At 41.3% G+C, this 144,179-nt stretch overlaps 1 protein-coding gene across 1 annotated transcript; it reads left to right on the top strand.

The window, feature by feature from the left end:
• Positions 1-43,859: 43,859 nt before the first annotated feature.
• On the top strand, positions 43,860-109,567 carry LOC139412235 (TOX high mobility group box family member 3-like). Its single transcript, XM_071159064.1, has 7 exons — positions 43,860-44,545; positions 81,657-81,710; positions 95,441-95,683; positions 103,880-104,140; positions 104,598-104,828; positions 105,487-105,567; positions 107,334-109,567. Exons 1-7 carry the CDS (start codon positions 44,444-44,446, stop codon positions 108,213-108,215), a joined length of 1,854 nt encoding a protein of 617 aa, XP_071015165.1. The 5' UTR covers positions 43,860-44,443; the 3' UTR covers positions 108,216-109,567.
• The last annotated feature ends 34,612 nt before the right edge of the window (positions 109,568-144,179 follow it).

The following is a 144,179-nucleotide window of genomic DNA, read 5'->3' as shown; positions in this document are numbered from 1 at the left end:
ATTTCCCTCAGATTACACAGATCCACAAACTCAATTTTGATAAACTCCCATGTCTACCGGGTGAAATACCACAGTGTGCCCTCACAGCAGCAATATTTGTGACCTGTTGCCACATGAAAAGGGCAACCAGTGAAGAAAAAACACCATACAACCCATATTTATGTTTATTTATTTTCCCTTTTGACTTTATCTCTTTGCACATAATTACAACGCTGTATATAGACATATGACATTTGAAATGTCTATTCTTCTGGAACTTCTGTGAGTGTAATGTTTACTGTTAATTTTTATTGTTTATTTCACTTTTGTCTATTTCACTTGCTTTGGCAATGTAAACATTTGTTTCCCATGCCAATAAAGCCATTGAATTGAAGAGAGAGAGAGAGAGAGAGAGAGAGAGAGAGAGAGAGAGAGAGAATGTGTGCCTGAGGCATCAGGCAGTTTGATAGTCAGGCAGTCGTGTCTTGTTTGTCTGGGAGCTGAGCAGCAACTCTTCCAGAGCTCTGCCTGTGTGTGCTCTAATTACAGTCGAGATTAGAGCGGAGCAAGCACATTAAACTGCTACCAGCCACTGTTTGTAATTGCTACAAGCAAATGTTTGTAATTATTAACAGATTGCTTTACTGTTGATAATGAAAACCACAACAGAACTTACTTAACGACTGTCTGGAGATGGCACTCTCAAATTGACAAAGTAAGCCACAGAAAATATTTTTGTATATTCTCCCTTTCTATCTCATGTTTTTTCTTGTTCTCTCTATTCTATCTCTTCTTTCTACCTGGTTTTCTTGTTCCTGATTTCCCTTGCTTCCTCGTTGAAGATCAAGCGATCTTCCTCCAATCAAAAACAAAGGAAGCAAAGACTGATGGACATAGTACTTCAGTGTTGATAGGAAGACTAGTGACTGAATAATCTAAATGAATAACAATATGTGCAAACGCTGCATCGTTTTCAAAGACAGCGATTCATTTAGCTTCTTCAGTCACTAGTCTTCCTATCAACACTTAAGTACTATGCCCACTATGTCCACTATGCCCCCCTTAGCAATGTTTGGCCAATGTCCATGAGGAAAACGATACATTGAGTCCTTGGTATTATTAGCTGCAGAGCCATGTTGGTAATCCAGCCACCTGTTGTTGAGTATTTAGAATGAGTTCTATGATATACAGTTACAGTATATAAAGTACTGGTATGGTAGTCTATAAGCAGGAGGTGGGATCTGTTGGACCATTCCCTTCAGGCTAGAGCGTCAGTCTCAGATGCCAGACAGGGATTTATTGTAAATAAATAAACACGTCTCCATCACAGTCAGTTGAGAATGGCTGTATCACCATCATGGCCTGAGGTGGGTCTGGATGGAAACAACTCACTATGGGCTAGGGCCAAGAAAACACTAAGAACAAAACCTAATTTTGGTATTAAAGTCAGTATATTGTGTGAGAATACGACATTTCTTGTGATGATGTGTCATGAATGATATTAGAGTTTTATTTGAGATTCTACACTTTCACCACTCAATCTCCTCAAATAAAATCCCATCCATAAAATCCATAAATAGCCAAATAAACTGGATCAATATACATTTCCAAACGGTATCGCTGACAGTGACAGCATGACAGTGAAAATTGCGGTGCACAGTGGAAAGGTGGTGTGTGATATTATGTCTGAACTGGGAAGGAGCCATGGTCTCAAGCCTATCTATCCTCTGATCACATTCCATTACCTATTGTATTCATTATCCTTGTTGTCATCACAGTGTCTGTTGGATTTTATGTTCTAATAAGGCATTTTTGATGTGATAACAGATGGTGTTTCATTTCACCAGGCCCCCACAACACAAACGTCATGAGTTGTGTGTGTTTGATTTGATTAGAGTTTTGATTTAACAGATACATGCTACATTACTGCAACAGCACCCCCATTTCTCATCTGCAGGAGAAAATGAAACTGTGATGAAATGTAATATAGTCCACCTCAGGCGAAACTGGAGGGACTGGGAATTGCAGCACAATAAATCGAATGGATATTACTGCACTCAGCCAGTCCTGTGTGTGTGTGTGTGTGTGTGTGTGTGTGTGTGTGTGTGTGTGTGTGTGTGTGTGTGTGTGTGTGTGTGTGTGTGTGTGTGTGTGTGTATGTATGTGTGTGTGTGTGTGTGTGTGTGCGTGTGTGCGTGTGTGCGTGTGTGCGTGTGTGTGTGTGCGTGCGTGCGTGTGTGCACGTGCGTGCGTGCTACACAAGCATGAGAGCATGAGTGTGTGGACGTGCACACAAACACACACTCGGTACTCTGGTGAACACACAGAGAGATATTCATGCACGCACACCATTGTTTGTCTGTCAGGGACAAATGTACATGTGGTTGAAGAACCTTCCCATGCTTCCATGAAATTCACTTATATTCACCATCAGATCCATTTTACATCCTCCTAATGGATTTCAATAACCAGCTCTGAACTTCAAAGCTAATGAAGTAGATGCTCTCTCTGCCAATGAACGCATTCTAAACACATGACAATTTTAGAACAGAGGATAACATATATTGTTCATTATCAAGGCCATGTGAAATAAATTGCTTTTCTCCAGTCAAGGTTGACAGAGAGATAATGTAGAAGGAGGACATTGTGGAGAAGAACAGACAGTATTATACTACCAACGGCAGTTCTAACTAGCTTTAGGAGGGAGCAGGTTTTGACAGAATGTAATAAGCATGGCAACAGTGATGCCTGGACGGGGATGGGGAAGGACAGCTTCTCTCCATCAGAGTGAGAGTTAAAGGAAGAAGACATGGATAAGGTCTTTCCTACACAGATCTGACAGATCTGAAGGTTGGTTAGGTTACTGTAGTAGCTGGAAAAGAAAGATATTTTGGTCCTTTGATTAAACTTTGGAAACAAATTATGCTTTTTGAAAAAATAGAAAATATAAACTTCTTTAAACTACTGTGGTTACAACACTATCCTTGAAGATATGAAGCAAGAGATTAATACGTATGTGAAAACAACCAATGGATGAAATGTGTTTGGTCCTTCAGGGATATTTCCCCCTGTTGAGAGTCAAAGGTCATGGCAGTAGCGCTTGTCATTACTTATGTTCTCATCTCATGAATATGAATATCTCGAAAGACAGAGTCTGTTATGTGTGTTCAGAATATGAACATCTCTGAAGATAGAGTTCACTCTCTGTTGAGTTGTCTGAACAGATGTCAGAACACCTATGCTGCATCAGTCTATTGCTCTTTTGTGCTCTCAAATATTTATAGCACCACAATGCTTGCACAATCCCTGCTGCCTTCTACAGAGAAAACATGTCCTTTACCATCAGGTTTATTGTTAATTGTTAAGACCCCAATTTTAAAAACCAAGAAATGCTTCTGGCCATGCTTCTACCTTACAGTTGAGGAAAGAAAAGCAGAGCAGGAATCAAATGATTCAGATTGTAATGATAAAGGGATAAGATATCAACTAGCTACAGTTGATTGGTTGGTTGATTTATTTATTGGTCAGTGGACGGGTCAGAGTGAATCACCCTTAATTTTCTGACCCATGCTTTTCCTATTCAGTTAAGCCCAGTGTGATGATCTAACCACTGCTATTTGTGCCTGGGAGCTACAGAGCTCCTGTCATCCCTTCACCTTTGCCCTTGTCAAGATGCTTGTGCACAATCCACCATGGGAAGTGACATTACCAGGCGCCCCAAACACCTTGTGATTAGACACACACACCATGGTGTGGGGAACTTGGCCTTAATGTATTTGCCAAATTGAGTTTGCCTCAAGTGCTTATATTGTGTAAGATTGGAGGAGGATGGTGGAAGGAGAAAAAACACTGAGACCCAATTGAAGTAAATGGATACATCTCAATTACTGTGTTCTTCATGAAAGTGGAAGTGAGTCACAGAGGGATTATTAAAGTGGATAGGAGGATCAATGTCTGGCGGTCCTCTGTTGGACGCACTCAGAACAGAACAGAAAACCCAAACGCACCATGAGCATTATACAGTAGCTGTGTATGCTGCTATCATTATAAGCCTCTATGAGCTAAAGCAGAACGCAATTAATGACATAAGTAATCATTACAAACACAGCTGCAGCTCTTTTAATGGAAGAATATAATCAAGATTTTGACATTTACTGTCTTTCTGCATCACACAAATGCATCAGCACTGCCTTGTTTAGCTGCCGCTCGTCGCTATGACAACACCGTTTGACAGAACCTTGTCAAACAAGTGTTTAATACCTCTCTGTTGAAGAGTCTCAAGCTTTGATCAATGCAACACAAGGTCAATAGATGTTCAAATGAGACCAAGAGACAATGTTTAGACAAAAAAAATCCCAGAGAAATCTATGGCCACAAACAATGGTGTCTGACCAGAGGTTGTAGCTACTCTTTCCTCTTCCTACACCTCTTTCCCTTGTGTTAGGTCTTCATTAGATCTCTGACAATGAGCTTGCTGGGGATGCTTTTAACTGTGCTCATTTGCATTTAACAAGAAATCAAGTCTAAACAGCTGAAACCTGTGTGTCCAATATCCTTGATGCAGAGCCACAATGGATCTTCCAATGCATACTATGTCACATGAAGAAGAACATCTAAACATATCCCTATGATGACATAGGCATTTCATCCTAGAACACATATGTTATTAAATATCATAATCAGTGAAATCATTTGATTATTTATCTGTTTGATGAATATTGCGTTAGAGGAGAATTCAATTAAATGGCTGCCCAATCAATCCCCTTTTCAGCAGGTAACTTTAAAGGAATTTTCAATCACAGGCTAATGCAGTTCGGTGGCTTGATGAGACAATGTCTGAGAGGCAGTGTAGATCAATGCGGCACAACCAGATCTAACCCCAGTATGATGTGTCAGTGAGTTAACCATCCCCCAGACACACAGACACACTCATGCATGCACACACACACACACACACACACACACACACACACACACACACACACACACACACACACACACACACACACACACACACACACACACACACACACACACACACACACACAAACACACACACACACACTAACAAGCTTGCAATGCTGCACACAGCTTGATTCTGTGATTGTCATTACGTTTCTAATTTACACCATATTTTCACATCAACTATTGGTTGAGAGTGATTTAGATTCTCTCAACCAATGAATCCCATCTGTGTGGTATTAGAATCACGGAGTGAGTCCCAAATGTCACCCTATTCTCTACATAGTGTACTACCTTGTACTATCTTTGACCAGAGTCTTATGGGGCCTGGTCAAAGGTAGTGCACTATATAGAGTGCCATTTGTGACTCAGCCATGCTCTGCTCTGCTCCAGACCTGCCAATTCCACTGACAGCTGCAGTGCTAATTAGCCCAAAAGTATTCTCTTCATTACTAGTTAACCTATCACAGAGCACGGAGAGGGGACGACGACGACGCCATCGCCATCAAATCAAATGAGTTTTATATAAACAAATGTGTTGTTTCAATGTCATCCTATACAAATGAAATATCATTAGCTCACACTTGTTCTTGTTCCCCCATTTGTATTCAGTGGACACAACTCCCATGCAGAGTTAGCTAGGAAACTATGATGAAGTGACAGGCAATTTTCCATCTAGGATATAATATTAATATCCCCAAGGTCGTATTAGTGTGGAGCTGTGTGTCATAGCCTCCAGCGCTGGGCTACTGGGTTATGAGACTACATGGCTGGGCCAGGAAAGGACAGGAGAAGACCAGGGTTCAAATACTATTTTAAATATTTAAAATGTTGTAAGCCTTTACCCTTTCCTGCCTGTAGTGCCAGGCGGGTAGGGTTTATGCTTTGGGAATTTTTTGTAGTTCCATCGCAACAGGCAAACAATCAAGCACAGCTAAAGTATTTGAAATGAATTAAAATAGTATTTGAACCCAGGTCTGGACAGGAGGTGAGGAGGGGAGTTTGAGGGTGTTGTCACCATAAATAAGCCTAAGTAGGGCCTGGGAAAAGCAAATCAAGGCCCTAAATCTGAGGAGAGGGTGGACACATGGACAGTTGTTCTCCTCTGAACATTGAACACCCAGATGGCTAGGTCTAGGGGCCATCTGTGGTCTCATCGATGTGCGATGAATAACATCATAGCACAAGGTGAGGTGGACAACCTACACTATCATTCAAAAGTTTGGGGTCACTTAGACATTTACTTGTTTTTGCAAAAGGGTTTTCTAATGATCAATTAGCCTTTTAAATGATAAACTTGGGTTAGCTAACACAACGTGCAATTGGAACAATGGTTGCTGATAATGGGCCTCTGTACGCCTAGGTAGATATTCCATAAAAAATCTGCTGTTTCCAGCTACAATAGTCATTTACAACATTAACAATGTCTACACTGTATTTCTGATCAATTCAATGTTATTTTAATGGACCAAAAATGTGCTTTTCTTTCAAAAACAAGGAAATGTCTCAGTGACCCCAAACTTTTGAACGGTAGTGTATGTAGCACACCTGTGTCCGCCATCGGACATGTGCATTACATTACAAGTTAGCTAACCATGTGACAAATTAAAACATCTGTTCTGAAAAACAAAGTTGTTGAATAAACTGCACACTTTCCTTGGTTATTGTTATCTAATTCAGGTACAGCAACAACTTTCCTCTGTGTTTATAGTAAGTCAAATAGAAAAGATGAAATCATCTGTCACTACTCTTCTCAATAAACAAAACAAGTTTAATCAAGGCTCTAAATGTTCCATCTAAACACTCAGGTGGTTTTGTATTTGATAAACTCTCATTGTAGTCAGTTTGCATTGTTATGCGCTTTCATATTCTTTCATTTCACCCTACAGCATGCAGACAATAGAGACAAATTGATGGGTTTTGATAGCCGTGTGTAGCTCAAAAGGTCAGTCATACGCTGATATAACTGCAGAAATATCAAAAGCGTTTTCAGTTTGAATACAAAACTAACAAAAAGCCAATCAGCCTTTCACAGAGGGCGCTGTGATTGTGGGGTAGAGTTGGACACCTGAAATACATTTGGATGGAGAGGCTGGCCAAATGGTTGATTTTTGAACAGTCACATGGACAGGGAAAAGTAGCTACAGACATCCAGGTGTCATCCTCATCACTATTGAATGGGGGATTGATGACAGAAAGCATCTCTTAACTGATTGAAACAGGACTTAGTTTGGAGCAGATTCATTAAGCATATTGTTTTGTGGAACAAATACCAAGAAGTGTTTGAAACTACAGTAGAAACAATACATTACTGCATGTTACAGGAGCCTCATCTGGATGGATAATACTGAGTGCGTGTGACCAATCACTATGGGAAAACTAGCTTGTCTCTAGTGAGCATGCTCACAAGACTGGTTCCAGAACTCACAGGGGTTCGACGTGACAAGCGGATTACAATCATTTAAAAAAAGGAAAGTCTACGAACAAAGCCTTTTCAAAGAACCCCTTTCATATGTTTTCAATTTAATTTTGGTGAATATTCTGTCAGCTAATTTTGAAGGGCGCTCTGACCGTGCGGTTCAGAGAAAACGGTCATTTATGCCACAGAGTTTTTGTTGTTGTCTTCATTGTGCGTTGCTGACCCCAGGCTTCTCTAAAGAAAAACATCCCACACCTCCGATTACTGGCTCATTAGGTCTGATACTAGCTGTGAGCAGGGGAGGTGCAGGGGTGGGCGGGGAGGCTGTCGTATGTCTCTTTAGCCTTCACTCCCACGCCACACTTTAACCATTGAGACATTGTTTAGCAGTCTAAACCTGGGCACTGTTTAACCCCTCGTTTCTCACACTCTCACACTTCATATCAGGTCAGCTTCATGAGTTTGTTTAGACATTATCCCTCTAGATTTATATACTGTATGATAATCTGACTTATTCTTTACGTCTTTTAATTATATTTTTCATAATAACGCTAAGTAAAATAAGCTGCTGACTATCAAGATTCTGAATGTTTTTGTTGTTGTTTAAGATAGCTCTGGGGGTGAAGCAGCAATATGATTCAGCACATTGCAGAATATAAACTACCATAACATGTACATCACTTACTATAGGATGACTATAGAAACCTTTTGGGGTTGTGAAATTGCATTGTATTTTAAATTGTATCTATATTCATTGAATGTACTTCAAGGCTAATGCAATTTGAGAGGTGATAGTGAATACTGGTTGAAGTTCCTATGCAGGAACATCATTCACTGTGCTCGTTAAACAACAATAGTATGCACGGTATTAATTACTACATGTTGTATAACAGATGTTGAATATAAAAGAGCATTTTTGATAGTTTCTCTCCCCCAGGCATTCAGCTGAGATGGAAATAAAAAAAGAGAACAGTGGAAATGCAGCAGGCACTTCAATGACCTTCCATTTCCATGGCTACGTGCCTTTGGTATATTATTATACAACTACTGTGCCGCTCTGTTGAATTTTTACTCAAAATAAAGTTCTCATTCATTCAGCTCTACAGCTCCTGTGCTGAGTTCATCATTTCACTGTTGTTGTTTGAATAACTCTAAGGGTGAGCCACAGTGGAGGAGAGTAAAAGACTACTCTCTCTATTTCTACGCTCGCTCTCTCTTTCTATTTCTCCTTCTCTTTCTCTCTCTCCTTCTCTCATTTTCTCTTTCTTTCTCTCCCAGTTTCTCTTTCTCTCTCTCTCACTCCTTCCATGTGATCCATCATGATTCTTATTTGGAAGACATTATACGTCACTACAGTGTAATTCTCGGCAATGTTAGACCGACTGCGTGAAAGTTTTTCCTGTTGTCGTGTCTTTGGCATCATTAAAGTGAAGACTGTCATTTTATCAAATCAATTCTCTGTAATTATTATTACATGATTAAACTAATTTTCCTACTAAAACTTTTCAGATATTTTAATATCTGATCAATTAGTCTTCTAATTAATGAATTATTCTTTACCTCACGCTAGTCTCATTCCAAACGCTAGTCTCATTGTACATTGTTGGTTATCTGCACGAACCCAGCCTTCACTAGGAATCATCCATACATCAATTTTCTTAATCATTTATTTACTAACTAACTAAATAATCACAGAAATGCATAAACAAACTAACAGTAGGTATGATAGGAAATGATAGGGGATGTGCCCTAGTGGGCTAAACCGATATGATGCTTGGTAGACAAAGGGACTGAGAAGGGCGCGAAAGACAAAAGAGCCAATGCTCCACGTGGTTTGGTTAGGAATTCAACAATTGTTACAACCTTAGCTCCCTCAGATGACCGAGGAATGCATGGTTTCTACTCAAACCTTAGCCCTCTCGGTAATCGAGGTACGCATGGTCTCTACTCAAACCTTAGCCCTCTCGGTAATCCAGGTACGCATGGTCTGAAGTGGGCTTCTCCAGGTGGGGGTTATATTTGGAACAGCAGAAAAGGCTGTCCCATGACGCCAGATCAATGTCTGTGCTCATGGGGCGGGCCAATAACTCAGTTAAACTTTAAAGGGAATTGGATTCTCTTTCATTAAACAGTTTAAAATCACATGACATAATTTCACAAATAGTTTAATCTTTACTCATTCATTTTATACAATAATTAGATGCAAAACTCACAACGGAGACTCTTGTATAAACAGAGTTATGGTAATGTGGCTGTATTGTCTCTCATGAGGTCACAAACATTACATAAAATGGACCGGTCGTAGCTGGATTCTCCACCGACCATTTACACATTCTCCAAACATGGACATTGTTCAGTTCTCAATTCTGTGATGTAGAAGAAGTTCCTTTGTTCTACTGTGAACCTTTCTCTCTCTATACTGCATGAGGGAGAGAGTCTCCTCCAAGAATTTACGACCTGAGATAACCTGAGCCTGGGTGTAGGGGGAAGAGAGAGGTGGTGAGAGAGAGAGAGTTGATACTTGCTATATCCAAAGAGGGCCACGTCATGACACTGTAGCTGAACATTCTGGGTGAACTGTAATAGATTTGCGATGGAATTTTGAATCAGGAAGGGAAGGAGAACATGGGAATAACAGCAAGCATTATAGAGATTTGTATATTAGATTGTGTGACAATAACAAACATGAATCTAATAAAAGCATGGAGTTGTATTTGTGTAGTATATGCATGATTACAAACCACTGTTCTATCCTACAGTCTTTTTTTTAGACTCAGTATAGTAGATAATCAGTGTATTGTTGGTTGTGCATGCTCATTTAATTAAGAGCTGCTGGAGGGTTAATCAAATGGAAATACAACAACACAGATTTCTACACTGTTCGAAATATATTATGTACACGGATGTCTATTGATCTGGTTGTGTCCGATGATTGGGTGGGGGTAGTATGGCTGTGCTCCTCAGTGAAGGGCTGGTCTGAGGGATTGTTGTTTGAGTATGGTCCTCTATCGTCTTCAGCTTCAATTCCACACATGCTTGTACACACGCACATGCACATGCACGCACAGACATTGAGAGATTGCTGTTTGAGTATGAACCTCTGTCGTCTTCAGCTTCAGCTGTACTCAGGAGAACAATCTGTACTTCACAGGCACCCGGAGAAATAGTATTTTCAGACAGTTTCTAATAAATAATGTTGTGTTGGCTACAAGTGTTTTTTGCGTAGCACTGAAATGTTGTAAGACCTATACCCTGTATGCTGTATATGAGTTATTTGAGCATTGTCCCTCACTCTGGTTTGTCTATCATAGCTATCAACTACCTTGAACAAAACACTGTATACGTCAATCAGTTGACCATGCTACCATAGAAGTACAATCATTAAGTATGAGTTCTTTAACATTACAATATTGATGTCAATGCAGGGAGGAAATACTGGAGCATTGCCAGTCATCCAACGATAACACTAGACCATATTAGCAGACATTACAGAAGTCAAATGGCCTTTTCGTCCATTGTGATTGTTAACTGATCTTGACAGCCAGTCGTGAGCACTGCCTTCACCGTACCGCCCACTAAATCTATCAAATAAAGCAGAAGTATTTGAGGTGTTGATCTGAACGAGCAGGCCCCCTGAATTTAATCTAATCCTCTCTTTCTATTTAAAAAGAAGCAAAATAGCCTTGCCTCTGCTCTCTCTCTCTCTCTCTCTCTCTCTCTCTTTCTCTCTCTCTTTCTCTTTCTCTACTCCTCTTTTTCCATGGTGGTTATCTGTCATGTGATTAGCGGTAAAGAAAAACTAGCCAAATGTGAATTAAAGAGAGAACTAACACTGTGGTGAATGACCTGGATGTCGGTCAGAGAGGGGAGGGGGGGTCGAAGGGATGTCTGAATGTGGCTCAGTCCAAACCGTGTTGCAACGGAGGGGGACCCGTCAAGGCAGCAGCAGGCCCTCAGACAATGGAGCCCATCGCATGCTGATGCAGTTTGACATGTGAACGACATGCTGAATGGTTGCCATGGGTACAAATGTGTTTGGATTTATGCATGAATATTCTGTGGTGATTTTCTTCTCTAATTTTTTTCGTTCTTACTGGCTGGGGAGATTTGACTAATAGTGTGGTGATCCTAAACATTGTCCCCGAACAGAGAGCTGCATAGTGGGGAGGCTCTTCTTTCTCTCTACTAGATCCACTAGACATTATATTATAACCCCAGCTTAATGCAAATGCATCAGAGAGTATTAGAGCACAGTCAGTCAGCGCCACGGACTATAGATTAGATGCAGAGCATGTGAACAGAGAAACAGTACATTAGGTTCTGCAGGAGGGGGCCTTCCACTGCTAATGATCCAATGACACAGTCTAGTCCACTACTTTGTCAGGCCTCATCCCCCCATAGACCACCACATACTGGTATTAAGTGTTCAGCCACCACTGAGGAAACAGCCAAATATGTGTGTTTCGTTTGCATTCACAAGCGTTACTGTGTATGTGTGTATCAGTGGTTCTCAACCTTTTTAGGTTACAGTACCACCAACCGAATTTTGCTCTGCCAGGAGTACCCCTGATGTACCCCCTCATGTGCATTTTACCAGTATGCCTATGGTCTCATGTCATGAGTCTTCTCAAGTACCCCATTGTGGATGGGCCAAGTACACCCAGGGAACCACTTGCTTATACAACCTGATGTTGGTGGTGGCAGGTAGGCTAGTGGTTAGAGCGTTGTACTAGTAACCACAAGGTTGCAAGATCGAATCCCCGACTTGACAAGGTAAAAATCTGTTGTTCTTCCCCTGAACAAGGCAGTTAACCCACTGTTCCTAAGCCATCATTAAGAATTTGTGCTTAACTGACTTACCTAGTTAAATAAAAGTAAAAACATTTTTTTTTAAAAGATCAGTGGTGATATGAAGGTGGTTCGGTACAGCGTCCCAGCAAAATGAATATTGGGGTACCTCATACCGGTAAAATGTGAGCCTATCACAATTAACACAACATTCCCCAAAAACTACAGGCTATTACACCCATATTTAACATTACTGCATGTAAGCCGCTTGAAAAATGTGCAAATTGACTGGGAAACGGGTGGTATAGGCTCCAAATTGACTGGGAAACGGGTGGTATAGGCTCCAAATTGCTTTGTGGTTTGAGGAGAATACTTACCTTTTGTCAAGCGGAGATGAGTGGAGATGAGTGGAGATGAGTGGCCGAGACGCTCCTGGACAAGGAACACATGAGTGTTCAAGACCGAGGCGCGCATGGACAACAGTGGAGGCATCAATTCAGGCTAGAAGTGTAGGCCTAATGATAATCACAGAATTGCGGGTGCACCGTCCACTGTTGGGGTTTGGATGCTGAAATTATTTTGTGAGTGAACCAATGTGTGCAGGTAGCCTTCAGGAGCGCTTTTGTTACACATTAAAAGGCATAGGCGGTGTTCCTAAGGCCAGGGGAAGATACTCTTTCCCTAAAGTAAATTGAATTAAATTGCCCAAATTATATAAGCCTGTCCTGTCTATGCATAAATAAATCCAATCATTCAAAATAGGCTATTACACCAGAAAGCATGATTTGGTCACAGAGGATCATTAGCATCTTTAAAATAAAAGTTGCCACCTAGCCTTAAGAAGTTTTTTTTTTAAAGCTGTGGATTGTTTTTAATCGCATAGCTTACAGTCGGAAGGGCCCGCAATTTGGGCAGCCCATGCTGCAAATACCAAATAGATCATTGCTGAGTTGCGACTATCAGTGAAAAGAGACCCAGCTAGGCATATATGCAATATCTAAAAATAGCCTACAATTACAGAAAAACAGTCTGGAAAGCAAATGGCTATTGCTGTAAAGAGACGACAATGAAAAGACTCCAATCTGTCTTTTAGTTGTTGTTAGGAATTTTATGAATAATGACTAAACAATATCCCCATTTTAAATAGAACTGTTACTAAGTAAACTTATACTCTGTTTTATTATATCTGATTAACAATATGAATTCATAAGTGAGGGATTGTGGAGCCTGAAACAGGGGGTAATTAAATAAAATAAATACCATTCCAGCCAGGTTGGAGAAGACTGGAAGTGTTTTTTTTTTAAGTAAGCAGAAAGGGTCGATAACTTATGGTTGAACCGACTCAACTTAGCTCTGGGATGTTTAGATAAGGCAGTGTGTGTTTTCTTAGGTTTTCCATTTGCTGGAACTGTCTGTTGAATGGTGATGGATGAAAACTTCAGAAGGTTTATCTCAAATGAACTTTTGAACTGTTGGGAGAAAGAATATTTTATAACCTATGACGTCATATTTTGTATATAAACTGTTGTTCGTGGTTACATGGCAGCGCGCTCCGAGAATAAATACTATTATCTATTTTTGATAAGACTGGTCTCTTGTCTATTTTATGCAAATAAGAATCTTACAAATTCTCATAAAATAGACTAAGTGAATTCAATTAATGAAAACATATTGGAGTAATGAAATTATACGAACAGTTATGAAAATGATTATCTTAATTGAGCGAACAGTAGCCTATCTTATTGGCACCAGCGGAGAACATCGGCCAAATCCCCAATATTTTTTATATTTGAAACATACAATATACTTGCAGTGAAGCCGCTCAAAATCTACATCACATTAGTCATCTAACAGACTCCCATCCAGAGTGACCCACAGAAGCAACCAGGGTCAACGCCGACCAGGGCACATCCAGGGCACAACCAGGGCACATCGACAGATCTCCCACAAGGTCAAAAATGGGGACCAAACCAGGGACCCATCAGCCACCGGCCCAAGCTCCCAACCGCTAGGCCACCAGCCCTCCAAGATCCACCCCACAGTTCCCCAAGAGCTGCTCCTCAACCATCCGAGATCCCCCCCCCACAGTCCCCTCCTTAAGAAAAATAAAATAATTCCCCCCCCCCAAGACCCACCCCCAATGCACCAACAACCAACAAAATGAACAAAAGAGAAAAAAGACAAAGACAAAGACAAAGGAAAACAGAAAACCACAATGCAAAAACTAAAATACATAAAGAACAACAAAAATCATAAGAGCAAGGCAGACTGAATATGTTTGTGTGCATGTATGGCACTATTTACATGTGTGTATGTGTGTGTGTCCATGTATGTGCACATGTGTGCATTTGAATGAGAGTGTGTGTATATGCTCGTGTACAAACACCTGCACGGCATCAGCCTCAGGCAAACAGGCATTAGCTGTAACAACACTTCCCCTCTGTGTCATTCAAACTTACTTTTATTATGTTTTATTTTGACTTTATTTTTGGACTTTTATCTTTGACTATCATTCTATCCCCCGCACAGCAACTCCACTCCCACTTGTCTCCAATTCGACATCCCAACACTCAGCTTCCCTCAGCCCATCCCACCTATCTCTGCTGGCCACCCTCTTTGGATTTCTACGCAGCATATATCTTTCAACTATGCTGTGATGTTTAACATACAATTTGAATCTATCTAATCAAATAGAATCCACAGAATGCGAGTTGAAGATAAATACTTTTACTAAGAGTATTAGTAATTTGGTAATTGACTGACACTGTCTCTCCAGATCTCCCAACAATACTAGGGTCAATTTTAGATCAATGTTATTTTCATTTTCCGCCATTCCTGAACCTATTATGAGAAACAGCCTACCTGAGGGCAATACCAAAACAAATGGTCCATTGATTCTGTATCCTCATAATAAAATCTGCAGAGCTGGGATGATTGTATGCCCTATTCAACTTTTTGTTGGTGGCAAGAATTCTGTACAAGAATTTTAGCTGAAAAGCACAAAGTCATGAATCGACCAAGCTTTAACTTCCTGACTGATGTCTTGAGATGTTGCTTCAATATATCCACATAATATTCCGCCCTCATGATGCCATCTATTTTGTGAAGTGCTTTTAGAGAGAGGTTTAGTATTTTCAGTTTATATTCATTATATAGATCATTATATAGTTTGGAACGCTTTATCTTGTCATAATTAGGTTTTAGTCCGGAGAGTCCAGAAAAGTTATCTAGATCTTCAGTGAGACATTGCAGGGATCTAGCTTGCGGACTTAATATATATCATCGGCATACATGGACACCTTTGTCATTAAGCCTTGAATTTATAATCCTCTAACTATTCTTGTTATTTGATCTGATTTTAATAGCTAGCATTTCGATGGCCATAATGAATAGATGTGGTGACAGCGGACACCCTTGTTTAACTGCTCTTGACAATTCAAAACTCCCTGAGAAGTAGCTGCTATTTATTATTTATGCCTCGGATTGCTATACATTAATTTGACCCATTTTATAAGAGAATCCCAAAAATTGAAAAAAATCAACTATAAATACCAGGCATGGTTTCTTAGATGTTTCGTGTTGTTCTATTATTTCTAGTAGTTGTCGTATATTATCTCCAATGTATCGTCCATGTAAAAAACCTGTCCGATCAGGATGAACAATACCTGATAAAACCTTTTTAATTCTGAGTGTTATGCGTTTCGCTAGTATTTTTTACATATATATATATATATATATATATATATATATATATATATATATATATATATATATTGCATTTTTGCAATATTGAAGTGTAAGAGGCCTCCAATTTTTTCGATAGACTGGATATTTATATTTGCCCTCTGGGTCTTGTTTTAATAATAGTGAAATCAGACCTTCCTACTGAGTACCTTACAGACTAACATTTCTATAGGAGTAGTTAAAACAATCTAACAATGGAGCTTTGAGTATATTAAAAAAGGCTTGATATACCTCTACCTCTATTCAGTGTCTTTATCATTGGGTCAGTGCCACTTTTGTTTGTTTTGGGACAATAATTTCCTCCTCCAGGTTAGATGGACATCATATCGTATTTGTGTCTACCCTTTTTGTAGGCCGGTTATGTGGATCGGACAATGTTGTTTTTTATTGATCTGTTTGTCAGTGACAGCAGAGTAGGCTACCCTGTCATTTTTTGTAGTAGGCCTATTAAAATAAATGTGTGAGTGCACTTGGGTGTCCCTTACCGGTAAGAAATGTAATCTACTTTCACCCCTGGTTAAACTGTAATCATGATAAGCTCCAGCACAACCTGGTATCAGACGATAGATATGGATATATAGGATATAGAGGTAGGACAACTCCCAGACGTAGTGAGTCTTTTTAGCCTTTGAATCCGGATCATTTCTTGTTTCTGTTTGAAAGTCCAGTACATACAGTATAGTTACCACTTTGAGAGCTGATCTACACATCATTTTGAATGTATTAATATGGAGTTCTTTGGGATTAAGAGAGGCAGTGGTAGGCTACGCTGACTGTGAGTGTGTGTTACTGTTAACCCGTCCTCGGGGCAGATTAGATGCTGGGGCGTCCTCCACCAAACCCTGCTGATGAGACGGGAGAATTGGCACTATATACAACAATACCACTGTCACACTCACTGCTACATAATGAAATTGTGTGTGTGTGTCAAAATACCCCAGTAACAGATGTGATGGTGACATCTTAGGCATTTATCATCATTTGTCAGTCTTTGATAATAGAAGGGGATCTTACAACCCATGATTAAACCACCCAGAAGATCATTATGTCGTGTAAGGTACGGTGTGTGTGGACAGGACTGATATATGAAATGTCAATCTTGTGGAGAGCACACACTTACAAGTCAATACTGGTAAAGGATACATGACAATATATTCCATATCTCTCCAATGAGGATAATGCCCTGAGAATATTTTATTTCACTGACCGAAGATCTACATTTAAATTACACCAGAGAAGTAAGAAATCTCTACCAGTATGATGACAGATAAACACAGCTCACTGTACACATTACCAGCACAATAACCATCAGTGGAGCTTTATAGGCTATTTCCAAATATACAGTGTAATACAATTTTAGATACAGTATGTCCAGAATATTCCCTTTACTTTATTGGCTAATTAACCTTAGAGACAGGCCAGTTCTGTTTGAAAAATGAATCAATGGATTGTTTCAATGCGTGGCGATGAAATCCCAGAAAATGTCATTTTTCAAGGGTCAATTAGGTCCTTTGCTTCTCGTGGTACAAATGTTGCTTCTTTAATGGAAACCTGGCTGCCACTCTTAGAGTAATATCAATATCAGTGGTCATAGATCATTTATAACACGATACACCACAGCTGTGTGTTGGGTTTACAGAGAGAGAGAGAGAGAGAGATGGGGGAAGGGGAGAGAGAGAGAAAACGGGAGAGAGAGATGGGGGAAGGGGAGAGAACACACCATTGAATGTCCCAAGCCATTAGAACAAGGGATATTTCTGGTTGACTGAGCAATTCATTCTCGACATGTCACATTGAATTTCTTCCATTATAAAACACTGCTGCCTTCTCTACTCTAAAGGCAGATTGCCTGCTCCTGTTTCACCCAGTAAAATATTGCCTCTCCCTCAAACAATCTTTTTTATCCTAGTTATGAGGAAATTCAGAACATAAGATTGATCTGTCTGTGTTCATAATGTGGACTGATTATTTGAAATAGTCTCACATTATTTTATTAGATGGATAAATATTGAAAACCCTAATGTTATCATGCCATCCTTATGAAATAGAAGTATACCATCCTTGTATAAAATTATAAATTGTAAGCCTTACATTTGTTCACATTTTAAAATAAATAAGCAATCCAAATCCATTGACAGTAAAGACAGTCTGTGTACTGTCATTTTATGACATGGTTTCTGGTGTTGTACATCACACACCTGTCCATTTTCTCTGTTATTGATGTGGTATTGGACATTAAAAAGAGAATCCATCTGTAACTGTCACCATGTATGGGGCTTTAGTGCTAAAGTCTGTTTTTCACTGAACCTGCCCCATGACACATGGAGTAAAGAGTAGGATTGAGTCTCTTCTATCTGTCGACCAGCGGTATCATATCCTCTCATCCTCAGCAACATCTTGTGGTTAGCTGTTAGCTCCACCACTTCACAGCATCTCTCTTTTAGGAGCCAGGCTTTATTCTGTGACTCAGACAGTTCTGACAGCCCTGCAATACAGATTGATGTTGCCCAGATAGAACCGGGAAGGAAAGAATGCCAATTATGTCTGCCTCAGAGAAACACATGTCTGTGTGTGACGATACAAAGGCCTCCTCACTACATTGTTATCATTCTCAATAACCCAAACAGTGTTTGGGAGTAAATTGACTGTCTGCAGACATCTTTCCCTCTATCGCCTTCTTCTCCTTTCTGTCTTCCACCTCTATTCTATAATGAATCTTTCTCTCTGTTGCTTTGGGTAACATGGAGTCTTTCTCTCTACAAGAAATTGAATCACAGATAAAAAATATATATAGTTGTTGGACACGAGTTTGCAGATTGAATACTATTGATACACACGCAAGACATCGTTGTACGAGAATTGGGTTTATATACAGTAAACAAACATGCATGCTTAAACCATGCTTGAATGGTTGTCTTTATCTACAATAATCAGATACATGAACTAAGACAAACAAGAGAAGTTGTTAGTTCTGGATAAGTACAAGCCCTTTATCTGTGGGTAGCTGACAGCATACTGTAGGGGGATTTATCATACATTATGTTCTAAACAGAGAATGATCTAAAAGCTATTATTATTCCAAAACCCTCATTCCATCACTTAAGATCACATTTTGGATAGTGTCCAAGTTGTAGTCTGAATATGCTCTCATCTCTGTTAGTCGTCATTAGAATAACAAAGGAGGTCACATTAGATAGTTCTGCATGATATGTACACTATTCAAATGACTAGTCAGAAGCCTATAGCTGACTACTGAAAATATAATAAACCATAAACATCAAATCCTGTACTTGTCCAAATAACACACTAACACACAATGGGTGGGGTGACTCTGAATGTATCTGACTGAGCCTGATCTTTCTGTGCTAATGGAAATGACAGTTGTTAGAGACAGACAGAGACAGTAGCAGTAGGATCCTGGCTAAGATCCAGATCCATCCACCCCTCTGGTTGCATGCCAAATAGCACCCTATCCCCTAAATAATGCACTACTTTTGATGAGAGCCCTAAGGGTTCTGGTCAGAAGTAGTGCACTAAATAGAGAATATGGTGCAATTTGGGACTCTCCCTCTGTTGTTCCCCTGTCTAAACATGGCTGCCCTCCCTTTCTCCTGACCGAGCCAGTTCTCACAGAGCTTAATATGACACTCCACTGATGTCATGGCAACCCTAACGCCACACGGTAATTACTGCTGTGGAAATCAAATATCTGTATTGGGAATCAGATTAGATTGCTTGTCATAGAAAAACACTACCAATTTGTTCTGACTTGTTAGTTATATTACCATACAAGATACAACCTAATCTGTTTGTGCCCTCAACAGTGGAGCTACTATTTACCTCAGCATGTTGCTTGTGTTTAGGAGCGATACACATAGAAATAGAATTACAGATGTAGGATTTTAATTTGATCACCCCGTTGCAGAACAACTTTCCTGCCATTTCAAACTTGATTTTCCCTTACGAGAAATGTATCAACCCCTACAAAAAAATGTCCATTAATTATAATCCACTTAATAACTAATGTTTCCTGTTGCTCCAGGATTATTTTGTTTCTGTTGCAAACTGGCTCAAATTAGGATCCTACATCTGTACATAATTTGAATAGAATGACAGTCAGATAGAATAACATTAGTCAAATAGAATGGCATGAGTCCAGAGGACAGGATTCTATTCCATTATATCAGTAGGAATGACAGAATGTTGAGTTAAATGATAGCACGCCGAATTAGGATTGAATTTAACTACTTGCTACAAATCAAATATGTGTCACTCAAACAGGGACAAGTCTGGGGCTTTCTTCTCTGGCAGACTCATCGATTTCAGCAAATGACACATTTACATAAAACAGAATATGAAGTCACATTTTGTTTTACACTTGTGTTGACATTTAATTCAAAAGACAACGGGCCAAGAGGCCAACTCCATTCTCAGGCTACTGTTTAATGTGTTTGAGTGGCTTTCGTAAAGACAAGCCCTGATCTCATTGAGATAATGGCCAGAAAAGTGGATTCATAATTGGTTTGTAGTTTAATGTATTATGTTGTAAAAAATCTGGTTCAACGCCAACAGGAAAACATATCAAGATGAGACATTTATACAACCAAGTAGGCAGTGCTATTCTATTGCTCTTCTATCTATTGAAACAGTACAATTAAAGGGTCCCTTTCCATACCATATCACATATCATTTCCATGTGATCAGATTGCATTTCCTCAATGCTCAGGGACCAACACTACAGTAATATTCAAGGCCATGGTAAAAGCACAAAATAAATACATCATTCAACAGCTATCTCTACTGGACACCTATGGGTAAGATAAAGTCTTCATGTATTGTTTTAAATGAGCTTCAGATTAAGCCAGCCTACAGACGCTATACTCCTGTGAGCTTTTCTATCCAACGGGCTATATGTAATATTCAACGTACAAGGCAGAACAGCTAACAGCAAACAGCCCTCAAGCTGTGCAATAGTGAGGGGTGAGTAGTGTTCAACTGCAGTGTTGCATAAATATTGATGAGATTCCTAGCTACAAACCTATGATATAAACATCAGAATAAGACCAGTGACAGCCATTAGAGAGTGGTCGCACTGAATCAAACAGAATAGCCTGTCTTTGATGCCAGTTGTCAGCATTATCACTGCCATTAGTGGACACATAAGAGGAGAAAATAATTTTCTAAATAGACTCTGACTCTGGAACTCTGGCCTTAGATTAAAAAAAATGTGCAGCACCTTTCATGTGTGCTATGGAGATGAGAGGGTTTAGCAGCCAGGGACCCTGTAGAAAGGGTTCTCTGTCAAAAGGGTTCTACTTGGAACCAAAAAGGGTTCTCCTATGGGGACAGCCGAAGAACCCTTTTAGGTTCTAGATAGCACTTTTTTCTATGTTAAAGTGATGCCAACACTGACTATTTTTATTTTACCTTTATTTTACCAGGGAAGACATATTGAGACCTAGGTTTTTTTTAATGTGCCCTGCGCAATACAACACAAATATACACGTTATACACACAATATACACATACTGTACCAGTCAAAAGTTTGGACACACCTACTCACACTAGGATTTTTCTTTATTTTTATTCTGAGTTGTCAGTGGCCGTGTTATTATGAGAGTGGCTGTAACCTTTCAACCAAATATCCTGGTGTTTGTGCTTCAACACCCTCAGTGGCTGTCGAGGTCTGTCAGTCACCACCGTGTCCGCGTGTGGCAACCTCTTCAGTACCTGCAAACTGAGACGAGGATATCGGTCTGTGATATCGCAAAGTGTTTCACCAGTGGGAGTCATCGGGTCAGTTGCTGGACTGACGCCATTACAAATTAAGCAGTCCTCCAGGACTGTTTCCAGGTATGGGCGTTTCGATTTGTGTTTAGTGGACATATTCCCCACAAAGTGGAGTGGTTGTTCGCGACGACGTGATGTATCAATTCTGTTCAAGGTGGAAGCAGACCGACTTTTCCGATTTTGAGTGGGCTTGGCTTTAACGAAGCGTTTTACTTTCTTCGCAATCTTTGTATCAGAGTCTACAAACAAAGCCAGTGGGCTTGTTTCTTGATCAAGCGGGCCCTGGATAGGGTCTTGAATGAGAGTGGGAGAGATTTGAATTTTAACGTCCTTGCTATGGGTGTTAATTCCTGCGGACCTGGTGTCTGGTAATTCCCCGTCTAGTCCTTGTGGCTTATCTTTTACCCTTTTCTCAAATGTTTCTCGCTTTAGTTCTTCACGTAGTGGATCTGCTGGAGAACATTGGTCTACGTTTTGATCATCCTTCAACCCTTTGTTAACCTTGTGCTCTGACACTTTGTGTGGGTTGGGTGCAGGAACGTAGTGAACAGGTCGATTGTAGTGGTAGTCGTTTTGATGGCGACGTACTTTACAGTAATTTCGACCGCGAAGGTTATTGGAATCATGGTTTCGTGGTAGAAACTGTTGTTTGCGTCATCTCTTAACGCTCCAATGCCTGATCATGCACCCTCTAACTGGAGTGAGTGCTCCTGGTCAAACTTCAAAACCAAGTGGTCAGGGCTCTTAGCGTTGCAAACTTTTGATGCCTCAAAAGCTGTGCTTGCAAGCTCTCTGAGTTGTAAGATAGGCAAGCCAATGTGGTCTGCAGGGCCCATTTAGGTAATGAAGGTGGGATACATGTTCGACAGGAACATTTGTTTAAATGGTAACAGATCTTCCATGCCTGTTTCAGTGAGTAGGCCAAAGTAAGCTGAACGAAACCTATGATAGTAAGCTTGTGGGTGTTCATTCCGAGCTTGTTTGACCGTGTTAGCCAGTGAGCTATCGTGTTTGCGAGTCGCAGAACCACTGAATTCTAATTTCAAAGCTGTGGCAAGGTTAGCGTAGTCATTTAGCACGTGTTGCTGTTGTAGACGAATTAACCTCGTCACGTGTCTATTCGATGTTCGCTTCAACAGGTAAACCCTGTCAGAACCCGTAGCGTTCGGGTAGCCATCCAACGCGTCCTCTATGTCAGCTAGGAACGTTTCAGTATCGTTTGGCTGACCTGGAACGGGGTCAAAGGTGGGGAAATTCTTGACGAGTTTGTCAAGGTATTCTGCGTCAAGCGGGCGGAGAGGGTTGGCTTCATCCTTTGTGGAAAGTGGGGCCGAAAGGCCAAGAGGAGAAGCCAAGCTTTGGCCAAGAGGAGCCATATTACTCAGGGTCGAATGGCCGAGAGGAGAAGACTGAGGGACACTTAATGGAGGCAATGTCTGAAACCTATCGTCTTCATTCCTTTGAGTACATGGCTCCGGTTGCTTGGAAGGGTAGTCTCTCTGAGGAGTGTGACCATTCTGGATTTCCTCCAGATGGTACCTAAGGGTGGTATTCTGCTGCATTGCAGAGTCCACTTGAGCGCTTAGAGTACTGATTTTGGACACGCGAGTGTCACACTTGCTCCTTTCGGTCTCAAACTTATCTGTCATGGTTTGCAGATAGAGGTCTTGAGTACGGAGTGAGAGATTCAGTGATGAGATTTCTTCCGCTTGCTTAGAAATCAGGATTTCCATCTTCATCACCCGAGTTCTCTCATCATTCATTTGGTCAGCGACTTCAATGAGTTCTGCTGATTTGTCATCCAACTTAGTCATTGTGTTCATCAATTGATTGTCTTTGGTCTGCAGAATTTTGAGTAGAACCGTGTTACTCTGAGTAACGTTCAACAAAACTGCCTGCATGTTATCAAATTGCGCGCTCTTGTTTGTAGATAACTCAACAGATTTATCTAGTTTGGAGTGGACTACCTCGTATTTAGTTTTGGCTAAATCGAGTTGTTCCTGGAGACAAAGATTTTGTTGAAGAGTTTGTGCTCGTTCATCGTCATAAGCATTTGCAATTACTTTTAATTGTTCAGATTTCAAACGCAGTTTCTTGACTAGCAGATGTTTTCATTTCCTGCTTTTGTCAATAGTTGCTCAGTTCTCTCCACCTGTCCCCTCATGTTAGCCATGTCTGGCACGTGCTTCAGCTGTGCACTGTGGTATTGGACCGATGCCACATTTTTATGGCGATACATCAGTGCAAAAGTGGGGAGAACTGTCACAAAGCCTATGGTTGATTTTGGAGACTGTTCGCAATTTCGGCTAATGGCATAATTAGGGTTGGTATCGCTGCTGAGGTCAGAGATCAATCCTTTTATGGGTGGAGGTTCACTAATTAGCGGAAGAGTGGTGACCACCTCCTTTGATAGCTTGCACATTATTAGAAAAATGTTCTTTCAATGTCTGGGTTTGGAATTCATTGGAAGCTGATGAACTATCAGTACTGTACCAGTAATGTGGAAGTTGGACGTGAATGAATTGGCAAAAGCAAATTGATTTAATTAATCAATGCCAATGATTAATCCTACCTGGGTAGGCTATCTGGGTATTAAACTCTAATTAACCTGAGAAGTTCCTTCATCTAGGTTAATATGATAAGTTTAAAAGTGTCTCATTTGATTGGAAGAACATTAAGTTATGTTCAACAATTTAACTTATTAAATTGAATGAGATGATAATCCATACAATCTCCATTGATTGGATATCATAAGTGTAAACAGTAGATCAAATGTTGGAAACATTCAACACTGTGGCACTTCTCCCTAAGGCCGAAACCACATGGGATTCCCGCTGTCAGTACTGGATTACTGAATGGTTTTTCAAAAACCACATTTTACTGAATAGACCTGTATAGGCTATTTGGGAATTAAAATGTAACCTTATTTAGAAAACTCATCAATTTGGATATTATTTTAAATATCTATTTCAGAATGCAAATAGCCAGATTTACACTTATTAGTTCAATTGGATAAGACATTGATATCCATCTTGATATCATAAGTAATGACTTGAGTGTGACCTGAGTAATTCTTCATGAACGAATATACTGGGCACATGTCAGTGGTCAATGATTCCACACACTGAAATCAAACGGAACTACATGGGCCGGGACTTCCGTTCCACAAGGCAGAGCAATTTCAACGTGGCACAAGGGAAAAAAATTGCTATTTTCCCTTGTTAGCTTCAGCATGCAAGCTAAACCCTTCCTTGTGCCTGAAAATGCAGCACATAGGATTTCCTTGGCAACGGAAAGGTTTTACTTATAACGTATTATGTTCAAACCCTTTTCTGTGTTTTTGACTATGTTTTAACTGGAACTCACGGCAAACAAGGAAATGCACCTTGGTCAACTCGCGAGAGAGACAGAGATATATATCGCTGGTCAAGGAAATGCACCTTGGTCAACTCACGAGAGAGACAGAGATATATATCGCTGCTCACACTGACGTTGGCTTCGTTCTGTAGTTATTATCTGAACCATTCTGACATCGGACCGTCGTCCTACATCCCCGGAACAGCAAGTTATGTTGTAGTCAAGGGCTTATAAAGGAAGGGAGAGGAGGGCGTGTTTGAAAAGTTTTATAGCCCATGTCCCGTCACAGGGCGGGCCACTGATTGAGCAGCCCTATCGTATGAAAACCCACATCTCACATTTTAGAAGCTAAAATCACATTTCATCCCATCACAAATAATTTCATATTCAAACATTTAAATTGAACAACAATTCCATGTGAATCCGATAATTCTGATGTGTAGACATTCCACTGTGGAGTTGATGTCATCTTATCATTGATGAGAATGTCTCAGATGACAACCGAACTGACATCATATTCATTAAGTACCACCGCATATGATCAATTGTTCGGATTACCAGAATATAGTTCATTTCCCCCCACCTACTGATGTTCCCAGAATCTCTATGTTAACCAAGGGTTTTGCAAATTTAACACCAGTAGGGTAGAGAGAGGAAAAAGGGTGGAAGAGGTATTTATGACTTTCATAAACCTACCCCCCAGGCCAACGTCATGACAGGGGGTACGTAGCTGGAGGTTTAATGTTTGAAGTGATATGGGACTATAAAAAGTTTGGGAACCACTGGATTAAATAGCCTCCAACACTCTATTCAGAAAACTGGATGCAGTCTATCACAGTGCCATCCGTTTTGTCACCAAAGCCCCATATACCACCCACCACTGCGACATGCCTGCTCTAATCGGCTGGCCCTCGCTACATATTCGTCGTCAGACCCACTGGCTCCAGGTCATCTATAAGTCTTTGCTAGGTAAAGCTCCGCCTTATCTCAGCTCACTGGTCATGATAACAACACCCACCTGTAGCACGCGCTCCAGCAGGTATATCTCACTGGTCATCCCCAAAGCCAACACCTCCTTTGGCCACCTTTCCTTTCAGTTCTCTGCTGCCAATGACTGGAACGAATTGGAAAAATCGCAGAAGCTGGAGACTTTTATTTCCCTCACTAACTTTAAACTTCAGCTATCCGAGCAGCTAACCAAACGTTGCAGCTGTACATAGACCATCTGTAAATAGCTTATCCAATCTACCTACCTTTTCTGCCTATTTGCACACCAGTATTTCTACTTGCACATCATCTGCACATCTATCAGTCCAGTGTTAATTTGCTAAATTGTAATCACTAGCTACTATGGCTCATTGATTGCCTTACCTCCTCACGCCATTTGCATACAACATATCAACTTTTTTCTATTGTGTTATTGACTGTACGCTAGTTTATTCCGTGTTGTAACTCTGTGTTGTTGTTTGTGTCACACTGCTTTGCTTTATCTTGGCCAGGTCGCAGAACTTGTTCTCAACTAGCCTACCTGGTTAAATAAAGGTGAAATAAAAAATAAAATAGAGGGACAATTGAGTGCTAAGTACCAGGCAGTTAGCAAGTTTGAATGACCATCAGCAGCTTCAGAGCTTGGAGAAGCCTAGTTGCCACGACTAAATGGTCACGTGGAATTTGACTGAGGTCATGACTCGTGACCGCCAGTATGGCGGTAATATGGTCACCATAACAGCCCTAGTAGGGCCTTGTCATTCTTTTAGCACTGTTGTACAAACTGAACAGGAACATGTTGCCATAAAAGTCACTAGCAGAATTCATTGCTTACCATTATGGCAGAAAGAATGCGTTGACACACATACTTGAATTTCAGACAACAATAGGATCAATGTAGATGGGTATTTATGCAGGAGGGTGACAGCAAGCCTGTAAACATGCTAATTTGCTTAGTTAACGATGAGATGAAGAGAATACATTTTCATTCAGGGCACTGATGGGGAACAGACTACACAAAGACGCGACAAAGCAAATTGTGGCAGAATAATTTATTTAATTTACCAAAATGGCAACCCCAAACTATCCATCAAAAGAGGATGTGGGTAGAAATTTCATTATGCTGTAGCATTTGGAAAATAAGCTCTTTGGGAGATAGCTATTTCTTATTTTACCTCAAGACAATCTTTGGTTTCTTGTATCTGTCAATATTGTGGGTAGATCAGATTGTATACAAAGAAGTGCAGGCATTACCCTTATACAGAAATACCATGTAAAAGTGTCAGATAATAGGATTATTTTCCTTTAGTATCACACTGACATTAATATGAAGCCCTTGTGGAGGGATCTCACAATTATATGTTTTACACACTAATTGCTGAAAGCCTTGTGAAATATGAAATTATTATAAAAACACTGAAGCATATAATGTAATTACTTCCCCGAGTTTTTACAGAATGTCAATCAGCATCATATCTCTGCATCATTTAATGGGATATTGAAATATCCTCTTCCAGCATGAGTCACTGGAGGCTGCTCTACTAATTAGTATGAATGACGAGCGCTAAGATTACTAATGCTGCTGAGGACAGGTTTTAATTGAGAATAATATAATGAAGTATCCTGTAGATTTGTCAGAGTTCTCTAGATTACTTTTCATTGGTCTACTTGGGGGTTATGAGAGGGGTAGCTAGTGTTATTTAGGTCCTGTATACAGTAAGTAACTGTATAATAACATAATATTAACAGTAACAGTGGTTACTGTGTAACATGTTACTTATAAACAATATTTTTGTAATTGTTTAAAAAGGCAGGGGGAATCAATTTGTAGAGGTTGCAATTGCAATCTTCTTAATGTACTGTATGTGTGACTTGAATAGGGGATGGCTTACTTTGAATGATTAAACTGTCTCTGAAAATAAATACAATGCTAGGAGGGAACTCAAGTCATGCATATTAATTAGGGTGCTAGTATGCACTGTATTTTGGGATGGGGTGGGGCTGAGTGGAATGGAGTTTCAGTACCTTAGTATAGAACATCAGTCAATGCAAATTTAATAGGTTTCTGGTAGACATCATTATTGAAAAGCTACACATTCTAGAGACAGATTCATCTCCCATTTCATGTTCATGTTTGAACATTTCAACAACAGTCAATGAAAATAACTGTTTCAGTAACAAATATTCCCTAGAAACGGTCCTTTGAGGCGTTAATGGTATTACTATGTTCAAATGCACATGTAGGTGCCGCGGATATGATTCAGCATTGCAAGAAATGTTACACAAACATGCCCTGTGACATCACCGCATAGGCCTATCACCTTAGAGGAAGAGGATGGTTCAGTTTGGCTTTAATCTTTAATATTCTCATCATTACTGAGTAGTGTAATAGAGGCAATGGTCCCCAAGAGCATGGCATGAAACGCAAACACAGCACAGCACATCTAAATCTATCTCCTGCAGGATGAACAATGCTGGATGCTAGATATACTCCGGCTAAATGGTACCCTATTCCCTATATTGTGCACTATTTTTGACAAGGGCCAATAGGGCTATGGTCAAAAGTAGTGCGGTATATAGAGGATGGGGTGCCATATGGGACGTCATGTACCAGTCAGAACCAAGTCCTCCGGTTGCATTTAAAACAGACAATCAGCTCAGGAGACATTCAGGTTGGACTGGAAATATTATAGCCGTATGAAAGGCAATAAGCTCATGTCAGACTGCATCATGACAAATCTTCTTTTTTTTTTTTAAACACACATTCCTTTTTTTAGAACACTGTAGCTGCATTTACAAAGGCAGAGCAATTCTGATCGTTTTCCCAATTATGGGCAAAGGATATGATCTGATTGGTCAAATGACTGTAAATCATGGCACAGTATCTTCTTCTGTGGTGGAGGTATTCAAAAGGAGGTAGGAATTAGAAAGATGCTTAATGACTGTCCACAGCTCAGGAGGCTGTCTCTTTCTCTCTGTGGGGTTTGGGTCTGCATTATCCACTTCATGTTCACTCCTCAGTGGCTAGCTGCAGGCCACTATTTATCTCCTAGGAGTGTGTGTCAGGGAGGTGTATATGTGTGTGAACTGACTGAGTGATCACCAACAGTGCACTAATAGAAAACTGTCATTTATATGTTAATCTTGGGTATAATTAACAGTAAAATACAGTGAAACGGTGAACTGCAGCATTCTGTAAATAATTGCTGTATTTCAAATGGTACAGTAATTCATTCCCACAGAATACAGTACCATACTGTATTATTGGAGCAGCAAAAACCTTTGACCAGTAGTGGGTGCATGGTATTGTTGTTTCTGGGTTATTAACATATTATTTGGCTAAATTTGTTGCACCCGTGAGTGAGAGTGCTGTACCAATTTAAATAATATGTGGTAGTAGTGCCCCATCAATTTAAATTGTATAGGGGACAGATTGGAGTGGCAGCAAGTCTTCAACTTTTAATGGTTGAACATTTGGCCATGTCCTTGGTTTTTTTTGCACTGTAGTTGCTGCCAAGTGGAAGCTTTTGTTCAGGCCTCTAGAAGTGCAAGTGATATAAAACACCAAATATCCATTGATATGCTGTGTTAAAACATTACCTAGCAGCCAACCTGCTTGCAACATTCCCATATAATTAAAGTAAAATACTGAAATAGAAATCTCCTCTCAATGAATTTAATTTATTCATCCATTCATTAATTACAATTACAGTAAAATGAAGTCCCTTCTACAGTATTACTAGACACTACTTGTTGTGATATTACCGAGATTACAGTAGGTGTCCTACAATATAAAATACACAAACTAACTTCAAATCAAAATCAAATCAAATGTATTTGTCATATACACATGGTTAGCAGATGTTAATGCGAGTGTAGCGAAATGCTTGTGCTTCTAGTTCTGACAATGCAGTAATAACCAACGAGTAATCAAACCTAACAATTCCAAAACGACTATGTTATACACACAAGTGTAAAGGGATAAAGAATATGTACATAAAGATATATGAATGAGTGATGGTACAGTACGGCATAGGCAAGATGCAGTAGATGGTATCGAGAACAGTATATACATATGAGATGAGTAATGTAGGGTATGTAAACAAAGTGGCATAGTTTAAAGTGGCTAGTGATACATGTATTATATAAAGATGCAGTAGATGATATAGAGTACAGTATATACATATACATATGAGATGAGTAATGTAGGGTATGTAAACATAATATTAAGTAGCATTGTTTAAAGTGGCTAGTGATATATTTTACATCAATTTCCATCAATTCCCATTATTAAAGTGGCTGGAGTTGAGTCAGTGTATTGGCAGATGCCACTCAATGTTAGTGGCTGTTTAACAGTCTGATGGCCTTGAGATAGAAGCTGTTTTTCAGTCTCTCGGTCCCTGCTTTGATGCACCTGTACTGACCTCGCCTTCTGGGTGATAGCGGGGTGAACAGGCAGTGGCTCGGGTGGTTGTTGTCCTTGATTATCTTTATGGCCTTCCTGTGACATCGGGTGGTGTAGGTGTCCTGGAGGGCAGGTAGTTTGCCCCCAGTGATGCATTGTGCAGACCTCACTACCCTCTGGAGAGCCTTGCGGTTGTGGGGGGAGCAGTTGCCGTACCAGGCGGTGATACAGCCCGACAGGATGCTCTCGATTGTGCATCTGTAGAAGTTTGCGAGTGCTTTTGGTGACAAGCAGAATTTCTTCAGCCTCCTGAGGTTGAAGAGGCACTGCTGCGCCTTCTTCACAACCCTGTCTGTGTGGGTGGACCAATTCAGTTTTTCCGTGATGTGTACGCCGAGGAACTTAAATCTTACTACCCTCTCCACTACTGTCCCATCGATGTGGATAGGGGAGTGCTCCCTCTGCTATTTCCCAAAGTCCAATCATCTCCTTTGTTTTGTTGAGGTTGAGTGTGAGGTTATTTTCCTGACACCACACTCCAAGGGCCCTCACCTCCTCCCTCCCTAGCTGCCTGTAACTTACAGTAAAATGCACGGCAACCCCTTTACAGTGTGTACCTTATGCATGTCTTACAGAAGCACTGCTAGCTCATGGGCAGCCATTGTCCTCTCCCATGACAGACTCTCCTGAACATTTAGTGTTCTCTTTCTGTAAATTAATAAATTGTCCTGATGTGGTGCTTCTTAACCAAGCATGTCCATTCTATGTTACACAGCATGTACAGTTGAAGTCTGAAGTTTACATACACTTAGGTTGGAGTCATTAAAACTTGTTTTTCAACCACTCCACAAATTTCTTGTTAACAAACTATAGTTTTGGCAAGTCGGTTAGGACATCTACTTTGTGCATGACACAAGTAATTTTTCCAACAATTGTTTACAGACAGATTATTTCACTTATAATTCAATGTATCACAATTCCAGTGGGTCAGAAGTTTACTTACATCAGACTATCCAAGATGGCGTAGCAGTCAGACGTCTTGTCGTGTCGTGTTTTTTTACATATTTTTCTTCGCATATCTTTTAAAACATTTTGCTAAACCTCAACATCTAAATACTCTCCTGCAACCCGCCTCACCCAATGTAGCGCGGATCTGCTTTTTTTTCCTAAAGTATTTATATTTACTTTATACTTGCTTCAACTGAAGCTAGCCAGCTAACTACCAGCTAACAGTCAGCAAACCATTGCTAGCGGTCATCAGCTAACCTTTAGCTCGGAAAGCTCTCGCCAGTTCGAACAACGCGACTCTAACCAGAGCATAACGGACCTATTATTTTTATCCCCGGATTCCACCCACAAACGGAACATTTTCATCTGGATCTTCACAACTAGCTAACTAGCTAACCGCAACCCCGGATGACTACTCCTGGCTAGCGTTTCCATCCACTTAGCTTGAAGCTAGCCCGGCCAGAGCTCCTGTGCTACCCCTGAAGCATACTCCTGGGCTACAATATCCGGACCCACGACCGGTCTATCAATGTCACCGCATGAAGAGGCATAAACAGACTTAACCCCATCGGCTTAACCCCCCAAAGGCTAACTTTCTAGCCCTTGCTATCGGCTTGCTTGCTAATTCGGCCTGCTAACTGCTAGCCTGCCCCAGTCTACTAACTGCTAGCTTGTTTAGCCTGGATAATACTCACCAGTCTAGCTTCCCTGTCCCATCTACCGCTGCCCCCTGGACACTGTGATCACTTGGCTACATAGCTGATGCCTGCTGGACACTGTGATCACTTGGCTACATAGCTGATGACTGCTGGACTGTCCATTAATTACGGTACTCCATTCTGTTTGTTTATGTTTTTATCTGTCGGCCCCAGCCGCAATCAGGCTCTGTGTGTAGTTAATCCGACCCTCTCTGCCTAGTTAACGCCATTTTACCTGCTGTTGTTGTGCTAGCTGATTAGCTGTTGTTGTCTCACCTACTCTTTTAGCTAGCTCTCCCAATCAACACCTGCGATTACTGTATGCCTCGCTGTATGTCTCTCTCAAATGTCAATATGCCTTGTATACTGTTGTTCAGGTTAGTTATCATTGTTTTAGTTTACAATGGAGCCCCTAGTTCCACTCTTCATACCGCTGATACCTCTTTTGTCCCACCTCCCACACATGCGGTGACCTCACCCATTCCAACCAGCATGTCCAGAGATACAACCTCTCTGATCATCACCCAGTGCCTGGGCTTACCTCCGCTGTACCCGCACCCCACCATACCCCTGTCTGCGCATTATGCCCTGAATATATTCTACCATGCCCAGAAATCTGCTCCTTTTATTCTTTGTCCCCAACGCTCTAGGCGACCAGTTTTGATAGCCTTTAGCCGCACCCTCATACTACTCCTCCTCTGTTCCGCGGGTGATGTGGAGGTAAACCCAGGCCCTGCATGTCCCCAGGCACACTAATTTGTTGACTTCTGTGATCGAAAATGCCTTGGTTTCATGCATGTCAACATCAGAAGCCTCCTCCCTAAGTTGGTTTTACTCACTGCTTTAGCACACTCTGCTAACCCTGATGTCCTTGCCGTGTCTGAATCCTGGCTCAGGAAGGCCACCAAAAATTTGGAGATTTCCATACCCAACTATAACATTTTCCGTCAAGATAGAACTGCCAAAGGGGGAGGAGTTGCAGTCTACTGCATAGATAGCCTGCAAAGTAATGTTATACTTTCCAGGTCCATACCCAAACAGTTCGAACTACTAATTAAAAAAATCTCTCACTGTTGCCGCCTGCTACCGATCCCCCTCAGCTCCCAGCTGTGCCCTGGACACCATTTTTGAATAGGTCGCCCCCTATCTAGCTTCTGAGTTTGATCTGTTAGGTGAGCATAAACTGGGATATGCTTAACACCCAGGCCGTCCTACAATCTAAGCTAGATGCCCTCAATCTCACACAAATCATCAAGGAACCCACCAGGTACAACCCTAAATCTGTAAACAAGGGCACCCTCATAGACGTCATCCTGACCAACTGGCCCTCCAAATACACCTCCGCTGTCTTCAACCAGGATCTCAGTGATCACTGCCTCATTGCCTGTATCCGCTACGGATCCGCAGTCAAACGACCACCCCTCATCACTGTCAAACGCTCCCTAAAACACTTCTGTGAGCAGGCTTTTCTAATCGACCTGGCCCGGGTATCCTGAAAGGATATTGACCTCATCCCGTCAGTTGAGGATGCCTGGTCATTCTTTAAAAGTAACTTCCTCACCATTTTAGATAAGCATGCTCCGTTCAAAAAATGCAGAACTAAGAACAGATATAGCCCTTGGTTCACTCCAGACCTGACTGCCCTCGACCAGCACAAAAACATCCTGTGGCGGACTGCAATAGCATCGAATAGTCCCCGTGATATGCAACTGTTCAGGGAAGTCAGGAACCAATACACGCAGTCAGCAAAGGCCAGCTTCTTCAGGCAGAAATTTGCATCCTGTAGCTCTAACTCCAAAAAGTTCTGGGACACTGTAAAGTCCATGGAGAACAAGAGCACCTCCTCCCAGCTGCCCACTGCAGTGAGGCTACGTAACACGGTCACCACCGATAAATCCATGATTATCGAAAACTTCAACAAGCATTTCTCAACGGGTGGCCATGCCTTCCTCCTGGCTACTACAACCTCGGCCAACAGCTCCGCCCCCCGCAGCTACTCGCCCAAGTCTCTCCAGGTTCTCCTTTACCCAAATCCAGATAGCAAAACCTGGACCCGTACAAATCAGCTGGGCTTGACAATCTGGACCCTCTATTTCTGAAACTATCCACCGCCATTGTCGCAACCCCTATTACCAGCCTGTTCAACCTCTCTTTCATATCATCTGAGATCCCCAAGGATTGGAAAGCTGCCGCAGTCATCCCCCTCTTCAAAGGGGGAGACACCCTGGACCCAAACTGTTACATACCTATATCCATCCTGCCCTGCCTATCTAAGGTCTTCGAAAGCCAAGTCAACAAACAGGTCACTGACCATCTCGAATCCCACCGTACCTTCGCCGCTGTGCAATCTGGTTTCCGAGCCGGTAACGGGTGCACCTCAGCCACGCTCAAGGTACTAAACGATATCATAACCGCCATCGATAAAAGACAGTACTGTGCAGCCGTCTTCATCGACCTAGCCAAGGCTTTCGACTCTGTCAATCACCATATTCTTATCGGCAGACTCAGTAGCCTCGGTTTTTCTAATGACTGCCTTGCCTGGTTCACCAACTACTTTGCAGACAGAGTTCAGTGTGTCAAATCGGAGGGCATGCTGTCCGGTCCTCTGGCAGTCTCTATGGGGGTGCCACAGGGTTCAATTATCGGGCCGACTCTTTTCTCTGTATATATCAATGATGTTGCTCTTGCTGCGGGCGATTCCCTGATCCACCTCTATGCAGACGACCCCATTCTGTATATTTCCGGCCCGTCCTTGGACACTGTGCTATCTAACCTCCAAACGAGCTTCAATGCCATACAACACTCCTTCCGTGGCCTCCAACTGCTCTTAAACGCTAGTAAAACCAAATGCATGCTTTTCAACCGTTTGCTGCCTGCACCCGCACGCCCGACTAGCATCACCACCCTGGATGGTTCCGACCTAGAATATGTGGACATCTATAAGTACTGTTACGGATACAAGTATCCTGTGTGTGTATCCTGAGTGTGTTTTCTTTTCTCTCCTTCTCCCCTCACAGGTGAAAATCATCACCCCCCAATCAGTCAACAATCAACCCATCAATCAGAAGACACACCTCCTCCTGTTTCCTACCCTATCACAGTTCCTTCCCCATGGTTTAAAAACCCCATCATTTGTTTGCTCTAGAGCTCAATCTCTTTGTAATGCCATGTTGGTAGATCTCTGTTCTTTATAGATTTCAGTAGCTCAATCTCTTTGTAAATGCCATGTGGGTAGATCTCTGTTCTTCATAGATTTCAGTAGCTCAATCTCTTTGTAAATGCCATGTATGTAGATCTCTCTCTTTGCGTCTTAACCTCTTCTTTTGTTTGAGCACCTCCAAATCACTTTGTCATCTCCTGTGAGTATTGTTTTGGTTATGGTGTTTGTTTGTTGCTGGTGGGAAAAGGGGGAAACCAAGACAAGTCGCCCATGGGCATACACTACCCGTAGGTGAACTTTGTTAAATACACTAGTTAGAACTGGGCGGACCACCCACTGTATTTTTGGTTAGTTAGTTAGCTGTTGTTAAAGTAGGCTAGTCTAGCTTAGGGGTGTTTTTGCATATTTGTTTCTTTCCTTGGGTCCAGCTCAGCCCCTTTTCCTGCTCCCCCCCCCCATTACCGTGTGTTTATCAAATAAACCTTGAGTTTGACGGTAGATTTCAGTTGTCCTGGTTATTACGTTCACACTTTTACTTTGTCACAATTATAATTTGCATGAGTTATGTTACGCGTCTCATTACCATCCCCCCTAGACTGTCGGGCCAAAAGGGATTCGTAACAAGTACCTAGGTTTCTGGCTAGACTGTAAACTATCCTTCCAGACTCATATCAAACATCTCCAATCTAAAATCAAATCTAGAGTCGGCTTTCTATTCCGCAACAAAGCCTCCTTCACTCACGCCGCCAAACTTACCCTAGTAAAACTGACTATCCTACCGATCCTCGACTTCGACGATGTCATCTACAAAATAGCTTCCAATACTCTACTCAGCAAACTGGATGCCGTTTATAACAGTGCCATCCGTTTTGTTACTAAAGCACCTTAAACCACCCACCACTGCGACCTTTATGCTCTAGTCAGCTGGCCCTCGCTACATATTCGTCGCCAGACCCACTGGCACCAGGTCATCTACAAGTCCATGTCAGTTCACTGGTCACGATGGCAACACCCACCCGTAGCACGCGCTCCAGCAGGTGTATCTCACTGATCATCCCTAAAGCCAACACCTCATTTGGCCTCCTTTCGTTCCAGTTCTCTGCTGCCTGTGACTGGAACGAATTGCAAAAATCGCTGAAGTTGGAGACTTTTATCTCCCTCACCAACTTCAAACATCAGCTAACCGATCGCTGCAGCTGTACATAGTCTATCGGTAAATTGCCCACCCAATTTTACCTACCTCATCCCCATACTGTTTATATTTATTTACTTTTCTGCTCTTTTGCACACCAATATCTCTACCTGTACATGACCATCTGATCATTTATCACTCCAGTGTTAATCTGCAAAATTGTAATTATTCGCCTACCTCCTCATGCCTTTTGCACACAATGTATATAGACTCTCTTTTTTTCTACTGTGTTATTGACTTGCTAATTGTTTACTCCATGTGTAACTCAGTTCACACTGCTATGCTTTATCTTGGCCAGGTCGCAGTTGCAAATGAGAACTTGTTCTCAACTAGCCTACCTGGTTAAATAAAGGTGAAATAAAATAAAATAAACACTAAGTGGACTGTGCCTTTAAACAGCTTGGAAAATACCAGGAAATGATGTCATGACTTTAGAAGCTTCTGATAGGCTAATTGACATACAGTGGGGCACAAAGTATTTAGTCAGCCACCAATTGTGCAAGTTCTCCCACTTAAAAAGATGAGAGAGGCCTGTAATTTTCATCATAGGTACACTTCAACTATGACATACAAAATGAGAAAGAAAATCACATTGTATGATTTTTTATGAATTTATTTGCAAATTATGGTGGAAAATAAGTATTTGGTCACCTACAAACAAGCAAGATTTCTGGCTCTCACAGACCTGTAACTTCTTCTTTAAGAGGCTCCTCTGTCCTCCACTCGTTACCTGTATTAATGGCACCTGTTTGAACTTGTTATCAGTATAAAAGACACCTATCCACAACCTCAAACAGTCACACTCCAAACTCCACTATGGCCAAGACCAAAGAGCTGTCAAAGGACACCAGAAACAAAATTCTAGACCTGCACCAGGCTGGGAAGACTGAATCTGCAACAGGTAAGCAGCTTGGTTTGAAGAAATCAACTGTGGGAGCAATTATTAGGAAATGGAAGACATTCAAGACCACTGATAATCTCCCTCGATCTGGGGCTCCACGCAAGATCTCACCCCGTGGAGTCAAAATGATCACAAGAACAGTGAGCAAAAATCCCAGAACCACACGGGGGGACCTAGTGAATGACCTGCAGAGAGCTGGGACCAAAGTAACAAAGCCTACCATCAGTAACACACTACGCCGCCAGGGACTCAAATCCTGCAATGCCAGACCTGTCCCCCTGCTTAAGCCAGTACATGTCCAAGCCCGTCTGAAGTTTGCTAGAGAGCATTTGGATGATCCAGAAGAAGATTGGGAGAATGTCATATGGTCAGATGAAACCAAAATATAACTTTTTGGTAAAAACTCAACTCGTCGTGTTTGGAGGACAAAGAATGCTGAGTTGCATCCAAAGAACACCATACCTACTGTGAAGCATGGGGGTGGAAACATCATGCTTTGGGGCTGTTTTTCTGCAAAGGGACCAGGACGACTGATCTGTGTAAAGGAAAGAATGAATGGGGCCATGTATCGTGAGATTTTGAGTGAAAACCTCCTTCCATCAGCAAGGGCATTGAAGATGAAACGTGGCTGGATCTTTCAGCATGACAATGATCCCAAACACACCGCCCGGGCAATGAAGGAGTGGCTTCGTAAGAAGCATTTCAAGGTCCTGGGGTGGCCTAGCCAGTCTCCAGATCTCAACCCCATATAAAATCTTTGGAGGGAGTTGAAAGTCCTTGTTGCCCAGCAACAGCTCCAAAACATCACTGCTCTAGAGGAGATCTGCATGGAGGAATGGGCCAAAATACCAGCAACAGTGTGTGAAAACCTTGTGAAGACTTACAGAAAACGTTTGACCTCTGTCATTGCCAACAAATGGTATATAACAAAGTATTGAGATAAACTTTAGTCATTGACCAAATACTTATTTTCCACCATAATTTGCAAATAAATTAATTAAAAATCCTACAATGTGATTTTCTGGATTTTTTTCTTCTCATTTTGTCTGTCATAGTTGAAGTGTCAGGCCTCTCTCATCTTTTTAAGTGGGAGAACTTGCACAATTGGTGGCTGACTAAATACTTTTTTGCCCCACTGTAGTTTGAGTGAATTTGAGGTGTAGCTGAGGATGTATTTCAAGGCCTACGTTCAAACTCAGTGTCTCTTTGCTTGAAATCATGGGAAAATCAAAATAAATCCGCCAAGACCTCAGAAAAAAAATGTAGACCTCCACAGGTCTGATTCATCCTTGGGAGCTATTTCCAAACACCTGAAGGTACCACGTTTATCTGTACAAGTATAAACACTATGGGACCACGCAGCCGTCATACCGCTCAGGAAGGAGACTCAAGTACTATATCGACATAACCTGAAAGGTCGCTCAGCAAGGAAGAAGCCACTGCTCCAAAACCGCCACAAAAAAGCCAGACTACGGTTTGCAACTGCACATGGGGACAAAGATCGTACTTTTTGTAGAAATGTCCTCTTGTCTAATGAAACAAAAATATAACTTTTTGGCCATAATGACCGCCGTTATGTTTGGAGGATATAGGGAGAGGCTTGTATTCTGAAGAACACCATACCAACCGTGAATCACAGGGGTGACAGCATCATGTTGTGGCGATGCTTTGATGCAAGATGGACTGGTGCACTTCACAAAATAGATGGCATCATGAGGGCGGAAAATTATGTGGATATATTGAAGCAACATCTCAAGACATCAGTCTTGAGTTAAAGCTTGGTCGCAAATGGGTCTTCCAAATGAACAACGACCCAAGCATACTTTCAAAGTAGTGGCAAAATGGCTTAAGGACAACAAAGTCAAGGTATTGGAGTGGCCATCACAAAGCCCTGATCTCAATCCTATAGAACATTTGTGGGCAGAACTGAAAAAGCGTGTGCGAGCAGGAGGCCCACAAACCTGACTCAGTTACACCAGCTCTGTCAGGAAGAACGGGCCAAAATTCATCCATTATTGTGGGAAGCTTGTGGAAGGCTACCTGAAATGTTTGACCCAAGTTAAGCTATTTAAAGGCAAAGCTACCAAATACTAATTGAGTGTATCTAAACTTCTGATCCACTGGGAATGTGATGAAAGAAATGAAAGCTGAAAGAAATCATTCTCTCCACTATTATTCTGACATTTAGCATTTTAAAAATAAAGTGGTGATCCTAACTGACCTAAAACAGGGATTTTTTACTAGGATTAAATGTCAGGGATTGTGAAAACTGAGTTTAAATATATTGGGCTAAGGTGTATGTAAACTTCTGACTTCAACAGTACATTAAGATCCAATAGTTCAACTAAATGTGCACTACAATACAAACCTTCAAAACAATTTGCTCTTTCCATGTCCTAGACTAACCAGGTGAATCCAGGGTGAAAGCTATGATCTCTTCTTGATGTCACTTGTTAAATCCACTTCAATCAGTGTCAATGAAAGGAAGGAGACAGGTTAAAAAATATTTTTTAAGTCTTAAGAAAATGTAAACATGGATTGTGTATGGGTGCCATTCAGAGGGTGACAAAGGATTTAAGTGCCTTTGAAAAGGGTATGGTAGTAGGTGCTAGTTTGTATCAAGAACTGCAACGCTGTTGGCCCACCACCCAAAGGACATCCAGCCAATTTGAAACAACTGTGGGAAGCATTGTAGTCAACATGGGCCAGCATCCCTGTGGAACACTTTTGACACCTTGTAGAGTCCAAATTATGAGGAAATCAGTCAATTGAAATAAATAAATTACGCCTTCATCTTTAATCGATTAAATGCAATTGTGTTCATTGTCCATAGCTTATGCCTGCCCATACCATAACCCCACCGCCACCACGGGGCACTCTGTTCACAACGTTGACATCAGCAAACCGCTTGCCCACACAACGCCATACAAGTGGTCTGCGGTTGTGAGGCCAGTTGGACATACTGCCAAATTCTCTATAACAACGTTGGAGGCGGCTTACGGTAGAGAAATTAATATTAAATTCTCTGATAACAGCTCTGGTGTTCATTCCTGCAGTCAGCATGCCAATTGCACGCTCCCTCAAAACTTGAGAAATCTGTGGCATTTTGTGTGACAAAACTGCATATTTTAGAGTGGCCTTTGATTGTCCCCAGCACAAGGGGCACCTATGTAATGATCATGCTGTTTAATAAGCTTCTTGATATGCCACACCTGTCAGGTGGATGAATTAGCTTGGCAAAGGAGAAATGCTCACTAAAAGGGATGTAAACAAATTTGTGCACAACATTTTAGAGAAATAATATTTTTGTGCGTACAGCAAATTTCTGGGATTTTTTATTTCAGCTCAGGAAACATGGGACATGTTGCGTTTATATTTTTGTTCAGTATACAAAGATAATTCAAATGGATGAACGCTATGGTGCACATGCACAAAACAACCATTGGCTGGATAGATAGAGGGTTAATTAACCAATGGCCCGACAGAACAAACACAAAGCACAGGAAGCTTCCATGCTTCCCATGTCAAGGTGAGGTTGTAGCCTTGGAAATAGTGTTACAGTAGGTTGTGGATTTAGTAGAATAGTTGGAGATAATACATTTGTACATTGTCCTTGCGTACATGGTGCCCTTCAGTAAGGATAAAAGCTTCTGCGATGAAAGTTACATTTTGTTTTGCTGTACATGTAACAGTATTATGTTATATGTTTTGATAAAATCATCTATTCTCGTCTTAGCAGGTGTAGCTTGATAATAAATGTTCTGCACATCACATTTGGTCAGGTGTTAGGGTTGCATATCTTATGTCCAACGCATGTCAGTAACTCACGTAAGTTCTCCACTTTCCTCGAATAGATTGACATTCTAACACGTATGCTGATGCAGCTGTATCCATCATGCACAATATGTGCTTAATGGGTGAATGAGATGGTAATCAGAACAGATCTGGGTATGACATGTACCTGAGCTGTTTTTAATTTGAGATGGGAAATAATGAGCATTTGATTTCACTAATGTAACACAGGATGAAAAACAAGAACGAGAATTCAGTTACAAATATCCAACAGCAGTTATTTGTTCAGGGTGCCGCACAATGGAATCCCATACTTAATATGAGGAGGATCATAAATAAAGATTATTAGGTTAATTAATTATTTTTGCATTTATTACTCTTTTGTACCTCCACATAATTACTCAGCACTGAATTAATTGAATTTGAATGAGAGCCAGCGGAAGATAATTTGTTTTCAGGTTACCAAATGGTTCCAATGTTCCCTGAGAGAGCTGAGAGAGGGAGAAATGACACATGATTGCATCCCAATTGGCACACTATTCCCATCCCTGGTCAAAAGTAGTGCACTATAAAGGGAATAGGGTGCCATTTGGGACATATCCATGGCAGCAAGGCATAATTCATCAGGCTGGGACACTGACACCCAACCAACAATACGGAAATGAATTCAGCTCTGCAGCTGCATGGGCGAACAACATTAAACACAGAAATAAATAACAACACCAACCCAAAGACCTGCCAGAGCCAGAGCACAGCCGTGCTTTATTCAAAACCAAAACATATCTAATAACCATGAGCTATTGAATTAGAAATGTAGTGTGGCGGGCGGGCGGTGGCACTCTTATCTGATAAATTATGTGGGAGATTGTGTGGGTTTTAATGTGTGTGTGCGTGTGTGTGATAGTGAAAGAAATGTGATTGAGTGGGTGTATCTGTATGTGTGCATGCATAATGCTTTTTTAGGCATGTTTGCAGTTGAATCATCCAGGAACATAACATAAAAACATCCACCTTGGGTCAATGTATCCATAATTGCAAAGTGTATTTTCTTTGCGAAGCTACATGGATTTTTTAAAACATTTTGTTAACCATCTCAAAGCAAGCGTTGTATCGTTGGACAGTGCTCAAAACAAGGATTATCTTCTAGCATGGGCATACAGTGATGTACAGTATTTCTTTGATTCAGTCTTCAATAACACATGCTGAACACCTCCCACATTCAGAATATCTTATAAAATCAAAACATACACCAAACCTTCACCCACTTGGGACCACAAAGGAACCTTAGATCTGAGATGTTCAATAACTTAAGATCTCCAATTCTCTAACACGTATGGCAGCACTCCATGTTTAGGTATATGTGTAGGTATGTGTTTACATACAAGACGAATACTTTGTCCTTAGATGTTTATGTGTGTGTGTGTGTGTGTGTGAGTCGGTGAGTGAGTGAGTGTGTGAGTGAGTGAGTGAGTGTGTGAGTGAGGGACAGAAAGGTCCGGGGTCTCTTTGTGGTTGCTAATAAGTGATGCCCCTCATTTTCATCTCTCCACTGGTCAGTATGCATGCAGCAGGCCTACTATCCTGAAGAGAAAGATGTGCAGGCAGGTGGTTGAAGTATCTAATAGGCCATGTCTCTACATGTGGCTGTATATGTTTGACTCGGCCTGACAAGAAATCAGGTTATCATTATATCCATAAGAGGCCGAGCACAGATAAAGTACATCTCCTCCAATCCCTGTAATGGGAGACTGACTGTTAGTTCAATCTTTTCAGAGGAGAAAATTAACAAGTAGGGCTACACATCATTGAGACATGATGATTATTGTAAATAGACTGTTTGTATTCATTCTACTGTCCCATGTGGTCATATTAGGGAGGGGGCCAACAAGCTGCTTCAGGCTATAGCGATCCCTAAGATTGGATTGGCTTTCAAAACCAATGTTTGTTTGATTTTCATTAAGAACAATATTTGATTTAGTTAAGCACATAGAAACAATTATAGTAATACGGTTTATAAGGTTAATAAGAGTTTTGGGGCGGCAGGTAGCCCAGTGGTTAGAGCGTTGGGCCAGTAACCAGCAGGTAGCCCAGTGGTTAGAGCGTTGGGCCAGTAACCAGCAGGTAGCCCAGTGGTTAGAGCGTTGGGCCAGTAACCAGCAGGTAGCCCAGTGGTTAGAGCGTTGGGCCAGAAAGGTTGCTGGATTGAATCCCCGAGCTGACAAGGTAAAAATCTGTCATTCTGTTTAGGGGTAGGATGTAATTGTAAATAAGAATTTGTTCTAACCTGACTTGCCTGGTTAAACAAAATACATTTAAAAAATATGACCAGTATATTACAAACATAAACAATTCTCAATTCGAGCAACTGCTGTAAAACCGTGTATATTGCTGATTAAGTATTTTTTATATAAAATCTGTCAATCAAAGTATCCCCAGAGACTGAAAGCCGTGTAAAATTTAACTATCTAGTGTTTTCATTGAAGCAGATGCTGGCTAAATGGGAGTGGCGTGCTGTGTTCGGGGAGTAGCCCAAGTTGTTCACACATTGTTCATCAACAGAGCCAAAGACTGAACCAAGCATCTCTCTAGTGTTGTATAGCAAATCTACTAATTCCACATTATTGGTTGACCGCACAAATGTATCAGATTTTGTCCCAAACCCCACTCTCCACTGGTGGAACACTGTAGCAGAATTCCAGGGAATACAATATCCTCATTGCTTTATGCACCTTCGCCAACTACTGTGCAAACTTGAGGAAAAACTACTTTTTTGGGGAAACGAGCGCTTTTTACGTGGATAGTCACTCTCCTGCGAGCCGGACGTCTTATTATACACATATTATAACGTTAGTTCCGTTTTCAATTTTGTTTCGCAGGCTGAATAGAGGAAACACGATTGTGCAGTCTGTCCCTGCCGGTCGCGTGGCTTCTTTGTGTACAGCAGCTGCCTCTAAATGCATGGGCAAACATCACTGCTTGGCGCAGATATCATAAACCTTGAGGACGAGCTTGGACATAGCTCAACCGTTATTTGGGTTTCAAAACTATGAAAAGCTTCTTTAACAAGTAGAAGAGGAATAACAAAACGTCGTATTTTACCCCTTACCCCTTCTTATCCCGCTTTCTATTTCTTTGATTTACGGTCCCGATAAAGCTTGCCCGCCTCGCCGCCTTTCTCTCACTCTGTGCGCGTGGATTGTAAAAAGGTAGAAACAAATTGAGCTCTGTTCACAGTACAGCTGCGCTGTTGCCTGGTACATCATGGATGTACGGTTTTATCCGACTGCCGGAGGAAATCCTATTCCAGGAGACCCACCAAACCTGGATTTTTCCCACTGTTTGGGCTACTACAACTATAATAAGGTGAGCAATTGCGTTCTACATTGTTTTGCATACTTCTATCGTGTTTCTGCACACTGTATTCAAACCCCATTCCTCTGGAGTCCGGACAGACTAATATAATGACAAATGGTGTTGTACACGATTGGGAATGTTTTCTTTGAGAATTAATTAGGCTACTCCATCATCTAATCCTATTCTGCATTGGCATTACAAAGCTTTTATAAAATAGACAGAATAACACAATAAGACAAGAGGTCGTTTTACCAGTGCATTACACACTTTTATCAATTAGGCAAGTTACCATCTTCATTTGGTGCTGGAGTTCTGCATGTCATAATGTTTACGCGTTGAAATGCTTTCTCATATAGCACATCTATCTCCCTGTTGGACGAAGTTTTGGTATCATATCTCTTGCAGAGTAAGCTATTCATGCCAGGTGGCAGTGACACTGCTACTTTACGATGAGTGATCAACTTGATTACATGTGTGACAGAGCCTTTAAAAAGTGACTTGATCCATAATCATTTAATCATTTAATGGGCAGTGTTTATAATTTATAATTCCATCATCATCAATCAACATGCAGTTCATATGTTTTAGATTCACTGAAGGCACATGATAAAGTGATGTCACTACCTATAGAGCTGTCATATTTCATGAATTGTGAAAGGCATTAATTATCCTTGAAGTGAGCCGGTTGTTTATGTCGATATCTGATATCTGATGTCTGATTCAACTGCAGTTGTTTCAGATCATGATCCCTTCTTTTGCTCACATATAATATGTCCCTGTTTACTGATGTGTTGCAGTGTTTTGAAAAAATGTCATACTGTCCCTAGTAGGGTTATCCTATGTGAGATATCCTTACACAAACAGTCCCAGACTGACAGGTGGTTTGGTACACAACCAGCAGCAGATATTTGGTGTTTTTGTATCACAAGCACAAAGGAGTATTTGTTTTGAAAAGGATAATGGCTCTATTTGACAACATCTTCAGGATGTGGAAGCATGGTAGCTACCAAAAGAGAGAGAGACAGTCCATATCAAATGAGTTTCTAGACTTTCTCCCAAAACATCCTCTAAGAACCATTAGAAAACATACTATAATCGTGTTCTGAGAACATTCTGAGACCAGAGCAGTATTTGCGTCTGCTTAGCCAAATAGCCCAGGCTTGTTAAAGCTCCCAAGTGCAACCACATTTGTTTGACTGTCCTATAATAGATAAAGCGTGGTTTTGTGTTTGCTTGAAAACTCCCCGGGCCAAAGTTTGAGAAAGGAAATAGTATTTCTGTCAGGGATAGGCCAAAATGCAATTGTAGTCAGAGAGAGAGGAAATGAAGCACTCCCTCTGCAACATGTCTCATCACAAACCACATATCACATGCCAATTCAGAAGCCTCTGCATACTGAGTGGAAGGGAGATTTGCATGTGTTTGCATAATGCAAGACACATCATCCCCAAATTGATTCCACCAAACTCATCGAGAGGAAACATTAGTCATCCAGATGATGTGTCATGTTTTCAAGTTGTATAGACTCAAATTAACTTGGGTTGATAACAGAGTTATTTATTATAGCTTTCATGTCAAGTTACCACTCCGAGAAGCTGTGACAGTGCTTTGGTCAATGTCAATGGGTACTCAATGTAATGTATAAACAGTAACACCCTCAAAATGTTGTCTGAGGAAATAATTCAGATTTAATCACAATGGGGCCCAGAGGCACTTTAAAACATCACAGATTGTTTTTTAAATCTACAGAAACATCCAAACGAGTGGCACAAACTTAATTAGGTATTACAGTCATCATGATTCATGACTAATGAATCCAACCGTGATTTGGCAATGAGATGAAGGGAATATGTTAATATCATGTACTTTACAAGGGAACATAAACTGCTAGTAATCTAGTAGAACTGAACCTCAGACCCTTGATGATAAATGTCATTAAGAGCTGATTTAAAGCACACTTCATATAGAATACATATTATTCTATACCTTTTTAATATTTAATGGTGTGGATTGTGTTCAGGTGTATGACAGGGCCGTCTCAGCAGGGTGCCTTTGGTAAAGTGCTTTGATTTAAGCTGGGACACAAGGCAACTATGTTTAGGGGTATATACCCACAGGGACTCTTTTTAGCCGCTGATTGGTTGATAGTTGGTACTTCAGAAATTGTGTGCAGTCTTACATTACATTCAATTTATCTGGGATAATGACTTGGTTTTTACTGGCTCTTTGGTTTATACTGAGCACATGTGGTCTTTGTCAGTGAAATTTACAAGAAGCCCGGCTTCACTTGTGAAACCTTATGAATACACGCCTAGATTATTTCTGGTCATCAGGGTGTTTTCTCTCCTTTTCTGTCGCAAAAGTTGAATATTTTATATGTCCCCCCTTGGTTTAAAATGTGGTACATTTTGTGGTCTACATAACTGTGCAAGCTCTTCAGATTGGACACTACTAAAGGCTGTGATCTTTTTTGGTATTTTCTCAACTGTACTGGTTTACATTTAGCATGTCTAAAGGATTTGACCATTTGATTGACTGAAATGCCTTTGTTCATGAGCATGCCCCCCACCTCCCCTGTTACTAGCACATTTATAGTCCTGTGCCATACTCCCCTGAAGTTTAATAATGTTGTATATTTAATATACATTTCATTAGCTGCACTGGTAGAGGTAATTAGTTGGTTGTTACCAGGTGTAACTGAGGAATGGGTTGCACCTGCAGCACTGCTACTACTACAGAGCTTTAGTTTGTGAAACTATTACTAATACTGCCAGTAAGTGATTATAAATTGTGGATGGCTATGTTCAGATCCAAAGATGATGTAATATGCATTAGCATTGTGTTAGCTGTGATTGACTGAATTATTCCGCTGTTCAGTAGCCATACTTTTCTGTTGGTTTAAAAGGTGTCATTACGGAAGAGTGATTGATTGTCTTCCAAGAATCCTTTCAGTGACAACTGCTGTAAACAGGAAGTGTGTTTCACTAAGTAGGGTTGATAGTAACAGCTGATTGGCTCTGATGACAAATGGCCTCTGAGACTCTACCAAATATACAGTATATGTTTCCTCTTATTCAAGGAAGCGCTTATCAATTGATTATATTTCAACTTTGAGTTGTATCAACCACTCGTCTGTCATACGTAATAGACTACATACACTGTAAGAACAACAAATGGGAAGTTATTCACAGCATAACACATGAGGCTGGAAGGCTGCAGCTGCAGTCGGCATACTCTAGGACTTTACTGAGCCTTTAAATGAGTCTTGTAGGTGAAACAAAAGCCTGATTGAGGATGGGTTGGATCCTATTGTCCCTTGCATTTCTATAGGAAACAAAGCAGAAAGGACATAAATTAGAGATGCTAAATTACAGTCCCTTCACACCAGAAAACCCTTGGGGCAATATCTCCCCATTGTCCCCTACAGCCAGATTGGCCTAGCCTCCCGTGGTCTTTGTTGTCCCGTCTGTGAAGTGGTAGTGAAGGGGTTAAGACGCTCTTCAAACACAGTGGGCCATGTGCATCTTGTCAGTGTACACAGCTGGTGCCATTTCACCACAAACACATTGTAAACATATCCAAACACTACTAGGACTCTAAATCGCTGGTACCCCGAGAAGCTGCTTACTTTGCCGTTTTCTAAAGTTGATGGATGTAACCGAAGTTATATGTTTCAAGGTTTAAATGTTTAGGAAGTGAAAAGCTGATGTATTTCCTGGGCATTTTAATTGCAGTTTGTCGGATGCCTAGTTCAACAGATTTATTAAAGACCCGGTTTTCCATTTGAGATTGGGAAAGTTCATTTTTAGCTCACTCACTTGAAGTACAGTACTTGGAACCCCTGAGCTAATGGATGCTCCGTCCGAAAGTGAGTTACTCTGCAGATTCAGACAATTTCCCCAATTCATCTGGTCCTATCTACATGAATTCAACGGATGTGTGTATGTGATTAACTATGTAGTGTTTACGTTTTTGTCCTAACTCTGAACTTCTATCAGCTCAGCTCAGCTCAGCTTCCTGCATGGAAGACCCTAATAGTTGTTGCTATGGAAGCTGTGTCCGGACTGTGAGTCATATACTGTATTTTAGAGGTGGACTTGTGGTGGAACATTAGTAGATCATACTCTCTGCTTTCTATGGCTGTGCCGTAGATGATCTAAGCTATTACACGCATCATTCCTTGCAATGTGCACGCACACACACACACACACACACACAAACACACACACACACACACACACACACACACACACACACACACACACACACACACACACACACACACACACACACACACACACACAACTAGGGAGTCATCCTGTTTGTGTTTGAATCTCTCTGCGGTATGTACTTTTAAATTTTACAGTGACGTAAATCAACACTTAAGAGTCCTCGTCTATATGTCCACTGAACCTGTGTGCAACATTGGGACCGATTGACTGTCTTTACAAGGTGGATTTGGAAAGAGAGGCTGTGGTTGGTGTTGAATATGTAAATCTCATGCTCACACAGTCCATTACCCTGATCAGCTCTCATGAAGACCATCTTTAATCCAACCACCACCCAGTGCTCATGAATCCATTCCATCTCCTCTTCTCACATCACCATCATCAGCCAGCAGGCTGCATGTAGATAGAGTTTACACAGTATTGCTACATTTTAATATCCACACTAGCATACTACTTAGAATGAAATGATGTAATGGGCATGCACGGCAAGCGGTACCGATGCACCAAGTCTGGAACCAGAAGGACCCTGAACAGCTTCTACCCCCAAGCCATAAACAAGCCATAAACTGACTGCTAAATAGTTAGTTAACCAATATCTACCCGGACTATTTGCATTGACCCTTTGTGCACCAACTCTTCTGACTCATCACATACACTGCTGCTATTGTTTATTATCTAACCTGTTGCCTAGTCACTTTATAGCTACTGATATGTACATATCTACCTCAATTACCTCGTACCCCTGCACATCGACTCAGTACTGGTACTTCCTGTATATAGCCATGTTATTACCTCGTACCCCTGCACATCGACTCAGTACTGGTACTTCCTATATATAGCCAAGTTACTCATTGTGTATCTATTTTTCTATGATCTCTTTTTTCTTTCTCTCTGCATTGTTGGGAAGTGCCCATAAGTAAGCATTTCACCTGTTGTTTACCAAGCATGTGACAGATACAATGTGATTTGATTTTGGAATGTCCACACTAGCCTACTACATAGAATATATGCCCGATACATTGCTTCCTTTTAAGTAGTATGCTAGTATGGAACAGAGAGACTGTCTCAGAAGGTTCTGTTTTCTCTCTGGACAATCCAAAGCCGTGTCACTGTTACAGCTCCACAGCACTCATGTTGAGTCTGGATTTGCCTCTCTCCCCAACGATTTCTAGAATGTGAACACATTCTGTCCATTCTGATTGGTCTCAGAAACCGATGGATTGGTCCAGAGCCGGCCTACACGATGATTTCATTAACTTTGGTACTCTGATTGGTTCGACTTGTTAGAGAAGATCCAATCGCTGATGAATTAGTTCTGTACAATGCCCCTCATTTTGAAGTTACACAAACAACAGTTTCAGACTGAATGTATGGAGCGATTGATAGAGCAGAGGAATTAAATTCAGGGTGAGTCGTTAGGCAAGCCTAACATGTCTCTTTATGTCACACCAGAGTCTACTAACTCACCATGAGACCTACTTTTCTCACCAGGATAAACCATTTCAATCTGTCTTTGTCTCGCTACATATCTGACAGCATCAACCTCACTGACTTATTAAAGATATAATCTGTTCACCCCAGCGCCATTGTTATTGTTTTTGTTTTGTCGACTAAACAGAGGTGAGCAGCGTCCAAATGGAAATGAGCAGCGTGGTACAACAAATTGCACTACATCAGTGGAGACTGCTGAGGGGAGGACGGCTCATAACCATGTGGAAACCATGTGTTTGATGTATTTGATACCATTCCAGTGATTCCGCTCCAGCCATTACCACGAGCCCATCCTCCCCAATTAAGGTGTCACCAACCTCCTGTGCAGTACATATTCTGCTGTTCTATCGAAGCATGCAGTGATGTTCGAGGTAAAACAACTGTGTTCGTTGTTTGCTGTAACTTCTTTCGTGTTATAATATCCCAAATTGACGTGGCAGTTTCACCATTAAGGATTCCATCTTTAAAGAGAATCATGTATCCTCTATGTGCCACAGAAACTACTTTTACTGTGAATGAAGTAGTAGGACCAGTCAATCAGTTCTGTCTGGGTGATTCAATAAATTGTGTCCTATAAATGATTAGCCTTGCAGTTAATACACTTCCATTTATTTTTAAAGCGCTGTTGCAGTGAGACAGCCGTCACATTTTTCACATAACTAATTTCTAATGCCTCGTAATGGGCTGACGGAGGACTGTATCAAAACATTTAACTGATCTCCCCTGGATTTAACCTTTAATCCAACACAGATTGAATTAGTAGATAGATTAGAAATGTGACGTTTTACACAATCAAATATGCATGACCCCCTTCACTCAACATGTGAATAGGAGGTCCTGTCAAGAAAACGAGACTTAAAAGTTCTTTTTTTTTTGCCTCTGCTATTTTTCAGACCATCCTTTACTGTTCAGAATGGACGTATTTTCCGTCTCATCAAGGTATTGCTGACTGTTATTATTAAATTAATTTGCAGAGCAGTGCATTGTCGTGACTGTAAGTGTGAAATGTCACCTCATTAGTGAGCTATGTGCTGTAGGGACTGAGAGAGAGATATTACGTACAAGGCAAAGGAGATTTATGTGCATCCAAAATGGCACCTAATTCCCTTTGCACTACTTTTGAATAGTGCCCTGGTAAAAAGAAGTGCACTATATAGGGAATAGGGTGCAATATCAGACGCAGTCAAACTGTGGTGATTAGTCCAGCTATCCTTTGTTCAGCTGCCCGTAGCACCACCATGACCATGCAACATTCCCAAAATGCTCAGTGTGTGTCACCACCAGGTCGTCCTTTAGGGAGAAGACAATGTCAGCAGGTGGGCAAATATCCATCAGACCTGCTGAACAAAGAGCACAGAAAATTGAGTAATACAACAGATATTTGAATGTTTAAATGGAAGACTGAAATTAACCACAGTAACAACGTACTGTTTTTCAATAGGTGATTTAATGTAACTTGGACCTATGCCTTGGTTACTGTAATACAGTAGTAAACAAACAATCTGTGTCACGTTTAGAACACACTGACTTTAACGGCTATTTTTATCTCCATTTCCAAACTGTTTTCTTACATTTTCCCAGCCAGTGCAGAGGTCCCCAAGCCAACAGCTGGAGTCAGTGTTATGGAAATAGGGGAGCCATGTTGGCCTCAGAAGGTCATAGTCATTGATCGTAGATCGCCCCTCCCCCAACGTTATATATGTGGTAACAGGGTAAATGTTAAAATCTCACTCTGCTAATCCAATTTTGCTGCAGCGTTAATGTGTAGTATTTAAAGTCATCTTCACCTAATAAATAAACTTTAAGTCTCCTCAAAAGCTAATATAAATTGGAAAAGCACCATCACACTCTGCCAGATTTTAATTGGATCTTTTATAGACATGCATTAGAATGATAAGAATATTCTATTGCAGAAAAGTCCTTTGTTTTTCCTGGAAATTTAATTTGTCATCATTTATGTTAGAATTAAATGGTAGCAGAGATCTACAGTACATAGGCACTGTGCTGACATGGCCTTGTCTGTCTCTCTGCTCTGTGTAGGCCTAGCTCTGACTGTTTTGAAAGAGCTGTTCTTGGGAGAATGTCTCTGTTTCTTGTTGTTTATTTATGGGTTTAAATTGTTGATTGTGTCCATTGTTCTTTCACTGGATAGTAGTGCCTATCCATAATTTATCCTCTCTGTCAGAAAGAGTTCATCTCATATATGGATACTTTGTATTCATTTCTTTGTGTACAGGTACACAATTCTAGTTACAACTCCTGCCTGTAGTTTCCAAAGCAGTCAGTTCACAGTGATGCCTAGAATGTTTTTCTGAATAAAAATGCTTGACTGTACAACCCAAAACTATTCATCATTATGCCAACATATGAAATAAGACACATGGTGAGTGAGCCCCAATATCAAAACAGGGAAAGAGAAAAAGCGAGAGTGAAAAAAAATATTTTTCTAAAACATCAAACTCTCTCTAACATGTTCAATAATCATAAAGTTGTTGTCAGCCTATGGGGTGCTCCATTACTCTCAATAAAATATCACGTCTTGCAACCACACAAATCCCTCTCACATATTGGCTCTGAAGCCTTCTTTTGAGATGTAACATACTCCCCCCGTAGTAGCATTTCTCTATCTGTTCTCAATGTACCACACATTTACTGTAAATCACTATTTAGTTGGAGTTCACTTTTATATATTGGAGAAAAGATAAAGACATGTTTTGTAGAAAGCACTAGCCTATGGATAGATTTTTTTTATCCACCAAGCAACATATGGTTTATCTCATGCTCTGGCTCGGCTCTAATATTTATTTCATATTCATATGAAAACTGGAAAGTGCTCTCTTTGTAGATGGTTTCCAAAAATTGTACAGTGATTGCTTCATTGCTGATTTTTATTGGCCTCAGAAGTACTGTGTGTTAAACAAAAAGCGTGCCTCCCCTTTCCCCTGCCGTAATTCAATGTTGCATTTAGGATGCACCAATAAAGGCCCAATAAGGGGACACTTTGCTGCTGGCCTCCATCTGGATCTCTGAAAGCTGTATTGATGTGGGGGGAGAAGATTCTGAAAAGTCATCTGCTAGTTGGTTTAGATCTCTTTTGTCTCTTGGCAACCATTCTTGTGGGGTTTAGAGGTCACTGGTTGCAACCTCCAATTGTTTGCAAACTGATGACTTGATGAGAGGGTTCTACCATGTATTTGTCTTATGAAGACTCCCCTACTTCATTTGGGAAAGGAGCTGATATTTTAGGCTTTTTGTTGGAGGTCATCTCTTTGTGGCAGTGCATTGCAGGGGGACTTAATGCACTGCCACTGCACTGTGACCCGGTGAACACTTCCTCACAGGTGGCTATGGTGTGGGATGCCAGTGGTAGGAACCAGGCCAAGGAGAAAGAGGCCTCGGCATTGAGGAGTCTTTTAGTTTCCTCCTGAGACTACATGCTATTGACAAGGCTTTCAAACTCCATTCCTTTCTAGGCAAACGATCTAGTTTCTCTGACAATGGGCAATAACCCTGAATCTTCCTCTCTCCTCTTCGGAAGCTCTTACAAACGTGTGTCTTTCCAGACACAGGCAGCTCCTGGAAAGGGAGCTTGCTTTCTTTTTTAAAATTTCTCTAATGAGGCACAGGTACGATTTTCCTTCCTACCCGTTGATAAATGAGAAGGAGAAGCAGAATGATTACATTGTATCAGAGACATTACAGGCAGTTGATTAAAGCGTTAGTTGGGGAGTTAGCCAAGGTTAACAATCCATAATGAAACACTGTGAAAATAATGATACGCTGCATGGTTTTATGAAGGCTTGTGGCTGCTCAGCAGAGCTGCGTTGACCTTCAGCAGTTACACGAGCTAATCGTGGTGAACCTTCAGCCCCCCTGTAGTTTCCAGCCGTCTCCATTAGCTTCTGATATGCATCTTCTAGGAGAGCAGCCTAGACTTTACAGAGTTTTGGCTTTGGGATTGGGATTGTTCTAGTGACATTGAGATTACGGGCTATTCTAAAATAGCTCTTTTAGGTAGTATCATAAGTTGTTCTTCTGACGTATATCAATACTTAGGGGTTTACCCTTGATACACCACACTTCCTTTTACATGGGTGTGGCTAGCTTGAATGACAACAGTCATTTAAAGGAATCAAGTATTTCTTTGTTGTCGTGGTTTGTTTTCAGTGAAGTCTATTAGAGTGCCATTGATTCCCCTGGAGAGAGCCAGAGATTGGTCACTGTCCAATGTCAGATCCTTTGTGTATGCTGAAAGCAGTGGCCTGGTGTTACTAAAGTCTCAACTTATTATGCTGTCAAAACAGCAGCATATCTGTATGCTTTGGATAGTAGCTTGGAACATGTTCCTACTGCTTTATCCAGACCATTTGCTACTCAACAGGCCATGGTGCTAGCGGCCTAGCACCATTAGCTTTGATCACTGACTAATAAAGCGTTCTACTATCTAGGGATCCTGTTGCCACAAAACATTGAGGATGTCAGGTGATGTCATATTTTGATTGGCCTGTAGTCTTTCCTATTGGCTAATGACAACATTAACCTGTTGCTGACCAAAATAGTAACTGTAAGACATCATGGATTACACCTACTTCTCCTCCACAAACTATCCTCCAGATGCAAATAAGATATTTAAGCAATACTTATAGCCTATATAGCGATTAACTATTGCTTCAAAAGAAAATACATTTTCTCGGCCCAGATGTGTGAAATCACAGAAAAACGGCATTGTTTACTGAAGCATGTTCCAAGTGAAGCTTCATGCATGTATACCAACATCTGTGAGTAGTGAGTATTGTAATAAACTGTGGATGAGGCGATATGCTAAAGTTAGACAGAGGAGCGTGAGTTACGTGTATCTTTCTGTAATTACCTCAGTGATTGTCCGCTGCTTTGGCTCTTATCAGACATAAACTTGAAGCACATTCCTCTGTGTAATTGTGCTCGCCATTATTACTGCAATTACTGTAAGTTATTACTCATATTGTTCTCTGTTGGACTGGTAGTTTGCTATTTACCAAATATGGACTCTAGGCTTAGGGAGTATTCAGGTTTTCATACCTTCATACCATTTCTGTAACCTCCCAAAAACATTTATTTTATTTTTGACACACAAAACAATTTAGGCAACAGGGATCTTCATCCAGGGGGGAATTGAATGTCTCTGCTGTAACCAAGAAGCTTGATCTTGACATCTAGTGACTTAGTCGGCGAACCAAATGCATAGCTGGAGCCGTGAGCTGGATATAATTGATTTGACACATCTTAGATTTCTTATAGTTATACTAAACTTATAAACAGTGGTGTAGCATGCACCCCCACAGCCACCACGAGGCAGGGGTGCCCCCACGTTTCCACTTATCAATAACAGAACTTTGTAACAAATCTCTTTGTCGTCTGAGGAGGAGTAGGAAGGATCGGACCAATATGCAGCGTGGTAAGTGTCCATGTTAATTTATTCGACTGAACTCACAAAAACAAAATAAAGCGAATGGAAGAAACGAAACAGTTCTGTAAGGTCATATACACTAAACAGAAAACAACTATCCACAAATCATAGTGGGAACACAGGCTACCTAAGTATTGTTCTCAATCAGAGACAACGATTGACAGCTGCCTCTGATTGGGAACCATACCAGGCCAAAAGCAGAAATACAAAACATAGAACAAAACATCGAATGCCCACCCTAACTCACGCCCTGACCAACCTAAAACAGAGACATAAAAAAGGAACTACGGTCAGGACGTGACACACTTACAGTTGACCAGGGCAGAAATTTGACGACATGACTTGTTGAAAAGCTGGCATCCTATTTTAGTGCCACGTTGAAAATCACTGAGCTCTTTAGTAATCCCATTCTACTGCCAATGGTTGTCAATGGAGATTACATGGATGTGTGCTCGATTTTATACATGTGGCTGAAATAGCCTAATCCACTAGTTTGAAGAGGTGTCCACATGCTTTTGTATATATACAGTGCCTTCGGAAAGTATTCAGACTTTTCCCACATTTTATTACATTACAGCCTTATTCTAAAATGGATTAAATAAAAGAAAATCCTCAGCAATCTACACACAATAACCCATAATAACAAAGTGAAAACAACAACAAATGTTTAAACTTTGTTTTGCAAATATATAAATATATAAAACAGAAAAAACTTATTTACATAAGTATTCAGACCCTTTGCTATGAGACTCAAAATTGAGCTCAGGTTCATCCTGTTTCCATTGACCATCCTTGAGATGTTTCTACAACTTGATTGGAGTCCACTTGTGGTAAATGTAATTGATTGGACATGATTTGGAAAGGCACACACCTGTCTATATAAGGTCCCACAGTTGATAGTGCATGTCAGAGCAAAAACTAAGCCATGAGGTCCAAGACAGGATTGTGTCGAGGCACAGATCTGGGGAAGGGTACCAAAACATTTCTGCAGTATTGAAGCTCCCAATAACACAGTGGCCTCCATCCTTCTTAAATGGGAGAAGTTTGGAACCACCAAGACTCCTCCTAAAACAGTTGTGTGCCAAGCTTGTAGCGTCATACCCAAGAAGACTCAAGGCTGTAATCACTGCCGAATGTGCTTCAACAAAATACTGAGTAAAGGTCTGAATACTTATGTAAATATGATATTTAAAAAATGTCTAAAAACCTAAAAATAAATAACATAAAAAAATTAAATATTAAGATGGGCAAAAGAACACAGACACTGGACAGAGGAACTCTGCCTAGAAGGCCAGCATCCCGGAGTCGCCTCTCAACTGTTGACGTTGAGACTGGTGTTTTGCTGGTATTATTTAATGAAGTTGCCAGTTGAGGACTTGTGAGGTGTACTTGTCCTCTTGCTCAGTTGTGCACCCGGGCCTCCCACTCCTCTTTCTTTTCTGGTTATTTTTCATTACAAGAATAGACTGACGAGTTTCAGAAAGTTATTTGTTTCTTGACATTTTGAGCCTGTAATCGAAGCCACAAATGCTGATGCTCCAGATACTCAACTAGCCTAAGGAAGGCCAATTTTATTGCTTCTTTAATCAGAACAACAGTTTTCAGCTGTGCTAACATAATAGCAAAAGGGTTTTATAATGATCAATTAGCCTTTTAAAATGATACAACGTGCCATTGGAACACAGGAGTGATGGTTGCTGATAATGGGCCTCTGTACGCCAATATAGATATTCCATTAAAAATCAGCCGTTTCCAGCTACAATAGTAATTTACAACATTAACAATGTCTACAGTGTATTTCCGATCAATTTGATGTTATTTTAAACTTCTTGTGACTCCCCATCCCGGATCCGGGAGCGTAATCATCGCCTGACACTAATTAGCATAACGCAACGGACATAAATATCCCTAGAAAATATTACTATTCATGAAAATCTCAAATGAAATATATTGAGACACAGCTTAGCCTTTTGTTAATCACCCTGTCATCTCAGATTTTCAAAATATGCTTTACAGCCAAAGCTAGACAAGCATTTGTGTAAGTTTATCGATAGCCTAGCATAGCATTATGCCTTGCTAGCAGCAGGCAACCTTGTCACAAATCAGAAAAGCAATCAAATTAAATTGTTTACCTTTGATGAACTTCGGATGTTTTCACTCACGAGACTCCCAGGTATATAGCCAAAGTATTTTTTGTAGGCGAAATAGCTCCGTTTGTTCTTCACGTATGGCTAAGAAATCGCCCGGAAATTGCAGTCATGAAAACGGCGAAAAATATTCCAAATTAGCTCCATAATATCGACAGAAACATGGCAAACATTGTTTATAATCAATCCTCAAGGTGTTTTTCTAATATCTATTCGATAATATATCTGTCGGGACAATTAGTTTTTCAGTAGGACCGATTGGAGTAATGGCTACCTCTGTATTTTACGTGAGAATCTCTCTCGGAGCCACCATGTGACCACTTACGCAATGTAGCCGCCTACGGCTATTCTTCAACATAAATGTGTAAAACTACGTCACAATGCTGTAGACACCTTGGGGAATACGTAGAAAGCGTAAGCTCGTTGATGGCACATTCACTGCTCAATAGGGACTCATTGGAACGCAGCGCTTTCAAAACCTGGGGCACTTCCGGATTGGATTTTTCTCAGGCTTTCACCTGCAATATCAGTTCTGTTATACTCACAGACAATATCTTTTCAGTTTTGGAAACGTTAAAGTGTTTTCTATCCAAATATGTCAATTATATGCATATTCTAGCATCTTGTCCTGACAAAATATCCCGTTTAAAACGGGAACGTTCTTTTTCCAAAAATGAAAATACTGCACCTAGAGTCGCAACAGGAAAAAATTTGCTTTTCTATAAAAAGAAGGGCATTTCTAAGTGACCCCAATCTTTCAACGATAGTGTATATATAATAAACAATTGGGGGTTGTGGGCTCCCCTGCCTCGTGGGGGCTGCGGAGGTGTGTGCTACACCACTGATTATAACTATAAGTTAAGTGTAACTATATGAAATCTAAGATGTGTCAAATAAATTATATCCAGCTCAGGGCTCCAGCTATGCATTTGGTTTGCTAGCTTATATATCATTTGTTTTTGTGTTTTAGAAAATAATACCGTCTGTATTTCAAAATACCCCAGTATATGGTGTAAACGGTATATCGCCCAACCTAGTGGACTCCCTCTAAGAAATAAAGCATCTTTCCAATTATTTACAGATTGGACATGCTCAAAGAATTCAAGCATATTTTTTTAAAAAAATTATCCAATTTGTATATATTTTTGCCTGTGGATAGTACATTCAAAAGATGGACTAATGATTACTTATACAGAATCCAGTGGCTGCAGGTAGACTAGTGGTTAGAGTGTTTTGCCAGTAACCAAAAGGTTGCTGGATCGAATCCCTGTGCTGACAAGGGAAACGTCTGTTTATTCTGCCCCTGAACAAGGCAGTTAACCCGCTGTAGGCCGTAATTGTCAATAAGAATTTGTTCTTAACTGACTTGCCTAGTTAAAGGTTTAACAAAAATATATTTTTTAATCCACCATGCAGGATGTGTAATGTTTTCATAACGTTAACACATTTTCCACCAGTGTCCACCACATACCAGGCCTATTTATTCAATTCCAGGATCTCTTTCATTTTATGAACTAGCCTAATGTGCAGGGGGTTTTAGATCACGTTAGCGGACCTTTCTATGTTTTTCTCCAGCATGTCTAACTACAAACAAGCCCTCATACTTTCCGGTAGCAGTTTTATTTTGTTTACTCAAAACAGATGAAGAGGTCCGTGACACTCCAACATGAGAGTGGGCTGTGCTAATATCTCTCCAGGCTAAACAGAGGCCTGATAGAGCCATGATATTGAGGCTAAATCACAAGTGTGCGCGCTCACATTAGCAGGCTACAGTTGGACAGCCACAAGGTTGAGTACTAATTAGTGTTTTCAAAAGCCAATCAGTTCCGCACGATGGCTGCTTAGTGCCGTCCAAAAGTGTCATTTTATTTAATCTGGGTATCAAAGTTTATCCAGCAATGGAGTGCCATAGCAAATACAGGCAGATTGTTTTTGGTTTAATTGTGAGAAGGCGGAGACTGGGAAACAATAGGACAGAGAGAGAGACTGGCTGTTGTGGTGTATTGTGGGTATTGACATTTTCAGAGAGAATATATTTTTAACAGAAGCTAATTAATTAATAAGAGTAAATGCTCCATCCGCATATTCATCACCAGGCAGGTGATGGGGTCATCTCTCTCACAACACAACAGGCAAGCCTTAAGCAGGAAAAACAAAGTAGTACATAAATCAGAGGTTTTCTCTGGCAAGGCGGAACCCCACGGGACCTACCTTGGTGCTTCATTAGACTCCAGAAGGATCATGTTTTAAGTGGAGGTGAGCGAGTTCTGAATAACAATGACAAATTATGCCTCAGAGCATTGGGTATTTAGGGAACATAAAAGCAACATATCCCTTTTCCTAAAAGTGAATAAAATATTATTTGAGAGAAAAAATATTCACTGCACTACATCATATACGCACAGTAGGGATTTAGACTATAGTTAACATAACGGCTACTATTACTGTTTCTGGCAGAGTTTCCCAAATTGAGGTTGAGCATATTCCTTTCATAATTAACCATATGGGATTACAATTAATATATACTCTTTATTCGACTTCAGTGTGATGGCTTCACGTATTAGTAATTTAAATTGTTGTCCTTTTTTGCATCTCGTCGTATTTGACCACATAATTCTATTCACTTAACTCACCCCACATACAGCATTTATGTGAGGAAACACTCATGATAATATATGATCAGTATCATCTTTCTCTTTTAATTATAAAAACATTATGTTTCTCTGTAGAAAGTGATAACAACATAACTGAGAGAATATGCAGCACTCTATGTAAAGCTTGTAAGATAAAATACGTCCAGAGTTTGGTACACGGGCTGTCAAAACAACATACTGTAGCTACTGTGTGCTGACATAGAGGCTTTTAGAACCCAGTCAGGCAGGCCTCTGGCTATTGTTCTTCCTGATCTTTGAATTCCTGGATCTGACAACTCTGCACTGACCAGCCTAACCAGCACTGATGTCTGATGGTCTGTGGGCGAGAGAGAGCCAACAACAAATCTGAGGGTAACAAATCATCATATAAAAATGATATGGATTAAGGATATGGATTCAGATGATGCTAGTGAGAAAGATTAACTGAATTATAATATATCACAATTTGTGGCTGCCTGTTTAAAAAGACCTTTAGAAATGAGTAATACATTACATAGAAAACTTTGTGTAGCCGAGTTAAAATAAGAAAGCCTTTTCCAGAGTATAAATCTGCTCAATTACAGACAGACAGGAGAGATATGCTGGAGCAACATTCCCATGGCTATTCAGTCACACTGAATATCCACACATGGCAGATTTGAATGAAGAGATCGGGATTATTATTGCTTCCCAGTGTGATGGTAGCCTCGTTTTCCAATCCAGGCCTTTATTTTGATTTTGGGGCCAGCATGATAGCAGTAATGCTCCCGATTTAATAAAAACTTTGAAATACAAGGAGCTAACAGTCAATACTGTTGGAGAGCTGATTTGGTCGATCTCTTCAGTTTACATGAATGAAGAGATGAATTATCTCTGTGTCCATTGAATCTGCCCCTCTCTCTCCAGGTAAATTGGCTGATGACAGGCAGGGTGATAGCTTGTATCCTTCCTCTCTCTCTCTCTCTCTCTCTCTCTCTCTCTCTCTCTCTCTCTCTCTCTCTCTCTCTCTCTCTCTCTCGCTCTCTCTCTCTCTCAAAAAAAGTAGTGTTTTCTCTCCACCTGTCCAGCACAACTGTTTAAAAGCCTCTCACTCTCTGTGTCTTTAAAGAAGGACGTCTGTGAAGGATAGTGAGAAGGACAGTGTAGAGTAGATGAGATGTGGGCTGCTACAGTATGAAGGAGCTGCAGCTGCTCCCAGTAGACTCTATACTTACAGAGATGTGGAGAAACAGTTCAAACACAAGCTTAATGAAGACGAATGGAGAGGCATGTTGGTACACACATACACACAGTGAGGAAAGTGCTTGAGCTCGTTGTAGAACGTATGGTGGACCCCGACCTTAACTGAACTGTCTCATTTATTTTGGTGCAGAAACTCACAGCGCAGTTCCCATTTGCCCCTAACAAGGAGGTCAAGGCTCAAATACAGCATATGTCACTGTCTGACCCCTTTCTCATCTTCCTGGACTGTTAGAAATGGGATAAAACTGCTCTGAGGGAGTTGTGGTCAAAGGAGGAAGTCAATTACTTATTTTTCTATAGGCACTTAGCAGACCTTGCTGCCTCAGAGGTGGAGTAGTGTACAATATCACATGTGCAGTGTTATTTTTAAGCGTGGAAAAACAGATATTTCCTATCTTAGAGTAGTTGTTTAAAACAAACTGTACACTACTTAATCTCTGTAGTCAACCTAATTAATACCCAGCATTAAACTGTCCATTAAAGCACCTCTACGTTGCAATAAGTAGATCCTCATGTTCTAGAACACACTAACGCATTTAATTGAACCATGATCTTAATGTAATGTATTTCACTTCATCTAGTATACTCAGTTGAAAGGGGTTGGATAGACTAATGACATTACCATGTCTCTCCTACTTTCCATTCCAGACCCAGATGCTGGTTTATGGTTGTAATGTACTGTATGCGCACATGACTGACTTTATGAGTTATACCATTGGCTCATACATTAGTCGTAAAGGCAAACGCTTAGCCTCATATTATCCTGAGGGAAATCCACACTTTTAAGTGTCATGGCTGTATTTGATAGGTCACATGCTTTTTACGTGTCAGCCTCACCAAGGATATTTTTGAGAGAGAGAGAAAATCACACAGACACACAAATCATTTGAAAACAAATCAAACATTGATAAACTCCCATATCTGTGCAATCATGGCAGCAAGATTCGTGGCCCGTTGCCATGAGAAAAGGGCATCTAGTAGAGCACAAACAACATTGCAAATACCACCAATGTTTATCTATTTATCTTCCCCTACTATTCGTAGTAGAACTATTTGCACATTACTAAAACACTGTAAATAGCTGATAAACACTTGAAATGTATTTATCTTTTTGAAACCTTTTTGAGTGCAATATTTACTGTTAAATTCTAATCGTTTTTTGTTAATGTTTTGTGTCTTCTCACCTTTGTTTATTGTTTATTTCACTTGCTTTGACAATGTAAACATGTGTTTCTCATGCCAATAAAGCCCCTTTGAATTGAATTGAGAGCGAGAGAGACGGAGAGACAGACATAGAGAGAGGTATATTTTCTCCTTCACCTTTTTCAATGCTTTGCTAGCTAAGCTCAGCTTCTCTTTTTCTTCCCTGTAAAAGAGAAATCCTCTAGAACATAGTGGGGTTCCATTAACTCTGTGGACTGTCATGTTCAGGTACACTTTGATCTCACTGTTCTTTCTAACATGGAGGAACGGAATCATTTTACATTGTGTCTAAACAGATGCGGCTTTCTTCTTAAGCTCTCTAAATGTCACTGGCTGCTGTGATATGAAATAAATAGTGAAGATTAAGTCTTTGTAATTATTCAACAGTAGGTATCATAATCTTACACTTCCTTTGAAAAGTGAAATGTTAAAATGGCACTTCAGTTGTAAATAGAGTGAAAAGCATGAACAGAGCATTTAGTCTTGATGGCTCCTGTCACATAACGAAAACAATATCTGAAACTCAACAGACGCTTATTTTTTTTGTTTTTTGGAGGCCCTGTTGCCAAGAATTGTCAGTCAAATTGCTGAATGGAGGGCAGTATGCTGGAAAAGACATACTTGAAATAGCTAATATGCAGGTCTAAACAGCTGTTTTTGTCCAGCGTTGTCTTTTGCAGCTGTCCTTTCATTGTGGAAAAAAACAATTCATAACATGCTAGGCAGTGTATTAACATTGCTATAATGGGTATGTATGTGATCTTACACACCAACCCCCAACGATTGTGTAGGAGAAAGATACTGTAACAACTAACAATGACTGGCAAAAATGCCAGGTATATGTCGCTCGACAACCCGAAAGAAAACATCCTTATCCATAGCATTTCCATAATTTCAGCTAATTTGCTCCAGTCGTTGCGTTAATCTGCGCCAATTTGTTGATTGTCAGTTTTCCAGACACATTTCTGTAGCCGAACACAAACAGTATTTGCAGCAGGACCTCTCTCTGTTCTGTCAGTAGTGCCAAGCAACACAGCCACAAATTGGAATGTGGTAGAGCTCTGGGAAGGCAGCCAAGATTGAAATTAGACAATAACCTCTGCTCCCCTATACTGGCTCTCTCCTCCAGCTGCAGGCAGATCCATTTGTTTAATACAGTCAGCCCTGTAGTGTATAATAGACTGATATATGAGTCACCGCTCAGCAGTTTGTGTTTCTCAGATTTATAGAGATTGAACAACTGGTCGGTTTCTACTTACTGTATGTAGTCTTATCGAGAAAAATACATGGAAAGGAAGGATGCATGCAGCACAGCACAGCACAGCACAGCACAGCACAGCACAGGGTAGATAGATCCAGTACACCCACGCCAGCTTACAGCTGTATCTTTACAATACATGCATGGAGATAGACACAGTTATTTACCTAATCCATTTCTAGCCTAAAGAGTTTTGTTTTTGCGAGTAAGAAGAGAAGCATGAAAGCTTAACAGGTAATACTACAGATCCTACTGATTGTACACAATGAATTTGCTGGATGAATCATTTGTTGGTACATCAGATCTATTTACATAGCATTGGATGGTAGAATACTTTCATACTGTCACTTTTAATCCAGGAAGCTTTTCTGCCTGAGTTAAATTATAACGGTAGCCTGGTTTATAAACGTTGTTTCAACCTCCTGAGTTAAATAGAATTTTCATGCAATTACTCTCAAAGAATTAGAGGATTAGTTTCCAGTGAGTCCCTGAAACAGTGACTGGTACCTGCGTTTTGCAGTGTGTACAGAGGCAAAAACCATTCTAATGAGTGTGTTAACCAGTAATAGTGTCCAGGGAATAGAGAAATGTGTCTGTTCTGCCAACGCAATAGGAGAAGACTCCATTCTCCGCAGCTCTCAATAGGGATGGATCCAGGTCACTGAGCCCATACCCACCTGTCATATCTAGTACAGCAACACCACCATCAGCACTAATAACACTGAAACAAACCCATCTACTGTGGTGAAAAGCTTTCCTGTATGGCGATTAAACAATGCATTATCTCAGATAATGACACCTAAACCCACAATAGCCGTAGACCAGAGAGCTAAGAGTGCAGTAAAAGTAAGCCTGGTTTAAATGATAGCATCTTGGAGCTGGAGTTACTTCAAAGTTGTCCCAAAGTAAACAGCATCTAGACATTCAAGGTTTAGAGGCGACTGCAAGACACCACCACCACCACGCTGCTTTGAACTACTCTCATGTAATTTCCTTCAAGGTCCAATGCGGCCATTTTTTAAAATCTCAATATCAAACTGAAAACTTGCTGTTATTGGCAGAGAGGTTTGGAACTCTCTTTCTTATTGGTCTATTAAGTAATGTACATTCTGGTGATGTCACTAGGCAGGCCATAACTTCATCCAGCAAAATAATAGCTGAAATTTCAAGCGGTCTTTTCAAACAGCTCTTACACTAAAAGGGCATTGTCATCATTGTCACAATTTTACAGTATTATTCCAACCTCATAGTGTGGAAATATTGTATATACACTGCTCAAAAAAATAAAGGGAACACTTAAACAACACAATGTAACTCCAAGTCAATCACACTTCTGTGAAATCAAACTGTCCACTTAGGAAGCAACACTGATTGACAATACATTTCACATGCTGTTGTGCAAATGGAATAGACAACAGGTGGAAATTACAGGCATTTAGCAAGACACCCCCAATAAAGGAGTGGTTCTGCAGGTGGGGACCACAGACCACTTCTAAGTTCCTATGCTTCCTGGCTGATGTTTTGGTCACTTTTGAATGCTGGCGGTGCTTTCACTCTAGTGGTAGCATGAGATGGAGTCTACAACCCACACAAGTGGCTCAGGTAGTGCAGCTCATCCAGGATGGCACATCAATGCGAGATGTGGCAAGAAGGTTTGCTGTGTATGTCAGCGTAGTGTCCAGAGCATGGAGGCGCTACCAGGAGACAGGCCAGTACATCAGGAGACGTGGAGGAGGCCGTAGGAGGGCAACAACCCAGCAGCAGGACCGCTACCTCCGCCTTTGTGCAAGGAGGAGCACTGCCAGAGCCTTGCAAAATGAACTCCAGCAGGCCACAAATGTGCATGTGTCTGCTCAAACGGTCAGAAACAGACTCCATGAGGGTGGTATGAGGGCCCGACGTCCACAGGTGGGGGTTGTGCTTACAGCCCAACACCGTGCAGGACGTTTTTCATTTGCCAGAGAACACCAAAATTGGCAAATTCGCCACTGGCGCCCTGTGCTCTTCACAGATGAAAGCAGGTTCACACTGAGCACATGTGACAGACGTGACCGTCTGGAGACGCCGTGGAAAACGTTCTGCTGCCTGCAACATCCTCCAGCATGACCGGTTTGGCGGTGGGTCAGTCATGGTGTGCGGTGGCATTTCTTTCCATGTGCTCGCCAGAAGTAGCCTGACTGCCATTAGGTAACGAGATGAGATCCTCAGACCCCTTGTGAGACCATATGCTGGTGTGGTTGGCCCTGGGTTCCTCCTACTGCAAGACAATGCTAGACCTCATGTGGCTGGAGTGTGTCAGCAGTTCCTGCAAGTGGAAGGCATTGATGCTATGGACTGGCCCGCCCGTTCCCCAGACCTGAATCCAATTGAGCACATCTGGGACATTATGTCTCGCTCCATCCAGCACCACAGACTGTCCAGGAGTTGGTGGATGCTTTAGTCCAGGTCTGGGAGGAGATCCCTCAGGAGACCATCCGCCACCTCATCAGGAGCATGCCCAGGCGTTGTGGGGAGGTCATACAGGCACGTGGAGGCCACACACACTACTGAGCCTCATTTTGACTTGTTTTAAGGACATTACATCAAAGTTGGATCAGCCTGTAGTATGGTTTTCCACTTTGATTTTGAGTGTGACTCCAAATCCAGACATCCATGGGTTGATCAATTTGATTTCCATTGATAATTGTTGTGTGATTTTATTGTCAACACATTCAACTATGGAAAGAAAAAAGTATTTAATAAGAATATTTCATTCATTCAGATCTAGGATGTGTTATTTTAGTGTTCTTTTTATTTTTTTGAGCAGTGTATATATAAAACACAGGGAAATCACATTTTTGACTGCACTGGGCCTTTAACAACTTGTGTGTCTGTGTCTGTGCTGCTAACAGCAGGCATTGTGGGAAAGCTTCCCCATGTTTCTGAGGCCTTATACTCTTCTCCTCAGCCCTAAGCCCCTTTGTGGCGGCGGGCCAATGGCTTTGCACCCCTCTAGATCAAAGATGAAACCCCTCATTCAGCTACTGCTTTCTTTTAGGATTTGCTCTCGGGAGTGTGGACCAGACCAGACTCAGTGGTAAAGGGAGAAGTGGAGAGGGTGGTTCATCTACATAGTATGTAGACTAGCTGGATTGGACCCAGGCTAAGGACACAAGTTCCTGTAGGCCTAGTGCTAGAACAGATGCTTTTGGTCATTATTGTGTTGGTATCAACTAGGAATGTGGCGGTCACGAAAGTTTGTCAGCCGGTGATTGTCAATCAAATAACTGTCGGTCTCACGGTAATTGACCGTTAATTAACATAAACACATTTATCATCTCCTGGCTTCCACACAGCCTACAAGCCACTGATGCTGACCTTTGGAACATATACATTTGAAAAAGTTTAATAAATCCATGTAATATAGCCTACACCTTCACAATAAATCCATTATTTACTTTAGACAGGTCTAAAGAAACATGATATTTAGAAAATGTAGTTTATTTCAGAAGGACAGAATAGCATACTCTGAATTTGTCCTGATCTGGCTATGCCAAATGGCTGTAGGCTACACTAGTTCATTTAACAGATAAGATTTGCTTAGAATTCCGTGCCATTATTTTATAGTATGAAGAATACAATTGAACAAAGCTGAATAATTCTCCAAATGATTTGACGGAGTGCGCTCATGCGGCTATTCTGTATTGAGCGGTTAGCAAAGAAGTAGTTATTCCTTTAAGCTTAATTTAAAGGTATTAATGTAACTTTAGTTGTTCTACAAACGTTGGGCTATATGTTTAGATTTTTTTTATACATTGTAAGGCTGCATGATGCGACTTTAATGATGATTTGAAAAAAGTTGCTTGAAAGGCATGATCTCTGCTTTGTTTTTTTGCGCAGCCTGAACACACTTCATCAGTCACTCATTCACAACTTGACAAGCACTTGATAATGCTTAGAATTTAACGGCGGCATCGCCTTTGTGCGGCCGTAATGCACGTAATGTGCCCTCGCTGAGTGCGGCGATCAGTTAGCATGTTTGGTATGCTACTAATGACCATCAGCAGCATCAGAGCTTGGAGAAGCCTAATTAACATGACTAACGGTCACGTGGAATTTGACTGCCTTCATGACTCGTGACTGCCGGTGTGATGGTAATATGGTCACCGCAACAGTCCTAGTATCAACTACAGTGATGAGGCTTTGGTGTGCATCTGTCACAGATCCAATGAATTTCTGACATACTTTGTGAATTGTTTTGACTGTATGGAAGTAGCTTTGTGTCATCATAATTCTGAATATGTGGTTGATTGATACAGCATATTTATCCACATATTCCATATTCCTGAAACAGAATATGGTGTGAGTCGTAGGAGACATTTTTGAATATGTGACACAAGAGTAATAACAAGAAAAATGTAGCTACCTTTAGCACTGTCCGTCATACGGAACCAAAGCACAACTCTCCTCGGCCCAGTGTTTGTTATGTTTATAGTGCACTATGTAGGGAATAGGGTCCCATTTGGGAAGCAGCCTCGGTGGAGTTGAGTGTCTCAGGTGCAGGTCCCATTTAGCACTGTCCGTCATACGGAACCAAAGCACAACTCTCCTCGGCCCAGTGTTTGTTATGTTTGCTCTGCAGAGAACATGACAAAAGATGTCTACGTCACTAACCTCAGACTTTTACTTACAGTCTCTCTCTCAACACAACCAAAACAAGCTGGCCCAGAGAAGAAACTTGACAGCGAAGTACACTATAATATCATTAAATCTCATTTCCTTTATTTTCTTAATTGACCACTTCAGTTTGTTTCCAAGTGTAGCCCATGTTTCTTAAACCAGCAACAAGGAAGCAGTAATGTTCTTAGTTATGCCATGTACTGTAACATAGTACCTGGGAGGCTCTACTTAGGTTTAACTCCCGTCCCAAATAGACACATCTATATTAGGTGCGCTCACATTTCAGAGAGAGCACCCTTGGGACTGTATCTTTCATATACGTTAAAGTGAGCGTACACAAAATTATTAATACACTCAACTCCACCGAGGTTGCTTCCCAAATGGGACCCTATTCCCTACATAGTGCACTACATTTGACCAGGGCCCATAGTGCTCCCATAGGGCTCTGGTCAAAAGTACTGCTATATAAGTAATTGGGTAATATTTGGGATGCAAGACATCAAACACTGGTAGAGTATAAGTGAACAGTGAACAGGTGGTCTTTTATAGCCATGTTTATTTCCCAGCATGGGGTTAAAGAATTCCATCAGGTCTGGTCCAGATTTATTAAAGCAAACAGGGCAGACTGACGACACAATGGGCATGTCCCAAATAGCGTACTACTAGTGTACTACTTTTGACCAGAGACCTATGGAAAAGTGTTGAGACGCATTTGAGACGCAAACAATGCAGGGCCAAGCAGAAGAGAGTGGACAGGCTGTGAAAGAGAGAGACAATCAGGACACAGACTGAATAAAACTGTCATCTGTTTTTTCCAGACTTCTGATAACACCAAATCTTTCTCTCTGACCTGTTCTACTGCTCCATTTTAATCTAATGAGGGGTGAGAGATAGGCTTGAATGGTATACCGTATATACCGTATACCTGAGTATTTGAAAATATTTTTTTCAATACCGTGAATACCATTGAAACTTTCTTTAAGGTTTTAATACATTTAAATATTTGTAGCTACTTTTTAAGTAAATACCTCCAGTCAACTTGTGCAATACGTTAGAAGATTAAGAAGATCGTGTTCTTCATTTCACCTGTCACGTAATTTTTCATTATAGTCCTCAGTCATGTGGTGATTGTTTACAAGCACACAACGATGAGAGACTGGAGCCTTGTGAGTCACTCACTGTTGTGCATCATGCGCCAGAGTTACAGCATGGAATTCACAACTATATGTTTGCCAGCTAGATATCTTATAACTATTAAGTTAACTGTCTAAAATGTTTTAAATGCTATGCAGTTGTGCTTTTGATTTGCTAATTTAGTAGCTAGTTTAGTAACTATCTAGCTACAGTGCCTTGCGAAAGTATTCGCCCCCCTTGAACTTTGCGACCTTTTGCCACATTTCAGGCTTCAAACATAAAGATATAAAACTGTATTTTTTTGTGAAGAATCAACAACAAGTGGGACACAATCATGAAGTGGAACGACATTTATTGGATATTTCAAACTTTTTTAACAAATCAAAAACTGAAAATTGGGCGTGCAAAATTATTCAGCCCCTTTACTTTCAGTGCAGCAAATTCTCTCCAGAAGTTCAGTGAGGATCTCTGAATGATCCAATGTTGACCTAAATGACTAATGAGGATAAATACAATCCACCTGTGTGTAATCAAGTCTCCGTATAAATGCACCTGCACTGTGATAGTCTCAGAGGTCCGTTAAAAGCGCAGAGAGCATCATGAAGAACAAGGAACAAACCAGGCAGGTCCGAGATACTGTTGTGAAGAAGTTTAAAGCCGGATTTGGATACAAAAAGATTTCCCAAGCTTTAAACATCCCAAGGAGCACTGTGCAAGCGATAATATTGAAATGGAAGGAGTATCAGACCACTGCAAATCTACCAAGACCTGGCCGTCCCTCTAAACTTTCAGCTCATACAAGGAGAAGACTGATCAGAGATGCAGCCAAGAGGCCCATGATCACTCTGGATGAACTGCAGAGATCTACAGCTGAGGTGGGAGACTCTGTCCATAGGACAACAATCAGTTGTATATTGCACAAATCTGGCCTTTATGGAAGAGTGGAAAGAAGAAAGACATTTCTTAAAGATATCCATAAAAAGTGTTGTTTAAAGTTTGCCACAAGCCACCTGGGAGACACACCAAACATGTGGAAGAAGGTGCTCTGGTCAGATGAAACCAAAATTGAACTTTTTGGTAACAATGCAAAACGTTATGTTTGGCGTAAAAGCAACACAGCTCATCACCCTGAACACACCATCCCCACTGTCAAACATGGTGGTGGCAGCATCATGGTTTGGGCCTGCTTTTCTTCAGCAGGGACAGGGAAGATGGTTAAAATTGATGGGAAGATGGATGGAGCCAAATACAGGACCATTCTGGAAGAAAACCTGATGGAGTCTGCAAAAGACCTGAGACTGGGACGGAGATTTGTCGTCCAACAAGACAATGATCCAAAACATAAAGCAAAATCTACAATTGAATGTTTCAAAAATAAACATATCCAGGTGTTAGAATGGCCAAGTCAAAGTCCAGACCTGAATCCAATCGAGAATCTGTGGAAAGAACTGAAAACTGCTGTTCACAAATGCTCTCCATCCAACCTCACTGAGCTCGAGCTGTTTTGCAAGGAGGAATGGGAAAAAATTTCAGTCTCTCGATGTGCAAAACTGATAGAGACATACCCCAAGCGACTTACAGCTGTAATCGCACCAAAAGGTGGCGCTACAAAGTATTAACTTAAGGGGGCTGAATAATTTTGCACGCCCAATTTTTCAGTTTTTGATTTGTTAAAATAGTTTGAAATATCCAATAAATGTCGTTCCACTTCATGATTGTGTCCCACTTGTTGATGATTCTTCACAAAAAAATACAGTTTTATATCTTTATGTTTGAAGCCTGAAATGTGGCAAAAGGTCGCAAAGTTCAAGGGGGCCGAATACTTTCGCAAAGCACTGTTAGTGGTTTTCTTCTTCCAAAATCAAGCTAAGATTGGTAACAGCAGAAAAAACCCTCCAGGAGCCATGTTGTCTATTTGTTTTGTGCGTGCAACAAACTGTGAGTAGCATTTATTTGCATAACTTTATGAGCTGGGATGTCTGTCCTGCAAATAATTTAGGTCAGAGACTGTATAAAATGTTCGCAATAATCTTTTTAGCATTCTCTATGCGATGTTACAGTTGAAGTCGGAAGTTTACATACACTTATGTTGGAGTCATTAAAACTCGTTTTTCAACCGCTCCACACATTTCTTGTTAACAAACTGTAGTTTTGGCAAGCCGGTTAGGACATCTACTTTGTGCATGACACAAGTAATTTTTCCAACAATTGTTTACAGACAGATTATTTCACTTATAATTCACTGAATCACAATTCCAGTGGGTCAGATGTTTACATACACTAAGTTGACTGTGCCTTTAAACAGCTTGGAAAATTCCAGAAAATTATGTCATGACTCTAGAAGCTTCTGCTAGGCTAATTGACATACTTTGAGTGAATTAGAGGTGTACCTGTGGATGTATTTCAAGGCCTACCTTCAAACTCAGTGCCTCTTTGCTTGACATCATGGGAAAATCAAAAGAAATCAGCCAATACCTCAGAAAAAAATGTGTAGACCTCCACAAGTCTGGTTCGTCCTTGGGAGCAATTTCCAAACGCCCGAAGGTACCACGTTCATCTGTACAAACAATAGTATGCAAGTATAACCACTATGGGACCACGCAGCCGTCATACCGCTCAGGAAGGAGATGTTTTCTGTCTCCTAGAGATTAATGTACTTTTGTGCGCAAATCAACCCCAGAACAACATCAAAGGACAGTATCTGTATCCACAGTAAAACAAGTCATATATTGACATAACCTGAAAGGTCGATCAACAAGGAAGAAGCCACTGCTCCAAAACCACCATTAAAAAGCCAGACTATGGTTTGCAACTGCACATTGGGACAAAGATCGTACCTTTTGGAGAAATGTCCTCTGATCTGATGAAACAAAAATATAACTGTTTGGCCCTAATGACAATTGTTATGTTTGGAGGAAAAAGGGAGAGGCTTGCAAGCCGAAGAACACCATCCCAACCATGAAGCACAGGGGTGGCAGCATCATATTGTGGAGGTGCTTTGCTGCAGGAGGGACTGGTGCACTTCACAAAATAGATAGCATCATGAGGGAGGAAAATTATGTGGATATATTGAAGCAACATGCTTGGTCGCAAATGCGTCTTCCAAATGGACAATGACCCCAAGCACACTAACAAAGTAGTGGCAAAATGGCTTAAGGACAACAAAGTCAAGGTATTGGAGTGGCCATCACAAAGCCTTGACCTCAATCCTATAGAAAATGAAAAATTTAGTTTAAATGTATTTGTCTAAGGTGTATGTAAACTTCCGACTTCAACTGTACATGTACTTGTTAGCATTGCTATCCTTTGGATTTTTTTTATTTTACTAGGCAAGTCAGTTAAGAACAAATACTTCTATACAATGAAAGCCTAGGAAGAGTGGGTTAACTGCCTTGTTCAGAGGCAGAATGGCAGATTTTTACCTTGTCAGCTTGAGGATTCGATCTAACAACCTTTCGGTTACTGACCCAATGCTCTAACCAATAGGCAATAACCCCCCGGGTTATAGAGACTCAGTGGGATTTTGTTCACTGCTGGTATTACAGAATGTACCGGGATGGCACATGGTCGGTATGGAAATCTGGATACCGCCCAAGCCTAGTGTGTAAGGGATAGAGAGAGTGTGTAAGGGACAGAGAGAGTGTGTAAGGGACAGAGAGAGTGTGTAAGGGACAGAGAGAGAGAGTAAGGGGGAGCGGGGGGGAGAGTGTAAGGGACAGAGAGAGAGAGGTAGAGAGAATGAGAGAGAGAAGGAAAGATGGGAGACAGACAGACAGAGAGAAAGAAATGAACTTTAATGTTACTTCTTGTGTAGTCCTGGACCAGCAGTCAGTTAGTTCTTATGGGAGGGAACTGTCTGCTGTGCTGTGGGAGTAATGATTTTTAGCTTTAAACTGAATTACGGATCGATTCCTCCTGCAGATCAGAACACAGCTTGTGAGCTGACTGTGTGGACACGCTGTGCACTGGAGTCGCTTTACAAATTGACTGCCGAACACATAGTGAGGTGTATATATATATATATATATCTATATGTGTCAGCTTGGCACTGCATGTATGGGGGCATGCTGGTGGTGAATAGCCCCTATAATCACAGGAGGGTCCAGCTGCAGACTGTTTACCCTGAATTGGGTGGTAAATGAGCATGTATTTGGTGAGGAGGTCTCGGTCTTGGTCTCCTCCCCTTCTGCTAAATGAAAGGGCCAAAGCTACAGTGGCTGTCATCTTAATGGAAATATTAAAATAAATAAAAACAACAGAGCAAATTACTTATGGTTATACTCTGGACTGAACTGGAGGCGTAGTGTAGTTGCAAGTTGACTGGTGTTTTATCCTTCTTACAGAGAGATGACTGGACTGGAGAACATATTAGCATAAGCATCGTGTCCCGGAGAACAGAGGCTATGCTGTGATTACTGAGCTCATAGTTGAACTGTAAAATTGCTTGTCAGCAGCTGATATGTTTCTGGCAAATGTCTGCTCGTGATTGAATTCGTTTTTGGTGTTTCTGTGAGGAGGAGGGAGGAGGAACACAGTCAAGGTGCTTACCTGCTGTCAAGCAGGTACTGATACTGATGGCTTTGGATTGTATTGTGTAACCTAAGTAGCCTATATTCTGCTCATTCTGTGTCTCGTCCATCACAGAGTAGACATTGTTTTTTTTACATAGCCAATCACTTATTGTGAGGTCATTTCATTTTGATTTATTCATGAGAGTCAACTTTGGAATTGAATAGTCTAAAGTGCAGATGGAAAAGGAAGATTCTAGACCCTTTGTATTAAATTTAGTATGGAATTTTGCAGTCCAAGACTTGAGCGGAAAAAAATACTTGATTTATTCTTACAAAATTTGGTTTTCGATGTCTTTTCTCTCTGTTCATGCTCTTGTGAATCTGGACTGTATGTTGACCAAACCAGCGCTGACTATACCAAACAGTTACAGTGGGGAGAACAAGTATTTGATACACTGCCGATTTTGCAGGTTTTCCCACTTGCAAAGCATGTAGAGGTTTGTCATTTTTTATCATAGGTACACTTCAACTGTGAGAGACAGAATCTAAAACAAAAATCCAGAAAATCACATTGTATGATTTTTAAGTAATTAATTAGCATTTTAGTGCATGACATAAGTATTTGATACATCAGAAAAGCAGAACTTAATATTTGGTACAGAAACTTTTGTTTGCAATTACAGAGATCATACGTTTCCTGTAGTTCTTGACCAGGTTTGCACACACTGCAGCAGGGATTTTGGCCCACTTCTCCATACAGACCTTCTCCAGATCCTTCAGGTTTCGGGGCTGTCGCTGGGCAATATGGACTTTCAGCTCCCTCCAAAGATTTTCTATTGGGTTCAGGTCTGGAGACTGGCTAGGCCACTCCAGGAACTTGAGATGCTTCTTACGGAGCCACTCCTTAGTTGCCCTGGCTGTGTGTTTCGGGTCATTGTCATGCTGGAAGACCCAGCCATGATCCATCTTCAATGCTCTTACTGAGGGAAGGAGGTTGTTGGCCAAGATCTCGCGATACATGGCCCCATCCATCCTCCCTTCAATACGGTGCAGTCGTCCTGCCCCCTTTGCAGAAAAGCATCCCCAAAGAATGATGTTTCCACCTCCATGCTTCATGGTTGTGATGGTGTTCTTGGGGTTGTACTCATCCTTCTTCTTCCTCCAAACACGGCGAGTGGAGTTTAGACCAAAAAGCTATATTTTTGTCTCATCAGACCACATGACCTTCTCCCATTCCTCCTCTGGATCATCCAGATGGTCATTGGCAAACTTCAGACGGGCCTGGACATGCGCTGGCTTTAGCAGGGGGACCTTGCATGCACTGCAGAATTTTAATCCATGACGGCGGAGTGAGTTACTAATGGTTTTCTTTGAGACTGTGGTCCCAGCTCTCTTCAGGTCATTGACCAGGTCCTGCCGTGTAGTTCTGGGCTGATCCTTCACCTTCCTCATGATCATTGATGCCCCACGAGGTGAGATCTTGCATGGAGCCCCAGACTGAGTGTGATTGACCGTCATCTTGAACTTCTTCCATTTTCTAATAATTGCGCCAACAGTTGTTGCCTTCTCACCAAGCTGCTTGCCTATTGTCCTGTAGCCCATCCCAGCCTTGTGCAGGTCTACAATTTTATCCCTGATGTCCTTACACAGCTCTCTAGTCTTGGCCATTGTGGAGAGGTTGGAGTCTGTTTGATTGAGTGTGTGGACAGGTGTCTTTTATACAGGTAACGAGTTCAAACAGGTGCAGTTAATACAGGTAATGAGTGGAGAACAGGGGGGCTTCTTAAAGAAAAACTAACAGGACTGTGAGAGCCGGAATTCTTACTGGTTGGTAGGTGATCAAATACTTATGAAATAAAATGCTAATTAATTACTTAAAAATCATACAATGTGATTTTCTGGATTTTTGTTTTAGATTCCGTCTCTCACAGTTGAAGTGTACCTATGAGAAAAATTACAGACCTCTACATGCTTTTTAAGTAGGAAAACCTGCAAAATCAGCAGTGTATCAAATACTTGTTCTCCCCACTGTATCTTATTTTATCTCCACATTTATGAGCAGCCTAATCTCGGGAGTTGATAGGCATGAAGTCATAAACAGTGCAATGCTTGAAGCACAGCGAAGAGCTGCTGGCAAAACCCACAAAAATGCTGTTTGAATGTATGCGTACGAGCCTGCTGGTGCCTACCACCACTCAATCAGACTGCGCCATCAAATCATAGACTTAATTATAACATAATAACACACAGAAATACGAGCCTTAGGTCATTAATATGGTCGAATCCGGAAACTATCATCTCGAAAACAAAGCGTTTATTCTTTCAGTGAAATACTGAACTATTCCGTATTTTATCTAACGGGTGGCATCCCTAAGTCTAAATATTCCTGTTACATTGCACAACCTTCAATGTTATGTCATAATTACGTACAATTCTGGCAAATTAGTTTGCAACGAGCCAGGCGGCCCAAACTGTTGCATATACCCTGACTCTGCGTGCAATGAACGCAAGAGAAGTGACACAATTTCACCTGGTTAATATTGCCTGCTAACCTGGATTTATTTTAGCTAAATAAGCAGGATTAAAAATATATACTTCTGTGTGTTGATTTTAAGAAAGGCATTGATGTTTATGGTTAGGTACACGTTGGAGCAACGACAGTCCTTTTTCGCGAATGCGCACCGCATCGATTATATGCAACGCAGGACACGCTAGATAAACTAGTAATATCATCAACCATGTGTAGTTAACCAGTGATTATGATTGATTGATAGTTTTTTATAAGATAAGTTTAGTGCTAGCTAGCAACTTACCTTGGCTTCTTACTGCATTCGCGTAACAGGCAGGCTCCTCGTGAGGCAGGTGGTTAGAGCGTTGGACTCGTTAACTGTAAGATTGCAAGATTGAATCCCCGAGCTGACAAGGTAAAAATCTGTCATTCTGGCAGTTAACCCACTGTTCCTAGGCCGTCATTGGAAATAAGAATGTGTTCTTCCTGACTTGCCTAGTTAAATAAAGGCATAATTGTTTTTTTTAAATAGGCCAAATTGGCATTCAAAAATACAGATTTCCGGTTGTTATGAAAACTTGAAATCGGCCCTAATTAATCGGCCATTCCGATTAATCGGTCGACCTGTAGTGGAAAGACTTTCCAAATAAAAACAATCCAATGAACTACTATGGTATTTACAGTACATGGAGAAAACAAATGCATCTCAGCAAATGAAGATGTAAACAGCCACAATTTCCCCTCCTCCTCTTCCAGCTCTCACAAGAGCTCATCATAGCACTATAATGTGAGGGAAGACTGCCAATTGCAAAGGATTGGGTATTCTTTCCCTTCTCAAAACACAGAGAGAAATTAAATTAATCTCTTCATCTGATTCAATGTGAGGAAAGCTTAATGCTTTTCTGTCTCTCTATATGAGTGTTTTCTCAGACAGTACATCCTATTCAGTCTTTTCACGGCAGGATCAGGATCATGTAAGCTCTTTAATTCTCTCTTCTCTGAAACATTTATTGAAGAAAGAAATTTGCTGCTGGTGCAGATAGAGAGGAAGTGGCTGGGAGTGAAAACACTAGGTAGATGGCCGGTCAGTCAGTGTGTTTGCTCTGCCGTTTCTGTCTCTCTCACACCTTCGAGGCTCGTGTTACACAGAGCTCCTTTGGCCATGGATCCAGTCTGTTTATAAAAGCCTTCTATCCCAATGCTATTTTAAAGCTCTACTCTACTCTACTGCTGCTTGTTCCCCTCTGCCAGATAGAGTCTTTAGGAGATATAGAGAGAGAATGACAGAGAAAGAGAGATTGGGAGAGGGAAAGAGAGACCACTTGTTTTTCCAAACATGCTGAGCTTGGAGCTTGAATGTGCAGGGCTGTCTAATGCTTTGTAACAGGTTTGCCTGGCCTGTTGCTGCTGTGCTCTTATGTTCCTACAGATTTTTCACCCCCAGTTCCCTGGTTCCTGTAAGAACACCCCATGATAACATTTCTGTAACATTTACTCTGTCATGTTCGGGTGATAATACCCCAGACAATCTTAGTTCCACCAGTGGCAGATTTCACTGCTGCCAAAAAGCTTCCTGAGTAACATAGCGTGGTTTGGTTTTGTCCTAACGAGGACTGTAAGCAGGCAGAGTTTGTTCATCCATCCTGCTCATCTCATCATTTTAATTACAGAGCGCTTATTGTCTGCTCTGACCCATTTTAGTGCAGGCTCTGCCGTCAGCTGCACAGTCCTTCCAATCACACTTAATTTCATCTGGCATTTGACTCAATCAGAGCCGGCCGTGAAACATGAACATTAAACGCCGGCGTTCCACCAAATGAATTGGGAGCAACAATATAACAATAACAAGATCCGCTCATGTTGCTACTCGCTGTCCACTGAGGATGTGGCCAAGCGACTGCCACGGTAGGCTAGAGCTCTTAATGGTCAAGATTGATACTGGAGGCTGGGGACCATTTCCAATGGTGTTGGTAAGAGACTAGGATGTGTCCCAAATGGCCCCCTATTCATTTTATAGTGCACTGCTCTTGACCATGGCCCAAAAGTAGTGCACTACATAGGGCATAGGGTGCCATTTGGGATACAGTCTAGTTCTCAGAGGAGAGTTGGACTTGTACCCAATGTGCCCTGGAACTGGAAGCACAATAAAACACACCTCATGGAAATGGGGCAGTCTTCCTAAAGAGTTTCACAATACTAATTAATGGCCTTTCCTTATTGCAGTGTTTTCACTGAAGCTAATTTACTGGAACTCAGGCCAGCATCAATTGTTGTTGGTTGTTTTCCTATAGTCTCACCTTAGAGCCTGGTGTTTGTGTTATTGAGGTATAAATTCACCATGTGTTGGGAGCACACACCACAGAGACGGTAGTTTACAGATCTTAATTTGACCTGTATTGTCACCGCAAAATAATCCTGTGCAACAGGATTTTAATGTTTAGTCCATAATGTTGCTTGATCGGTAGTTAGGCTATTAGCTGGTCAAAATGAGGCTACATGAAAAGTGGAATACTGTTAATATAACCACGTGTTAGTGCTGGTTTTCAGTGAATTTGTGTATATCATGAAGCTCGTCTGCATTTTCTGCGGCACAGAAAAATATTCAGCATAAAAAGAGTGATCAAATTAAGATCCTGCATCTGTATGTTGCAGGTAGTAATTGCATTGGGAAACAGTTGGATGTTGATGACGTTAATGAATAACTAAACACTGACAACCAACAAACCACCTGGATACTCTGGGAAGACATAGCCTACCTCCGCATCAGTTCTTGTCATTAGAAAGCCCACAATAACAACAAAATGATGTATTCACCTCCTTAGATCCTTATGTTCCCTCTCCATTTCCCACAATGTTCAGAGTTCTCTTGGTTCCAGAGCTATTGTTTGTTCACCCCCTAACGTCTCACTTACCAGAAAAAACCCAGGGGGGTTAGGAACAGAGGTAGCACTGCACAAAACCTTCCTATATCTTCCCACATCAACACAATGTTGCCTGTGTTTCAATAGAGAGAGATATCTCTGAGGCTTCAATTTGTAATCTAAAAGAAGAAGGGGACAGTGTAACACTTCACAGATAAGCCCAGGCTGCGTTGAGGTTAATTACTAGCCGAGTGCTGCTCAGAATGCCAGATGTGTGTGTGTGTGTGTGTGTGTGTGTGTCTGTGTCTGTGTGTGATTCTCAGAATGCCTGACCATAGAATACCCTGGCCATGTCAGGTCTGAAAGTACAGAAGGGGGAAGGGAGGACCGCTCCTTATTGACAGAGGTTTCACAGTTGAGGTTATCTGCAACTCTCTGTGGTGTGTGTGTGTGTGTGTGTGTGTGTGTGTGTGTGTGTGAACCCCAGTGCTCAGATGCAGTTCAGTGGGACAGCTCCAGGTAAAGAGGTCTACAAACGGATTGTGTTGAATGTCTCAAACCACCTGCTTTGCCAACTGCTAGTGGGGCTTGTGGCTTCCCTTCTCATTGGTGCATTACGCTGTTAACATTGCTGCTGATTCTACACGCTCTCTCTCCAAGGCATAGGCTAATTAATGGATACCATTCGTAGTTGATTAGCCGCAGTTCTTTCGGTAATTACATTCGCATACTAACCATTCACAAGAAAACGAGGGGAAAAAAACAAAGGAGTGGAAAATAAATTAATGCACTTCTCATCTCGCTCTGATCTTAATTTGTTTCCACTATTGTTTGGCTTCCGCTTAAGATAAGAAACCATTTTTTCTCTCCCTCTATATTTGAGTTGTTCCACTTTCATAATGTTTCACTAGAATGACTTTGTAATAATTACACAAAATGAGATTATTCCAGTGCTTTGTGCAAATGGAGAAAGTGTCTCACAGAGGGAGGACTCATGACCTCTCACAAACCTCTTCCCCTCTTCCTCCCTGCCCGGTGTAGGCAGGGGTTTGTGGGGTTTATGCTGCTGCTGTAGCCTGGTCACAGAGAGGTGCATTGTGCTCTAGAGCCCAGCTGCTAGTGCATAATTCTTTATTCTGTGTCCCATTGTTCCTACCTGTCAGCACGCTTGTGTATCCGAAGAAAGGAAGTGGCAGCCATTTTGCTAGGAGGGCTATGTGTGTGGGTTTAGGGGGCTCATCATGAACGCAAAACACAGCGCTGTTGCTATTTTTTAACTAAACTAAAGGACACATTTTGTAATAGCTCATCTAGCTACACTTATCCCCTCCATTCATCCTTGCCTTTCACCAATCCAAAAAACCACAACCGCTCCATGTCCTATTGGTACTCTCCCACCATCTTTTTTTAGTTCCTTGGCAATATCCTCCTCCCTTGGGTTACTTGAAGTTAATAACCTGCCAGAGCATCTTAATACTTTGCTTTGTGATGCAAACCCATGCTTAATTACCATCCCATAAGGCGTGAATTTCATTATTCCAGATTCCAGATTTTCATTACCTTGCAGTGAATTGGCTACAGCCTCTCAAAATACATATTTCTACTATGTGACAATAGAGCAATGTCACCCAAGCAGAAACAACTAGGACTAAACTCAACACGTAAATGTGAAAAATGTAAATGCAAGTGACACTAATTGAATGGATCTGTGAAAGGAAATATCTCTGTGACACTGATTTGACATAATCTTGGTACGAGGCCAGAGGTATAATGATGATCTGTTCTCTTCTCTTGCAGTTTGCCAACAACAACAACTACATGAACATGGCAGATGTCGCTGGTGGTGGTGATGTAAGTCTCCCTTCTCCACTTTTCTCATCTATCCCTTCACGTTCTGATCTCGTCTCCACGTTCTGATCCCTTCTCCATGTTCTGATCCCTTCTCCATGTTCTGATCCCTTCTCCATGTTCTGATCCCTTCTCCATGTTCTGATCCCTTCTCCATGTTCTGATCCCTTCTCCACGTTCTACTTCCTTCTCCACGTTCTGATCCCTTCTCTACGTTCTGATCCCTTCTCCATGTTCTGATCCCTTCTCCATGTTCTGCTCCCTTCTCCATGTTCTGATCCCTTCTCTACGTTCTGATCCCTTCTCCATGTTCTGATCCCTTCTCCATGTTCTGATCCCTTCTCCATGTTCTGATCCCTTCTCCATGTTCTGATCCCTTCTCCATGTTCTGATCCCTTCTCTACGTTCTGATCTCTTCTCCATGTTCTGATCCCTTCTCTACGTTCTGATCCCTTCTCCATGTTCTGATCCCTTCTCCACGTTCTGTTCCCTTCTCCATGTTCTGATCTCTTCTCTACGTTCTGCTCCCTTCTCCATGTTCTGATCCCTTCTCCATGTTCTGATCCCTTCTCCACGTTCTGCTCCCTTCTCCATGTTCTGATCCCTTCTCCACGTTCTGATCTCTTCTCCATGTTCTGATCCCTTCTCTACGTTCTGCTCCCTTCTCCATGTTCTGATCCCTTCTCCACGTTCTGATCCCTTCTCCATGTTCTGCTCCCTTCTCCATGTTCTGATCCCTTCTCCACGTTCTGATCCCTTCTCCATGTTCTGATCCCTTCTCCACGTTCTGCTCCCTTCTCCATGTTCTGCTCCCTTCTCCATGTTCTGATCCCTTCTCCACGTTCTGCTCCCTTCTCCATGTTCTGATCCCTTCTCCACGTTCTGCTCCCTTCTCCACGTTCTGCTCCCTTCTCCATGTTCTGATCCCTTCTCTACGTTCTGCTCCCTTCTCCATGTTCTGATCCCTTCTCCATGTTCTGCTCCCTTCTCCACGTTCTGCTCCCTTCTCCATGTTCTGATCCCTTCTCTACGTTCTGCTCCCTTCTCCATGTTCTGATCCCTTCTCCATGTTCTGATCCCTTCTCCACGTTCTGCTCCCTTCTCCATGTTCTGATCCCTTCTCTACGTTCTGCTCCCTTCTCCATGTTCTGATCCCTTCTCCACGTTCTGCTCCCTTCTCCATGTTCTGATCCCTTCTCCACGTTCTGATCCCTTCTCCATGTTCTGCTCCCTTCTCCATGTTCTGATCCCTTCTCCACGTTCTGATCCCTTCTCCATGTTCTGATCCCTTCTCCACGTTCTTCTCCCTTCTCCATGTTCTGCTCCCTTCTCCATGTTCCGATCCCTTCTCCACGTTCTGCTCCCTTCTCCATGTTCTGATCCCTTCTCCACGTTCTGCTCCCTTCTCCATGTTCTGATCCCTTCTCCACGTTCTGATCTCTTCTCCATGTTCTGATCCCTTCTCTACGTTCTGCTCCCTTCTCCATGTTCTGATCCCTTCTCTACGTTCTGATCCCTTCTCTACGTTCTGCTCCCTTCTCCATGTTCTGATCCCTTCTCCACGTTCTGCTCCCTTCTCCATGTTCTGCTCCCTTCTCCATGTTCTGATCCCTTCTCCACGTTCTGATCCCTTCTCCATGTTCTGATCCCTTCTCCACGTTCTGCTCCCTTCTCCACGTTCTGCTCCCTTCTCCATGTTCTGATCCCTTCTCTACGTTCTGCTCCCTTCTCCATGTTCTGATCCCTTCTCCATGTTCTGATCCCTTCTCCACGTTCTGCTCCCTTCTCCATGTTCTGATCCCTTCTCCACGTTCTGATCTCTTCTCCATGTTCTGATCCCTTCTCTACGTTCTGCTCCCTTCTCCATGTTCTGATCCCTTCTCCACGTTCTGATCTATTCTCCATGTTCTGCTCCCTTCTCCATGTTCTGATCCCTTCTCCACGTTCTGATCCCTTCTCCACGTTCTGATCCCTTCTCCATGTTCTGATCCCTTCTCTATGTACTGATCATGTCAAGGCCAACATTGAAGATGTAGGGAAGTCAATGAATCAGATGTCAAAGATAACAACTACTATTTGTCCGACAGTGGACCGGCACACAAGCTATAGTAAATTATAGACTACACTTGTTTTTAACATTGAGTAAGGCTTTGTTGTATTGCTGTTTAATAGCTTCATACTGAAGCAAGACCCTGCATAGATTGATAGTAAGATTAGTAAAGTTCTGAAAGCCTTGTGATGTGTCTAGTTTGACAGGACTCAGCAAGCCAAGCCAAGGTGAGGTGTCAGAAAGTTAGGGATGTAAACACCTGTTTTCCCTCGTGTTCCAAGACATGATCAAGGAGCCTGAGGAGAAACACGCGCCATCACTCACAAAACCACTCTCTGTCTTGCCTGGCAGTTCCAATGCCTTGAATGTCATGTGGCATGACTTTAGAAGTGTCTGAATGATCTGTATATGTTATGGTAAGGACACATAGAGTAGGTTTGGGACTTCTGATGAGCTGCCGAACTCACATTTCATGTCCCTATGAGCGTTGGTGACTGAGGATTCAACAGTGTGCTAAATATACCAGTGTAGTCGACCTCCACCCTCTCTCCTGCCCTGTCATTAGGGAGAAGTGCACCAAAAATAGCCATCATCCATCCACAATAGTTCAAAACAGAGCAATCTCATACTGTTTAGTGTACCAGAGTGCTGTCTAAAGAGAGACTGATCTAGCCTGCTCTCTCAACCATGTACCAAGCAACCACAGTATTGCCATAGAGAAGATGAAAACAGATGCCTTTGTAATGTTACACATCACATCTTTCTCCATGGTTGAGAAAGCTGTTGTTTCTTAACTCATTAGCTCAATGGTGATGCTACTCAGTCATGCAGATACAGTACAGCCGGGACTGCACAGACTGACTCAACTACAAAGCTTTCATAGAGTCTTAAAGGGAGATGTTTCATTTGCCAACAAATTTGCTAAAACTTAGTGCATCCATCCTCCATGTCCAGGGGCTGCTGAGGCCAAATAAATATAATTACTAGAACCGGCATCCCCATGCAACTCAATGTGCTATGGTCAAAGGGGCTTTTTTTTGACCCAATCTAGTTACTCTACTTCTATGGCTGAGGACCTCTGTGGTGAGGCGAGTGGAGGCCACACCATCACAAGCTGTTCAGAGATAATTCAGCCCAAGCTGTGAAAGCCCACTGTGGCTGGACTGGCTGGGTGGGGGCTGGTGGTAGGGGGAAGGCAGGAGAGTTGATAGAACAGCCAAGCAGCTCATTTGCATTTTTTCAAAAGGAGCAACTGTTTCCAGTGTTACGGCGCAGATGGCATTGTACTTCAGCCCACATTTTGTGTGTGTGCGTGTGCGTGCGTGCGTGCGTGTAGAGAGCGATATAGAAAAATATGTCTGAGTGTAACCACAGACAGAGCACAGATTATTTATTTTTTCTAATGAAAAAAAAAGGATTGGAGTGTGTGAAGTATTGTTTCTTGTAACCTGAACTGGGGGGAAATTTAAGTGACTTTCCACTTTGAATTGTGTAATTTCACACTAAAATGAGATTTCTCTCTACTGTAACGCTGTATTAATCAAGTTAATGTGACAGGCCTTGGCTCTGGGTGCACTGGAAGGGAAGGCTGTACCAGCACCAGCCAAAATGGATCTGGCTCCATGATGAATGAGTGACTTTAACAGCAGCTAAATATATACAACTGCATTCTGCATAGACAATTGAGGCTAACGGTAATTGTAAAAAAAAACATCCAGTTCTCTTGCAACTGTATAATGCAGAACACTGAGTCATCTCTACACAAACACTACTGGCTATTTACTCACTGGTATACTAAAACTCAGAGAACATCTTTAAATTAGCCAATATGCTTATTCAAATAGATTAAACAATATTAGATACTTAGATGACTAGTGTATCAAAATAAACCAATATGCTTATTCAATGTTGGATATGTAGATGGCTGGTGTATCAAAATCAATCAAAACGTCATATGTAACAGATAAAATAACATTGGATATTTACTGTAGATGGCTGGTGTGTTATTATTCTGCACTTACAGAATGAGATAAGATGACCTTGGTGTGCTCCTGTTAAAACACCCATCCTGACAGGGAGGATTGACTGCTCTCCTTAGAGAGTATGATACTGTACACCGGGATTCAATTCCACTCAGCGGTGGGTATCATTTCTCCCTTCCAATCAAATTAGACAGGAGTAATGATCTATGTAGAAATGGATTCGAGATGGTTACACATTTGAAATGTTGATTGCGGGCCCACCGTGATGTTATCATTTGAGTAGCTTTATGCTCTGCTGCCTCGCTAGATATTGGAAACTGGAGTCTCAATCCTGGCTCTATTGATCCCGGGGCCTATTATATTCAGTAAATGCATGGCTCTGCCTTTAACAAGTCTTGGTTATTGCATCAGTGAATTGGATTACAGAAGTTTATTGAAAGGCTGGAGATATTGCCTCAAAAGCTTTTTCTTGCTGCTGTCTTCGATATTGGGAGTGAGAACACCATACATGTTCTAGATAGAAGGAATATGAGATAGATTGGAGTTCTCGATGGTTCACAGAAACACATCAGATCATTAGCATCTGAAACTCAACCATGAATCGTCTCATGCTTTTCCTGAATATTTCCATAATCCTTGCCTGTTAGCTCCAATAGTCAGCACTTTAGCAGTGAGCCAATGTGTTTGTCATAAACCTGATGGCCTTTGCACCATGCACATAATGCTGCCTGTGTATTAACACATTACATCATACAACACTGGGGCTCTGTGGCCACCTGGGAGATTCCCTATACATCTGCCCACACATGCTGGATTGATCTGGTCTGGCCTCAGCTCCCTCTTAGAAGCCCTGCTCTGCCCCCTATGCCATCGGACCCTCCGCCTGCCCATGGAACGACCCGTCACACATGCACGCACACATAACACAAACAACATGCACACACATACAGTGACTGACATGGACACACACACACACACACAAACATGAAGCCAGCATCTGGTTCGCTTGGCACTTGGCTGTGCTGAGCTTTCATAACAATTTAAATGGATAACCAGGCTGCTGATGTCAAGGAAGTGGATTGTGCGTCTCTTAATCTGAGATCAGAGCCCCTCTAAACTGCTCCTGGTGCAGAATTAGCCAGGCTTTATGTGAAGTGACACCAGGCAGTAATGCTGCAATGCTGTAACAGTGTGTTACTCTCTGGGCTCCACCAGCCATCCATCCAGCCAGGCAGACAGGCACTTCTAGTCTGGCACCTCTCCCCCCCAGAGGAATTTTAAAAAACATTTATTTCACCTTTATTTAACCAGGTAGGCTAGTTGAGAACAAGTTCTCATTTGCAACTGCGACCTGGCCAAGATAAAGCAAAGCAGTTTGACACATACAACAACACAGAGTTACACATGGAATAAACAAATATAGAATCAATAATAAGGTAGAAAAATCTATATACAGCATGTGCAAATGAGGTAGGATAAGAGAGGTAAGGCAATAAATAGGCCGTGGTGGCGAAGTAATTACAATTAGCAATTAAACACTGGAATGATAGAATGTGCAGAAGATGAATGTGCAAGTAGAGATACTGGGGTGCAAAGGAGGAAGATAAGTAAATAAATACAGTATGGGGATGAGGTAGATTGGATGGGTTATTTACAGATGAGCTATGTACAGGTGCAGTGATCTGTGAGCTGTTCTGACAGCTGGTGCTTAAAGCTAGTGAGGGAGGTAAGAGTCTCCAGCTTTAGAGATTGTTGCAGTTCGTTCCAGCCATTGGCAGCAGATAACTGGAAGGAGAGGCAGGCGAAGGAAGAATTGGCTTTGGGGGTGACCAGTGAGATATACCTGCTGGAGCGCGTGCTGTGGGTGGGTGCTGCTATGGTGACCAGTGAGCTGAGATAAGGCGTGGCTTTACCTAGCAGAGGCTTGTAGTTGACCTGGAGCCAGTGGGTTTGGCGAATGAGTATGAAGCGAGGGCCAGCAAACGAGAGCGTACAGGTCGCAGTGGTGGGTAGTATATGGGGCTTTGGTGACAAAACGGATGGCACTGTGATAGACTGCATCCAATTTGTTGAGTAGAGTGTTGGAGGCTATTTTGTAAATGACATCGCCGAAGTGTGTGTGCATAGTCAGTTTTACGAGGGTATGTTTGGCAGCATGAGTGAAGGATGCTTTGTTGCGGAATAGGAAGCCGATTCTAGATTTCATTTTGGATTGGAGATGTTTAATGTGAGTCTGGAAGGAGAGTTTACAGTCTTAGCAGACACCTAGGTATTTGTAGTTGTCCACATATTCTAAGTCTGAACCGTCCAGAGTAGAGGTCGACCGACTATGATTTTTCAACGCCGATTATTGGAGGACCAAAAAAGACGATACCGATTAATCGGCCGATTATTATTATTATTATTTTTATTTTTTTGTAATAATAAATAAATAACAATAATAACAATACTGAACACTTATTACAACAATACTGAACACTTATTTTAACTTAATATAATACATCAATAAAATCAATTTAGCCTCAAGTAAATAATGAAACATTCAATTTGGTTTAAATAATGTGTAACAGCTTTCTTCTATCTCCTCCTCGGACGAGGAGGTGTAGCAAGGATCGGACCAAAATGCGGCGTGTAGATTGCGATCCATGTTTATTTAAACTGAAGCAACACGAATCTAAATACAACACTACAAAACAATAAACGTAACGAAAACCGAAACAGCCTAATACTGGTGCACATACACACCGACCAAGGACATCAAGACACTAAGGACAATCACCCACAAAACACTCAAAGAATATGGCTGCCTAAATATGGTTCCCAATCAGAGACAACGATAAACACTTGCCTCTGATTGAGAATCACTCTAGACAGCCATAGACTAAGCTAGATAACCCTACTAAGCCACAAACCCAATACCTAACAAAACCCCAGGACAAAACACACCACATACAAAAACCCATGCCACACCCTGGCCTGACCAAATAAATGAAGATAAACACAAAATACCTTGACCAGGGCGTGACATAATGCAAAAACAAAGTGTTGGAGAAGAAAGTAAAAGTGCAATATGTGCTATGTAAGAAAGCTAACGTTTCAGTTCCTTGCTCAGAACATGTGAACATATGAAAGCTCGGTGGTTCCTTTTAACATAAGTTTTAGGTTGTAGTTATTATAGGAATTATAGTACTATTTCCCTCTATACCATTTGTATTTCATTAACCTTTGACTATTGGATGTTCTTATAGGCACTTTAGTATTGAAAGTGTAACAGTATAGCTTCCGTCCCTCTCCTCGCTCCTCCCTGGGCTCGAACCAGCAACACAACGACAACAGCCACCATCGAAGCAGTGTTACCCATGCAGAGCAATGGGAACAACTATTAGAAGGCTCAGAGTGAGTGACGTTTGAAACGCTATTAGCGCAAGCTAACTAGCTAGCCATTTCAGTTCGGTTACACCAGCCTCATCTCGGGAGTTGATAGGCTTCAAGTCATAAACAGCGCAATGCTTGACGCACAATGACGAGCTGCTGGCAAAACGCACGAAAGTGCTGTTTGAATGAATGTTTACGCGCCTGCTTCTGCCTACCACCTCTCAGTCAGATACTTAGATACTTGTATGCTTGTATGCTCAGTCAGATTATATGCAACGCAGGACACACTAGATAATATCTAGTAATATCATCAACCATGTGTAGGTAAATAGTGATTATGATTGATTGTTTTTTCTAAGATAAGTTTAATGCTAGCTAGCAACTTACCTTGGCTTACTGCATTCGCGTAACAGGCAGTCTCCTTGTGGAGTGCAACGAGAGAGAGGCAGGTTGTTATTGCTTTGGACTAGTTAACTGTAATGTTGCAAGATTGGCTCCCACGAGCTGACAAGTTGAAAATCTGTCGTTCTGCCCCTGAACGAGGCAGTTAACCCACCGTTCCTAGGCCATCAATGAAAATAAGAATGTGTTCTTAACTGACTTGCCTAGTTAAATAAAGGTATAAAAAAATATATAAAAAAAATACCGATGTCCGATTGTTATGAAAACTTGAAATCGGCCCAATTGAATCGGCCACTCTGATTAATCGGTCGACCTCTAGACCAGAGTAGTGATGCTGGACGGGCGGGCAGGTGCGGGCAGCGATCGGTTGAAGAGCATGCATTTAGTTTTACTTGCATTTAAGAGCAGTTGGAGGCCACAGAAGGAGAGTTGTATGGCATTGAAGCTCATCTGGAGGTTAGTTAATTAACACAGTGTCCAAAGAAGGGCCAGAGGTATACAGAATGGTGTCGTCTGCGTAGAGGTGGATCAAAGAATCACCAGCAGCAAGAGCGACATCATTGATGTATACAGAGAAGAAAGTCGGCCCGAGAATTTAACACTATGGCACCCCCATAGAGACTGCCAGAGGTCCGGAAAACAGGCCCTTCGATTTGACACACTGAACTCTATCTGAGAAGAAGTTGGTGAACCAGGTGAGGAAATCATTTGAGAAACCAAGGCGGTTTAGTCTGCCAATAAGAATGTTGTGATTGACAGAGTCAAAAGCCTTAGCCAGGTCGATGAATACGGCTGCACAGTAATGTCTCTTATCGATGGAGGTTATGATATTGTTTAGGACCTTGAGCGAGACTGAGGTGCACCCATGACCAGCTCTGAAACCAGATTGCATAGCGGAGAAGGTACGGTGGGATTCGAAAATGGTTGGTAATCTGTTTGTTAACTTGGCTTTTGAAGACCTTAGAAAGGCAGGGTAGAATAGATTTAGATTGTCGAGCCCGGCTGATTTAAAGGGGTCCAGATTTTGCAGCTCTTTCAGAACATCAGCTATCTGGATTTCGGTGAAGGAGAAGTGGGGGAGGTTTGTGCGAGGTGCTGTGGGGAGCGTAGGGCTGTTGACCGGGGTAGGAGTAGCCAGGTGGAAAGCATGGCCAGCCATAGAAATGCTTATTGAAATTCTCAATTATAGTGGATTTATCTGTGGTAACAGTGTTTCCTAGCCTCAGTGCAGTGTGCAGCTGGGAGGAGGTGCTCTTATTCTCCATGGACTTTACAGTGTCCCAGAACTTTTTTGAGCTACAGGATGCACATTTTGAGCTACAGGATGCAAATTTCTGTTTGAAAAGGCTAACCTTAGCTTTCTTAACTGCCTGTGTATATTTGTTCCTAACTTCCCTTAAAAGTTGCATATCACGGGGGCTGTTCGATGCTAATGCAGAACATCACAGGATGTTTTTGTGCTGGTCAAGGGCAGTCAGGTCTTGAGAGTCAGGTCTTGAGGGCTATATCTGTTCCTGGTTCTACATTTTTTGAATGGGGCATGCTTATTTAAGATGGTGAGGAAAACACTTTTATAGAATAACCAGGCATCCTCTACTGACGGGATGAGGTCAATATCCTTCCAGGATACCCGGGCCAGGTCGATTAGAAAGACCTGCTCGCTGAAGTGTTTTAGGGAGCGTTTGACAGTGATGAGGGGTGGTCGTTTGACCGCAGACCCCTTACGGATGCAGGCAATGAGGCAGTGATCGCTGAGATCTTGGTTGAAAACAGCAGAGTTGTATTTGGAGGGCAAGTTGGTTAGGATGATATCTATGAGGGTGCCCGTGTTTACGGATTTGGGGTTGTACCTGGTGGGTTCATTGATCATTTGTGTGAGATTGAGGGCATCAAGCTTAGATTGTAGGATGGCCGGGATGTTAAACATGTCACAGTTTAGGTCACCAAGCAGCACGAGCTCTGAGGATAGATGGGGGGCAATCAATTCACATATTGTGTCCAGGGCACAGCTCGGGCAGAGGGTGGTCTATAGCAAGCGGCAACAGTGTGAGACTTGTTTCTGGAAAGATGGATTTTTAAAAGTAGAAGCTCGAATTGTTTGGGTACAGACCTGGATAGTAAGACAGAACTCTGCAGGCTATCTCTGCAGTAGATTGTAACACCACCCCCTTTGGCAGTTCTATCTTGTCGGAAAATGTTATGGTTAGGGATAGAAATTTCATGTTTTTTGGTGGTTTTCTTAAGCCATGATTCAGACACGGCTAAAGCAGTGAATAAAGCAAACTTGGGGAGTAGGCTTCTAATGTTAACATGCATGAGACCAAGGCTTTTACGGTTACAGAAGTCAGCAAATGAGAGTACCTGGGGAGTAGGAGTGGGGCTAGGCACTGCAGGTCCTGGATTAACCTCTACATCACCAGAGGAACAAAGGAGAAGTAGGATAAGGGTACGGCTAAAGGCTATAAGAATAGAGGCCTGCGCTGCACTGACAGCTGACACACTCCCTCCGTACCCCAGATGAGCCTTAGCTAACTTCATGTCTCAATTCTCAGCTCCCAACTCGTGCAGATGTTAATTTGGATCATCATTAAGGACGGGAGACGAGGAACACAACCACAGTCTTTGATAGCGATCTCACTTCCTCTCTCCCTCCCTTCCTCCTTCCCTCGCTCCCTCCCTCCGTTACACTATTTAGCAGAAACTAGGAAAAAAGCATTCCTCTATTCCTGGCAGGGGCAGGTCTGTTTATATTAAAGGTCACAGTCACATTTGCTCTGTTTTACTATAAAAATGGAACTCACCTTTGCTCACCTTCATCTAAGGGAAGGCTGTCTCAAACCTCATCCTGCTTGCCACTATAATTCAGGCCACAATGCATCAGCCTACGGTCCAACATCCCTATCCAGCTCTGTTCACTGTCCTGGTTTAGCTTCTTCCACACAGATCTTGGCAAGTTGTACCCATATGAAAAGGTCAGAGAGTAATACAAATTAATGTAATGGTGATGTCCTTTTTTCCTCCCCTAAAGTATCCTTCTGAGGCCTGTGAAACCAGCCAAACAAACAGAGAGGCCCTTTTTACTGCACATCATTCTTCTCTAATGACTGGTTCAGATTGGTAATGAAGCCTGTGATGATGATGTTCTCTCCTGATCACTGCCATATGGCCCTGGCTGTAGCTCTACACTGTTGAGTCATGACAGTTCCCTTTTTACACTATTTATGTTTTAAACACTTTGTGTTTTCATTGTTAGGCATGGAGACAAAACAGGTTCCAGTGTTTTTTCAGTGACGTTAACATGAAATAAGATGGCAGTAGTAGAGTAGAGCACAGTAAATGGTTTGTTTAAAGCTTTCTGTAATTTATCCTGCTCTTCTCTACACTCTTAGAAAAAATATACATCTCGAACCTTAAATGGTTCTTTGGCTGTTCCTATAGGAGAACTCTTTGAAGAACAACTTTTGAAAAAAAGGGTTCCAAAATGGTTCCTTGGCTGTCTCCATAGGAGAACCCATTTTGAATCCAGGTACAACTCTTTTGGGTTCTATGTAGGACCTTTTCCACAGAGGGTTCTACATGGAACCCAAAAGGGTTCTATGTGGAACCGAAAAGGGTTATCCTATGGGGACAGCCAAAGAACCCTTTTGGAACCCTTTTTTCTAAGACAGTATAAAAGTGTCCGTTTGCTTCCCAACTGAAACAGTTCATGCATATATTATGATGACATTTTGTGACATTTTTGTTTGTTTTGGCCTTCGGCAAGAGTTTTTTCGTCTGTTCATGCACACAATATTTTTTCTCAAGGCAAGCTGAATCTGTGCCCCTTCGTCTGTAATTGGTCAACAGTAAGGATTGTTCAAGGACATGTTTGTTGTCATTCAACGATAGACGATTCATTTTCATGCACATTTTTTCACTTGAGAAATACTAAACCCAACATCCTAGTTAGACGTAAAATTGTGCGACGAAGATCTCCTTGGCAAAAACATCAAAATGAATGACCAATTTTTTGTTGTTGTTGTTATCTTAGATTAGTCTTTCATTTTGAGGAATTACATACTGGCTACGGCATCTCAACTAGTAATATTGGTATTTTTTTCAAATTTTTCAAGTGAAGGTCTTTTCAAGCGAAGGTCGAAGGTATGCGAGCACACTAGTTTGGCTAGGCGCCCTCCAAACCGAAGCATGAGGAAGCCTTAAGCCAGAGTCCAGAGCTGTGATGAACATGCAGTGGCTCCTTCAGAAAGGATAACTGATTGAACTGCTGTGAAACAAGCATCAGGAAGTTTAAAAGTGGTCTGAAACTAGGGGAACAGGAAAATACAACTCTATTACCTGTCTCTGCCTCTGGAATTCATCAGAGACAGCTGCCCTGAGTAGGCATTGAATTAGTTTCAAGTGTCTGTGTGCTAAAGCAAGCAACATAAATATTACTACTCTCTAATCAAGGACTAGGCTGGCATATTCCCTCTGCTGCCACTGCCTTGGGTTTTTTCATTGCCTGTTCTAGAAAAAGAGAGAGAGAAAGAGAGAGAGAGAGAGAGAGAGAGAGAGAGAGGCTGATGGACTTCTGTTCTGCCTCCCCTCTAAGCTTGCCCTGGTAAAAAGTGTATTAACACTGATATCAACACACTGACCTAAAGCTAACAGAAATATGTTTTTCAACTCGATTTAAGACCTTTGGTATTGAGGAAAGAGTATCTTGACTGCCATGCTAGTAGTGGCTGTATCCAATTGTGGCGCGTCCTATATGCATGTGGTCATTGTGGGTCGCTATGTGAATACGTTGGCCTTTTACAGAGTGGCTTAAGGAATGTACCAATGAAGACAAGACCAGTAGTAGGTGAGCAGAGCAGTCGGTACCATCTCCAAGAATCCAAATAAGCTAATTAAGTGTGACCAAAAGCTTGAATTCCGCAGGCAGAGGGATTAGACTGTTTGATGAGCAGATTTAAGGGTTCAACCAAGGGGAACAATGAGAAACCCTTCTGGCCAAGCGTAATATTTCTCAGAACATTTTCTTTAAACCCATGTTTCTGTGACGTGTATTTTCTCCGCACTTCAGACCCAAGATCTTCCATCCCTGAGATTAAAGGGGCTTTTATCATGGATCCTCTCCTCTCTCATGATTTCTTCACTTTTTTGTAGTTGCTTTCTTTTCCCTCTTCCCTCCTTACTTTGCTCAGAGTGAACTTTAATGGGTTTTAAGAAATGTTACATCTCTGTATGGTTACAGACAAGTGTCAGTACCACTCCACCTAACTTCTCCTCCTTTAAACAATAAATCCCTGAAAGGAAGGCTTCATGCAGGTATGAGAGATAAGAATGATTCCAACTCGGATTGAAACCTTGTCTGTTTTGTGCGTCTGATTAAATCCCCATGGGAGCATAGGAGAGTTGCAGGAAAAATCTACTCTGAAATTTTGAAGTGGAAATTACAAACTTCAGAATAATTTTTACACCTCAAATACACTAAACATTTAACATTTCCTGCATTGCAGGAAAGTTCTCTGTAACATGATCATTGGGATCATTCCAGAGTTGTGGACACGTATTCTTTCTTTGATACGTTCTTCTGGCCTGCACCTGATGAATTGGATGTGCATATTTTTCTATTATTTCCATTAATTATAATCCACATAATAATTCACATTTCCTGTTGCTGCAGGATTATTTTCCTGCTGTAACAAACTGGCTCAAATGAAGATCCTACATCTGCAGATAGTTTTAGCTAAATGTCAGGCTTGTAGCGACAGTACACATACACTGATCATAAATGAATACATTGAAGTGACAGTGTGCTTTTCCTTCCTTTTTCTCGCTCAGCCAACTTTCACTACTAGTTTCCTATACAGTACACATGATCTGTAAACATGAATCCAATGATATGACCATGTTCTTCCCTCTCCCTATCTGCTCTCTAGACATTCCACACCCCCAGCCTGGGAGATGAGGAGTTTGAGATCCCTCCCATCACCCCTCCTCCAGAGACAGAGTCTGGCCTGGGCCTATCGGATGTGGACTCCCCCTTCCCGGGGCACCCGCTCCAGCACAGGGGACCCTTCACCCCCCAGTTCCCCCCTCAGAGCCTGGAGCTGCCCTCCATCACCATCTCACGCAACCTCATGGACCAGGAGGGGCTCTCCAGCATCAACGGCCTGCCATTGGTGAGTACTAAACTGGACCAACACTTAGGGTTGAGTCACATGCATAGGCTCTTCAATAATTATAGGGCTAGGGTGGGTATAAGGTATCAATCTGATGTATTTGTTCATGCACAGAGAAAATAGAGTACCAGGCACCAACACTTGGGTACAGGATCAAGGTGCTGTCATATAAACATATAAATAAAAAAGGTCAGGAGAGCCCATGTGACCATATGATCTGAGTACCTGGAGAATACCCTTACCCTTTATTAGGCCATAGAGTAACCTTCACTGCACTCAGTGCACACCTCCAGTTGTTACTGCATCTGGCACAGCATCTGGCCCGTTTATAAAGCTGGAGGATGGAATAATATCACAATGCTAGCTAGACAATGGTCGCAGTATGTAAATACTGAATTCTGTTTGGGTTTATAAAGGAAAAACAAAGCCTACCAAAATAACCCTATTTGTAATAGGAAAAGATATGAATGGATCATGGGCATGATGGCACAATGTATTTTTTCCCCACAGGGAGTGGTGAAAGTGAGTCCCCAAAAAGTGCCACTGTTTCATGGGTCCATATGTTGGTTCCAGAAACCCTGTTCTGTCCTGTCCCCTCCACTGTCACATGATGTGTTTCCATGCCTTTATCTACATGTTGTTATGTTCAGAGCCTGAATGCACTCAGTCAACTGACAAACAGAGCCTTGTTTGAGTTCAGAATCCCAGGTTTTGTATTTGGTTAAATAACACGATGCTACTAGAATGAACCTTTCTGTGTGAGTACTTAGAAAGGGAGTCAATGAATGGATCTCCAGCTTAGCCTTCCTGTCCATTGGTGTGGATGAGAGAATGTGGAATGGTTCCGGAACCCAGTAATCACGTTCTTTATGTTGATAGAGTTCTATGTTATAGATTTTTTTTTTAACTGATAGAAAAAGCATTCTTAAATGCCATTGAGGATGAAATGCATTGAGGAGGAAACGTGGAAATGTCACTTGCTGAGAGATGATGATATTGATGCTGTGTTTTTTGGGGCTGAACCGCAAAAAAATCATCACACTGAACAAAAATATCATGATAGTTTTAGCCATATTATGCATGTAAAATGTATTTCAGACCACCCACTTTTAAACCAGACACATATGGTGAATCACATATGATTTTACAGAATATGTATTTACATTCCGATATGGGCAGGCACTAGAATATTTTATTGCCTTTTTTCCTCCCTTCCATGCTGCTGGCAAGTAAAATAATTGCAGCTTTTAAAATATCTGTGCTGCATAAGCGAGCCCCGGAAGGCTTTTGCCTAAAGAATTTTCATTTCATGGTCAGTTAAGCTTTTTTACATCTGGAGAAGAAACGGAACCTTGACACAATTACAGTCCTGACTGTTCTCACGACTTGGTGGAGGATTAGATTTGATTCTCCAACATTATTCCTCTTTAACACCATTTGCATGGCTCATGTCTCTGATTGTAAGGAGACTCTATTAAAACTACAGGGAAAGAATGTGAGGTTTCTGCTCCTTTGCCTCGTGGCATTGTCACTGGGAGACTGTTGCACACTGCTCTGCTCCTTTATCACTCAGCAAACATTGTACCACAGACAGAAAGGCAGAAAGGCTTACCGACCGTGAACTCCATTATGTTCTGGATATGGGATTGATCCCCAAAAGTCCTGAACACAGAGACAATGCAGGGAAATTACATTGATCTATGCCATTGTCCTTGGTTTGAGATTTGAAAAGGGTTGAGGGAAGTAACTATTTTAATTAACTATACAGTGTCTATGAAAGTGTTATTACATTTTAGGTTCATTTTGTCAGTGGAATGACATTGGGGGACAACATTATGTACACTACACTGTAGTGTATCTCTTATTTGAAACGTTTGCAAGGACATATAAATAAACCATAGTAAGTACGTTTCCCAACCAGCCACAGTTTTCATATTTCCCAAATAGTTTTCTCTGTTATCTTAGCTCTGTGGCAGTGGGTAATTCGTAACTATGATAGCCTCTCGCTACACCACCATGACAGAAAAAACAAACCAATGGGTGTACAATGTACCTGTACCATTTTCAAATCCTCCTCCATGTAGTTGCTCTGCCAAGTGTTCCATTAATTCCATTCCCCTAATGCTCCATGTATGTCTAGCAAATTGGCCACAAATGCAATGGTTCTACAAAGAGAAGTACATTTCTGTGGGCTGCAGACAGTCAGAAACGGCTGGCAGAAAGCAAGTCATTATTTATTTAATCTGCTCTCCTAACAAGCTTCTGACTGTCATTTGTGTCTCGCAGCATCTGTCCTCCTGATTTGTGATTTGGTCTCTGTCAATAGTGCCAAATACTATTGGAAGTGGAACTGGTATCTATTTATTTAGAGTTCCCTTCATTCTCGCTTTCTTTTTTTCTCTCTCTCTCTCTCTCTCTCTCTCTCTCTCTCTCTCTCTCTCTCTCTCTCTCTCTCTCTCTCTCTCTCTCTCTCTCTCTCTCTCTCTCTCTCTCTCTCTCTCTCTCTCTCTCTCTCTCTCTCTCTCTCTCTCTCTCTCTCTCTCTCTCTCTCTCTCTCTCTCTCTCTCTCTGCTATTTCAGAAAATCTCCCTGTCTTCTCTACTGTATCTTTGCACAGAATTAGACTTTTCCTGTGTTTCCTCCCTTGTAAGAAAGTAAAAGCATGGGTGGATATGGTTGTCTATAAAAGGTCCCTTCTATGTGTCATTTCTTCATAATTGGGTTAGAAATAGCCAAAATATCCCACTTGAGTAGAAATGAATATGGAGAAAAATGTATCTTTCTAGGTTTGTTGCCCAAAATTGATGCAGAGATGCATGTTTATTGTATTTACATGAATACATACGGACTATTTGCCAAAATCTAGTCAGTAGGAATCTAATCTGCATCATTTGCGCTACGTTCACCCTAATGACTTATTACACACACAAATTTAGCCAGCTAGACTAGTACATTCATCCACAGTTGTTTTCCTCTATAGCCAACACCCAGCAATGCCATGCAATTGGGTCTGACCTGGGGATTTGTAGCTGACTATGTACAGTACGGTTAATTACACCATGATAGTGTACAGATAGTCTATGAATGTAATCCCCTAGATTCTGACCCGTCACAAACCACTGTGTCTTGAATAAAATGGAAAATATGACCAGTGTTGCAGAAACAATGTTTTTTTTACACTCTCTTATCTTCCTTCCAAGCTGAGTAGCACTGACATCAGTTGTACATCCATTTCAGAGAGTGGATTTTTTTGTCATTATTTTCTTCGTCCTGTTTCTTTTCTCTTTTTACTTTCAGCCAGACAGATGTTGTGACATATTGGGTCAGTCAGAAATGAAAGATATTCATGCAGGCATGCAATACTTGTAATGAAGTCTCAACCTGACCTTCTGTGTGATTGATTCTGTAATTTAGTTTTCTCAGGCAGCCAGCGCTTGAAATGAAATGATATCATGTTGAACAACTTTTAAATACCCACAGTGCACCGGGAGAAATGGGGGAAGGAAGGGTTTTGGGACGGGGGACATTAATTGTGGGAGAAGGGGATTTGTAACCCTTCATGGTCAGATAAAATGGGGTTGTGGAAGGGAAGAATTTGTTTTTGGGCTTGGAGGTTGGATGGAGAGGGGTTAGTCAGTGGACGGACTGTGACTTTGTATATGCGCAGCAGTATAACGTGAGGTTTGTTAAAGCCAGAGACAGGAGAGAGGAGTCGAAAAACAATTTATCTTCATGCTATTATAGCCTTTACCAGCATTCTAAATTCCATTTTTCTCATTTGGCTTAAGCACCAAGGTTCTGCGGCCAGGGAGCCGAAAAGGGAGGAGTAAGAAAATAAGATGTACCCGTTTAAAAGCACATGCAGTAAAGGACTATGTGCAGAGGACTGATAAACTATCTTTAATAGGACTGACCTTTCATGCTGGCGAAAGTTACTGGGGGACTCATCCTTATAATTACCATATAGATGATTTTACCCCTCTTCTGCAATGGAACATTTCCAAGAGCCTCTGTCGTTGATTGAATGGAAATTGAACTTGTTAACATTTTTTTCAGCCTGTTACGGCTCACACAGTGCCACTGGTAATAAATTTCCCACCTCCCCAAATTCTGATTCCAATATCTTCAAGAACAGACCCAAGGCTCTTTTCATTGACATCGCTGCTATTGAGATTTTATCTCTGGTACTTCTGAATGAGTAATGTTGCATTTTCAGTCCAGCTGCTGTGTTTATTAGCCAGTGTGTTGTGGAAGGGTCTTGGCTATTGTTGGTTTTTTTATTGCATCTTATTCATAGTTGTTGGGATGCCTTGGTGCAGAGGAGAGGATAGGATGTGTAGTCAAAGCCAACAACCTTCTATCAAACAAGCCAATATGCTTGTGACAGCTTGACAGGTACACATGACTTGCTGTGTATCATTTTGCTGCTGGCTCCTTGAGCTTGAGGTTTTTAAAAGGCATAGATGTTGAGAGACTGATTGATTGATTGGAGAGTAGATTGCATAGACTCTGGGTTTACTTGTGTTTGATACACATGTCCATGTATACAAACACACACACACACACACACACACACACACACACACACACACACACACACACACACACACACACACACACAAGTTGGATGGAGCCTGATAGGGGAGAGAAGAGAAGGGGTTGGCTTGTCACATCTGGCCACTGTGCATTCGAGATAAGGACTTATTTACAGATTTATGATGACTATCAAGCTATCTTCTTAGATGTCTGCTGTGACTGCAGACAATATCTGCGTCCCAAAGGCACCCTATTCCCTACATAGTGCACTTTGTGCCCTGGTTAAAAGTATACACTATATAACGAATAGGGTGCCATTTGGGATGCAGACAATATTCCAATTAAAATGCAAATGAGAGGACAGAAGGACATAAATTAACAGACTTGTTGCAGATTCACACATTACAATCACAGCCACTGTAGCTGGAAATGATGATATCCTTTCTCAGGGACTAGTACTATCCAGGGGTGTTTTGATAGTATGGTTAACATAGATGTGTTAACATTAGGCCTAAGCTAGGGTATGTTCACCTACTTTATAATCACTCACTCCTCTTCAAACTTTGTTTGTACAGCTTTTCTGTTACATACAGCATATATGTTACACACATTTTACATACATGGTCATTTTTTAACACTGAAGTTACATAGCAAATATATAGTTTTTTCATATAGATTACATTAATAACTCTTTTAGGTAAATAGTTGTGAGTTGTAAAGAGCCGTAGATGTATTTATAGCCACCAGTCCAGTTTATAATATTATACAACTATAGTCTTTTTAGCAAGCTGGGTTATGTGATATTATTGTAACACTAGTGTAAGCTATTTCACCACAAACCCATTTACAAAAAGGCCAGCTATCACTAAAGCCAGCAAACACAAGATACATTTTGAAAGGCAAACGATCTTTGAATGCTATGACCGTCGCTGTTATGAAGAAAACTCAACATTTGACACAAATTGCAGGATGTGTCATTGCTCTAAGTGATATTGCATCATTGTGATATTGTGTTGAAGTGTTGAAATGTTGTTACAAAGATAGTCATGGCTAAAGAGCTCAGTGTGTTTCATCTGTGATGCTCTCAATGAGCAGAGAGTCACTACTGGAGGTGACAATGAGACTTACACATCAAGTGGAACGGTTTCAAACTGAAGATATGTAAGTCAACATTACATCGCTATCCCATTGCTCAAGTTTATTTCACTATTTATTCAAAGAGCGAATTGAATGGTTGGCATGTTTTATTTCACTATTTATTCAAAGAGCGAATTGAATGGTTGGCATGTTTTATTTCACTATTTATTCAAAGAGAGAATTGAATGGTTGGCATGTTTTAATTCACTATTTATTCAAAGAGAGAATTGAATGGTTGGCATGTTTTATTTCACTATTTATTCAAAGAGAGAATTGAATGGTTGGCATGTTTTATTTCACTATTTATTCAAAGAGAGAATTGAATGGTTGGCATGTTTTATTTCACTATTTATTCAAAGAGAGAATTGAATGGTTGGCATGTTTTATTTCACTATTTATTCAAAGAGCGAATTGAATGGTTGGCATGTTTTATTTCACTATTTATTCAAAGAGATAATTGAATGGTTGGCATGTTTTATTTCACTATTTATTCAAAGAGATAATTGAATGGTTGGCATGTTTTATTTCACTATTTATTCAAAGAGATAATTGAATGGTTGGCATGTTTTATTTCACTATTTATTCAAAGAGATAATTGAATGGTTGGCATGTTTTATTTCACTATTTATTCAAAGAGAGAATTGAATGGTTGGCATGTTTTATTTCACTATTTATTCAAAGAGATAATTGAATGGTTGGCATGTTTTATTTCACTATTTATTCAAAGAGAGAATTGAATGGTTGGCATGTTTTATTTCACTATTTATTCAAAGAGAGAATTGAATGGTTGGTATGTTTTATTTCACTATTTATTCAAAGAGATAATTGAATGGTTGGCATGTTTTATTTCACTATTTATTCAAAGAGCGAATTGAATGGTTGGCATGTTTTATTTCACTATTTATTCAAAGAGAGAATTGAATGGTTGGCATGTTTTATTTCACTATTTATTCAAAGAGAGAATTGAATGGTTGGCATGTTTTATTTCACTATTTATTCAAAGAGAGAATTGAATGGTTGGCATGTTTTATTTCACTATTTATTCAAAGAGCGAATTGAATGGTTGGCATGTTTTATTTCACTATTTATTCAAAGAGAGAATTGAATGGTTGGCATGTTTGCATCATTAAATTGTATTCTATTCCGTCTCTGGTGGAGTATTTCTATGTAAATATTGAATACATATCTGCCTTGTAGACTGATTTATGATAGGTAGTAGACTTGGCACATGAGAAAGATGGGAGACAAATGGATTGTAAATTCAATATGTTTCTGTTCTGAGAAGGTGTTTGAATATTGTTTTGAAGACAGGGTTCGTAAGGTTCTCTCAATAAAGCAAGGTGTGTGGGTATATGATGTGTTGATGTTGGGAGAGATGGAGTTTGTGCTGCTGCTGAATACCAGATGGATGTTACTCAGGGAGAACACACGAACACACACACACACACACACACACACACACACACACACACACACACACACCACACAAACACACACACCTCCCAAACAAACCACATGTTTGTTGTGTTCGGTTATTTTTCACTATTCCCTGCCATCTCTGCTGCACCGCTGATCATTCTCCCCTCTGAGAGAATGGCAGGCCATGTAATTCCATCCTCTGTGCAATCAATGCAAACACCTACCTCTTCCTCTCTCTTTACACAAAGAGCTTTTGAAAACCATAATGTTTAATCTGGAAAATATATTAGAAAATGTGAAGATGGTATGATATACCCACAACGGTAAAAAGAGGAAGAAAAATGCCCATGACATGCCAATCGTATCTTTCAGCCAGTTGATTTATAGACTTGATTATATAGAAATATTTTTTCACTCTTTGGCAGTTAAAGTATGATCTATGAAACCTGCCAGCAGATAGCATTTAATTTCGAAACATACTGGAGGAGGTAGCGTTTTGTGCCCCCATCTGCCAGCCAGGGGAAATGTATAACCTTCAAAATGTCAGACTTCACAGAAATGTATAGCATTTTTATTTGTTGCATGGGCATTAAATCCAAAAACTCTTTGAGGTAGTCATTGTGCATACAAATGTTTTTGTCCTGGCATTTGAGGTTATGTAGCCTAACCATCTCAAGGGTACTAACTCAGTCCATTATACACCAGGATCTGAGCAGTCAAAGCTGTGCCACAGAGTGTTGTGAACCATATCAATGGAGCTGTGAAGCCATCTATTAATGGCAGATCAAACTGGCGACTCAGGTTTCAAGATAATTCATCAAAGTTGATAATGGGAGAAGTTAAAGACCCAGGGCCATGTGTTATGTTATGTGATGCATTGTGGCCATGTGACAGTCTGGAAGAATGTGATGACCAGATTATTTTACTGCTATGCTCTGGTCCAATATCTGTTTGTGCTGTATAGGCAAGTCCTACTTGGTTTGTGATGCCAAACAAATGGCTATATAGCACAAACAGATCTGGTACCAGGCTACAGATACAGTACAGTCTCTTACAAGATGCTGTCATATTTACTGACGTTTCCCTCTTTCTCCTCTGATTCAGAACATGCAGGGCCACCTCCGCCAGTACCCCCCTAACCCCGCCATGGTCATGAGATCCATCATCAGCATGAACAACCCCAATGGTATGATGTCCCGTAACCAGCTGACCACCATCAACCAGTCCCAGCTCAGCGCCCAGCTGGGCCTGAACATGACAGGACCCAAAATCCCCCATACTTCGCCCTCACCACCAACCAGCAAGTCGGCCACGCCCTCACCCTCCAGCTCTATCAACGAGGACGACCAAGACCAGGACAATAGGGTGAGTGAGGAAAACTCTATGAAAGGGCCTTAAATAAAAACACATTTTAAAGAAGGCTGTACTAAGACTGTGCTCACTTTAGTGTGAAATAGACCTGATTGAATAGCACAGTGACTGCTTGATATTCATATACATTTGTTGAGGGTGGTTGTGTTAGTAAAGTGTCACATGCACATTTGGGCTCCTGAGTGGCGCAGCATCTCAGTGCAAGCGGCGTCACTGCAGTCCCTGGCTTAAATCCAGGCTGCATCACATCCGGCCGTGATTGGGAGTCCCATTGGGCGGCGCACAATTGGCCCAGCGTCGTCCAGGTTTGGCAGGGGTAGGCCGTCATTGTAAATAAGAATTTGTTCTTAACTGACTTGCCTAGTTTAACAAAATAAAATTCCTTTGGCACTACAGCGTCACCATTGAATTGCATTAATCTGTCTAAACCAGATCACTCTTCTTGTAACAGGTAATGGCGGGAGAGAAGCGCCCAGCACCAGATGCTGGGAAGAAGCCCAAGACCCCCAAGAAGAAGAAGAAGAAGGACCCCAACGAGCCCCAGAAGCCAGTTTCAGCCTACGCCCTGTTCTTCAGAGACACACAGGCCGCCATTAAGGGTCAAAACCCCAACGCCACCTTCGGAGAGGTTTCCAAGATAGTGGCCTCCATGTGGGATGGCTTGGGAGAGGAACAGAAGCAGGTAATCCATCATTATCTGTCAGAACAATCCTACACTATGACATTTACTCCACTGGGTCTGCATTCACAAAGGCTGTGTTTACACAGGCAGCTCAATTCTGATCTTTTTCTCACTAATTGGTCTTTTGACCATTCTGAAAACGATCTGATGTGATTGGTCAAAAGACCAATTAGTGGAATAAAAAAACGAATCTGAATTGGGATACCTGTGTAAACGCAGCCATAGCATCTCAGACTAGGAGTGTTGATATAGAATCAGTTTAGCCTTTTAGATCATACTGAATACGATTATATATGAACAGGACAGGGGAGACTTACCAGATCCTGAATGAGCACTTCTACTCTGAGATTCTTTGTGAATACGGGCCCTTGACTTTTATATCTGATTGAGAAGCAAATGCATGATGATCAGTAATTAGCAGTAATTGCTCTAAGGGGATGCATGAAGTCAGATTGTATAATTTCTCCCGCCCGCTCTTTTCCCAATCAATATGTGGAGCGCTACAGAAATAAATCGATGAATATAGACATCAAAAGTAGAAGGCTGTTTAGTCAGTTATATTGTGCTTCCTTTGCCTGCAGTTATATGTTGTATCTCTTTACAGAGTGATCCTTTGTTTGTCACCTGTCGTTCACTCCTGTCCGTCTTGTCATAACAGGGCTATAAAAGCAAAACAGAGGCTGCTAAAAAGGAATATTTAAAAGCCCTCGCTGCCTACCGCGCCAGCCTGGTTTCAAAGGTGAGACACTGCTTTCACTTTTCAGCCAACAGAAGTGTGAACTGCTGGAAAGAAGCCCAATACCCCTACTTTTATTTCTGACTTTCTGACTGTTATATTTTTGATTTGACTTGATTATTATTGATATTTGTACTGCATTGTTGAGGAGCACTTGCAAGGTAGCATTTCACTGTACCATTTATACATGCAGTATCCTGTGCATGTGACAAATAAACATTGATTTGATTTGAATTTCATTGTGATAAGTAGTAAACTTACAGTTGAAGTCGGAAGTTTACATACACTTAGGTTGGAGTCATGAAAACTCATTTTTCCACCACTCCACAAATTTCTTGTTAACAAACTATAGTTTTGGCAAGTCGGTTAGGACATCTACTTTGTGCATGACACAAGTCATTTTTCCAACAATTGTTTACAGACAGATTATTTCACTTATAATTCACTGTATTACAATTCCAGTGGGTCAGAACTCAGCAATTTCCAAATGCCTGAAGGTACCACATTCATCTGTACAAACAATAGTACGCAAGTATGAACACCATGGGACCACGCAGCCATCATACCGCTCAGGAAGGAGACGCGTTCTGTCTCCTAGAGATAAACGTACTTTGGTGCGAAAAGTGCAAATCAATCCCAGAACAACATCAAAGGACCTTGTGAAGATGCTGGAGGAAACAGGTACAAAAGTATCTAGGTCCACAGTAAACCGAGTCCTATATCGCCATAACCAGAAAGGCCGCTCAGAAAAGAAGAAGCCACTGTTCAAAAAAACGCCATTAAAAAGACAGACTACGGTTTACAACTGCACATGGGGACAAAGATCGTATTTTTTGGAGAAATGTCCTCTGGTCTGATGAAACAAAAAATAGAACTGTTTGACCACAATGACCATCGTTATGTTTGGAGGAAAAAGGGGGAGGCTTGCAAGGCGAAGAACACCATCCCACCATGAAGCACGGGGTGGCAGCATCATGTTGTGGGGGTGCTTTGCTGCAGGAGGGACTGGTGCACTTCACAAAATAGATGGCATCATGAGGTATGAAAATTATCTCCAGACATCAGTCAGGAGGTTAAAGTTTGGTCGCAAATGGGTCTTCCAAATGGACAATGACCCCAAGCATACTTCCAAAGTAGTGGCAAAAAAGCCCTGACCTCAATTCTATAGAAAATGTGTGGGCATAACTGAAAAAGCATGTACGAGCAAGGAGGACTACAAACCTGACTCAGTTAAACCAGCTCTGTCAGGGGAATGGGTCAAAATTCACCTAACTTATTGTGGGAAGCTTGTGGAAGGCTACCCGAAACGTTTGACCCAAGTTAAACAACTTAAAGGCAATGCTACCAAATACTAATTGAGTGTATGTAAATTTCTTACCCACTGGGAATGTGATGAAAGAAATAAAAGCTGAAATAAATCATTCTCTCTACTATTATTCTGACATTGGACATTCTTAAAATAAAGTGGTGATCCCAATTGACCTAAGACAGGGAATTTTTACTAGGATTGAATTGTGAAAAACTGAGTTTAAATGTATTTGGCTATGGTGTATGTAAACTTCCGACTTCAACTGTAGATATTCAAATCTTCCTGCACGAACTGCATCAACATCCTGAATCTTTTCAAGATTACAATCTTAGAAAAGTAAGAGGCTTTATAGCTTTACGTTGTTACCTCAGGCTATTGTCGAAATAAACATATTTGTTTAGTGAGTAAGTCTAGTGTCCATTCCTAGTCTGTATCTAACATGCTGTTGTTTCGCTTCCAGGCTGCCCAGGAATCAGCAGAGGCTCAGACCATCCGTTCAGTCCAGCAGACCCTGGCCTCCACCAGCCTGTCCCCAGGTCTGATGCTGCCTTCGCCACTCTCCCAGCACCCGTCCATGTCCTCTATGTCCTCCATGGCCCAGGCTCTCCAGAACGGCATGCCACGGGCCATCGCCCCCAAGCCGCTGCAGATGAGGATGGGGGGCAACCAGATCGTGACCTCGGTGACGGTGCAGCACCAGAACATGACCAACGGTGTGCCATCCCAGCTGCTGAACCAGATGGGTGGAGGTGGTGGAGGAGGGGCCATGGTGGCCGGGGCCCAGCCCACGGCCGTGTCCCAGATGAGCCCTCCCATGCAGGGTGGCGTGGGGGGGCACATGCAGCAGCTGCAGCAGCAGCAGACACAGCAGCAGCAGATGCAGCAACACCTGCAGCACCACCAGATGCAGCAGCAGCAGATGCACCACCAGCAGATCCAGCAGCAGATGCAGCATCAGCATTTCCAGCACCACCTCCAGCAGCAGTTGCAGCAACACAACATGCAGCAACAGCAGCAGCAACAACAACAACAACAACAGCAGCAGCAGCAGCAGCAGCAGCAGCAGCAGCAGCAGCAGCAGAGGCATGACATGCAACAACAGCAACTGCAACTCCACCAGATGCAGATGCAGCAGCTCCACCAGCAGCAGATGCAGCAGCATCTCCAACAACAGCAGCAACAGCACCAGTCCCAGTGTTCCCCACCACAGCACTCACCCAGCACGCCTCAATCAGTGGGGGGCTCCGCCTCCATGGGCAGTCCCCAACCCGCTCCACAGCAGCCACACCCATCCCAGATCCAGGCCCACGCCCAGGTTCTGTCCCAGGTCTCCATCTACTGAGCCAAATGAATGGAAGATATCTATCTTATCTCAAAGAAGAGGAATAGAAATAAAAGCATAATTTCCACATTGCTTTTCTAAGTTGCACTTAAGAAGTGTGTAAGAATTAGAATGTTTTACAAAGAACTTGTCCATTGTTATAGACGGATATGAATACCTACGTAGACGTGTAAAAGGGCAGATAACTTAGCTGGATTTTGTCTATAAAATAGGCTGCGCTATGAGGAAAAGTCGGTAGGCAAATGCCCATTGATTGTTTATTGTTTGTTTTCTTGTCCTTCTCCGCTCAATAGTCAATTCAAAACTGACTTTGGGCACATTTGTGAAAAGACTGGTATACCTGACTCACACAGGGGAAGGAATGCCCTGTTTTTATTTAACGATAGAGCTTTATTTATGAGGTCAAAGTTGTCCGTTCAGCTCAACTACTGGACACATTGAATAGATTTCAACAGGCATTTTTGCAGCTCTAACCTCTCCCAGAGAAGAACACCTGAACTGAATGAGTTACAGGTACCATACTGGAGACCAGTAATCCACACATTAAACTTGTTTCCACACTGGCCATTATATTATGAGACTATTATGAGAATTTTTTCCATTTTTCTCTTGCCCTACATTCCTGCAGATGTAACTGTTTAACAAATTGCCTAAGGGAAATTCTCCATTAATCCATCATGCATTTCAGGCCAATGTGATATTTGAGCGCATTCATCCTATGGCATGAAGGCAAGAGACAATATCTTAAGGAAAAAGGGAACTGAAAAATGTCTTGGGGATGGGGGATTGTGGGGGTTGCTGGATGGAGGAATGGAAGAATGGACAGACTGAGAGACATAAACTGCCATAAGATCATTTATGTCATCATATGTCATCAAACTGTAAATGTAACCTGCTGTAAGTGTTTTGTAGAGTTGGGGACCTCCTCTTTCCACTAAAATACCCATTTGCTCAAAAAGTGTGTGTAAAACTGGCACTCCCAAAAAATCCTCCTTTTATGTATTTGTTTTTACCTCAGATGTTTAACAATTAAATTATGTTTTTATTTGGTGTGATAAAGGGGATATTTTATGGTAAATGAAAAATTCCACGATCAAGGTTGATGGTTTCATGATTGATTGATGTATTTTTACACTACGTACTCCTTGATACTACAAAACTTATCAAAAGTAAGAAGAAGTAGCAGAGACACTTTGTTGCACTGTCAGAGCCAATTGAAAAGGCAATGAGGGTATTTTCTTGCCAGATGAAGTGATATATCCATGATGAAAAGAGAAAAGTTGTAAATTTTTCATATCACCTGTTGTAAAGTTTTAATATGTGAGGCTGTAATTAAAACATTGGTAAAATGACCTGTGGATTGCTATATCACGTAGTGCATTTCTGCTCTTTTATACTTTTTTATGAGTTAAAATAGCAGCAATTAATTTGTTTGTATTTTGCTTACAGATAAAAATCCAACTGATTTTTGAAAACTGTGCATAGAATAAATACATTTCAGTATGAATATTCTACTTGTTTTTCAGCTGTTAATAGGACATTTAATTTAACATTTGAGCTTAAATGAAAACACAACCAGAGACATTCCATCAATTATACGATTACTAGCCATAATTTTGTATGACGTCTCCTTATTGTTAGATATTGAAAAATGTGTGATTTCAACATGATTTCAACATGGAGTACCAACCATTGTAACTGTGTCAAACAAAGAGTGTTGAGACTGGAAAGAGTCAGCATGTAACTGGTGCTTGTCTCAATAACAGTCCTCATTCTCACTGACAAATGTTTTGGATTCTGACTCTTTCTTCACCAGGAACTAACCGTTTCGTACCACCACATATTAACTACTTCATTTCTAAGATAGCCTATCATCAGGGGGCTCTGAGCTTACATCAACATGGAGAGTGAGTGGGGGAGGGAAGACTGGCAAACAATAATCATCATATATCCACAATGAGCAGCAAAGCCATTAGACTATGTAGGGGGAGGGACATTTATTTTTAACCAAACCTGTAAAAAAAATTGTGAAATAAAACTCATGCATATTTTATACCGCCGATTTATATCATTTTAAAATTGTGGCTTTGTATTCAATTAGTTCGTTTGAAAAGGCATTTGTAATTTGGATTTTGAGGGCTGGCTGCTGTTGCTTAGTGTGTAGTGATTGGCTCTTCATCGCTGTGTGGAGCAACGGAGTCCATTTCTCCGTCCGGCGTGATTAATTGCAGCATCTGTCCTGTCAGAAGGCAGTAGTGAAGAGGTCCGCAGGAAAACTGCAAATAAGCTCTGGCAACAGCCTAAAAGCGCTTATGATGAAATGAAAATGAAAAACAGCAAGTGCCGTCCATGACCTGAATCTCAATAGGAGGGAGGTGGGGGGGGAAGGAATGAGAGAAAATGTTGAGTGGGGTGTCCATGGCGACCAAACACATGCTTAAAAACACAGTAATGAGGCGGAGGGAAATGGCTAATATTATTCTGAACAGATTCGCGGCGGAGCTTTCATTAATAATGCATGGAGCTCCTTGTTATTCCATAACCCCACAGCACGGTCACTGTGTGGACAAATATCTCACAGCCAGGGATGGGAGTTTTGGGAATGTTCAATAAAAAGGTTACAGATTTATTTTCAAAACATTGTTAGTAGCCTACATCCTCAACATACATTTTAAATGATTACTGTTGAGTAAGTCTTCTTTGGGAGACTGACTGGATTAGATTGAAGACCTAGCTGAATATATTTCACTTGCTTTCAGTGGACTTCCATTGAGGTTTTCTGGAGGCATTTACACTGCATCACAACCAGTGTATTTATCTACATTTGCAGAAATAGGCTAGTGCAAAATGTATAATAAATGATTCCTCCTCACAATTTGCCAGTTTTGATAACAAACCTAACATAATAAGTCATATGATAGGCTATTTCAGGGATGGGCAACATTTGAAGGCCCTCTGATATATTTCCACAAAAAAAACTCAGTCGGGTCTCAACTTACTGTTTACAAGTTAGAATCGTAGAATACACAAGGTGCAATTTCGAAATGTGGCTGTGCTTTAGCAGTTTTTCTCTTGTTATGTCAGTCACTGATAGTCACTCAATTAGACCATGTCAGCTAATTTGTTTTCGATTGGTAAGTTAGTCTAGCGGCCAGTGATCTAAACGTAATAAATCATGGTTAAATTACCGGCTCGGGGGCCCCCATTAATTTTGTTAGTCAGTCTTACTCAGATATCATATCAAAAACTGCAAACATTTCTTTCCACCCTATGGCAAAATGTGTAGAATGTTTGTAAATTAGCTGTAAAACATCACATTTTCCTCTCCGACCCATTGCCAATTCACACCTCCCTATGTCAAAATGTGCAGAAATGTACTTTAAAAAATGTCTGTTTTCTCAAGAGGAGGGGCTGCTAAAATGTTTTGCTCGCAACTGCTGCCCCTCATGATGCGTTTAGATTTTTTTGGCCCCTACCACAATCAAAGTTGCCCAACCCTGGGCTATATGCTTCATGCATAACCTGAGCCAGTTGCCTTCATCCGTATTCGGGTCTTATGCCTCATATGCTTGGCGTTGTGTTAGAGGAAGCCTGAGGAGCCAGACGTGGAACCTGTATGATCCCTATATTTTAATGATTTATTTGGGTCCTGTGTTTTCCTGTTCAATGCACAGATACAATGTAGCCATAACAATAGCCCTGCTGCTACTAACTCCTAGTCCCCCAAACACCCAGACCCATGTAGGCTTGGACCATACCCCACACCCAAGCTACAGCCAATATCTGTGTCTGGACTTGGACTCCAACTCTGGTGTGCAGAGTTACTGACCTGACACTTTGCCCATCAAAACTATGTCTAATATAAAAAGCACGCAGCCTTTGGGTGTGTCCGAAATTGCACCCTATTCCTTTCATACAGATGCAGGATCTTAATTTGATCACCCTTTTGCAGGAGAACTTTCCTGCAATAGAGGAAATGTAAAACTTGTAGTGTATTTGAGGTTTAAAAATGCTTCTGAAGTTTGCAAATTCACCTTGATTTCAGATTTGATTTTCCTTTACAAAAAATGTATTAACCTCCGATAAAATGTCAGTTAATTATAATCCACATAATAATTCACAATGCTGCAGGATTATTTTCCTGCTGTAGCAAACTCTCAAATGAAGATCCTACATCTGTAGTGCACTACTTTTGACCAGAGCCCTATGCAAACCCTGGTCAAAAATAGTACACTATATAGTCCTAGTCGGTATTAAATAGAACGTTGCGGCCCCGCCCGCCCGCATGTGGAGAAAACAACCCATGGTTACCTAATTGGCCTACAGCAAAAACGTGACCTTTTTCAAACTTAATTTTCTTTTTGTCTGCTTGTTTTAGTCAATTACAAAACTACATTTAAGAAAAATACATGTCTCAAGATTACTTTTCAACATTGCCTGCTCCCAAGCGTTCTCACTACTTAGAAAAATGTAGTATTGCAGGGCCTCCCTCATGCCCCATTTTTTGATGGCGCTAACCGTAGCCACGCAACAACACAAGCAAACAGACTATAAAGCTACAAGTAGTGAGTGGAGTTACAAACGGACTATACTAAACGAGATAAATGTCTTACCTGTGTTTAAATGTTTTCCTTGCTTGGACACCGGGTCCCCACAATTTCCCATTCTTCCACATTGAAAACCTGAAGACACAGCGCTCTTCTCGCAGGGTCTATTTCCCTACGTGGGATTTTTTACCTGGTTACATTGACCAGCACAGCAGCTTATTGGAAAGTGTTGTTATTTCTGTATAACAAAAAATCTACGCCGAAGTTGGCTCTTTTACAATGGGAAAGAATGTTTGTTTTCCCCAATTTGTGGGCGAGGTCGAGGGGAATATCGACTCGGGGTATAGGCTGCCATTTCAGATTCTGCCTTTAGCTCCTAACACCTGGTCCTGGAGAGATGACAGTTGACCCTTCAAGTCCAATGGCAAAGCTTTGTTTATGGGAACCGTTAAGCTCACATGTTTAAAGTTCACTGGTGATCTTTGTTTAGAGAACTATTGACCCCATGGTTCAATGATGAACTTTCTTTAGGGGGGCTCGCTGGCTCTTCAGGTTTTGGGAAGATGAATTCTTGACTCCCCTGACCAATGGTAACCTTTGTTTAGGGAACTTTTGACCCAGCAGACCATGGATGGACATAGTTGAGATGATAAGCAACCTCTCCGGATGATAAGACTAATTTAGTGTCTGTGGGAAGCTTGTGATAACACCATACAACCCCTGTAAAACTTTCACTGATATGTATCCATGATGTTAGTGTGTGGCATTTGCATTTTATTATCGCTATAATGAATTTAGACCTACTAAAAAGAGTATAATGCCTTGGGTTAGGGTCCTTTGCTCTGTTTTTTGTAAAGCAAAAGAAACCACAGAATTAGTTTGCCGTATTGGTAGAATAACCAGCACATTGAAACCTAACACACAAACACACAGGACACACACAGGACACCCACTTGCACACACACATTCTCTATCATTGTTGACAGTGATTCAGTCTTTAGGCTTATCCCCTCTTTTGTTGAATTCAGTGAATGTAAGGCTGAACTGGCCACTCTACTGACCTTGTTTGGTCTGAGATTCATGCTATCTCACACTATATCACAGGCCTGCTATTGGCGTTAGTTTACCATACAAATATAAAATACCATATTTAGAGGGGTACCCAGCTCCAGGTGTGTTTTAAATGTTTGTAATCAGACAATAATGTAGGCTTACAAACATCCTTACTAACCCAGCATAGAGGCTACCTCCTGAAATAGAACCAAATACAAACTGGAAATCCACTCTGACAGTATACATTGAGTATACAAAACATTAGGAATAGAGTGGAAGTCGGAAGTTTACATACACTTAGGTAGGAGTCCTTAAAACTAGTTTTTCAACCACTCCACACATTTCCTGTTAATTAACAAACTATAGTTTTGGCAAGTTGGTTAGGACATCTACTTTGTGCATGACACAAGTAATTTTTCCATAATTGTTTACAGACAGATTATTTCACTTATAATTCACTGTATCACAATTCCAGTGGGTCAGAAGTTTACATACACTAAGTTGACTGTGCCTTTAAACAGCTTGGAAAATTCCAGAAAATTATGTCATGACTTTAGAAGCTTCTGATAGGCTAATTGACATAATTTGAGTCAGTTGGAGGTGTACCTGTGGATGTATTTCAAGGCCTACCTTCAAACTCAGTATCTCTTTGCTTGACATCAGGGTAAAATCAAAAGAAATCAGCCAATACCTCAGAAAAAAAATGTAGACCTCCACAAGTCTGGTTCATCCTTTGGAGCAATTTCCAAACGCCTGAAGGTACCACGTTCATCTGTACAAATTGTGAAAAACTGAGTTTAATATATTTGGTATGTAAACTTCCGACTTCAACTGTACCTGCTCTTTCCATGACTTAGACTGACCAGGTGAATCCAGTTGAAAGCTATGATCCTTTATTGATGTGACTTGTTAAATCCACTTCAAATCAGTGTAGATGAGGAGGATACAAGTTAATGAAGGATTTTTAAGCCTTGAGACAATTGAGACAAGGATTGTGTATGTGTGCCATTCAGAGGGTGAATGAACAAGACAAAATATTTAAGTGCCTTTGAACGCGGTATGGTAGTAGGTGCCAGGCACACCAGTTTGAGTGTGTCAAAACAAGAACAAGAACACATTCCTCAAGTACAAGGCAAGGGAACATTCCACAATCATTACTGTCAACTTCTGCAAAGATCATCGAAAAACTTCAAAAGTAAAATATCTGTCGGACAAAAATGCCATTAAGCCTGCCTATAGTCCAACCGTGCTGTGAACTGGATATACATTGAGACCACCCACTGGGCACAGACGTCAGTCTAGTTTTGATAGAAATTTGGTTGAGTTGCCAACTAACGTGAATTCAACCTGAAATCAACCAAAAATATCACAATTGTCATTGGATTTAGGTGAAAAGTTGGATGAAAAAAAAAAAAAAAAAAAAATCCCTTATATTATTGAGTTTTTGCAAATCCAATCAGTTTTCCACGTTGAGTCAACGTCATCACATTTATTTTTTGTTGTTGAAATTACTTGGAAACAATGCTGATTCAACCAGTTTTTTTTCTCCTGGGCTTGACTGGCTACCCATCCACATTACCCCGGCCAAACGCCACACCCTCTGGATTTGTTTCCTACCCGATGACTCCTCAAACTGATCTAATTGGTCCCAGAAACCGATGGGTTGGACCAGAGCCGGTCTACACAAATCATGAATCAAATAATTTTTTACGTCAGCACAAACAATTTCTATGATGGTAGGTTGAGACTGATGTATGGAGCAAACGATAAATTCAGGATGAGTTGTCAGGCAAGCCTTCTGAAGTTCTAATGTAGTTCTAATGTATTTTGCAGTATTACTTTTTTTATGTCTATGAGTGACTAGTCATTTATGTCAGTGATTTGAGAACTCTGGCTACAGTATACTGTGACAGAACATATCATATCCCAGAGGTGTTCTGCAGAGTTGCCCATAGTCTGACATTGCCTTTTATTGAAACTTACTTAGCCTATATAAACAGACTTAAGCTATTACAGAGCTCACATGTTTCTATGGCAACAAAACCAGACCAAACTGATAGCTTACATGTGCGTGCTGTGTCATATCCAATTAAGTCAGACTGACTATACACCACCATTATGTGTTCCTCTGCTCTGGAGGAAAATCAATAAGTATGGACAGAGCCCAACAAGGTCCCCCTTGTATCTTTTTCTTATCCACTTTGGACTAACAGGGAAACAGGGAGACTAAGATAGATCAAGCCACTAGGATGTCTCTGATGCTACAAGAGGCAGGTGCTCTGTAGACACCATTCAAAACTTGGCCTATTCAGTCCAAACTCCTCTAACGTCCATTCATGCACAGAAAAACACCATCTGCTGCTGTTTTGCCTGGAGCAATCACAGCTGACCAAAAAAAAAACATGATACCAGCTGTTGCTAAACAAAAGCCAAACAAAGGGGGCAGGAAAAGGTTAGACACAAGTTCGACCGCGCTGAAGATTACTCAGTGGAAAGAGGTAGAGAGTGAGAGAGGGGATAGATGGAACATTTTTGTTGGCTCCCTCAAATCATCAGAGTAAGAAGGGTCTATCCAGGAACAGTGAGTGTAAAGGGTTAAACATGAGATATTTAATCCCTTAGTCTACAAGATCCTTAAAGCATCAGTGGGTCAGGAGATAATAAAGACGGAGACTGTGGATGAGGATGGTTTCACAGTTCACACAGTCACCCTCAGGGGGGAAACATCATGGTATATTATCACTGTCCTGGTGCCTGCTGTAGCACGGAGGGGCTGGTAGGAGAGCATGTAAAACACAGGTGTTAAATGAGACTGAATTTAACAAGCAGAGGACCAGAGGGGGAATCACATGATAGAGAATTATTCTAGTGAATATACTAGAAATGTGTAATAGTTGACAAACCTGAGAACTAATTATAAGACCATATCAACAGATTAATTCACATCCAAAATCAACAAATAGAAGGAAAATCGAATGATCCACTGAAGGAAAACTGTTATTTTCAGTGAATATAGAAATGTATAATAGGTAACATACCTTGTCACCAGACCATATCAACATATCTTTATACTTAAGCTAAACAAACAGATTAGGTAAACTAATATAAATACAATCAGAGAGAGCTGGGTCACAACCTAAATCAGTGTATCACATTGCTTCCTTCCTTATTAAGGGGCTCTATTTGTCCCCATCAGTGTGATGCTCATTGCTCTGTATTGTAGAGTAATTGGCACCAGTTCCTGGACCCTATGAGACTTTTCCTGCTCTAATGTATGGCTGGTTGACCTGGGGGAGGAGCAGCAAGGAGATGTGAAAGACTGAACAGCTTGCATGCCTTCACACTTCAGCTGTCCATGCAGACTGTGACTACGTCAGAAATGGCACCCTATTCACTTGTGCACTGCTTTTGACCAGAGCCCCATTGTGGCTCTTGTCAAAAGTAGTGCAGTATATAGGGAATAGTGTTCCATTTCGGACACAACCTGTCAGGGTTGGCTCAATTCAGAATTTTTAAATGGACTCCTATTCAACTTATGAGTTGAAAATTGAATTGGCCACACCCCACAGGATGTAGAATAAAAATGTGAGTGACAGGAAGTAGAGTTTAATTCGGTGCAATTAAAATAAATTCCACCCACACACAGAACATGAGAGTTTTATTGAATCTGACAGGTCACACATCCAGATACCAATGAATACATAACTTTTGTCTAGAAACAATGTTCATGTACTCTTTTAACTTTAGTGCTTAGAATAGCCAATTATATTTCCACCAACCATTTAATTTGTTTGGCTTCTTTTTGAAGGCTTCGGGGTCAACTTGAGGGTTAAACTAATGCATTCTGAGAAATGTTGTATTTTCTCCCATATTGAACAAAATGGAGGAAGTGATTTATGAAATTAAAAATAACTTCATATACAGGTTTTGTTTTCCTTGATCATACATTTTAAGAGTTTTTTCTTAGTTCAAACAATATTTTATATGCATGTATATAACGACATGTTTGATGTTTTATGTACCCAATGTATATTTGTATAGGCTACACCTAAAATAGAATGGGGCGGCAGGGTAGCCTAGTGGTTAGAGCGGTGGACAAGTAACCGGAAAGTTGCAAGTTCAAATCAAATCAAATCTTATTTGTCACATACACATGGTTAGCAGATGTTAATGCGAGTGTAGCGAAATGCTTGTGCTTCTAGTTCCGACAATGCAGTAATAACCAACAATTAATCTAGCTAACAATTCCAAAACTACTACCTTATAGACACAAGTGTAAGGGGATAAAGAATGTGTACATAAAGATATATGAATGAGTGATGGTACAGAGCGGCATAGGCAAGATACAGTAGATGGTATTGAGTGCAGTATATACATACGAGATGAGTATGTAAACAAAGTGGCATAGTTAAAGTGGCTAGTGATACATGTATTACATAAAGATGCAGTAGATGATAAAGAGTACAGTATATACATATACATATGAGATGAATAATGTAGGGTATGTAAACATTATATTAGGTAGCATTGTTTAAAGTGGCTAGTGATATATTTTACATCATTTCCGATCAATTCCCATTATTAAAGTGGCTGGAGTTGAGTCAGTGTGTTGGCAGCAGCCACTCAATGTTAGTGGTGGCTGTTTAACAGTCTGATGGCCTTGAGATAGAAGCTGTTTTTCAGTCTCTCGGTCCCAGCATTGATGCACCTGTACTGACCTCGCCTTTTGGATGATAGCGGGGTGAACAGGCAGTGGCTCGGGTGGTTGTTGTCCTTGATGATCTTTATGGCCTTCCTGTGACATCGGGTGGTGTAGGTGTCCTGGAGGGCAGGTAGTTTGCCCCCGGTGATGCGTTGTGCAGACCTCACTACCCTCTGGAGAGCCTTACGGTTGTGGGCGGAGCAGTTGCCGTACCAGGCGGTGATACAGCCCGACAGGATGCTCTCGATTGTGCATCTGTAGAAGTTTGTGAGTGCTTTTGTTGACAAGCCAAATTTCTTCAGCCTCCTGAGGTTGAAGAGGCGCTGCTGCGCCTTCTTCACGATGCTGTCTGTGTGGGTGGACCAATTCAGTTTGTCTGTGATGTGTACGCCGAGGAACTTAAAACTTACTACCCTCTCCACTACTGTTCCATCGATGTGGATAGGGGGGTGTTCCCTCTGCTGTTTCCTGAAGTCCACAATCATCTCCTTAGTTTTGTTGACGTTGAGTGTGAGGTTATTTTCCTGACACCACACTCCGAGGAACCTCACCTCCTCCCTGTAGGCCGTCTCGTCGTTGTTGGTAATCAAGCCTACCACTGTTGTGTCGTCCGCAAACTTGATGATTGAGTTGGAGGCGTGCGTGGCCACGCAGTCATGGGTGAACAGGGAGTACAGGAGAGGGCTCAGAACGCACCCTTGTGGGGCCCCAGTTTTGAGGATCAGCGGGGTGGAAATGTTGTTGCCTACCCTCACCACCTGGGGGCGGCCCGTCAGGAAGTCCAGTACCCAGTTGCACAGGGCGGGGTCGAGACCCAGGGTCTCGAGCTTGATGACGAGCTTGGTGAGCACTATGGTGTTAAATGCCGAGCTGTAGTCGATGAACAGCATTCTCACATAGGTATTCCTCTTGTCCAGATGGGTTTGGGCAGTGTGCAGTGTGGTTGAGATTGCATCGTCTGTGGACCTATTTGGGCGGTAAGCAAATTGGAGTGAGTCTAGGGTGTCAGGTAGGGTGGAGGTGATATGGTCCTTGACTAGTCTCTCAAAGCACTTCATGATGACGGAAGTGAGTGCTACGGGGCGGTAGTCATTTAGCTCAGTTACCTTAGCTTTCTTGGGAACAGGAACAATGGTGGCCCTCTTGAAGCATGTGGGAACAACAGACTGGGATAGGGATTGATTGAATATGTCCGTAAACACACCAGCCAGCTGGTCTGCGCATGCTCTGAGGGCGCGGCTGGTGATGCCGTCTGCGCCTGCAGCCTTGCGAGGGTTGACACGTTTAAATGTTTTCCTCACGTCGGCTGCAGTGAAGGAGAGTCTGCATGTTTTAGTTGCGGGCCGTGTCAGTGGCTCTGTATTGTCCTCAAAGCGGGCAAAAAAGTTATTTAGTCTGCCTGGGAGCAAGACATCCTGGTCCGTGACGGGGCTGGTTTTCTTTTTGTAATCCGTGATTGACTGTAGACCCTGCCACATACCTCTTGTGTCTGAACCGTTGAATTGAGATTCTACTTTGTCTCTATACTGACGCTTAGCTTGTTTGATTGCCTTGCGGAGGGAATAGTTACACTGTTTGTATTCGGTCATGTTTCCGGTCACCTTGCCCTGATTAAAAGCAGTGGTTCGGGCTGCGAATGCTGCCATCAATCCACGGTTTCTGGTTTGGGAATGTTTTAATCGTTGCTATGGGAGCGACATCTTCAACGCACGTTCTAATGAACTCGCTCACCGAATCAGCGTATTCGTCAATGTTGTTGTCTGACGCAATACGAAACATATTCCAGTCCATGTGATGGAAGCAGTCTTGGAGTGTGGAATCAGATTGGTCGGACCAGCGTTGAACAGACCTCAGCGCGGGAGCTTCTTGTTTTAGTTTCTGTCTGTAGGCAGGGATCAACAAAATGGAGTCGTGATCAGCTTTTCCTAAAGGAGGGCGGGGCAGGGCCTTATATGCGTCGCGGAAGTTAGAATAGCAGTGATCCAAGGTTTTTCCAGCCCTGGTTGCGCAATCGATATGCTGATAAAATTTAGGGAGTCTTGTTTTCAGATTAGCCTTGTTAAAATCCCCAGCTACAATGAATGCAGCCTCCGGATAAATGGATTCCAGTTTGCAAAGAGTCAAATAAAGTTTGTTCAGAGCCATCGATGTGTCTGCTTGGGGGGGGATATATACGGCTGTGATTATAATCGAAGAGAATTCCCTAGGTAGATAATGCGGTCGACATTTGATTGTGAGGAATTCTAAATCAGGTGAACAGAAGGACTTGAGTACCTGTATGTTGTTATGATCACACCACGTCACGTTAACCATGAAGCATACACCCCCGAGCTGACAAGGTACAAATCTTTCTGCCCCTGAACAGGCAGTTAGGCATTTTCAATTCAATACTGAATTGTGCCCAACCCTGTGAGCAGTAAAAACACTATTAGATCCACACAAATAAGTGCAGTGGGCACTAACAGTATACTACCACCAGTACACAGAAAAGGGAAAAGGATACCTAGTCAGTTGCACAACTGAATGCATTCAACCACAATGTGTCTTCCGCATTTACCCAACCCTTCTGAATCATAGAGGTGCTGGGGGCTGCCTTAATCGACATCCATGTCATCAGTGCCCGGGGAGCAGTTGTTGTTGGGGATTAACTGCCTTGCTAAAGGGCAGAACGGCTGGGTCAGGGATTCAAACCAGTGACCTTTTGGTTACTGGCCCAACGCTCTTAACTGCTAGGCTAGCTGCCTAAATGGTGTGTGTGTGTTGGGATACTGAAAGTTTGATTCATGTTGACAGCAACAACAAACAAAAAATATGTTTTATTTTATTTTACTAGGCAAGTCAGTTAAGAACAAATTATTATTTTCAATGACAGACTAGGAACAGTGGGTTCCAACTGGCAGAATGACAGATTTTTACCTTGTCAGCTCAGGGACTCAATCTTGCAACGTTTCAGTTACTAGTCCAACGCTCTAACTACTAGGCTACCTGCCAACCGAATTAATGGTACTATTTCCTTTTCTATCTGAGGCTGTAGGAGAGGTGTCTATTGGTGGAACTTACATTTACAAACAGACATTATGGATAATGCAATTTGACTAACAAATGCAATTTGACTAACAAATGCATGCAGGTGCTGTTTTTGCATCTGATTGTCAGTTTGTTATTTATACTATCTCTTCCAATAGTCCAATAGATGTATGTTGTTCAACAGATTGATCTTGGAAATTCTGTTTCTGGAAAAGGAGTATGTGGGAAGAAATTAAATTTAAATTAAGAATCTTACATAATTAGATCAACTTTCTCCTTATTAATTTCTATATCTACTGTAGCTAAGTTAAATGACACTATGTCTGTATGCCTGGAGTGAGAAGGGAGAAGGAGGAGAGAGGGGACAGTCTGTTACCATTAACCTATTAGAGGTGATTTGGCTGCTGTACTGATTCCAGTGCCTGCAGTTTTATCAGTTTAAAGCACAGGCAGCGTTCATTATTTATTTGCCAGGAGGGTCAGCCTCTCTTCAGCAGAACAAGTATGGGTTGTGTTTCTGTCAAAAGGGGGGTTTAGTGCTTGACCCGCAAAGCAATTCAGTTCTCAGAGTGATCCATTGTTTGTGTCCTCTCTTTGTTTGCACTGTACAAAAGAGAGAGAGGGAGGGAAGGGGCCAGTGCAGGGGCAGGGAACAAGGGAAAGAAGCCAGGGTCTTCAGTGCAGTGCCAGAGGTTTGCACTCTTCTTCCCACTCTACACATACAGATCCAAGACTACAGTAGGCCTACCCAGTTTACTCTAAGTCCATGCTCTGTGAATGTCAGCCTGAACTCCTAGTAGGCCTGATTATCAACTACAACGAGACAGCCTTCAAGGAGGAGGTGAAAGCCCTGGCAGAGTGTTGTCAGGAAAATAACTTCTCCCTCAATGTCGACAAAACGAGGGAGCTGATTGTGGACAACAGGAGACAGCAGAGAGAGCACGCCCCATCCACATTGACAGGGCCACAGTGGAGAGGGTCAAAAGCTTCAAGTTCCTTGGTGTGCACATCACTGAGGACCTGAAACGCTCCATTCACACCGACACCGTGGTGAAGGCGTAATTTGTCTTGTCCTCTCAAGAACTTCTAAAGATGCACCATCGAGAGCATTTTGTCGGGCTATATCACCGCCTGGTACGGCAAATGCACCGCCCACAACCGCAGGGCTCTCCAGAGGGTTGTGCGGTCAGCCCAACGCATCACCAGGGGCACACTGCCTGCCCTCTAGGAAATCTGTAGCACCCAGTGTCACAGGAATGCCAAGAAGATCATCAAGGATCTTAGCCAACCGAGCCATGGCCTGTTCACCCCACTACCATCTAGAAGGTAGAGACAGTACAAGTGCATCAAAGCTGGGACCGAGAGAATAAACAGCTTCTATCTCCAGGACATCTGACTGTTAAACAGTCATCACTAGCCAGGCTCCGCCCAGTAACCTGCATTTCACTGTAGAGACTTCTGCCCTATGTACAGTCATTCTACAATGCAGTGACGGTCGGTGATATTTAAGATGAGGGAAGACAATAAAAAAATGTAAGAGCATGGCCTTCTTTCTATTACAACATATTGTATTATCTAAACTCTCCTTTCAGACTCACATTAAGCATCTCCTATCCAAAATGTAATCTAGAATCGGCTTCCTATTTCGCAACAAAGCATCCTTCACTCATGCTAACAAACATAGCCTCGTAAAACTGACTATCCTACCTATCCTTGACTTCGGCGATGTAATTTACAAAATAGCCTCCAACACTCTACTCAGCAAATTGGATGCAGTCTATCACAGTGCCATCTGTTTTGTCACCAAAGCCCAATATATTACCCACCACTGCGACCTGCATGCTCTCGTTATCTGGCCCTCGCTTCATATTCGTTGCCAAACCCACTGGCTCCAGGTCATCTATAAGTCTTTGCTAGGTAAAGCCCTGCCTTATCTCAGCTCAATGGTCAACATAGCAGCAAGCATCAGTAGCACGCGCTCCAGCAGGTATATTTCACTGATTACCCCCAAATTCCTCCATTGCCCGCCTTTCCTTCCAGTTCTCTGCTGCCAATGACTGGAACAAATTGCAAAAATCACTGAAGCTGGAGACTCATATCTCCCTCACTAACTTTAAGCATCAGATGTCAGAGCAGCTTACAGATCATTGCACCTGTATATTGCCCATCTGTAAATAGCCCACCCAACTACCTCATCCCAATATTTGTTGTTGTTGTTGCTCCTTTGCACCCCAGTATCTCTACTTGCACATTCATCTTCTGCACATCTATAACTCCAGTGTTTAATTGCTAAATTATAATTATTTTGCCACTATGGCCTATTTATACCCTTACCTCCCTAATCTTACTTCATTTGCACACACTGTATACAGTGTCTTGCGAAAGTATTCGGCCCCCTTGAACTTTGCGAACCTTTTGCCACATTTCAGGCTTCAAACATAAAGATATAAAACTGTATTTTTTTGTGAAGAATCAACAACAAGTGGGACACAATCATGAAGTGGAACGACATTTATTGGATATTTCAAACTTTTTTAACAAATCAAAAACTGAAAAATTGGGCGTGCAAAATTATTCAGCCCCTTTACTTTCAGTGCAGCAAACTCTCTCCAGAAGTTCAGTGAGGATCTCTGAATGATCCAATGTTGACCTAAATGACTAATGATGATAAATACAATCCACCTGTGTGTAATCAAGTCTCCGTATAAATGCACCTGCACTGTGATAGTCTCAGAGGTCCGTTAAAAGCGCAGAGAGCATCATGAAGAACAAGGAACACACCAGGCAGGTCCGAGATACTGTTGTGAAGAAGTTTAAAGCCGGATTTGGATACAAAAAGATTTCCCAAGCTTTAAACATCCCAAGGAGCACTGTGCAAGCGATAATATTGAAATGGAAGGAGTATCAGACCACTGCAAATCTACCAAGACCTGGCCGTCCCTCTAAACTTTCAGCTCATACAAGGAGAAGACTGATCAGAGATGCAGCCAAGAGGCCCATGATCACTCTGGATGAACTGCAGAGATCTACAGCTGAGGTGGGAGACTCTGTCCATAGGACAACAATCAGTTCTATATTGCACAAATCTGGCCTTTATGGAAGAGTGGCAAGAAGAAAGCCATTTCTTAAAGATATCCATAAAAAGTGTCGTTTAAAGTTTGCCACAAGCCACCTGGGAGACACACCAAACATGTGGAAGAAGGTGCTCTGGTCAGATGAAACCAAAATTGAACTTTTTGGCAACAATGCAAAACGTTATGTTTGGCGTAAAAGCAACACAGCTCATCACCCTGAACACACTATCCCCACTGTCAAACATGGTGGTGGCAGCATCATGGTTTGGGCCTGCTTTTCTTCAGCAGGGACAGGGAAGATGGTTCAAATTGATGGGAAGATGGATGGAGCCAAATACAGGACCATTCTGGAAGAAAACCTGATGGAGTCAAAAGACCTGAGACTGGGACGGAGATTTGTCTTCCAACAAGACAATGATCCAAAACATAAAGCAAAATCTACAATGGAATGGTTCAAAAATAAACATATCCAGGTGTTAGAATGGCCAAGTCAAAGTCCAGACCTGAATCCAATCGAGAATCTGTGGAAAGAACTGAAATCTGCTGTTCACAAATGCTCTCCATCCAACCTCACTGAGCTCGAGCTGTTTTGCAAGGAGGAATGGGAAAAAAAGTCAGTCTCTCGATGTGCAAAACTGATAGAGACATACCCCAAGCGACTTACAGCTGTAATCGCAGCAAAAGGTGGCGCTACAAAGTATTAACTTAAAGGGGCTGAATAATTTTGCACACCCAATTTTTCAGTTTTTGATTTGTTAAAAAAGTTTGAAATATCCAAAAAATGTCGTTCCACTTCATGATTGTGTCCCACTTGTTGTTGATTCTTCACAAAAAAATACAGTTTTATATCTTTATGTTTGAAGCCTGAAATGTGGCAAAAGGTCGCAAAGTTCAAGGGGGCCGAATACTTTCGCAAGGCACTGTATATACTTTTCTACTGTGTTATTGACTTGTTAATTGTTTACTCCATGTGTAACTCGGTGTTGTCTGTTCACACTGCTATGCTTTATCTTGGCCAGGTCGCAGTTGTAAATGAGAACTTGTTCTCAACTGGCCTACCTGTTTAAATAAAGGTGAAAAAAAATGACTGTCATTCATATTCCATTCACCCAGCTCAATGTAACATCGATAGGTTTAGGCTCTATATGATACTCAAATTTTCCCTATACCCAGCATGAGGTTGCTACAACCTTGCCTATGGAATAAACGGTTAAAACGTAGGTGCAAAGGTTGAGAGAAAAATGTGATTAACTTCTTATGGCTGCAGGGGCATTATTGAGTAGCTTGGATGAAAGGTGCCCAGAGGTGCCCAGAGTAAACGGCCTGCTCCTCAGTCCCAGTTGCTAATATATGCATATTAGTATTGGATAGAAAACACTCTGAAGTTTCTCAAACTGTTTGAATGATGTCTGTGAGTATAACAGAACTCATAACAGAAATGGCAGGCAAAAACCTGAGACGAAATCCAAACAGGAAGTGGGAAATCTGAGGTTGGTCGATTTTCAACCCAGACCCTATTGAATACACAGTGGGATATTGGTTATGTTGCACTTCCTAAGGCTTCCACTAGATGTCAACCGTCTTTAGAAACTTGTTTGAGGATTCTACTGTGAAGTGGGACCGAATGAGAAGGGAATGAGTCAGGTCTGCCATGAGTTGACCATGCTCTGACTGCGCGTTCACATGAGAGGGAGCTCTGTTCCATCGCACTTCTGAAGACAATGGAATTCTCCGGTTGGAACATTATTGATGTTTTATGTTAAAAACACCCTAGAGATTTATTCCATACATCGTTTGACATGTTTCTACGGACAGAAACTGAACTTTTTGACATTTCGTCTGCAACTAGGTAATGCGCTTCATGACTTTGGATTTGTTTACCAAACGTGCCAACCAAAATTGCTCTTTGGATATAAATGATGGACGTTATCGAACTGAATCAAACATTTAATGTGTAACTGGGATTCCTGGGAGGGCATTCTGATGAAGATCATCAAAGGTAAGTGAATATTTATGATGCTATTTCTGACTTCTGTTGACTACCCAATATATTTTTGGCTGCTTTGTTGTCTGAAAGCTGTACTCAGATTATTGCATGGTTTGCTTTTTCCATAAATTAAAAAAAAAATCTGACACAGCGGTTGCATTAAGGAGAAGTGTATCTATATTTCCATGTCTAACAATTGTATTTTCATCGACATTTATAATGAGTATTTCTGTAAAATGATGTGGCTCTCTGCAATATCACTGGATGTTTTTGGAACTAGTGAACGTAACGTGCCAATGTATACTGAGTTTCTTTTTTACATAAATATGCACTTTATCAAACAAAACATATATGTATTTTTTATATATATTTTATATATATTTAATTTTATCTCTATTTTTGCTTTTTGTGATTCCTCTCTTTGGCTGGAAAAATGGCAGAATTTTTCTGTGACTTGGTGGTGACCTAACATACTCGTTTGTGCTGCTGTGAAGCCTATTTGAAATCGGACACTTTGGTGGGATTAACAACAAGATTACCTTTAAAATGGTATAAGATACATGTATGTTTGAGGAATTTTAATTATGAGATTTCTGTTGTTTGAATTTGGCGCTCTGCACTTTCACTGGCTGTTGTCATATCAATCCCGTTAACGGGATTGCAGCCCTAAGAAGTTTTTAATCAATGTGACAGACAGTGACACATTCAATACCGCCTTGCACACTCTTGCCTGCATCTAGCTGATCTAGTGTGAAATCATTAGTCCAACAGTTGCAAACAAGAGTTATTTTGGAAAAATTCAGGTATGTTTACCCCCATTTCATTCAGTTTGCTTCTGTTGAATATTTGTTTTTACAGAATCAGTGGAATGAATTCACCCCTGATCACACGCAAACACACTTCACTTTTTGTCATGTCTACTCCCGCTCCTCCCCTCCGGCATTCGACATCGCAGGTTTACTAACCACCGGTCCTGGGAACCATCATTACGCTCACCTGTGCTTCATCATTAAGCACATCTGGACTCCATTACCTAACTCATTACCCCCCCCCCCTTTACCTCTCATTTACACTTCCTTAGCAGCCACATACAAACAGCATAATAATTTTGCTTGTTGTTTAATTCCTTCTCAAATCTACACATTCTCCTCCTCACCTTTTCCCTTTGCTTGTGGACTTCAGTGCACAACACATCAGCTGTCTGTAACCAGGCAAAAAACATTTCCAAGCCAAACCTTCATATCATAACCTCTAACCACTACACACAGCCTAAATAGTTTCACCATATTAGCTAACGTCATAGTTAACATAGCTACTAGAACTAACGCGTTAGTAAACACACTACAATCATGCAGTACAGTCAGCAAGCAGTTTAGCATTTACACCGCAGGGCAACAGTGGCAATAAATTAATAAACCAAAAGCTTACCTTGACTTGGAAGAGTTCCAGTGTTGGATAGCCATAGCCAGCTAGCTAATATAGCATAAACATCTCTGTTTGAGCTGGGTGTTTGACTATGCTAAACTAGCTAACTGCATATAGCTAAATGAATGTGAAAAAAACACACTGAAATCTCTCTCTCTTGCTTCTCCTTCATTTTTAAAGAAATTAATTTGAAAACTGTTCAACTGTTATCTTTCTCTCTTTGACTCAACTATTCACCTCATTGTATGCACTGCAGTGCTAGCTAGCTGTAGCTTATGCTTTCAGTACTATATTCATTCTCTGATCCTTTGATTGGGTGGACAACATGTTTGTTCATGCTGCAAGAGCTCTGATAGGTTGGAGGATGTCCTCTGGAAGTTGCCATAATTACTGTGTAGGTCTTGTTACGTTCCCCAGTTTCTGTGTTGTGGGTTTGTATGTGTTTTTGTGTGTATTTCAGGAAATGGCTTCCTGAAGTCCAAAGAGCTTCTGGGTATGCCCCAGTATTGTTTGTTGCTCAGGGAGAGCTTATTGTTATGTCCTGTGTTGGTTGTTGCTCAGAGGCAGGTTTTGTAAAGTATTTTGTAGCCGGTCCTGCAGACGTGTATGTCAAAAGGACTGTTTTTGATTATTGAAATTTTTACTACGGTTGTATTTATTCTGTTTTTGTTCCCAGGGGGGAAGGGGAAGGCACCTTGGGAGTGCTTAGGCAAGAGGCCTGCGGGCATACATATACCCATAGTATGCACTACTTACTACTTACTACTTACCAAGTGTGTCTATGCACACTAGGTAAGACCTGGACGGACCATCCCCTGTATTTTGGTTAGTGCGCCAGGTGGTGCTAGTTAGGGAAATTGTGGGTAGGTAAGGTAGGAGAGGGAGCTCTTTAATTTTTTATTTCTTTGCTTTGGTTCCGTCCAGCCCCTTTTCCCCAAAAATTGTTGCACACGCCTCTTGGGGGAGGGAGCGCAACAAGCTGCTACACTCAACTCCCAGTGGAGTGAAAGAGGTATGTGACTGTAGGTGTGGGTAAGGATGACAGAGGCAGAAAAAATTACTGTTAACAGGGAATTTATTCATTCACACAGTAATTTTGGGAAAAAGGGGCTACCTTTAACTTCTTGCTCCTACTTGAGACGCAGATGTCTCAAGTAGACACCTGGAAATGCAAATGCGCTACGCTAAATGCTAAATGTACTCGTTAAAACTCAAACCTTAATCAAAATTCACATGCAGGGTATTGAATTAAAGCTACACTCGATGTGAACCTAGCCAACAAGTCAGATTTTTAAAATGCTTTTCGGCGAAAGCATGAGAAGCTATTATCTGATAACATGCAACACCTCAAAATGCCTGAATGCGACGTAAACAAAGACTTTGCTTATCCGGCGCTACACAAAACGCAGAAATAAAATATAAAACATTCATTACCTTTGACGAGCTTCTTTCTTGGCACTCCTATATGCCCCATAAACATCACTATTGGGTCTTTTTTTCGTTTAAATCGGTCCATATATACCCAAAATAGCTTTCTATGGAAGCTGTGTCATTCAGAAAAAAACATCGTTTTTAAACGCTGCGTCATTTTTTTAAATTAAAATAAATTAACGATAAATTATGCCGATGCTGTCTGGCTATGTGTGTCTTTGCTATAAAGGATCTCAGTTGCAATGTGTAAGGGACTCTCAGAGAATTCATTTATAGACACTGAATTGATCTGAGAGTCACAGGGTTGTGATGGAGCTCATATAATTAAAGATGGACTTTGTGATAACTAACTCTGACTTGTGTGTGGTTTGCTCTCATGATTTGGTAAATACAAGACATTTCCACGACACCACGTGGAACACCACATTTGTACATACAATAACACGCAAGTATAAACACCATGGTACCACGCAGCCGTCATACCGCTCAGGAAGGAGACGTGTTCTGTCTCCTAGACGTGAACGTACTTTGGTGCGAAAAGGGCAAATCTATCCCAGAACAACAGCAAAGGACCTTGTGAAGATGCTGGAGGAAACTGGTACAAAAGTATCTATATCCACAGTAAAACGAGTCCTATATCGACATAACCTGAAAGGCCGCTCAGCAAAGAAAAAAACACTGCTCAAAAACCGCCATAAAAAAAGCCAGACTATGGTTTACAACTGCACACGGGGACAAAGATCGTACTTTTTGGAGAAATGTACTCTGGTCTGATCATGTTGTGGGGGTGCTTTGCTGCAGGAGGGACTGACGCACTTTACAAAATAGATGGCATCATGAGGACGGAAAATTATGTGGATATATTGAAGCAACATCTCAAGACATCAGTCACAAATGGGTCTTCCAAATGGACTATGACCCCAAGCATACTTCCAAAGTTGTGCCAAAATGGCTTAAGGACAACAAAGTCAAGGTATTGGAGTGACCATCACAAAGCCCTGACCTCAATCCTATAGAACATTTGTGGACAGAACTGAAAAAGTGTGTGCGAGCAAGGACGCCTACAAACCTGACTCAGTTACACCAGCTCTGTCAGGAAGAATGGGCCAAAATTCACCCAACTTATTGTGGGAAGCTTGTGGAAGGCTACCCAAAACGTTTGACCCAAGATAAACAACTTAAAGGCAATGCTACCAAATACTAATTGAGTGTATGTAAACATCTGACCCACTGGGAATGTAATGAAAGAAATAAAAGCTGAAATAAATCATTCTCTCTACTATTATTCTGACATTTCACATTCTTAAAATAAAGTGGTGATCCTAATTGACCTAAGACAGAGAATTTTGTGAAAACTGAGTTTAAATGTATTTGGCTATGGTGCATGTAAACTTCCGACTTCAACTGTAACTACTCGTGTACACACCTTTTCTGTTGACATACTGTCCATACCGTCTATACACACACCATTCACATAGTGTACATATACATACAGTACAAGTCAAAAGTTTGGACCAAGTGTGTGCAAAGATGTCATCAAGGCAAAGGGTGGCTACTTTGAAGAATTTCAAATATAAAATAGATTTAGATTTTTTTAACACTTTGGTTACTACATGATTCCATATGTGTTATTTCATAGTTTTTTTGTCGTCACTAATATTCTACAATGTAGACAATAGTACAAATAAAGAAAAAACATTGAATGAGTAGGTGTGTCCAAACTTTTGACTGGTACTGTTCACATATTTATATACCGGACTCTGGTCCGGAAGCTACATTCCTGCAATTCTATCCATTTTGCCATGGGGTTTTGTACTGTGTATTTAAATACTGTATTCTCGACATAGCACGTTGAAATATTTATTCTACTGTACATTGCATTTTACAGTAGTTACACTGTTTATATACATCGCATATGTATTTATGTACTGGATTCTTAACACCCCTTGACTTTTCACAGCCTGAATTTAAAATGGATGAAATTGAGATTTGTTGTCACTGGCAAGATCCCAAGATCCCATAAGATTAATTTTGTTTTTGGAGATTCTTACAAATTTAATAAAAAATGAAAGCTGAAATATCTTCAGTCAATAAGTATTCAACCCCTTTGCTATGGCAAGCATAAGTTCACCGGTACAAATGTGCTTAACAAGTCACATAAGTTGCATGGACAATAATAGTGTTTAACGTGATTTTTGAATGACTACCTCATCTCTGTTTCCCACACATACAATTGTCTGTAAAGTTCCTCAGTCGAGCAGTGACTTTCAAACACAGATTCAACCAAAAACACCAGGGAGGTTTTACAGTACTTCACAAAGAAGGGCACCTATTGGTAGATGGGTAAAAATAAAACAAAAAGCAGACATTGGATATTCCTTTGAGCTTGGTGAAGTTATTAATTACACTTTGGATGGTGTATCAATACACTCAGTCACTACAAAGACACATGCGTCTTCCTAACTCAGTTAGGATTTCACCATGAGGCCAATGGGGACTTTAAAACAGTTACAAAGTTTAACGGCCGTGATAGGAGAAAACTGAGGATGGATCCACAACATTGTAGTTGTGAAAAGGACGCCTATACAGAAAACATACAGTGCCTTGCGAAAGTATTCGGCCCCCTTGAACTTTGCGACCTTTTGCCACATTTCATGCTTCAAACATAAAGATATAAAACTGTATTTTTTTGTGAAGAATCAACAACAAGTGGGACACAATCATGAAGTGGAACGACATTTATTGGATATTTCAAACTTTTTTAACAAATCAAAAACTGAAAAATTGGGTGTGCAAAATTATTCAGCCCCCTTAAGTTAATACTTTGTAGCGCCACCTTTTGCTGCAATTACAGCTGTAAGTCGCTTGGGGTATGTCTCTATCAGTTTTGCACATCGAGAGACTGACTTTTTTTTCCCATTCCTCCTTGCAAAACAGCTCGAGCTCAGTGAGGTTGGATGGAGAGCATTTGTGAACAGCAGTTTTCAGTTCTTTCCACAGATTCTCGATTGGATTCAGGTCTGGACTTTGACTTGGCCATTCTAACACCTGGATATGTTTATTTTTGAACCATTCCATTGTAGATTTTGCTTTATGTTTTGGATCATTGTCTTGTTGGAAGACAAATCTCCGTCCCAGTCTCAGGTCTTTTGCAGACTCCATCAGGTTTTCTTCCAGAATGGTCCTGTATTTGGCTCCATCCATCTTCCCATCAATTTTAACCATCTTCCCTGTCCCTGCTGAAGAAAAGCAGGCCCAAACCATGATGCTGCCACCACCATGTTTGACAGTGAGGATGGTGTGTTCAGCTGTGTTGCTTTCACGCCAAACATAACGTTTTGCATTGTTGCCAAAAAGTTCAATTTTGTTTTCATCTGACCAGAGCACCTTCTTCCACATGTTTGGTGTGTCTCCCAGGTGGCTTGTGGAAAACTTTAAACGACACTTTTTATGGATATCTTTAAGAAATGGCTTTCTTCTTGCCACTCTTCCATAAAGGCCAGATTTGTGCAAAATACGACTGATTGTTGTCCTATGGACAGAGTCTCCCACCTCAGCTGTAGATCTCTGCAGTTCATCCAGAGTGATCATGGGCCTCTTGGCTGCATCTCTGATCAGTCTTCTCCTTGTATGAGCTGAAAGTTTAGAGGGACGGCCAGGTCTTGGTAGATTTGCAGTGGTCTGATACTCCTTCAATTTTAATATTATCACTTGCACAGTGCTCCTTGGGATGTTTAAAACTTGGGAAATCTTTTTGTATCTAAATCCGGCTTTAAACTTCTTCACAACAGTATCTCGGACCTGCCTGGTGTGTTCCTTGTTCTTCATGATGCTCTCTGCTCTTTTAACGGACCTCTGAGACTATATTACCATAACATATTAAACTGTGTACCTTGAATGACCAATAAACTTAGATTTGATTATTAGATTTTGGCCTAGTATGACTTCTAGGCTGACATAAACCAAGCAGGTAGGTTAAAATTAAACAAAAATAATAAAATATTTGGAATTCAATGAAAAACATGAACATTTTTAGGGTCCAATACAAACCCAGGTAGCCTCAAATCGCTCTTAATTAAAGAGAAACTTTCATTAAATTTGTATTTATTTGATAACCAGAAGAGGTTTTAGGATGTCTTATAGTGAAACTTGTCAATTCTGGTCTTCATTTTGACAGCTCATTGCAAAAGTCATATATTTTGGTCTTTTAGTATTAAATCTCTTTTTGCAAATAGAGGTTCAACTACTATTGAAATCGTGATGTAGAGGCATTTCATCTCAAGAGATGTGCTGGGTGGTGTCATGACGTTGGCCTGGGAGTAGGTTTATGACAGTCATAAATACCTCTTCCACCATTTTTCCTCTCTCTACCCTACTGATGTTACATTTGCAAAACCCTTGGTTAACATAGAGATTCTGGAAACATCAGAAGGTGGGGGGGAAATGAACTATATTCTGGTAATCCGACCAATTGATCATGTGCGGTGGTACTTAATTCATGAATATGATGTCATCTGAGACATTCTCATCAATGATAAGATGACATAAACTCTACAGTGGAAAGTCTACACATCAGAGTTATCGGATTCACATGGAATTGTTGTTCAATTTAAATGTTTGAATGTGAAATTATTCGTGATGGGATGAAATGTGATTTTATCTTCTAAAATGTGAGATTTGGGTTTCCATGAGGTAGGGCTCTGCTCAATCAGTGGCTCGCCCCTGTGAAGGGACATGGGCTATAAAACTTTTCAAACACACCCTTCTCTCCCTTCCTATATAAAGCCTTGAAGACAATATAACCTCCTGTTCCGAGGATGTGAGGACGACGGTCCGATGTCAGAATGGTTCAGATAATAACTACAGAACGAAGCCAACATCAGCGTGAGCTTTGGTTGCGAATGGTATGAACTTTGAACTCCTATTCACTACAGAAGTGATACCTCCTAGCCGTTGAGTTAGCAACAGCCGCTGCAAACAAGGGTTAGGAAGGAACAGACAGAGTATCCCGTCTATCACACAACGACGTTACTACAACGTATCCAGTTGACATTCTTCAAAGGACAAAGGACTCGGTTGGGCAACACGGCCTTCCATCTACCACCAACCCACCGAAGCGCAGCTCAGAGTAAATATTTATTGCATTTTCCTTTTCCAAATGGGCGGTAATTTAGAATGCATAAGATACTCTATTTACAGCTTCTCCCTGTGTCCCCCAGTCTTCCCACTCTTTCACTCAAACCCATACCTTTTCTTTTGTGTAACCAGCTGTCATATATGTTCCGCCCGCCAGGGACGTTTTCCTTTATGACGTCATTTGTGATCAAGTTATGATTAATTATGTGTATATGTAATTCTGTGTGATTAGTGAGGCATTTAGTTAATAAATAATGAAACCCAATTTTGTATTGCTGATTCAACTTGTTAGCCAGGGTTCGTGCAGATAACCAAGAATTTACAACTTTCAGATGAGACTGAATTAAGGTGACAATTAATATTGACTGCTATTGATGTAAAATATTACTAGGTCTTTAAGAGTTTATTTGGAAGATAACAGCTCTATAATTATTATTTTGTGGTGCCCCGACTCTCTAGTTAATTACATTTACATGATTAGCTCAATCAGGTAATATTAATTACAGAGAAGAAATTATTTTATAGAATAGCATGTCATATCACTTAATCCGGCATAGCCAAAGACACGACAGTGGTGCCACCTCAAGGCTTACTATAGAAGCAGGTGACAGGACGCCTTATTTGGCAATGGTCTTGGTAAGTGGAGTGTGCCAATATATTAAGCATAATGCTTCCTTGACTAGACTACTGACGGTACACAAAATTCAAAAGGCTGTGAGGCACATTTTCGCATTTGACCAAATTAAACTTTTTTGCTTACTGTTTCATACACATCTATGTGCTTTACAAAGAAAAAAACATGTAGGCTATATGGATTACACCAAGTTAGGCATACCTCATTTCAAAATAGGCCATCATCATTGTCAATTGTAAATTATTATTATTCACATTTTACTGGTGAAATTGCAACAGCATGCCAATTATTTGATTGATCTCAATCAGTTTCATGGGAATAGCCTACACATTTTGATCTTCTTGAATTACTGTTTCATGAGTGAAAAAAATCAAGCTTTTGGGGTGGTGCATTCATGCATCTCAATAAACCAGTGGCAATATTTGAACATGTAAATCTTGGTGGGGTAAACGCCAAAACATATTTTAGATGCATGCCAGCAAAGCCACAACACAACACTGAACAATACATGAATTGCACTATAACAGTGACAAATGGTGCCCATAAACTGTTAGGGCCTACATAAAGCTGTCCCAAAAGCAGAGATTTCTTTTCCACACCATGGAGTGAATCCTTACCACTGCTACACCTAGCTATCAGCAGAGCCTTGTCTGGCAACAAAACAGTTAATTCAGACTTATTTACTGCCTTTAAAAAAACATAGCTGATATGGCTGACTTGCTTCAACAAATGTGGTTTCCACTGACAATTGAAATGTACAAACTATGGCATAAGAGGACAAAGAGCAGATAAGTGGCAATGCGTAATTTTTATTAAGACATTAATGAGCGCGCTTGGACGGATGTAGTCAATATAACTATTGGTTCAGCACTTTTGAAATGTACAGCGCCAGAATTCAGAACATGGTCCATTCTTACAGTATTCTCCCTGTACATCAAGTCAAAACCGTAGGATAAATAATGGTGGCATATAAGCAGACAATGAAAGCAGACAAAATTTGATGATGACATTTCTCTAAAACAGGCTATAGGCTACATGTGCACCACCAAGTCAGAACAGTGGGCTAAGTTAGGAGGGGGAAAGGGACCAAATTATTAGGGTGAGGCACATGGGCTACTAACAGCTTACTACAGAACATACACTTAGTATTACTTTCTTAGCTACAGTACACATATCTCCCTGACATATTACATCATTTATGCAGCAGCATTCAATACTTCTTTGGACTCACTTTGTTGTGCTGTGCTCACTTGAACAGGAAGGGGGGAAAAAAGTTGAATCATGGAGTCAGTGATCTTCAGGTTGGAACTCTAGAAAGAGGCCAGAGATCCCGACTTGGAATTCGGAGTTGGATGACCGTTCAAAACTTATTTTCCCAGTCGGAGCTCGTTTTTTTCAGAGTTCCCAGTTGTCTTGAACTCACTGAAGTCTGACATTTCTCAGTTCAGAGTTTCCAGTTGTTTTGAACACAGAAGAAGTCATGCTGGATTGACAGCATGGCCAATGTGTTCAAACTTTTCTTGCCCATCTTGTTGAATGTTTATCTTTTTAAGCTTAGAAAAGAGACCCTTAAACCCAGACATGGACCCCACACCCACTCCACTGAATAGAAGGATAGTGATTGCTTTGCTATGCTTGCAGTTAGCCACTGATTCCTTCCAAACCACTCATTGCTGAATTTGCAATTTCCAACTTGTTGTGTAATGTTTATGTCCAATGACCGACGAGCACTGATAAATTTGATCTATAATTTCTCTTCATAATATCTCTTCATATGACAAGGATTGAAAATTATTTGCAGTAGATTGTAGACTTGATTCATAATGATGACTGCTAGCTAAGATTTTTAAAGTATGATGTTGACATGATCAGTCAAATCTACGGTAGATATAACGTGATTGGACATCATTTTATCTGTGGCCAATGACCTTGAGCCTTCTTGGATGGGCACTTTTAAATGTACAGTGTATTCGGAAAGAATTCAGACCCCTTAACTTTTTCCACATTCTGTTACGTTACAGCCTTATTCTAAAAGTGAATAAATATTTTCCCCCTCATTAATCTACACACAATACCCTATAATGACAAAGTGAAAACGTGTTTTTAGAAATCTTTGCTAATTTATATAAAAACGGAAATATCACATTTACTTAAGTATTCAGACCCTTTACGCAGTACTTTGTTTAAGCACTTTTGGCAGCAATTACAGCCTCGGGTCTTCTTGGGTATAACACTACAAGCTTGGCACACCTGTATTTGGGGAGTTTCTCTCATTATTCTCTGCATATCCTATCAAGCTCTGTCAGGTTGGATGGGGAGCGTCGCTGCACAGCTATTTTCAGGTCTCTCCAGAGATGTTCGACCGGGTTCAAGTACGGGCAATGGCTGGGCCACATTGAGACCAATCCACGAAGCCACTCCTGCGGCTGTCATTGTCCTGTTGGAAGGTGAACCATCGCCCCAGTCTGAGGTCCTGAGTGCTCTGGAGCAGGTTTTCATCGAGGATCTCTCTGTACTTTGCTCCGTTCATCTTTGCCTCGATCCTGACTAGTCTCCCAGTCCCTGCAGCTGAAAAACATCTCCACAGCATGATACTGCCACCACCATGCTTTACCGTAGGTATGGTGCCAAGTTTCCTCGAGATGTGACGCTGGGCATTCAGGCCAAAGAGTTCAATCTTGGTTTCATCAGACCAGAGAATCTTGTTTCTTATAGTCCGAAAGTCTTTAGGTGCCTTTTTTTTCAAACTCCAACCGGGCTGTCATGTGCTTTTTACTGAGGAGTGGCTTCCAACTGGCCCTTCTACCATGAAGGCCTGATTGGAGGAGTGCTGCAGAGATGGTTATTCTTCTGGAAGGTTCTCCAATCTCCACAGAGGAACTCTGGAGATCTGTCAGAGCGAAAATCAGGTTCTTGGTCACCTCGCTGACCAAGGCCCTTCTCCCCCGATTCCTCAGTTTGGCCAGGCGGCCAGCTCTAGGAATAGACTTGGTGGTTCCAAACTTCTTCCATTTAACAATGATTGAGGCCACTATGTTCTTGGGGACCTTCAATGCTGCAGATAGTTTTTGGTACCCTTCCCCAGATCTGTGCCTCGACACAATCCTGTCTCCGAGCTCTACGGAATTCCTTCAACCTTATGGCTTGGTTTTTGCTCTGACATGCACAGTCAACTGTGGGACATTACATAGACAGGTGTGTGCCTTTACAAATCATGTCCAATCAATGGAATGTACTACAGGTGGACTCCAATCAAGTTGTATAAACATCTCAAGGATGATCAACTGAAACAGGATGCACCTGAGCTCCATTTCGAGTCTCAGAGCAAAGTGTCTGAATACTATTGTAAATAAGATATTTCTGTTTTAATTTTTAATACATTTGAAAAAATATTCAGAATGGTGACATTTGCGCGATCGGTTTTCTATCGCTCATTTGCACGTCGTGTCAATGATGTCATGTCACCATATGGGACTGAAGAGGTGGTTCGCCCAGGGCAAGCTAGAACAGCCACTGTTCACAAGGCATATGAACTGACAGGTTATAGAGCAAACAACCCAATTATCACAACAAATGTTGGGTCTGTGGAGTTTTAAGATCATCAAGGCAGGTACACTGCATTTTGAAATGGAAAAAAGTGAGGACTTCGCGCTTCCCCAGTACTACAGACCTGTTTTTGACATAAACGTTGTAGCTTTAACCAGTGGCATATTTTTTCCGCGCGCATTTGTAGGTGAAATCATTTCACGGGTCAGTGTGAGCCTCTCACCATCTTCCTTTGAAGTCAACAATACCGGTTTGATTTTCGGATGCGGGAATAAACAGGAGACAGACATACAATTCCCGTCAGTGCACCAGGTAGGTGGCTTTGGACACCATAATTAAAGTTTTGAACCTAGAATGGGAGCATTTTATGTTGAGTAAAGTCCAGTATCTATAACTATTTCACACATTAGCAGCCTATACGCCCATTTCGTGCAAGGAAAATGTACTATGAAGAAAAATGTTGGGAAAGTCTCAAATATATGGCGCAAATAGGTTCATTTTGGTGTAGCCTACAAGTTACCAATAGGCCCAATAACTATAACCATACGAATTAGAGTTGGCATGCTTGCAATATTTTGATATGGATGAGTAGGCTAATTGCACATTTTGCCCTCACACTGCTACCAATGGGTCAGTTGCTTAAGCCACTATCTAAGTTCAGGAATCAATATGGCTATAGTCCATGGCCAATTCCTCCCATACTGCACTGTGGTCAGGGTTCATCTGAACATGTCCATGTTCCTTGCTTCCATTCCCTCAATACCAATGTAGCCTAATTGGAGAATCTGGACAGTGTGGGTAGAGAAGTGGAGGCTTTGTGATTTGGGTGACAGCCAGGATTCATGCAAACATAGGCAGCCTAGGCATGCTACTGACTGGAACCAGTTTAATCAGTGGGTGCAGTCAATTTGTCTTGGGCTTTGATGTGATGGTGGGGGCTGGGAGGGAGGTGGTAGAATTAGTGCAGTAGACCTATGTTCATCATCTGCGGCAGTATCATCTATCACTGTCAAGTTGACAGACCCCTACCCCAACCAAGCCTCCCCCTCAAAAGCTGTTCTCATACATAAGGGGTCTTTTTTTCACTATGTCCTTAATATCAGAATTGCACTCCATTTTAACAATACAAATGAGAATGCACTGCCACAGTTAATTAATGGAATAGTACAAGCACTTCTATTCCTCATCCCCCCTCATCTTTGCATATGGGTTATTAAATGATTTACTGTATTTGGGATGATAGGAGTGGTAAGAGCTGTAAAGCTTTGCCATAGTCAGTGATGTAGTGGTAAATAAAGCAAGTCGGTACATTTTTCAGCAAAGGGTGGGTAAACTGGGTGGGTAAACAAACAAAAAAAAGTGTGGAGGACCATCAGGACCACTCAGTGATTTTCATAAAAATTAAAATAGTGAAACATTAAACTTCTTAGATAGAACTATACTAAATATATTCACGTCACCAAAAAAGTATCTTCAACAGCACCCTGTAGGGGATCACCAAAGTATAGCCGGAGGACAGCTATTTTCCGTCCCCCTCTTGGTACATTGACTTCAAAACAAAATCTATGAGGGTCATAGTTCTAGCCCCCTTCCATAGACTTACACAGTAATTATAACGACATCTGGAGGACATCCTCCAAATTATCAGAGTTCTTGCAGCATGAACTGACATGTTTTCCATCCAATCAAAGGATCAGAGAATGAATTTATACTGAATCTATACTGTTGGTCCCATGTTTTGTCACACAATGTAAATGTAAAAACAAAAAAGCAATACGCACCATAAAAGTATTTGACAAATTGAAAATGAATCTTGATATGTAATACTGTTGTCACACGACACAATGCCACAGATGTCTCAAGTTGTGAAGCAGCGTGCAATTGGCATGGTGACTGCAGGAATACCCACCAGAGATGTTGCCAGAGAATTTAATGTTAATTTCTCTAACATAAGCTGCCTCCAACATCGTTTTAGAGAATTTGGCAGTGCGTCCAACCGGCCTCACAACCACCAACCCCGTGTAATCACGCCAGCCAAGGACCTCCACATCCGGCTTCTACACCTGCGGGATAGTCTGAGACCATCCACCCGGACAGCTGATGAAACTGAGAAGTATTTCCATCTGTAATAAAGCCCTTTTGTGGTGAAAACTCATTCTGATTGCCTGGGCATGGCTCCCCTGGTGGGTGGGCCTATGGCCTCCCAGGCCCACCATGGCTGCGTCCCTGCTCAGTCATGTGAAAGCCATAGATGAGGGCCTAATTCATTTAGCCAGGACTGCAGTGCATAAAATGTAATGAGTAGTTGACTCAAAGAGAAAGACAATAATTGTATTTTTCCACATTCACTTTCACTTACTAATTCACTTTCACTTAGCTAATGCAGCTAATTTAGCCTACTCAACAACCTGACTCAAACAGAGAGGAAAGCTGTTTATGTTAGCTTGCAGGCTAAGGCAATCTAACACTCCTAACTCTTCCAAGTCAAGGTAAACTTTCGGTTGTATTCATTTATATTTACCGGGGCCCACTGGTGTAACTGCTAAACTGCTTGCTGATTGTACACATGGATTGGATTGTCGGTTTATTAACGCATTAGTTCTAGTAGCTATGTTGACTATGGTGTTAGCCAATATGGTGACAATGATGTAGGCTTTGTGCAGCGGTTAGCGGTTATGATATGAAGGTTTGGCTTGGAGAGGTTTTTTCGCTTGGTCACAGACAGCTGTTGTGTTGTGCACTGAAGTCCACAAGCGAAGGGAAAATGTGAGAGGAGGAGAGCGCATAGATGTGATGATGATGTTGTATGGCTGCTATGAAAGTGAATTGTGTCTGCACAGTTGATCAGGGGTGTATTCATTCTGACGATTCTGTTCAGTGATTTTCATAAAAATTAAAATAGTGAAACATTAAACTTCTTAGATAGAACTATACTAAATATATTCACGTCACCAAAAAAGTATCTTCAACAGCACCCTGTAGGGGATCACCAAAGTATAGCCGGAGGACAGCTATTTTCCGTCCCCCTCTTGGTACATTGACTTCAAAACAAAATCTATGAGGGTCATAGTTCTAGCCCCCTTCCATAGACTTACACAGTAATTATAACGACATCTGGAGGACATCCTCCAAATTATCAGAGTTCTTGCAGCATGAACTGACATGTTTTCCATCCAATCAAAGGATCAGAGAATGAATTTATACTGAATCTATACTGTTGGTCCCATGTTTTGTCACACAATGTAAATGTAAAAACAAAAAAGCAATACGCACCATAAAAGTATTTGACAAATTGAAAATGAATCTTGATATGTAATACTGTTGTCACACGACACAATGCCACAGATGTCTCAAGTTGTGAAGCAGCGTGCAATTGGCATGGTGACTGCAGGAATACCCACCAGAGATGTTGCCAGAGAATTTAATGTTAATTTCTCTAACATAAGCTGCCTCCAACATCGTTTTAGAGAATTTGGCAGTGCGTCCAACCGGCCTCACAACCACCAACCCCGTGTAATCACGCCAGCCAAGGACCTCCACATCCGGCTTCTACACCTGCGGGATAGTCTGAGACCATCCACCCGGACAGCTGATGAAACTGAGAAGTATTTCCATCTGTAATAAAGCCCTTTTGTGGTGAAAACTCATTCTGATTGCCTGGGCATGGCTCCCCTGGTGGGTGGGCCTATGGCCTCCCAGGCCCACCATGGCTGCGTCCCTGCTCAGTCATGTGAAAGCCATAGATGAGGGCCTAATTCATTTAGCCAGGACTGCAGTGCATAAAATGTAATGAGTAGTTGACTCAAAGAGAAAGACAATAATTGTATTTTTCCACATTCACTTTCACTTACTAATTCACTTTCACTTAGCTAATGCAGCTAATTTAGCCTACTCAACAACCTGACTCAAACAGAGAGGAAAGCTGTTTATGTTAGCTTGCAGGCTAAGGCAATCTAACACTCCTAACTCTTCCAAGTCAAGGTAAACTTTCGGTTGTATTCATTTATATTTACCGGGGCCCACTGGTGTAACTGCTAAACTGCTTGCTGATTGTACACATGGATTGGATTGTCGGTTTATTAACGCATTAGTTCTAGTAGCTATGTTGACTATGGTGTTAGCCAATATGGTGACAATGATGTAGGCTTTGTGCAGCGGTTAGCGGTTATGATATGAAGGTTTGGCTTGGAGAGGTTTTTTCGCTTGGTCACAGACAGCTGTTGTGTTGTGCACTGAAGTCCACAAGCGAAGGGAAAATGTGAGAGGAGGAGAGCGCATAGATGTGATGATGATGTTGTATGGCTGCTATGAAAGTGAATTGTGTCTGCACAGTTGATCAGGGGTGTATTCATTCTGACGATTCTGTTGCAAAACATTTCTTAAAACAAAACGTGGATGGCCCTACCTGAATTTGTTCAATAGAAACTCTTGTTTTGCAACTGTTTGGGCTAATTATTCAATCCTAGATCCGCTAGATGCAGGCAAGAGTGTGCAAGGTGGTAAAGAATGTGTCACTGTCTGTCACCAGTCACTCCAATTTGTCTCTCGACCTGTGCACCTATGTTATATACTTTCATTTGTAGGCTATGTGGTAGGGACCTCATGACGGGTAAAGGGCAAATTAGAGTATCATGTAGTAGCCTAAACCTAGAAATGTTACGACCTGGGTGAATGGAATATGAATGACAGTCATTCAATATGCTGTAATAAAAATAAGGCCATGATGATCATAGAAAAATGTGTTTTCCTTAATCTTAAACAGCACTAACCGCCACTGGATTATTCACTACCCTGTATCAGATGAAATTGAATGCTGTCATCCTGTGAATTATTTAGATAAAACAACAATACATTTTTATTAACCAGTACAATAAACCTAGAGGCCTCGTGTTTTAGTTAGTGTCAGACAGTAACCCAAAAATGCATCAAATGCATTCAAACAAAACTTTGAGACCAAGAGTCAGAGTGGCGAGACCTGCATTCTGAAAAGATTAAAGGTGATGCACGCCCGCTGAATTAGCTGCGTCAAACATGAGCGCTGGCTATGACCTTTTCTGTGGCTATGAGAACAGGCCACATCACAAGACAAACTGTATTAAAAATAAATGGAGGAGCTTTGTGGAAAGGTCAGGACACGTGTTTCTGAGATGTCTGGTGTAAGTCTGTCTATAAGTCTATATACCGTAACACTTCAAATAAACGACAAGTCTCAAATAGTCGCCTGTCCCTTCTAATTCCCCGCAATGTCACACATTTCAGCAAATAAATGCCTGTTTCAAATAAATGCCTTGTCTAAATTAATTGTTTATGAGGTTACCATGAATTACCATCAATTGTTTACAATGTTTAACATTTGATTTGTTACATTAAAGATGCACTCTGCAGAAATCGCTCTCCCATTT

Source organism: Oncorhynchus clarkii, chromosome 6, assembly GCF_045791955.1.
Source record: "Oncorhynchus clarkii lewisi isolate Uvic-CL-2024 chromosome 6, UVic_Ocla_1.0, whole genome shotgun sequence".
In the NCBI taxonomy this organism is placed as follows: domain Eukaryota; kingdom Metazoa; phylum Chordata; class Actinopteri; order Salmoniformes; family Salmonidae; genus Oncorhynchus; species Oncorhynchus clarkii.
The sequence above is the reverse complement of the archived record's forward strand: the minus strand, read 5'-3'. Positions and strand labels throughout refer to the sequence as shown.

Bases quoted from the DNA above. Each gene is read 5' to 3' on its own strand.
- LOC139412235 (XM_071159064.1), top strand. From the start codon at position 44,444: ATGGATGTACGGTTTTATCCGACTGCCGGAGGAAATCCTATTCCAGGA. The intron at 81,711-95,440 runs GTAAGTCTCCCT...TCTGCTCTCTAG, and splicing joins ATGTCGCTGGTGGTGGTGAT to ACATTCCACACCCCCAGCCT. The intron at 105,568-107,333 runs GTGAGACACTGC...TTTCGCTTCCAG, and splicing joins GCGCCAGCCTGGTTTCAAAG to GCTGCCCAGGAATCAGCAGA.